The sequence below is a fragment of the Nerophis lumbriciformis genome, linkage group LG21 (assembly GCF_033978685.3).
Source record: "Nerophis lumbriciformis linkage group LG21, RoL_Nlum_v2.1, whole genome shotgun sequence".
Taxonomy (NCBI): domain Eukaryota; kingdom Metazoa; phylum Chordata; class Actinopteri; order Syngnathiformes; family Syngnathidae; genus Nerophis; species Nerophis lumbriciformis.
Window position 1 is genome coordinate 28,538,568 of NC_084568.2, and position 144,179 is coordinate 28,682,746.

Below are 144,179 nucleotides of genomic sequence, written 5' to 3' on the forward strand. Positions count from 1 at the left end.
GCTATGCAGAGTCTTGGTATAGCTTCATTTTTGTTCATATACAAATGCAATCAGTGAACTATTCTAGAGGTAAAACAAAACAACTAAACTTTCAAAGTAAGAGATTTGAAGCCACCACTACTAACTGAGATGCAGCAGTCTTAACTACAAAGTTATCATGGGTCTTGCTGAGTTGGGATTCTGGGGAGCCCACAGTGTTGACTATTAAACTATCCAGAATCTTGTTGATTCATGATTTTTGTTTATTTACAAATGCAATCAGTGATATTGCATTTGTAAATATCAGTAGAAGCATTTAAGTCCCATCTTAAAACTCATTTGTATACTCTAGCCTTTAAATAGCCCCCCTGTTAGACCAGTTGATCTGCCGTTTCTTTTCTTTTCTCCTCTGCTCCCCTTTTCCTTGAGGGGGGGGGGGGGGGCACAGGTCCGGTGGCCATGGATGAAGTGCTGGCTGTCCAGAGTCGGGACCCGGGGTGGACCGCTCGCCTGTGCATCGGCTGGGAACATCTCTGCGCTGCTGACCCGTCTCCGCTCGGGATGGTGTCCTGCTGGCCCCACTATGGACTGGACTCTTACTATTATGTTGGATCCACTATGGACTGGACTCTCACAATATTATGTCAGACCCACTCGACATCCATTGCTTTCGGTCTCCCCTAGAGGGGGGGGTTACCCACATATGCGGTCCTCTCCAAGGTTTCTCATAGTCATTCACATCGACGTCCCACTGGGGTGAGTTTTTCCTTGCCCGTATGTGGGCTTTGTACCGAGGATGTCGTTGTGGCTTGTGCAGCCCTTTGAGACACTTGTGATTTAGGGCTATATAAATAAAGATTGATTGATTGATTGATATATGATAGAGGTAAAACAAATTCCTCAACTTTAAAAGTCAAGGATTTGAACTCAGTACTACAGACTCAGAGGTAGCTGTCTTAACCACTGTTCTATCCTGGGTTTTCTTCACTGAAGTAATGGTGAACTAGTAAACTAGTAACCTACGATTGAGGCGATACAAAAACATAGAACCAACTATTTTTTGCCGTGAGAAGAGGTGACATCCCTGCAGCAAACATCTGCTGAGTGCATCATTCTCGACGTGGGTGGTGCTTCACTTCAGTGTTCAGGTTTGCAGTTAAGTTGCAGTGATAACATAACATTTATAGTAGATTGTTACTGTGACTGATTTAGTAAGTAAGATGACATAAATGTTCCCGCTCTAAATACACCATCATTGTAGTCATTTTTCTCCTGCATGGACTTCCGTCTTCCTTTACAATGAGTGAAGCTGCACGAAACCTTGTGTCTGCAATTGTAAATAATGTAGTTTTTATTAAGTTTTGTGTTTCTTGTAGAATCTATATAAAGTAAAATATATTAGCCTATTGTTAAAATAATGGAAAAAGCATCATTAAATATATTTGTTGTATTGTATTATTACATTAATAGCTGTTGTATTATTATAGGATGGCTTGTTAAACATAGGATTTTCAGGGGGAGGAAAAACCAAGACATTTAATATAAAATGTAAAATGAATAAATACATAAAAAGAAAAATAATAAAAATTGTTAAAAGCCATCGTCCCGGGGAGCATTTCATTTCGTCCCGTGCATTTTTTTTTACCGTCCCCGGGACGACGGGACTACATTAGTCTCAAGCCCTGGAAGTTACATTTTATTGTTTGCATTATTTGTTTCAGCATTGCACTTTGAAGATGGTCCCTCAGGTCTTTGACAGCTTTGGCTCTTTTTCAGAGCAGCGGACGGACTCTAAGTCTTTCTTATTTACAGTATATATAAACGTTTCTCATTTCTATTCAAACTTCCATATATATTTAATTTCCTTAACGGCTTACCATAATATATATATATATATATATATATATATATATATATATATATATATAAATGATAAATAAATATATATATATAAATATCCATCCATCCATCCATCCATTTTCTACCGCTTATTCCCTTTGGGGTCGCGGGGGGCGCTGGAGCCTATCTCAGCTACAATCGGGCGGAAGGCGGGGTACACCCTGGACAAGTCGCCACCTCATCGCATATAATATATAAATATATTATATATAAGCCAAATCATCCCGATCCAGATATTACTTTGATTCAAGTAATTAAGTAATATTTCAGGGCTTGAATTTACAACCAGTTTAGTCACATATGTGCCCAAAATGTAATCTGTGCAACTTCAAAATATTTGGGAACAAACAATTATTGTATTGTGAGCGAAAGTCGTGGCATTAGCCTCTATGTTGTGAATGAATAACATAGAGGCTAATGCCATGACTTTCATTGTGTTTCAGTGTATCTTGAAAGATCATGCAAGTAATTGTTTCTTGTTGATGGTGTAAACAAAATGTCACTGTGCAAACCCATGTGTGTTGTTGTACTGAACACAGATTGAAAATAAACCGACTGAAATAATAATAATAACAATGAATAATTTCTAAGTCTTTGTTAGCTGTTTGTGAAGTTTTGTGCTCGTGCGCTACGTTTGCTCGCATCCTGTGCATCTCATGAGGGCTAAGCCCCCCCTGTCCTTAAAAGCTAGTGACGCCCCTGGATATGTGTATATATGTATGTATGTCACGGAGCTCACTGCCTTAAAAGCAGTTCATACTTAGAGCAGCCGCTAGAGGGCGGTATCTACTGTACACAAACGTCATATTCTCTTTTTAAATGATAAATGATAAATGGGTTGTACTTGTATAGCGCTTTTCTACCTTCAAGGTACTCAAAGCGCTTTGACACTACTTCCACATTTACCCATTCACACACACATTCACACACTGATGGAGGGAGCTGCCATGCAAGGCGCTAACCAGCACCCATCAGGAGCAAGGGTGAAGTGTCTTGCTCAGGACACAACGGACATGACGAGGTTGGTATTAGGTGGGGTGGGTCATTCTTCCACTGCACCACGCCGTCCCCGTTTTTGGCTGCAACTATTGATTATTTTAATCATAAAGTAATATTTTTGATCAGTTCAAGTGATCATATAAAATACACCTTATAACTTAAAAAAAAGTTTAGTTTAAATAACGATTTCTTTTGTTTATCACAAAAAAAGTCAACTTGAAATAGCATCTTCAACCTGTGTGGCCTGGATTATCTGATTTTATACATCAAATCAAAACAGAAGAATATACATTGAAGCCTTTTTATAATCAAATAGATTAATCAGTGCGGCCCCTAGTTCTCTGTTAATAATGTACACATTTTCTTAACCAACTGTGAAATGAAATCACCTTTATTCATCTTAACATTGCAGGTAAAAATGTAGAAACACAAGAAGGTGATTTATGAAAAGACTTGCAGGTTGTCTATGATGTGGCACCACCGGGATAAACAAACGCATTTAAATAAGGACTCACATTTGGAAGGAATGACGCGCTTTACCCTTGAGTGTGTGCACTTGTTGAGGAGAATAGGCCATGTGAGGACCGGTTTTGTGCAACTTTGACATATATTATTGAACACAATGAGGCTTGTAGTCCAGGCAGGCAGGCAGGCAGGAAGATCGGTGACAAAAGTACAGAAGAAACAAGAAGCACATGAGAGAAAACTATAAAGATATTTGATCATACATGACGCTCTTTTCAGGTCTTCTGATTGTGTTTCAAGCTAGGCAGCTAAAAGATGAAGGAGACTCATTGCAACTAAAACAACACTTGCAAAAAGACAAAGAACTACAATAAATAATTGTTTTAAAATGCCGCAGACTATTGTTCTTTCTCGCTGCAAAATCCACATGAAATAGAAAGATCTTTCATAAAAAGTTATAAAATAAATAAGCACTCTTTCCCTTTGAGTTACAGTAAAAAAAGTCGCATGGCGTGCGGGCTCCAGCGGGACCATTTGCAGGGATATTTGTGTTGTTACAGAGCTCTTGTTCTCCGCTTCGGCCCTTGGACTTGCAAATGCACACACAGACTGGATTGTGTGTGTGGGTTCCTCAGTACACCCAGTTGACGGGGACCCACTGAGGTTCGCCACACAGTTTCTCAACGGCGGCCTGTAGCGTCTCAAAGGCTTTGTCGAGGTTGTCGTTGACAATAGTGAGGTCAAAGTAGTGGCCGTACGCCCTCTGGATGCGGGCACTCTCGTCCACAGTCTTCCTCAAGTCCACATCCTGCCAATAAGACGTTTAACGTGTAAAAAAAGTACACAGACTGGACAGTGGGAGTGAGGTTTTGGTGTTACCGTGAGCTGCTTGGTAGTGAGGCCTGCGTCCACCACAGCTTTGTGCATGGCCTTCAGCGTGTCAAAGTCAGGCGCCGCGATGAACACCACGTAAGGCATGAACTCTGCCGTTTTCAGGACCTTTAGAGCCTGCAGGGACACACCATGGACACATGCACCGTACTATTAACTCAATATAACTCACTATAACACAGCAGATAAAAACTCAAATATTCAAACAAGAATGTGCATATTTAATAAATATTAGAGATGATAAATGCTTTAAAATGTAATATCAGGAATTATCGGTATCCGTTTCAAAATGGTCGGTATCGGTATCAAAAAGTAAAATTTATGACTTCTTAAAACGCCGCTGTGTACACGGACGTAGGGAGAAGTACACAGCGCCAATAAACCTTAAAGACACTGCCTTTGCGTGACGGCCCAATTACATAATATCTACAGCTTTTCACACACACAAATTAATGCAAAAGCACACTTGGTCAACAGCCATACAGGTCACACTGAGGGTGGCCGTATAAACAACTTTAACACTGTTACAAATATGCGCCACACTGTGAACCCACACCAAACAAGAATGACAAACACATTTCGGGAGAACATCCGCACCGTAACACAACAGAACAAATACCCAGAACCCCTTGCAGCACTAACTTTTCCGGGACGCTACAATATACACCCCCCCGTTACCCCCTACCCCGCCCACCACAACCTCCTCATGCTCTCTCAGAGCATGTCCCAAATTCCAAGCTGCTGTTTTGAGGCATGTTTAAAAAAAAAATGCACTTTGTGACTTCAATAATAAATATGGCAGTCCCATGTTGGCATTTTTTTCCATAACTTGAGTTGATTTATTTTGGAAAACCTTGTTACATTGTTTAATGCATCCAGCGGGGCATCACAACAAAATTAGGCATAATAATGTGTTAATTCCACGACTGTATATATCGGTATCGGTTGATATCGGAATCGGTAATTAAGAGTTGGACGATATAGGAATATCGGCAAAAAAGCCATTATCGGACATCTATAATAAATATGATTGAAAATATTATTTTTGACACTGGAAAAATAGCATTTGTAAACCTTCCCCGCTTCCTAAAATGATTACACATTTATTATTTCAGTTCAATCTTTTAAAAAAAAATATCAAAATTATCCCCAATAAGATAACACTACTAAGGGAACAAAGTCATCTGGAGAAAAGAAGAAGAAAAAGCAAGAAATGCTTCTGACACATTACCCCTATGAAAAATGTGGAATGTTCTTTCAGTCACACGTGTTTCACAGGTCGGCCAAAGGAACTGAATCCTCCAAACTGGAACGATCCATCCAGCTTGACACACCCTATGTTAGTACTTTGTGTACTAACATAGGGTGTTAAGTCAATTTACCAAAACGGTATTTATTAAACAGTTATTAAGCAGTGGCACAAACATTCATGTCATTTCAAAAACAGAAAGTGCAAGATTGTCAGAGACATTTTAAAACAAGCTTTGAGTGCACTTTTGTGGACTAAATAATAATAAACAAGTGGAAAAACTTATTTGGGTGTTATCATTTAGTGGTCAATTGAACGGAATATGTACTGTACTGCGCAATCTACTAATAAAAGTCTCAATCAATCAATTGTGCATGATGTCACTAAGATGACATATCAAAACAACACTAAATGAAGGTGCACTTTTTGTGCAGAACGCCACTACAATAGTTTAAAACAAATAAAGTGCACTTTTGAGCATGATGTCACTAAGATGACATATCAAAACAACACTAAATTAAAGTGCACTTTTTGTACAGAACGCCACTACAATAGTTTAAAACAAATAAAGTGCACTTTTGTGCATGATGTCACACAAGATATTTCAATAAGTGTTAAATAAAAATGAGCTGCATAATAGGAAATCAAATAGCAGTGCTGCTACTTTTTGTAGCAACGCTTTTGCCGCATAATTGTTCAACATATTCCCGCTTGAAGCCAAACCACCGCCAGACGATGGACCCCGTGCTGTTTTTCTTGAGAATTAATTCTTCCTCCATTTGTTACCAGATTCGCACCTTCTCTCTCTCGTATTACCGCTCGCAACGCACCTTTTGCATCACAGCTAATGTTACCCGTGTAGCTACCTCTCTGTTCGGGGAGGGATTTAAGTCTCTGTGAGAAGGAGAGACAAGAAAGAGTGGGACACGCATGTAGTGTAATGGCTGCAGCTAAAAGCAACTGTGTGAGAACGTATACTCGAATATCACGATATAGTCATTTTCTATATCGTACAGAGACAAACCTGCGATATATCGAGTATATCGATATATCGCCCAGCCCTAAAGTAGCTACTCCTTTTACTTATAATTCACACTTTTTAAGTCGTGTCCCTGAGTTTGTACTCAGTCTTGTTACCTTAACACATTTACCCCTCTGAAAAATGTGCAATGTTCCACAAGTCATTCCCAAGTTCATTTGAGGGATGTTTCCCCTGGGGTCCCAAAAAGATCTAATTTGTTGGTTTTAGTTTGTCGAAGCCTTTAAAAATGTGTTTGGTTATATGAAGGACTCAGTGACGTGCAGTCAGGGGAGGCAGGTGAGGCGGGGCCTCACGTGCCATCATGGAAAGAAAAAAAAAAATTATTATATGTATCCAGTGATTATACTATAAAGTTATTTTCCATTTAACTTCACCAGTTTTAGATGATTTTTTATTCAAAATCGCTGAATTTTCACATTTGCCGTTCAAATACTGAGAAGAGACTTGCGGTGAGTCACCAGCCAGTTGAGGCACGTCACTGAGTTGAGCCTCACCATGGATTGCGCAATGACTCGGCTAACTGCTGGCCTGCTGTGCAGTGAGACCGTATTGCTATATGAATTATATTATACATTTCCATAGTTTAGTTAGCTGAGGTATATAATGTACAGTGTATTTTGTCAACAACTGTATGTGTGTAACGTATTTCTTGTGCTGAGCAATCATAAAACGGCTGCGAAGACGCACTGGCTGAGGCTCGCAGTAATCCCGTCTCCTGGTGGTAGAGGGCGCTAGTGATCCCAGGGATAATTTTTGCGACTACTCGGCTGCAGAAGAAGTGACAACAAGCAGCAACAATTAGCAGAGATCGTTTATTTTTTCCTCTTGCCTGGACTTTTAACATGGAGGATTACATATCTAAAATAAAACAGTTTTCTAAACTGGACTTTCAATCGAAGCAGGAGGTAATACTTAAAGGAAGATCTCCATCGAGACAGAGAGATTTTTAAAACTGAAGAAAGATAAGGAAGACTTCTATAAACAAGTTATCGATGCTTTTGTTCAAAAAGAGCGGCGCATGGACTTCATTTATAAGTAAAGGTAAGACCATAATAACGTTTTTATTTATTAAATGTGCTTTTTTGTGTGCTACAGTTTGTATGTGTAAAGTTAAAGTTAAGTTAAAGTACCAATGATTGTCACACACACACTAGGTGTGGTGAAATTTGTCCTCTGCATTTGACCCACCCCCTTGCTCATCCCCTGGGAGGTGAGGGGAGCAGTGGGCAGCAGCGGCGCCGCGCCCGGGAATCATTTTTGGTGATTTATCCCCCAATTGATGCTGAGTGCCAAGCAGGGAAGAATGCTGGTATGAGCTTTTAAACATAACCCGTTAACTGCTGCCAATCAAATGGTGAATAAGATACTCTTTAGGGTTCATATGTTTGTAAATCTGACTGTGATGAAGTCAGTGCCTCACCAGCCATGAACCTCACCGCACGTCACTGGAAGGACTGAAATAAGACCAATTAAATGTCTAAATGAGATGTGTGGTATTGGTGTACCCTATGTTGTGCCCGCGCCACGAGTCTTACCTGTGGGTTGACGTCCAGGATGCAGGTGCGCCCCGTGGCCACCACTTCATGAATGGACTCCATCTTGGTGCCGTACAGGTTGCCGTCATACTCGCCGTGCTCCAGGAAGCGTCCGGCCTTCACGTCCACCTCCATCTCCGTCCTGGAGGTGAAGTGGTACGAGTTGCCGTCCAGCTCCTCGTCACGTGGCCGCCGGGATGTGTCTGTGGCGGGGAAATGTCCGATCAGTGAGGATAGTGTGATGTGGAGGTACCCAAGAGCCGGCGGCGTACACGGTATGGTCGTGCCGAAGCGGGTGGGTTGAAGGACCATGAGTCGGTTCTTTAGGCTGCGTCGGCCCACGCCCTGAGCGCCGATCAGAACCAGCGTCTTCCTCTGGAACGCTGGGACTTTAGCCACCTCCTCGTAGATCTGCAGCTCGTGCCTGTCAAACTCTTTCATGGCAAACATGCGTCTCGTTGAGGTCACGACACAATTAGGATGTCAGCAGGACGCACTGAGCCTCACCTGCGTTCTTGGCCGTCAAATACATCATCTTCTTCTTCTTCTTCCCAGCGATGGTGCCGCACAGGATGCCTGTAAAAACAGGCAGATCAACTTCAAGAGTTCAGGCGAGTGGCGAGTCAGCCACTAGAGGGCAGTCTTGGCACGCTAAGATCAAGTTCCTCAGGCGTGACCTGACTCAGCAGATGGCCAGCTTCTCTAATCCACCAGGAAAACATGAAGTGGACCTGTTCAGATGACTCACAAAATATGATCTTCTGTGCTATTACTGTTAGCTGCACTCCATCCCACTGAGTGGCGCTCCTTTGATTCTGCAGCCGTACCTAATAATGCGGCCATGCCACCGCATTTCAACATAACTTCGATTTATGTCTTTTTTAACTCTAAACACTGCTTAATTCCTCTTCGGGATTATGGACGGGTAGTAGCGCTTTATAGCAGCAGGCCAGCCTCCACCCCCCCCCCCTGTTGCTAGTTGTTGTGATTATTTGTTACATGTTTATGTGTGCTATGCTAAATGAGGTTTTTTCCCTTGGACTCAGTCTGGACCCCCTCCCGAGGGTCCAGCCTTAGACTGATATTTTTTACTCTTCCCCCCTTTTCCAATATCACCTTTTTTAAGGAGCGCCATACGTGGCTGATCCGTTGGCGGTCCCGTCTTGTCTCCCTGTAACGTATGTCTGCTCTTAGTGGGACTGTGCCGAAAATTAAATTTCAGTTCTTATATGTCTTGTACATGTTAAAGAATGGACAATAATAAAGCATTTTGAATCTTGATCTTGAATAGAGCACATATTAAACTACCGTATTTTCCGCACTACAAGGCACACCTAAAAACCTCCAATTTTGTCAAAAGCTGACAGTGCGCCTTATAATCCGGTGCGCCTTATATATGGACCAATATTGAGCCTCCAACAGGTAAAAGTTTCAATCAATCAATCAATCGCAACTACGGTAAGCAGCCACCGACTTCATTTTACCCGTCTTCAAAGTTCCCTCTAAGGTGCGCGCCTGTGCAATTGCGCACTGCTCAAGCGTCCTCTGCGCACGGCAAATCTATGCCACGCACAAAATCAAATAAAAAAATAAGCGCATAACAATTTTCGAAACACGGACACGACAGAGAAAACAGTTTTCGTCATCATTGTTCAAATATTGTAACGTCTGTCGAGACGCTTTGAGGACATGAATTCCATCCATCACTTTACTGAGCAAAACCCTTTATTGTCGGCCATAAACACATCACCAAAACATTAGTAAAAAAAATGATATCTAGCAAAACTGGTCATTTTCTGCAGTACAAACCAGACCAACAGCAACTTTGTTATATCAACAGCAGCCGCTCGCTCTTTCTCACTTGCGCCAACACATGCACATATGGCACTTAGCCAGTGATGCGTTTACAGCCACACAAAAAGTCGGACAACTCCAACATCACACATAAAGTGTCATTCCAGGTCGTTACACTATGATTTACCAATCAAATGTGTGCTTATTCTAGTGTAATTTATTAGGAATCTTAATTTATAAATATTAATCATGAAATGCTGTTAGTATGTTAAATAAATACTAATAAAAATATATTTTTTACAAACAGGAAGTTGCAGGAATGTACACATGATCCCCTGCTTACATCTCATTGTGCAACATGTGAATGTTTTAATGGGAACTAAATGTAATGTCTGAAAGGGGTACAAATTATTTCCAAAGCAGGGCCTCCACCCAGACAAACAATACAAGTACACAGTTCATGAAAAACAATATTTTTTGTTATTGTCATTGTAAGTGGGCCTAAACACTTATATTAGAAAATAACCTCATGGAAATGACTGCTTTCATTTGATTATAATAATAAGAGAATGTTGTCTGTCTATCTGTGTTGGCCCTGCGATGAGGTGGGGACTTGTCCAGGGTGTACCCCGCCTTCCGCCCGAATGCAGCTTAGATAGGCTCCAGCACCCCCCGCGACCCCGAAAGGGACAAGCGGTAGAAAATGGATGGATGGATGGAGATTGAACTTGTTATTGAGTCAGGTTTGGGACAGGTGTGCTGCTGGTGTGGCCACAGTGTGCACGTCTGATGTTGCTCACATGGGCTCCACTGAATGCTCAGGGAGTTTTGGCGTTTGCTCACACACATGAAAAATTCGAGGGAACATTGCCCGTCTTCATTTTCCCCCGTAGAAGAAGAAGAAGCGCGCGGTGCATGCTGGGATATATGACTGCGCGAGGCGTGCCGTTTCATTTCCATTTGTTTGTTTATGTAAAGACCCCAAAATGGCTCCTATTAAGAAACACGCTTACGACGCAGAGTTTTAACTTAAGACGATCAGTCACGCAGTAGAACACGGGAATAGAGCAGCAGCGAGAGAATTTAAGGCGAACACACGTTCACCAAGACAGGGAGACAGCGCCGGACGACATACGACACTATCTGCCAGTGGATCGTAAATGCCTGGGTTGATATATCAGTCTCAACTGTGGTCCGAGCTTTCAGGAAAGCAGGAATTGTCACTGAACTGCTAGACAGCAGCGGCGACACTGACTCCTTTAATGACGACTTCGACGACACGGATGTTGGAGGCCGTATCCGCCCAACTGTTTAATTCGGACACTGAAGAAGAAGAATTCGAGGGATTCGTGGATGAGGAATAACTTCATAAAGTGAGCTTTACATGTTTATTTTGTGTGTTGTGTTGTGTGACATTAACGTTTGAGCAACGTTGAGTTATTTATACATTGTTATTGCTCTGCACTATTTCGAGTGTTACTATATTGTGATTGCACTAACGTTTGATTTACCGTAACAGTATCACTGTTTTTACGTGTTTATTGAATCAGGGATAAGTTCCCCTCCAATATGTGATATAAATGTTGCACTACATGTTATACCTTGCTGTTGTTAAAAGATAAACAAAACACGTCACTGACTTTACCTCGGGGAAAATAATAAAACAGCTGTTTATTCATTTTGGGAGTGAACAGAGTTGTCAGAACGCTGGTTTGTAATCTATTAATAAAGTTTGACTGACCTATCTGACTGTTTTGTTGACATTCCCTTTAGCGCAGCGCCATCTAATGGATGCATAACGTAACCCCAGCCTCTACTGTAGCGTCTATTCTATGCGCCTTATAATGCGGTGCACCTTATATATGAACAAAGTTTTAAAATATGCCATTCATTGAAGGTGCACCTTATAATCCAGTGCGCCTTATAGTGCGGAAAATACGGTACTCCAAATCTGTCTTGGCACATTTCAGGCAACATTGTGATTTGTGTCAAAGCTTTCTTGGGGATGATTCATTTGAGTAACAGGACTGAGTTTTTGGCATAGAATAAGAATACATGAAATATAGATACATGTAACGATATGAACATTTCATACCATGGTTAATGTCAGCAAAATTATCCCCTAATTGTTGAATGTGCTCAAAATATACTCATACACACTTATAGCCAAGTTTTATTTCATAAATTAAATAGCCACACTACACTTTTTGATAGAATAAATATGTTATATAATAATATTTACCGTATTTTTCGGACTATAAGTCGCAGTTTTTTTTCATAGTTTGGCCGGGGTGCGACTTATACTCAGAAGCGACTTATGTGTGAAATTATTAACACATTAGCGTAAATTATCAAATAATATTATTTAACTCATTCACGTAAGGGACTAGACGTATAAGATTTCATGGGATTTAGCGATTAGGAGTGACAGATTGTTTGGTAAACGTATAGCATGTTCTATATGTTATAGTTATTTGAATGACTCTTACCATAATATGTTACGTTAACATACCAGGCACGTTCCAGTTGGTTATTTATGCGTCATATAACGTACACTTATTCAGCCTGTTGTTCACTATTCTTAATTATTTTAAATTGCCTTTCAAATGTCTATTCTTGGTGTTGGGTTTTATCAAATAAATTTCCCCCAAAAATGCGACTTATACTCCAGTGCGACTTATATATATGTTTTTTTCCTTCTTTATTATGCATTTTCGGCCGGTGCGCCTTATACTCCGGAGCGACTTATACTCCGAAAAATACGGTATATAATAATTTTTACTTAAGAGTTGTATTATTTTTATTTGAGTGCTTTAATGTGTTTATCTTCTTCCGTTGTAATCTTTATACGTTTTAGTGTTTTTCAATGATACAGGAAAAAAAAAACAAGTGGCGGGTACGTCACGTCTGGTTTATGTGATGTCACTCAAATTCACTTCCTGTTGACATATTCCTCTGCGTATCGGTCGATTGTATCGGTTCTCGTCTAAGAAAGCACAGCTTGTAGGTTCAATGTACACAATTCAATATCTTATTTGAATGTCTTAGTAATATCTTGCTTATCGATACAAATTCTAACTTTTCTGTCATTTTTTTTGTCTAACATGCGAAAAATTCATTAATCATTTGAATAATTGGTTTTCTATGGTTTTTCCTAGGCAGCACGGTGACAGAGGGGTGAGTGCATCTGACGCACAATACGAAGGTCCTGAGTAGTCTTGGGTTCAATCCCGGGCTCAGGATCTTTCTGTATGGAGTTTGCATGTTCTCCCCGTGACTGCGTGGGTTCCCTCCAGGTACTCCGGCTTCCTCCCACTTCCAAAGACATGCACCTGGGGATAGGTTGATTGGCAACACTAAATTGGCCCTAGTGTGTGAATGTGAGTGTGAATGTTGTCTGTCTATCTGTGTTGGCCCTGCGATGAGGTGGCGACTTGTCTAGGGTGTACCCCGCCTTCCGCCCGATTGTAGCTGAGATAGGCTCCAGCGCCCCCCGCGACCCTAAAGGGAATAAGCGGTAGGAAATGGATGGATGGATAGAAGTTTAGATTGGGGGTTGGGTTTTTTTTAACGGGGAAAGACGTTAATGGCTTGTTAGTATTCAAGCTAGTAGCGCTTCTCCAATAAATGAGTAATATCACTGTTTCTTGAGTTTCTCAGTGATGGTTTTACGATCATTTTAATTGAAAACACTAACCGTGGGGAGTTTTACGGCACTTTTTCATTATACCGTTTATCGTTACATCCCTAGCTCCATGACATTTATGCTAACAGCATGCTGACGATAAGCACATAACAGTGATTCAACAAAAAATGTATTTCGAAAATGAGTAGCGTCTACAAAAAGTAGGTAACAGGACTGACTTTGTGAATGATGCAACTTCCTGTGGATCATGTAACTTGTGGACCAAAGGGATGTGTTATGGTATTAGTAGAGATTGAAAACCCAGGAACACGACTAAAGTGTGACTTTCAACTATAAAGTACAAAAATGGCACAAATATGTAAAAAAAAAAATTAACATTTCTGAAGGATTTCAATCATATGAAGACACATTTTAGGAAGTGGGTACAAGCAGCAAATGCTAGTTAAGTGATGATGGTCGGTGAAATTAATGTTTTTAAATGTGTTTATAGAATATTAAATCAGATTAACGTTAATAAATAATACAATTAAAAAATAGATTGTGTGTTATAAAATAAATGATTAATACTGGAGATGTCCAATAATATCGGCAGGCCGATATTATCGGCCGATAAATGCTTTAAAATGTAATATCGGAAATTATCGGTATCGGTTTGAACCTCCCGATATTCCCGGGAGACTCCCGAATTTCAGTGCCCCTCCCGAAAATCTCCCGGGGCAACCATTTTCCCGAATTTCCCCCGATTTCCACCCGGCCAACATTATTGGGGGCGTGCCTTAAAGGCACTGCCTTTAGCGTCCTCTACAACCTGTCGTCACGTCCGCTTTTCCTCCATATAAACAGCGGTCACATAATATATGCGGCTTCAACACACACATAAGTGAATGCAAGCCATACTTGATCAACAGCCATACAGGTCACACTGAGGGTGGCCGTATAAACAACTTTAACACTGTTACAAATATGCGCCACACTGTGAACCCACACCAAACAAGAATGACAAACACATTTCGGGAGAACATCCGCACCGTAACACAACATAAACACAACAGAACAAATACCCAGAACCCCTTGCAGCACTAACTCTTCCGGGACGCTACAATATACACCCCCGCTACCACCAAACCCCGCCCCTATCACCCGAATTCAGAGGTCTCAAGGTTGGCAAGTATGCTCTAGTACAGTGGTCCCCAACCTTTTTGTAACTGCGGACCGGTCAACGCTTGAAAATGTATCCCACGGACCGGGTGGGTGGGGGGGATATTTTTTATTTTTTGTCATAAAAAAATACAATCATGTGTGCTTACGGACTGTATCCCTGCAGACTGTATTGATCTATATTGATACATAATGTAGGAACCAGAAATATTAATAACAGAAAGAAACAACCCTTTTGTACGAATGAATGGGGGAGGGAGGTTTTTTGGGTTGGTGCACTAATTGTAAGTGTATGTTGTGTTTTTTATGTTGATTTAATTAAAAAAAAAAAAAATTAAAATTAATTTTTATTTTTATTTCTTGTGCGGCCCGGTACTAATCGATCCACTGCCCGGTGGTTGGGGACCACTGCTCTAGTATACTCTGGACTGAAGCTGTGTGCCTTCATTGTTTTTGTAGCTGTTGTTTTGAGGCATGTTTAAAAAAATAATGCACTTTGTGAAAGTCAAAGTATAGTATTTCCCATAGTTGTAGTGGGTATTAGGATTATCTCAGGGAGAGCATGTCCCAAATTCCAAGCTGCTGTTTTGAGGCATGTTAAAAAAAAAATGCACTTTGTGACTTCAATAATAAATATGGCAGTGCCATGTTGGCACTTTTTTCCATAACTGGAGTTGAAGTTGTTCTCTTATTTTGGAAAACATTGTTTTTGATTGATTGGAACTTGTATTAGTAGATTGCACAGTACAGTACACTACACTAAATAGTAACACCCGAATAAGTTTTTCAACTTGTATAAGTCGGGATCCACGTTAATCAATTCATGGTATAAAGTTACATTGTTTAATGCATCCAGCGGGGCATCACAACAAAATTAGGCATAATAATGTGTTAATTCCACGACTGTATATATCAGTATCGGTTGATATTGTAATTGGTAATTAAGAGTTGGACAATATCGGAATATCGGATATTGGTAAAAAAAAAAGCCATTATCGGACATCTCTAATTAATACAGTTCCCTTTTATTGTGAGTTTATACGTTTTAGGACTCAAATGGCACCAATTCGGTGGACTGACTTGTTGTCCAGTTCTGATAAAACTGCTTCAATTCTAAGAATGTTACTTTTATTGCTTATTGTAAAGTGTCTTTGAGTATTTAGAAAAGCGCTTCCAAATAAAATATATTAAGAGGGATGTGCCAATCGATTGGCCACAGATTAGTATCGGTCAGAGTACGTGATCGCCATTTCTAATAAATGACTTAACGCCTATCCCCTATGAGTGACACTATATTTATTTTTAGTCCTCCGGCTGACAAGTGTCTAGCAGCTAATTAAGTGTGTCCATACACTGTGTGGAGCAGCTTTGCTGAAGATACTGTTAATCACCTCCATCACGAATAAAATTAACTGCATTTCTTAGTAACTTTATCACTAGAGATGTGGCTAAACATGTTACACACCGAAAGCAAGCCAGGAGCAGGCATACTGATAGCTAAACCAAGCTAGCTTGAAAAAATACTAAGAAATACGTGCTAAGTAAAGTTTCAGGAGTGTAGATGGGACTATGTTACAGCAGAAAAGGAAATTCAGAAGTAGATTAAGAAAAGTCTAGAGAGAGGATAACAACACAACTGTTGGCGTATCGGCAGTCGGTGCACAACACGTAAGAGAAGGGCGGATCGATCCATAAATCGGTGGTGTCGATACCATAGTTAGTATCAGAATATGATCGATACTAGAGTGATTCGTTTAATATTTTTATTTTCTCAAAGTCGTTTTTTTTTATGTTATGTTTACAAACTCATGTAATTATTTTCTGGACACCGGAAGACTTTTGAGGGCAGAAACCAAAGGATGTAAAAGAGTGTGTACTATAGAGCTGGGCGATATATCGAATATACTCGATATATCGCGGGTTTGTCTCTGTGCGATATAGAAAATGACTACATCGTGATATTCGAGTATACGTTCTCACGCAGTTGCTTTTAGCTGCGGGCATTACACTGCATGCGTTTCCCACTCTTTCTTGTCTCTCCTTCTCACAGAGACTTAAAACAAGCGCACCTTCTTACATACGTCACACGTGCAACGTCACACGCTCCCGCGGAGCAGACAGGTAGCGACATAGTAACGTTAGTTGTGATGCTAACGATGAGGTGCGAGTGGTAATACGAGAGAGAGAAGGTGCGAATCTGGTAACAAATGAAGGAAGAATTAATTCCCAAGAAAAACAGCACGGGATCCATCATCTGGCGGTAGTTTGGCTTCAAGCGGGAATATGTTGAACAATTATGCGGCAAAAGCATTGCTACAAAAAGTAGCACCACTGCTAATGTAGCATCATTTGAAAAGTCACCCACTAGAGAATGAAGAGTGCTTGAAACTCTGCATGTCAACATCTCCGTTCGGTGTCACACCAACAAAATGCCGAAGCAACTATTTCCAGATCAACATCGTATGAAAAAAAAAATCAACAACAGAAGGAGATAACGTCCGCAGGGACCTACCACATAGCGAAGGACATACACTATTTAATATGCAGCTCATTTTTATGTGACACTTATTGAAATATCTTGTGTGACATCATGCACAAAAGTGCACTTTATTTGTTTTAAACTATTGTAGTGGCGTTCTGTACAAAAAGTGCACTTTAATTTAGTGTTGTTTTGATATGTCATCTTAGTGACATCATGCACAAAAGTGCACTAATAGCTTGTTTTAAAATGTCTCTGAGAATCTTGCACTTTATAATTTGGAAATGACATGAATGTTTGTGCCACTGCTTAATAACTGTTTATCAAATACAGTTTTGGTAAATTGACTTAGTTGTGATTTCCCTCTCTGCATGAAAGTTTAAAATGAGCATATATTAATGCAGTATGAAGAAGAATGTTTTAATGTAGACAAATAGAATCATCATACTGCTGTGATTATATGCATAAAGTGTTCATTCAAGGCTCAGGCAAAAATATCGAGATATATATCGTGTATTGTGACATGGCCTAAAAATATCGAGATATTAACAAGCCCAGCCTTAGTGTACTATTGACTTTGTTTTGCTCAAACAAGTGTATTTACTGCAAGAGATGAAGGAACTAGTTGTTGATACTGTTCAACTGTCAATAGTACTCACATGAAGTAATAGAACAATTTACAGCTAAAACATGTGATCGGTATTAGTATCGGTCGATCGCACTCATGGATGATCAGTATTAGGGATGTCCGATAATGGCTTTTTGCCGATATCCGATATTCCGATATTGTCCAACTCTTTAATTACCGATACCGATATCAAGCGATATATACAGTCGTGGAATTAACACATTATTATGCCTAATTTGGACAACCAGGTATGGTGAAGATAAGGTACTTTTTTTTAAAAATTATAAAATAAAATAAGATAATTAAAAACATTTTCTTGAATAAAAAAGAAAGTAAAACAATTTAAAAACAGTTACATAGAAACTAGTAATTAATGAAAATTTGTCAAATTAACTGTTAAAGGTTAGTACTATTAGTGGACCAGCAGCACGCACAATCATGTGTGCTTACGGACTGTATCCCTTGCAGACTGTATTGATATATATTTATATATAATGTAGGAACCAGAATATTAATAACAGAAAGAAAAAACCATTTTGTGTGAATGAGTGTAAATGGGGGAGGAAGGTTTTTTGGGTTGGTGCACTAATTGTAAGTGTATCTTGTGTTTTTTATGTTGATTTAATAAAAAATAAAAAATAAAAAATAAAAACGATACCGATAATAAAAAAAACAATACCGATAATTTCCGATATTACATTTTAACGCATTTATCGGCCGATGTTATCGGACATCTCTAATCAGTATGGCAATCAGCAGTAAAAACAACCTGATGGACCATATCTATTCTGAATTGTTTTGGTATTTGGGTGTGAGCTTGAAGCAGTCGGCCATTTGTATCTGGGACTCCATCAGCTGGTGTGCGCTACCTGATCCATCAAAGTCCCGTGGTACAAACGCCTTCCTCTTCTCCTCCAAGAACTGACTGGGTATCAGTCCCGTAGCCCCGCCCACCATATGGCACGCCTGTGAGTGACGACAGAGAACAACGTGACGCTCGTCCCTGGAGATCTTTCAGGACTTTCTAGCCTCACCTGCCACCAGTTGGGATCTTCTCTGTTGACGATCTGGAGGATGTCGCCTCTCTTGAACGCCATGCCCGCCTCGCGACAAGGGATGAGGTTGTCGTGGGCCGGGTCGTAGTCGAAGTACGGCCGCACGTAGACCTGTGGGCAGCAGTTAGGAGACACCTCATTGGCTGTTGATATGCGAGCGACAGGAGACTGAGGGCAAAGTGGAGATTGTGGAATGTTTGCTGTGTGTTCCCAAGAAAACCTTTAAGATCACGATGGTGCCATCGGATCGGAACGCTCAGCTCGCCAGGTACTAAAATAATACCAGGTAGGGTTGGGCGGCAGGGCCTAAAATCTTGATTTCGATTTATACTGTATGGCAGCCGCCTGCAATAACGATATATATTACAATATATTATTTGGTATATACTGATCATATTTCAAAAGGAGTTAGCTGCTGACGTAGGGCTGGGGGCGATATATCGAATATACTCGATATATCGCGGGTTTGTCTTTGTGCGATATAGAAAATGACTATATCGTGATATTCGAGTATATGTTCTCACGCAGTTGCTTTTAGCTGCGGGCATTACACTACAGGCGTTTCTGACTCTTTCTTGTCTCTCCTTCTCACAGAGACTTAAAACAAGCGCACCTTCTTACATACGTCACATACTGTCGCACGTGCAACGTCATACGCTCTCGCGGAGCAGACAGGTAGCGGCATGGGTAACGTTAGCTGTGATGCTAGCGGTGCAGTGCGAGTGGTAATACTAGAGAGAGAAAGAAGGTGCAAATCTTGAAGGATACAAATGAAGGAAGAAGAATTAATTCCCAAGAAAAACAGCACGGGGTCCATCGTCTGCCGGTGGTTTGGCTTCAAGCGGGAAGATGTTGAACAGACAACCGTAATATGTCAAGTATGCGGCAAAAGCGTTGCTACAAAAAGTACTGCTAATTTGTAGCATCATTTGAAAAGTCACCCGCTAGAGAATGAAGAGTGCTTGAAACTCCGCATGTCAACATCTCCGGCCGGTGCCACCCAACAAAATGCTCTGACCCAATAGAGCCTGGCGTCTTCCATTCCCAGATCAACACAGTATGAAAAAAATAGTCCACAACAGAAGGAGATAACGTCCGCAGGAACCTACCACATTGCGAAGCACATCCACTATTTGATTTCCTATTATGCAGCTCATTTTTATTTGACAGTTATTGAAATATCGTGTGTGACATCATGCACAAAAGTGCACTTTATTTGTTTTAAACTATTGTAGTGGCGTTCTGTACAAAAAGTACACTTTAATTTAGTGTTGTTTTGATATGTTATCTTAGTGACATCATGCACAAAAGTGCACTCATAGCTTGTTTTAAAATGTCACATGTGACATGAATGTTTGTGCCACTGCTTAATAACTGTTTAATAAATACAGTTTGGGTAAATTGACTTAGTGGTGATTTCCCTCTCTGCATGAAAGTTTAAAATGAGCATATATTAATGCAGTATGAACAAGAATGTTTTAATGTAGACACATAGAATCATCATACTGCTGTGATTATATGCATCAAGTGTTAATTCAAGGCTAAGGCAAAATATCGAGATATATATCGTGTATCGTGACATGGCCTAAAAATATCGAGATATTAAAAAAAGGCCATATCGCCCAGCCCTATGCTGACATAAGCGCTAAAATTCTACATAATTTCCAATTGTATTATTGTCTCAAAATTATTATTATTCTACTTGCTAATTTACTGTTCATATCTGATTGCTTTCACTTAGAACATGCCTCTATCGACACGGTCCGTGCCAGCAACCTAAGGGTTCCAGGTTCGATCCCCGCTTGCACCACCCTAGCCACTGCAGTTGTGTCTTTGCGCGAGATACTTAACCCACCTGCTCTCAGTGTCAACCACACTGGTTTAAATGTTACTTTGATCATGGCTTTCACTATGTAAAGCGCTTTCAGTCACTAGAGAAAAGCGCAATATAAATGTAATTCCCATCACTGGAAATATAATAAGCACAAATATTCTGTTGTTTAACACTTTACATTAGTTTTGGGCAAGACTACACATTTGCTATAAATCTAATACCAAGTAGTTACAGGGTGAATATATTTGGAATTTTTTTTAACGTAAAAAAATCGATCTAACCTTTGTGGTATCGACCTGAAACTATACAACTAGGTATCGTTACTGTTCATATTTGTATCAATCTGCCCACCTTTATTGAAGAGCTCTAACTTAGTGGTTAGCACATCCCCCTACGATGTGTAGTGTTGAATGTCTAGTTATTCCTGGTCCTCCAGTGGGTACTTGTAATAGTTGGAGGCGAGGATTGCTGCCTTACTGGAGGAGTGGCTTAGCACTGTGGAGGGACATTAGTAGCTAGCAAGTCGCTTGTCGCTGTCAAATTTTTGTGACACAGCTCGAATGTGTCATCAACATGCATTATCACCATATAAAAAAAGTGATATATTGCGCAATCCTGGTATCAGGTAATGATGGGCCGGACTTGAGGTGTCAAGTGTGCTGACACAGCAAAAGAGTCTCAGTTTTTGCCACATTGCATCAAACTGCACCCGCCGCAGATGTTGAAGCTGCGCCAACAAGTAAGGCTTTTGCCAGGAAGCGTACGTTCTCTGTGTGATTGAATGAAACAAGCAGCCGGAGGAAGCAGTAAAAACCAGCCAATAAAAGTCAAATCCAAAAAAGATGCTGCCCCGAGCTGCAGACTTGTGATTTCGCATCATCCCTCATTCCGTTTTTGTGCGCTTGACTGACTTTGTGTGCCTTGATCTGCTGGGCGTCAAATAAAAGACTGCATGGCATGGGGGCTGTGATTCATGGCATGAATTGTGGGAATGCCTTCTTCCTGTTCCGCTGCCCATCATCTGACTTTCATTGCGCCGGAATACTGTGCTGTGCGTACCTGTGCAGTTGCGGGGGCGTCGCGGTAGCTTGGCAGGATTTTGAGGGTGATGCCCCCGCTGCAGTCCTTCAGCATTTCCTGGAGCTCGGTGGGATTGTTGCCCACGTCCTTGCCGTTCACCTCCTTGATGATGTCGCCCACGTGAAGCAGCCCCTGCCTGTCAATCATGCCGCCGTGGAGAATCCGCGCGATGACCAGGTCATCTTTCTCCACACGAAAGGTTACGCCCTGCAGGGGGGGGAAGGGGGGGTCGTGACTAGAGATGTCCGATAATATCGGGCTGCCGATATTATCGGCCGATAAATGCTTTAAAATGTAATATCGAAAATTATCGGTATCGGTTTCAAAAAGTAAAATGTATGACTTTTTAAAACGCCGCTTTTGCGTGCCGGCCCAATCACATAATACCTATGGCTTTTCACACACACACAAGTGAATGCATTCATACTTGGTCAACAGCCATATAGGTCACACTGAGGGTGGCCGTATAAACAACTTTAACACTGTTACAAATACGCGCCACACTGTGAACCCACACCAAACAAGAATGACAAACACATTTCGGGAGAACATCCGCACCGTAACACAACATAAACACAACAGAACAAATACCCAGAACCCCTTGCAGCACTAACCGGGACGCTACAATACACGCCCCTGCTACCCCCCACCTCAACCTCCTCATGCTCTCATGTCCCAAATTCCAAGCTGCTGTTTTGAGGCATGTTAAAAAAAAAATAATGCACTTTGTGGTTTCAATAATAAATATGGCAGTGCCATGTTGGCATTTTTTTCCATAACTTGAGTTGATTTATTTTGGAAAACCTTGTTACATTGTTTAATGCATCCAGCGGGGCATCACAACAAAATTAGGCATAATAATGTGTTAATTCCACGACTGTATATATCGGTATCGGTTGATATCGGAATCGGTAATTAAGAGTTATACAATATCGGAATATCGGCAAAAAAGCCATTATCGGACATCTCTAGTCGTGACCTTTGCTGGCACTTCTTAAAGATTCCGTCACACTCACCAGGGGCTCGCCGGCCTTCTTTCGGATGCCGATCATGCGCACGGCGTCCGCCTGCATCAGAGCGCTGTTCACCGCCGCGTCGTTGGCCATCTCGGCCGGGGGCGGGACTTCGTAGCACTTGGAGGCCACCATGTCGTGTGCCTCAAGGAGGGACTGAGGAGGAAAAAGGAAGGGTTATGTAACCTACATTAGATGTGGAGAGATGTCATCATTTATTCAAGACTCACAGAGAGGCTTGCAATAAGAACACATTCAGACTTTGGGGAGGAGTTTGCATCTCTAAAATGGGTCTTCTCGTGTTTCTTTGGTTCAAAACATGTCATTTGGTACTGCAGCTTTAAGGCGGACTCACAAGTAGTGCACTCATTGGATTGGATGAAACAGGAAGTTTCATGTAATCAATGAGTTATTATCAAGTGTAGTCTTATAAACCTTGTCTATAACACTTATTTTGCATCTAGGAAGAGTTTGTTTTCACTTGGCCACTAATATCAAGACAGTTTTTATTGAATTCTTTACTCCTGTAAAGATAAACTTGCTACAAGATGAAGTCCATCAATCCATAATATTTAGGTTGAATAATTCGATAAATAACATAAATAAACGCTGCCCCTGCTTGCTGTTTATCCAAACTTTGATTTATTTATTGTTTTGTAAACCAGCTAAAAATTATATGAATATTTAAAGACAAAGCTTTGTATTTTCATTAGTTACTAGGATCAACATAAAAACCAAGCAAAAAATAATCAACATTTCAGCCTTTTCTCTTTACAGTGTTCTTTTTAGCTGTAGATTTCCCAATTTAAGGTTTTATTTTATTTCTACAATGTGCCGCAGGCCTCTAAAAAGTGAGCTGCAAGTGTAAGTCAACAAAACAAACACATAAGGACCAACTATCCACAGTCAGACACTCTCATGTAAAATATGTGGCTAAAACCCCAAATATGACTGTCAAGAAAGAAATTCTGGGAGTGTTGAACCCACTACATTTTTCAACAAAAAGTGTTGAAAAAGTCACATGTGAAAATCATTTTGACATGAAGATGTGCTCCCCTCTCTCACGCTCCCTCACCAGGTCAGCAGCTTGTGGAACATACGCCTCTGATTGGCTCCCAAGTCACAGTCTGATTGCTCGTGTCAGGCCAGCACAGGACACCGGAATTGTAGGGGTGTTCCCATCCAATATTGATATTAGCAAAATGAAACTGTATCGGCTTTTATGTCAAATCTCAGATACATGCAATCCTGCAGTGTGTTTACTTGTGTGTGATATCCTGTGCGATACAAGCAGTGCTGCAGCGTGTTTACTTGTGTGTGATGTCATGTGGGATACAAGCAGTCCTGCAGCGTGTTTACTTGTGTGTGATATCATGTGGGATACAAGCAGTCCTGCAGCGTATTTACTTGTGTGATATCTTGTGCGAAACAAGCAGTCCTGCAGCATGTTTACTTGTGTGTGATATCATGTCTAATACAAGCAGTTCTGCAGAGTGTTTACTTGTGTGTGATATCATGTGCGATACAAGCAGTCCTGCAGCGTGTTTACTTGTGTGTGATATCATGTCTAATACAAGCAGTCCTGCAACGTGTTTACTTTTGTTTGATACTATATGCGATACAAGCAGTCCTGCAGCGTGTTTACTTGTGTGTGTGTGATATCATGTGTGATCCAAGCAGCCCTGCAGCGTGTTTACTTGTGTGTGTGATATCATGTGTGATATAATCAGTCCTGCAGTGTTGTTGTATCATGTGTGATGCAAGCAGTCCTGCAGCGGCTTTACTTGTGTGATATCATGTGCGATACAAGCAGTCATGCAGTGTTTCTTTGTGTGTGTAATATCATGTCTGATACAAGCAGTCCTGCAGCATGATTACTTGTGTGTGCGATATCATGTGTGATACAATCAGTCCTGCAGTGTTTACTTGTATGTGATATGATTTCTAATACAGGCAGTTCTGCAGAGTGTTTCCTTGTGTGTTATATCATGTGCGATACAAGCAGTCTGGCAGTGTTTATTTGTGTATTATGTGCGATACAAGCAGTCCTGCAGCGTGTTTACTTGTGTGTGATATCATGTGCGATACAAGCAATCCTGAAGTGTGTTTAAATGTGTGTGACATCACGCGATACAAGCAGTCCTGCAGTTTGTTTACTTGCGTGTGAAATCATGTGCGATACAAGCAGTCCTGCAGCGGCTTTAATTGTGCAATATCATGTGTGATACAAGCAGGCCTGCAGTGTTTACATGTGTGTGATATCGCGCAATGCAAGCAGTCCTGCAATTTACTTGTGTGTGAAATCATGTGCGATACAAGCAGTCCTGCAGCGGCTTTACTTGTGTGATATCATGTGCGATACAAGCAGTCATGCAGCATGTTAACTTGGGAGTGATATCATGTGCGATACAAGCAGTCCCGCAGCGTGTTTACTTGTGTGTGATACTATGTGCGATACAAGCAGTCCTGCAGTCTTTGTGTGTGATATCATGTCTGATACAAGCAGTCCTGCAGCGTGTTTACTTATGTGTTATATCATATGCGATGCAAGCAACCCTGCAGCGTGTTTGTGTGTGATATCATGTGTGATACAAGCAGCCCTGCAGCGTGTTTACTTGTGTGTGATATCATGTGTGATATAATCAGTCCTGCAGTGCTGTTGTATCATGTGCAATACAAGCAGTCCTGCAGCGAGTTTACTTGTGTGATATCATGTGCGATACAAGCAGTACTGCAGCAAGTTTACATCTGTGTGATATCGTGTGCGATACAAGCAGTCCTGCAGTGTTTGTGTGTGTGATATCATGACTGATACAAGCAGTCCTGCAGCATGATTACTTGTGTGTGTGATATCATGTGTTACACAATCAGACCTGCAGTGTTTACTTGTGTGTGATATGATTTCTAATACAGGCAGTTCTTCAGAGTGTTTAATTGTGTGATATAGCATGTGCGATACAAGCAATCCTGCAGCGTGTTTACTTGTGTGTGATATCATGTTCGATACAAACAGTCCTGCTGCGTGTTTTCTTATGTGTGATACAAGCAGTCTTGCAACATGTTTACTTGTGTGTTATGTACGATACAAACAGTCCTGCGGCATGTTTACTTATGTGTGATATCATGTGTGATACCAGCAGTCCTGCAGCGTGTTTACTTGTGTGTGATATCATGTTGATACAAGCAGTCCTGCAGCGTGTTTACGTGTGTGATATCATGTGTGACATGAGCAGTCTGGTAGTGTTTACTTGTGTATTGTGTGTGATACAAGCAGTCCTGCAGCTTGTTTACTTGTGTGTGATATCATGTACGATACAAGCAATCCTGAAGTTAGTTTAAATGTGTGTGACATCACGCGATACAAGCAGTCCTGCAGTTTGTTTACTTGCGTGGGAAATCATGTGCGATACAAGCAGTCCTGCAGCGGCTTAAATTGTGTAATATCATGTGCGATACAAGCAGGCCTGCAGTGTTTACATGTGTGATTGATATCGCGCGATGCAAGCAGTCCTGCAGTTTATTTGTGTGTGAAATCATGTACGATACAAGCAGTCATGCAGCGGCTTTACTTGTGTGATATCATGTGCGATACAAGCAGTCCTGCAACATGTTTACTTGTGAGTGATATCGTGTGCAATACAAGCAGTTCCGCAGCGTGTTTACTTGTGTGTGATATCATGTGCGATGCAAGCAACCCTGCAGCGTGTTTGTGTGTGATATCATGTGGGATACAAGCAGGCCTGCAGTGTTTACATGTGTGTGATATTGCGCAATGCAAGCAGTCCTGCAGTTTACTTGTGTGAGAAATAAGCAGTCATGCAGCGGCTTTACTTGTGTGATATCATGTGCGATACAAGCAGTCCTGCAGCGTGTTTACTTGTGAGTGATATCATATGCGATTCAAGCAGTCCCGTAGCGTGTTTACTTGTGTGTGATATTATGTGCGATAAAAGCAGTCCTGCAGTCTTTATTTGTGTGTGATATCATGTCTGATACAAGCAGGCCTGCAGTTTGTTTACTTGTGTGTGAAATCATGTGCGATACAAGCAGTCCTGCAGTAAGGCTTGAATTTAACCACGGCAACCGCCGCGATCGCCCTTGCAGTTTGCCACAATGCCCTAAAAATTTACTTTAAAAAAAAATATTGTTTCGGCAAATAAATTAATAAAAACACCCCGACATGACTTTTTTTCTTTCATTTTCAACTGTTTAAGACATCGGTATAAACAACAAGCGCGCAGCCATTTAGGAAACGCGTGTCAAAGGTAAACCGACAACGAGAACAGCCGAGATTTTACGAGAGATACACTAGCTTTTAATTTTCCTGAGGGAACTCTCCTGAAGGAATCAATAAAGTACTATCTAGCTGCATCAGGGTCTGGAAGTACATCATTTGTTCGGTGAATTTAGGTCAGGCAGCTCTCAAAATGTCGAGTAAGGAACAAGTCAAAAAAAGAAAACACGAACAAGTACAGGCTGTCGGGAAAAAAATGTAACTAGGTAGATAGGTTAATTTCATAGTTTTAATGGAGTGCTAAATTCGTCAATCGTTTGTCCTCGAAATTAAGCAGTTCTAGACCTGTCAATGTTGTTTATGTGCTGTATCGTGTCGTAAATGTTTATTTTGATTTGTGGCTGTCCATGACCACTTGTAAACTTTTTTGTAATGGTTAAACATCAGTCGCTGATGTAAACTATAATGGAATGAAAATTGCATGGTGTTTTATATATTCCTTTATACACAACTTTACTAAAGTTTACTACAAGTTCGGTCATATACTATATGACAATCAATTTCAATTTATTGACATTTGATCATTTGTATATCATATACTTGTGTGTGTGTGTGTGTGTATATAAATATATGATATATATATATTTATTTTGGAAAGGGGCACATGCCCCCTAGACCGGCCAGGTAGGGCACAAGGGGACAGACACTATGCCCATTTTTTTTTCAGATAAATCCATGTATAATGTGTATACATTTTTATATATATAATCTAATTAAATATGGTATATTTGTTTGTGTTTGTAATATGATAAGTTTTCGCTGCATTTTATACGACTGAATAAATCAATTATCACTTTTTCATTTAAGCTCACATCCATCATCTGCTGTATCATCTGTTCCTGAAGTGAACACAGCTGATCCTGGCTCGACCCTGGTTTGAAGGTGCAACCGACAACTACGGAGCCTGGCTTGACAGTCCAACCAGCAGCAACAGTGACTACCGTGTCAGAAGCCAACCCTCAATCTAGTTCTGAAGCAGCATCAAAGGTAAAACCGAAGTATAAATGCAAAGTGGCAACATTCTTGTCATGGAAGGCAGACTGCGATTGGTTGGCATATCATGATGAAAATGGATACGCCACACTTGCCTGGTGCGAGGTCTGCAGAGATCACTATGGCGATGGGGGTAAAGGCAACATTAACCAAGGTCAAGTACAGCTAGACATGGAGGCTTATGTAAAGAGAACATAACATGTGAAGAAGGATACAGCTAAAAACAACAACAACTAAAAAAATGGATGAAAAGACATTTGCCAGAATGTGTCACGTTTTTGACTGGGCATACACAGTAGCACACTCTGAACTAGCGTTCACTAACTTTGCAACGTTGATAAATGTCGGAAAAAAAGCATGGAGGGAAACTCGGAAACACATATGCCAACGATAAAGCGTGCCGAAATTTCATAGATGAAATTGGGGAGTCAATGGCTGATGACCTGAAAAAGAAGTTTACAGAGAAGCCATTTTATTGCTCTATTCTGTTTGATGGAGGCACGGACAAAACTCTGAGAAGGAAATAATCAGCTTGAAATTGATAGACAATGGATTGGCTAAAATGAAATTACTTGGGTAAGTTGAATACCCTTTTCATTATAAATGTTATCAGGATCATGTCACCTGTTATATCTTATACACTATATAACATTTTAGTATGTTTTCATATTTTTTAGGTATCATAATTATTTCTAAATTTTTTTACATGTTTTTTTATTTATCTTGACATTTCAGAATTGCTGAACCAGAGTAATGTGCAGCTGAGGGCATTTATAATGCCATTACAGAAAAGGCCGCCGAAATGAATCTTCCATTGATAGCATCATGTGTGGCAACAGCAGCCGATGGAGCTTCCGTTAAATTTGGGAAGCAGAGCGGTGTCTTGGTTCGTCTTCAGGAAACAATGCCCTGGATTCTAAAGATCCACTGTGTTGCCCATCGACTTGAACGAGCCTTGAAGGATGCGTTCAGAGATTAATTCTATGTGAATGAGGTAATTCTATTAAATGCATATAATCAAATATATGTCATTTACTATAATGTATTTTTCATTTATGCAAATGCACAGAATAATTGAAAAACTGTGGCAGCATAGCGTCCACTCTCTGGGTGGTAAATCGAGGGTTATTTTACAGTTGGGTACAGTTGGTCTTCCCAGGTGCCTTACCAACATACTGCAGCTTTGTATGGTAAAGGCATCCTGGAGCTTCCTCTGTCCAGCCTGAAAGAGGAGTTCAAGAGTACCAAAGTCCAGCTGGAGATGATGCTGACAGAATCCCGAGACCCCTGTGTGGCTAAAACTGCTCTGATCCTTGCAACCGGGAGGAAGTGGACTCCAGCTGCAGCTGCACACCAGGCCAAGTCAGTCCCTAAGCATCGGGACATCGTCGGCCAGGTGCAAAGGGTAGGAGGTGGCCTTGGTTTCCGAGAGAGTACACCATCCTGGTACAAGGCAGGTCCAGCCCAGCAACGTGGAATTGTGGTCGAGGAAGTTCGCAGAGAGGAAGAGGCTGTGTGATGTGCAAAGGTTGTCTCACAAGGAAAGCAAGGTCAATGAATGTGTTGGGAAGATGTTGAGAAGCAAAAGCTCTCGTGGTGAAACATGGAAGCTTTTCGAACCAGCTTCATACTGCGAGCCACATACGACGTCCTGCCATCACCACAGAACCTCAGCCAGTGGTACGGAGAAGACCTCACATGACCACTCTGTCCATCTCCAGCAAACCTGAAACACATCCTGGTCGCCTGCAAGACAAGGCTTACACAAGGTCGATACACTTGGCGGCACAACCGAGTGCTAAAGTGTCTAGCAGCTTCACTGGAGAGACGTCGCACGGTTGTAAACGCTCTACCGCCTTCCTCCCATCCTGCATCTTCAAGGCAGTTTGTGCATGAGGGGGAGAAGCAACCGAAGTCCTGCACACCTAAAGCAGAGGCCAGACAGCTGGGAGCAGCACGGGATCGGAGGCTCCTTGTTGACCTGGAGCAGAAACTCTCCTTCCCAGTGGAGATTGCCACAACCAGCCTCAGGCCAGATCTCGTGATGTGGTCATTTGCGATTCAAAGCGTCTACATCATAGAGCTGACAGTCCACTGGGAGGATAATGTGGATGAGGTCTATGAGCTCAAGAAGCTCCGGTATGACGAGTTGGCAGCGGATGCTGAACAACGGCGCTGGAAGGCCACAGTTCTCCCTGTGGAGGTGGGCTCCAGAAGCTTCGTGGGCAGGTCAACTACCAGTCTCCTTAAGAACATGGCAATCCGGGGCCATGCCCAACGTCAAGCCATCAAAGCCCTGTCCAGTGCTGCTGAACGAGCAAGCAAGTAGCTCTGGATCAGGAGTAGAGACAACAGCTGGGCTCCGAAGTGACCAAGACCATGAGATTTTATACTTAAGGGGGAACGGGAGAGGGGAGCATACCTAGGACGATAGGAGTTCTCTCTGATGGTGTAGTGGGCCTTGTCAGTGAAACACCGGTGAAGGAGGGAGCCCACCTGACGACCCATTGACACCTTTCCTCCCCCCAAAACATCATATCATGTGTCTGTAAAACCAACTTGGAGCAATCTTTGCGATGCCCAAGGCTGTCATGAACATCCGTCTGTCTAACCACGCCCGGCTTGACAAAACAATATTGTGATGACTATCATCCCCACCCACGTTTCTTAAGGAAAAAAAGGATTGAAACATCTAACCTCACTCAGGTATGCGGTCAGGCACAAGCTTGGCTCAGGGAGAAGGACGCCTCTGCAATGCAGAGTCCATGGCATTTTGGGTATTAACATCATATCCTCTTGATGGGGTCCCAGGGGCCCCATCAAATCATAAAAATGGGGTCCCACAGTACATTTTTGGGGTCCCACTTTTTTGTAATCGTTTTAAAAATAAATGATAAATGTATACATTATCCTGTTATACATCACATTCTATATTGTGTTTTGGAAATAGGTTGTCATAAATGTTACTTAATTAATTAAATAAATAATACAAAAGAAAACCAATTTTTATGCACATGTAAATGTATTCAGTTATAAACATTCATTCACTTTCTTCTTTCCTTCATGGATCTAAACTTTACCGCTGCCGGTATTTTTTTCTATATTTTCATTTAATAAGTTATAGGTGTATTTATTTCAGTATAGAAGTGTAAAAAGTTTTTTGCTTCGGTCATGAAATGATAATGGTGTGCCAGAGCATACATGTATATGACAAATGTAATTGATTATTCTCACCTGTAGGTAGATCATCAGTCGTTTAAAAACCGCCATACCTACACTTTCATGGCAAATAATGCCAACAAACTTAGAATTTGGTAAGTTAGTTTCAATGTCATTTAATACAGTGGCACTCAATGCCTCTAACATTTCATCTCTGGTTTCGTAATGGCCATAAACTGTGTGTTCTTCTTTAAGAATAGCGGGATGTGGGGTGATTGATGTGTGTAAGTGAGTGGGCAAGTTAGGAGAGGGAGCGCTAGCATGTTCAGGAGTGTTAATAGCATGGTGGATGTCCTGTTGGCTTTGTGGAAAACATAAATAAAGAGTTGTAACAAATCAACGGCCTCGTCATTCCAACCAAAGAGCGGAACTGTAGGGACCCAATGCCGGGTAAAATGGAGGGTGTTACCCCCGACAATATAACGGCCCTGGAGGGAACGTCTCCCTCGCGCTCCTCGACCACGGTCTGGGGGCAGACAAGCAGGAAAGGTGTAACATGATGTTTCTTGGTGCTTTGTGAGGCTGGATCTTTGAAAATCAGTGCACTCGTTCGTAAAGGTGTTCTTTTTCTTAGCCCGTTTACATGGCGTGCAAAACATCTTTCCATCATCATAAGTGAGCCATTTGCTGAAAAGTGGCTCCTGAAGCCACTTTTCATTGAAGCTTCGCTTCTTGGGTTTATTGCTCGTCATGACGAAAACAATAACAAGCGGAAGTCCCAATATCCGAAATGCAGCATTTGTGATTGCTAAAACTTTCGGCGGATCAAAATTTAGGGAATTGTACCGGAAAGTGCATTACTTTGAAGCCGACCAATAATTAATAGTAATTAATCATTTGACCCGGAAAATATAAACAAAACACCGGCGAAAAGCGATAATCGGTAAAAAAAAAAACAAGCAAACCGGGCTGTAAAAAAAAAAAAAAAAAAAAATCAGCATCCGGGGAACGCGCAGACTTCCGGAAATTCGCGTCCTTTCTGATTTCAATAAATAAAAAGACACAAAAAGTGCGTTAACGCCAACACAGTATCCTGTGTTTGTAAAACTGATTAAACATGTATACCAGGTGCTTATTTATTCAAATATTTTAAATTTTATTAAAAAGTACCAACTATTTTTGTGATATACACTACATTTGTGAAAAGTATATTTGTGTTGTATATTATATTATAGTAAGTATATTCTACCAGAGGTATGTGTAAACTTTTATTGAAGTTCTTATTTTATTTGTGATCAATTAATACTCTCGAGTCTACCAAACATCCAGTCTAGTATTATTCATATGCTGTACTTAAATTGTTCAGTCATTTAACTATTGCCAATAATTCAATTGCCAATTGTAATTTCAATAAAATAACCAGAGTTCAGTTGTTGTTATTGAACTGTTATCATAAATGAATAATTACTAGCAGTAGAAGCACAACATGTTTATACACAGCTGGTATGCTAAAATGATATACATTTGTCATACTGTCAAACCTGAATGCATTTTTTTAAATTGTTGCTTAACACTATTGTACTGCATTATCTGTGGTAAGTAAATACATATTGAAGCTGTCATTTTATTTTACTTTCTTGTTGTTTTAATAGGTGTGAACTACCAAAGAGAGCACTGTTTGTATCACACTTGATATCTCACAAACACAAGTAATCCCGCTGCAGGACTGCTTGTATCAGACATGATATCACACACACAAATAAACACTGCGGGACTGCTTGTATCGCACATGATATCACACAGACGTAAACTTGCATTGCACATGACATCACACAAGTAAAGAGAGCATGAATATATATATATATTATACACACACACACACACGTTTGGAGCCCCTGCCTCAAAAGAAAATGTTTGCCTTGGTGCACTTTCAACTTGCCTTGGTGCCCTAACATATAAGCCCTCCTTTAGGGCAACACTTGCCTTGACCTTAAAAAGTAAAAATTCGAGGCTTGCTGCAGTGTTTACTTATGTGCGATACAAGCAGTCCTGCAGCGTGATTACTTTTGGGTGATATCATGTGCGATACAAACAGTCCTGCAGTGTGTTTACTTGTGTATGATATCATGTGTGTTACAAGCAGGCCTGCAGTGTTTACATGTGTGTGAGATTATGTCTGATACAAGCAGTCCTGCTGCGTGTTTATTTGTGTGTGATATCATGTGCGATACAAGCAGTCCTGCAGTGTTTACTTGTGTGCGATACAAGCAGTCCTGCAGTGTTTACTTGTGTGCGATACAAGCAGTCCTGCAGTGTGTTTGTTTACCTGTGTGTGATATCATGTGCGATAAAAACAGTCCTACAGCGTGTTTACTTGTGCAAAGCTGCCAGTGAACATCGAAATGTCCTCCAATAAACACACACTTTCTATTATTTTAGTCAAGTCATTTACAAAAGGTAAACATGCTAGGCTATAGGCTACTAGGAGCTAGCAGCTACACAGCAGCTGAGCACAGCCCGACATTTGTAATAAGTATCCTGAAAGGGCACCCACCATATTATACAAACGACCTTTGTTGACCTATTGGTACCTGTTTTGTGTATTTGGGATCTGTATAAATACTGGAAATTCAAAATCAATGCATGGACGCATAGCGGATACATTTTTATAGAACAATCTTGCCTTCTTTCATACTTCCTCCAAACGAGCCGTTTTGAATTTGTCACATTTCCCCTAGTTGTGATGTCAATGGATACCTCCATCTATGGTATAGGTTTACGTTAGTCCGCCATTGTAGTCTGACGCTGTCATCAATAAGTTCCTTCTTTTTCTCTATCCTCTTGTTGCGGAGCAGACTGGCTCGTACATGCACATGCATCCTCCGCTGTTGCCATTTTTTACACAAAGTAGTGCATAGTTCGAATTTATATATGTCAGTTGACTCCATATGGAAGATAAAAGCTACAACATGGATGACAGGGAGAAGACGCTGTCAAAGTGGAGGCACGTAAACAAGTGCACCCACAAAACGTCGCATCCTGAAGAGACTGCCAGAAAGTGACTTGATGATGGTCTGTAAAACATCATCTGTGCAACATTTGGACCACCTTTAAATGTTATGTAGATCACAAGGAAGTGTTTACATGTAAAAATAATAATAATAATAACATGACCCCTTTAATTAAACAATACTGCATTGTAAAACAGAACATCTGTCAATATAAACAAACATCAAAGAGTTATAGTTGCATATTACTTACACATACAGTCTCCAAGGCAGAAGCGTATTAGAAAGTATGCAGTAACAAACATGTCAGCATTATTCATCTTGAGCTGAAGTTGATTAATTATTGTGGCCACCGGGTATCACTAAAGACAAATTACCGCTCCTTTTAAGTCTGTCTTAAAAGTGTTTTCCATACCAACTATTGTTCTCTGACTAATTTCACTGAAGCAAGCCTTTTATAGCGCTCCACACCACAAAATAAGAAAAGTATGTACTGTATTTTGTGCTGATATTAGATTAATATCGGTATCGGCCAATATTAAAGGCTCCAATATAGGTATCGTATGGGATGTGAAAAAGTTGTATCAGCATCTAAAACGTTGGGTGTCTTTTGGCTCAAATAAACGTGCTCACCTGGAAGTGCGGCTCCTGCAGGATCTTGGACAGTTCGGCCGCGCTGTCGTCTTTGACCTTGAGGCTGCTGATGTCGCCCAAGATGTCCGTCACCAGCTCCATGTTGTTGTCTTGCACCGCTTCCAGCTTCACTTCCTCCAGCTGTTCGTGAGCCTGGCAGAGAGACACACTCGCTCAGGGAAGGTGGCAAGAATTGTCTTGGAATGTTGCCTACTATGTGCAAATGTGGATTAGTGCCTCAAGCATATGCTTTTGTGAAAGTTGTGTACGTGGGAAAGTTCCAGGACGACAATTAGTATGTGCACTGCATACACAATCAACAAAGCGATGCAGCGTGTGTCAACTTGTTGCGGTCTCCAGCATTTGGGCAATTAAAGCCGGGACTAGGCAAGCTTCTGGTTCTTCCCCCTCACCTACTACGGGTGTGTGCTACCTTAACCAGGGAAGCGTACAATGGGACTTTCCATGATGCCGCGCAGGAAGAGCAGGTCGATGTCTTTGGCGCCCCCGGTGGTGGGAAGCTCACCCAGATTGTCCAACTCCTGCACAGCTGAGACACAAGATGCAGGGTTGTAAGCAAACGTAGAAGAAACTCCACAATGGACATGTCTACGTGGGCACAAGTTATCGGCCCAATCAGATTAAAAATGCTTCATATAAACACGTCAATCTGAAGATTCTGATTCGATACAAACGGGAGGAGTGGCAGTTATTCCGATGTACACCCATCGGGTCCGGTCTAAATCTCCCTTGCTGCGAAAGTGTGCTTTGTAAGCGTGAACCGTTTCCGCTATTGAGACAGCCGGTTGTTTATTGCCGAGCAGCAAACATGGCAGGAGAGAAACTGAATCGATCTGTGGCCGACACAACCTTCTTGTTAGAAACGTTAAGAGAACTCAGAATTGTTGAACGCCTGCATGGAAAAACTGCAGGAAGCCGGAATTCACCAAATCGCTGGAAAAGTTTGAAGGCTAAACGTCAGAACGGTAAACGTGTTTCCCACCGCTCCTGCTTTCAGTTTTACCGTTTGATAGAGGACCTAATGGGAGATCGGCCGTTGAATCAACGGCCTAGATGTTGGTTCGGAGGTGGAATATATTAACACGCCTGAGGACTACCACTCTGAGGTTCCTTAGGAAGAATGCAGCATCAATAGTAAGGTGACGTTATCCAAGTAAAACTTCATGAGAAACTGTTGTTTACAACTGTCCTAGTTTTAGGCAGCTGTGGGAAAATGCTGTTTTCATCAATCAATTGACATCAATTTGTTTACAACTTAGGCAGAAGTCGTTTCTTCTTCTACTATTTTTTGGTGGGGGCCGGGGGACAACTCTGTCCATGCCGAGTAGATGGTTTATTCTGAAATGGGGCCCCAAACGGGCATTACATGTGTTTCTTATGTCATGTGATTGTTTAGTGGCTTGAAATTTCACCAGGGAGGGTTTGTTTTTCAACTTTTTAAATTGCATTCTGTTTTTGATTGCAACGTTGTTAGAATAAGATATAACAAATTAAGTATACACACATTATTTTATGACTTCTTTCGGCCCCATCGACTCCAATTATAACTGTTATTTTTAACAGACTGTAATCCTGGTATTTTACTGTATTTTTTCCATGAAAACCATCCATCCATCCATTTTCTAACGCTTATTCCCTTTGGGGTCGCGGGGGCGCTGGAGCCTATCTCAGCTACAATCGGGCGGAAGGCGGGGTACACCCTGGACAAGTCGCCACCTCATCGCAGGGCCAACACAGATAGACAGACAACATTCACACTCACATTCACACCCTAGGGCCAATTTGGTGTTGCCAATCAACCTATCCCCAGGTGCATGTCTTTGGAGGTGGGAGGAAGCCGGAGTACCCGGAGGGAACCCACGCAGTCACGGGGAGAACATGCAAACTCCACACAGAAAGATCCCGAGCCCGGGATTGAACCCAGGACTGCTCAGGACCTTCGTATTTTGAGGCAGACGCACTAACCCCTCTTCCACCGTGCAGCCCCATGAAAACCGAATTAATTTAATTCTTGCCCACTAAAAAACAAGTATCGTTTTGGTGCATTTGCACATTTGCACCCATTAACCACCAGATGGTGCCTGAAACTCATGAGCATAATTCTCAGAGTTTTGGTGAGTGTAAATGAGTTAAACTGCCATTAAACCGTAAATTAAATGACATTGGGCAGTTACATATAGCATGTTCTTATATATATATATATGTATATATATATATATATATATATATATATATATATATATATATATATATATATATATATATATATGTAAGAACGTGTCGAATTCAATAAACTCAACAAAGTTCCGCCTGCTTTCTCTCACTCAGTAGGCACTGTAATAATAATTTTTTTCTACTCGATCAAAATCTATGCTGTCATGAATTATTGACCTATTTAAGGCAAACCTCAAAACCTCAAATATTCCACTCTGCAACTTATTTTTTTTAAATATTGCATATTTTGCATATTCCTATTATAAAAACCGTTGTTATTTTTACCAAAAAGGCCATAACGCGTAAAAATAATATAATAAATAATAAAAACATTTAAATCAATAGATAGATCTGAAGTTGTTAAAAGATTTCAAGCATTGAAGGTAAAAAATATATATTTATATTATTATTGCTCACCTTCTGGGTCCTGAGAGTGTGTCTCGTCAATCTTAAAATTGCGCATTCAAACGCTTTGCGCATGTATACGCACGTCATGATCAAATCAGTTTATTTAGTGTCCATGGAATTTGGACTGCTGATCAACCAAGGTTTAGATCAGCTTGGGGAAATTTTGCAAATGTAAACATACTGTGGCTATAGACTTTTATTTTCTTTCTTCAAATTGTGACCTCTCAAGGTAGACTTTTCACCTAAATAATCCAACTTATTGGTAACGGTTTATACCTTATACTCGTAAAAATGGTCTGGATATGCTTCCAAGCTGTAGAAGTCAGGTGTACAAAAGCCAAAATAAAGCAGGGATTATAGGATTATAATGTTCCAACAAATACCTTGCGGACGCAAGAGCGCTGATTGTTGAGAATGATTGGCAGGGTTTTAATGCCGAAGAAGGCCCAACTCAAGATACTTCCGTGTGCAGCTCTGTACCTTTGTGAATATGTCCAGTCAAGTCAGACTGTACAAACGTGCTCCCTATGACACATACTCGGAACTAGACCGGGCATGAAAAACAACAAGTCATTGGAGTTGGTGACAGAGCGTTGAGAATCAACTCACTGGGTTACCAAACCAGTTCCGTATTATGACATGTAAGTACTAGACATGTCCGATAATAAATGCGTTCAAATGTAATATCGGAAATTATCGGTATCGTTTTTTTTATTATCGGTATCGTTTTTTAAATTTAAAAAAAAATGTTTTAATTAAATCAACATAAAAAACACAAGACACACTTACAATTAGTGCACCAACCCAAAAAACCTCCCTCCCCCCTTCACACGAAAGGGTTGTTTCTTTCTGTTATCAATATTCTGGTTCCTACATTATATATCAATATATATCAATACAGTCTGCAAAGGATACAGTCCGTAAGCACACATGATTGTGCATGCTGCTGGTCCACTAATAGTACTAACCTTTAACAGTTAATTTTACAAATTTTCATTAATTACTAGTTTCTATGTAACTGTTTTTATATTGTTTTACTTTCTTTTTTATTCAAGAAAATGTTTTTAATTTATTTATCTTATTTTATTAATTTTTTTCAAAAGTACCTTATCTTCACCATACCTGGTTGTCCAAATTAGGCATAATAATGTGTTAATTCCACGACTGTATATATCGGTTGATATCGGTATCGGTAATTAAAGAGTTAGACAATATCGGAATATCGGCAAAAAGCCATTATCGGACATCCCTAGTAAGTACAGTAAGTGACAAATGCATCCAGAAGACACTGTGAGAGACGTATTGAACAACAAAATGGAATGGTGTGCATGTAGTCAGCATACCTGCACTGCTTGTCATGTTTTGTAGGTTTTGACATTCTCACAGCACCGACTGAAATTCAATAGATGTCCTGATACATAGTAAGTAAGCATACTATTAATTCAAACACATAAAAAGCACCACTTCTACTTTAGCATCATGATTAAAGAGTGGATTGTCGGGAGAAACATTTAATTCTGCGCCCATAAAGGACAAAATGATATATAGCCTAACAGAAGATTGCACTGTAAAACTTCCTTAAGCTTTCAGAGGGACTATATTGATATTGATTTCATCTTTATTTTTATGGGGACCACACAAACGCACTCGTTCACAGGCCAGGATAAACATGGCGCAGACACATAAACGACCATTACACTTGCTCACTCACAATTACTCAGGAGACAACCCGTCATTTACCGCCCGTCCTGCAATGTTGACTTATGAATAAAGCTGGAGACCATTTTGGGCTAAAATGTACTCAGAGACCCCACAAGTCAACTGATGGCACAAAAGCATCCCACATTACAATGTAAGGTTTTTGTGTAATCTGTTTCGACCTTTAGCCACAGGAATGTTTGCTGGTCTCATCCTGCCCCTCTGCCACGTGCACACTTCTGGATGCTCTTCTATCCAGTATGAGAAAGGGTTACAAGGTTCTGTGTGATCCAGTCTGCGTGCATTGTAACCACTTTACACCTGCTGAGAACCTGCGTCCTCTGTGGGGGACATTTGTTTTGCAAAAGAGAGTAATTTTTTCTCGGACAAAAAAAATTGACCCAAAAGCCAGGGATGTTCTGATCATCCATGAGTGAGATCCGCCACTACCAATACAATGTTTTATCTGTAAATTAATAGTACACAATAACTAAACAAAAGCAAAGCTACTATCTTCTACTTTTTAAATTCCTTTGGTTTTTGCCCTCAAAGTCTACTCTTCTTAAAATGTACTGAGCACTTATGTCTTGGTGTTGCTTAAAGATAGCTTAGCGGTTAGCTTACATATTAGCATGCCTGCTCCTGACTTACTCTCGGTGTGTAACGTGTACTAAGAAATGCAGTTTTTTTTGCTGTAATGGAGGTGATTATCATCAACCTAACATTGTATGGAGACACATTATTTGCTGCTAGCTGCTTGTCATCTGGGATACTAAAAATACAGTAAATTCCTGAATATTAGACACTACTATTTTCCTACGTTTTGAACCCTGCGGCTTATAAAACAGTGTGGCTAATTTATGGATTTTTTTTCTCTGACAGTCACAATGTATATAGTTAAGAAAAAAAACAAGCAAATACACTGAATAGGTGTGTTATTATCTGTGCTCTGGCGCCATATTTCGGACAAGTTCGCTCACTGCAGGCGCTGCAGTGCTGCATTGCCCTTCTGTTTGGACTGAGCTTTTAACCAGAAGTTACATGTCCTTTTCCATCTTATAGCCGTCAATAGCGTTTATACTCGTACGAGTTCTTCATTCATCACTCCAAGCAACGTTTATAAGTTTTATAGTTTATTCTAAAATTATATTTACTTACTAAACCGTCCCATGTGTGATGTCTATAGGAGTGTTTTCATACATATTTGTATGTACTATCGTAATGTAATGAAGCTAGCGTTGTTAGCATTAGCTAATATGCTAACACATTTACATGTATCTGTGTGTTAGTATTATTAACTTACAGTGATATGCTTTTTTTATTGTTTTAGTTTCACAAATTCCTCAGTAAATTAACCAAAACGTCACCGTGGAGTTATTGAGTCTATTTAGCTGATTGGAGAGCTAGCTTCCGCAGCTAGTGGGTCCATGGCGATGACTTCTGTTTTGTTTGATCTACCGTTTTACTGCCGTGTTACAGACATCGTTTGGAATCAATTAAGGTATGTAAATAAAAAATTACGAAATATTTCTGTGTAAATAACATTTCATTTCACAATGTATATATCTGCGGCTTATAGTCCGGTGCGGCTAATATTTGGAAAAATGTTTTTTCTTCTAAAATTTTGTGAGCGCGGCTTATAGTCCGAGAAAAAATGGTCCGATACTGATCGATGGTCTATCGATCGGCACACCCATACTAAAAACAAATGCACTGGTTCTCAGGAGGATATGATACATACTAGAGCTACCCCCTGAAGACAGAAGCCTCGGTAAACACCAAGGGTTTGGACTGAGCCCCTTTGTAAAAGTACACTGGTGATCAAGAGCTCGACTGTTTTTTATTCGTTGTTGATATTTTGTTTCCTATTCGGTGATGTCCAACTCAAAACAACAATGATGTACGTTTACACTTTAACCTAATAATTCATATCTAATCTGAGGCCGGATTCCGACCTAAGGGTTTCCGGTCCTGTGTTTTGTCCCCCTAACTATATGCGTCCATTACTCTTTTCCAAATTAAGCTCAAATTAGAGTTGTCTCTCTCAAATCTGAATTATTTATCTGATCATTTTGCAGTCTTCTATGCTTCCAGCTAACAATATTTCTTGTACAGCATGGTCCTTCCTAGAGGCATCCATGGGAGATTTGTGTGAAAGAACGACACCTCATTCACTTTGGAGTGAACACTGAAACAAAGATTGCCAGCCATCCTTTCTCGGTTGCACTCTAATTCTCACAGACAACTAACCTCTTGTAGCAAGAGCAAAGATGAGTTGACTGTGTATTTGTTTCCATTTTCACTTGCTGTAGTTAATATTGCATGGCTGTGTATGTTTGGTGAATACCGATTCCTCTGGAAGTGTGAGAAAAATCCTTGTAGAACAGAACTAAAAACCTGCACGTTGCTGTGGTGTAGCTGAAAATGCGATGAGATCATAGCAAACATCACTCGTACATTCCAGAGAGCAGAAACCAAATGGCTCCAGGCCTTCCTCACCTCCAGATGTGTCTGCTCCCTGGTTGGCCTGGACAGCCGCAGGAGGCACTTCCGCTCCAGGCTGGGCCGGGGGCACCACCTCCTGCGTCGCCTCCTCCTTCCGCGCCGCATTGGCGTCCTCCATGGCCGTGACCATCGTTGAGCCCACCTCTTTCTTCCTCCCCGCTGCCACAAGTATGCAAACCGGCCGCACCGCCGGTAGTTGTGGAACTACCGCGTGTGTCGGTCCTGTGTTTCGGTTGTCTGGCACTGCTCAGACTCTACGTTCAGAAGAGAGGGAGGACAAAGAGCATCAATAGAGCGGGGTTAAGATCAAGAGATGAGCGGGACAAGTCAAAGGGGTTTTGTGAATACAAGTTGTGAGAGAGTTATGAAAGCTGCAAATAGGCTGGATGCGAGCACAGATGTGCTCCTGCGTGCCTCCCTCCTACTCTGTGGCTTTAATACGCAGCTTTGCCAAACCCTCACCCCCCCAGTCGCCCTCCATGCGCACTTATAATCCCACAATCCTCTCCTGCCGCAGGGGGCTTGCGTGAGGAGTACCCCTCCTTTTGTTTGCCCCTACAACCCCACCCAAAGTTCAGGTGCCTGGCCCACTTGTCTAGACACACACACACACACACACACACACACACAAGTTGGGCTGGTTATTACGTAAGTCATCTTACATAAGTGCCGTAGAAGTGGGGGCTTGACCCCTACATTCCCAGTCTCTTCCGCCTTTCTCCAATGCGTGCTGGGTTGGGAACCCCGCAGATTGTGTTTGTGTGTATTTCCAATGGGAGCTTCTAATTTCCTTTTTGTTTCAAATCTTGTCCCTTAAATGCTGATGACAGGCTGCAATTTAAAATGCTCCTGCGATCAGGGGGGTGAGTCCATATCTACACTGCCTTCGCTCAATGCCTCTTATTTGGAGCATGCTGTCAAGCCAGTTTGGGGCCATGCTCGTATCATTGTCCTGTGGAATGACTTTGCTGAGGTATTCCCCCAGCTCCATGTGCTTTACCATCATGAAGCAAACATTTATAATCTGCAGTCGTCCTTCGTTTATCGCAGGTCTGCACATGGGAAACTAATTTCCGCAAAGTAGAAATATTATCAAAAAGAATCATATTTTCATAAAGCAGAAAAAACAACCTTCTAAATACAGTTTTTAACGTAATTATAGCTCTCCAAACATGAAATAACAGCCATACAGTCATCTTTTTCACTCAATATAGTAGCCTGTAGATTAAAGTACTCACTGGTAGCCCTGGGAATCTTCAAAGCATCATTGCTATAGCCGTTGACCGGACGCTACATAGAAATACTTTATCACATCCTGGGTAATTCTTGTAAGTTATAAAATAGGAACCAGTTAGAACCACAGGAGTGTGTTGTTCAACAAAAAGTTGGTCAACTAGACGCTCACAGCTACGACCATTAGCCGTGTTTTTAGGATTCTGTGTTGTTAATAGAGATCAGAAAACTGATAAATTCTCCATCCATCCCGATTCAAATGTGGACGATTCTGAATCGATAGACAAATGTCCAATTATTGATAATTTACATATGTTCGGTTCTAAAATGCGGTATTAATGCTAATGTTCTCTAAACTTTAGTGCCAGGTTTGGTTCAAACTAACAATTGAAGCGAAACCATTAGCTAACATTCTTTTAACGTTGTGTGTTACCTGGGTTAGCACAGACAAACACGGAGGAGGGGCGAGGAAAAGACAAGCAATGGCACCAAGCGAGCTTGAAAGTGAAGTAGTGAAACAAGAAAATAATAAATACATTTAAACAGACGGCTAACAGAAACCGCGTTACGTCAGAGAGCTTAGAAGAAGAAATTGACAAGTCGATGAATAGGTCAGAAGAGACAATAACATCCATACAGTGCAGCAACAGTTTGAGCCATGGAGATGTCATGAATGAGTAGATAGACGACACGTCTTTGAGAAGCAAGTTTATGGTGATTGGGGCCTAAGTGTTTGTGCATTCTGTGGTTTCAGAAGGCACACAAATTCAATCAATCAATCAATCAATGTTTATTTATATAGCCCTAAATCACAAGTGTCTCAAAGGGCTGCACAAGCCACAACGACATCCTCGGTACAGAGCCCACATAAGGGCAAGGAAAAACTCACCCCAGTGGGACGTCGATGTGAATGACTATGATAAACCTTGGAGAGGACCGCATATGTGGGTAACCCCCACCCCCCCTCTAGGGGAAATTAAAATCAAGGATGCCTGCTCACCAAGTAGGGACTTCTTTTTTCACTTAGCAGGCAGCTACAGTTCCAACGCGTCTCGTCTTCCATGAAAATTAATCTATGCTGTGCGCTAATATGCAAAAACCGGGAATGACACAATACTGCATATGTCAGTAGCCAGAGGAGCAACCTTGTAGAAATATATTTAATGATGAAATAATACATTTACATTACGTAATAATAATATACACTATAGTAACAATATAATAATAATACACAATTTAATAATTACATGATAAAAGATGTATAAATAATGGATTTATGAATCGTAATTGAAACAGCAGGTTCCCGAAGATTCCCCCCTATAGCGGTTAGCATTGCGTGTCCTGTGTAAAGCTCCCTCACAATGCCATGTGGAGCTGATAATGCTAAAGATGAAGTGCATCAACAGAGTTGATCGCTGATAGCGCTCTTTTTAGCATTATTGGTGCGCCAGTACAGCTATTCTCACGTCTCGTCGTGTTTTTAAACATTTATTTTCACGTCAAAATATCGCTTATGGATTTTTTTAATGAACTATCAATAAAAATACTAGAGATGTCTGATAATGGCTTTTTTGACGATATCCAATATTCCGATATTGTCCAACTCTTAATTACCGATTCCGATATCAACCGATATCAATATATACAGTCGTGGAATTAACACATTCTTATGCCTAATTTTGTTGTGATGCCCCGCTGGATGCATTAAACAATGTAACAAGGTTTTCCAAAATAAATCAACTCAAGTTATGGAAAAAAAAATGCCAACATGGCACTGGCATATTTATTATTGAAGTCACAAAGTGCATTATTTTTTTTAACATGCCTCAAAACAGCAGCTTTTGGAACATGAGGAGGTTGATTTGGGCGGGATTGATTTGGGGGGGGGGGGGGGGGGGGGGTGTATATTGTAGCGTCCCGGAAGAGTTAGTGCTGCAAGGGGTTCTGGGTATTTGTTCTGTTGTGTTTATGTTGTGTTACGGTGCGGATGTTCTCCCAAAATGTGTTTGTCATTCTTGTTTGGTGTGGGTTCACAGTGTGGCGCATATTTGTAACAGTGTTAAATTTGTTTATACGGCCACCCTCAGTGTGACCTGTATGGCTGTTGACCAAGTATGCATGCATTAACTTGTGTGTGTGAAAAGCCGTAGATGTTATGTGACTGGGCCGGCACACAAAGGCAGTGCCTTTAAGGTTTATTGGCGCTCTGAACTTCTCCCTATGTCCGTGTACACAGCGGCGTTTTAAAAAGTCATAAATTTTACTTTTTGAAACCGATACCGATAATTTCCGATATTACATTTTAAAGCATTTATCGGCCGATAATATCGGCAGTCCGATATTATCGGACATCCCTAAAAAATACGATACAAACAAACATTTTTAAACGCTGGCCTCAGCCGCAGGTACTCGCTGTTCTTCTTGCCTAAACGTCGCACTGAGCTGCAGGACAAGGAGACGATCAGGAGCACCAAAACAAGCTTGATCGTTAGCTAACTGTCTCGCTTGCTTACGTGTTGTCGGATCCATTCACTCTCCGACACACAACACTGACAACTGTCCACTTTGCTGCTAATCATATTTGGATGATTACAATCTCAACACTGTTTGTTCCCAACTAGTTATAGTTCTAGAATATTTTTTTACAGGGATCCGCTAGTCATCGAAATTCTGCTATGTTTCTAGCCAAAATGGTCATTTTTTAATGTCTCTTTTAAATCGCCAAAACAATGCGTATTGATGGAGTCAAATTGCTTTCGTGGTGTAGCGGCTGGCTATGGGGTTCTAGCCAATGACTTAGACTGGGGGGCAGGACTTACGGGGCAAGGATGGGGAAGTGACGTGTTGTTGTCAGGTAAAAGTTTGTGCGAGTGCTGCCAAGAAAGAAGAGAGACGTATATAGAGCTTGTTGTACAAGAGTGTGGCTTTTGTCAAATACATAATGACAAATTGGGAATTTGTCTGAGCCGCAATTCTTGGAACATGACAGAATGTTTTGGTCGCTGTCGGTTGCTTCCGTTGACATTCGGGAACTTTCGGAAGTGCAATACTGTGGAGGGGAGAAACATAAATTTCAGCGGCTTTGCTGCGCTTTGGCTCGCAAACGTGTCCTTAACATCTCGGCATGTTTAGGTACTTGTATGTTTGTGTTAATATCATAGTGTAGCATCGGTAAATATCGTGATATAGTGATTTGGTTTTGAAATAACACGTACGTGTTTCATAATTGACGACTTTTTCAACATGAACTGTGTCTCTGTTGGATGTGGGAATAATGAATTATTGGAATTGGTCGTGGTTAAAAAAATAAGTCGACAGATGTCCGCCTTTGGAAATCAATTTTCCAGCACTTTGCAGTCTTTGCGATGGAAAGTGATCAACCATGAATTGATTAACGTGGAAACAAGTTGAAAAACTTATTCGGGTGTTACCATTTAGTGGTCAATTGTACGGAATATGTACTGTACTGTGCATTCAACTAATAAAAGCCTCAATCAGTCTCAATCAATCAAACCGTTGGTTGTTATAGAAACAACATTGCGAGGGAAGCAAACATGCAAAAAAGAAAACTTTGAGAAACGAAAACGTCAAACTGCCTACTGAGTCATTTTCATAAGTTACTACTCTTAGTAAGTAATAATATGGCAAATTGATGTTGACCAGTAGATTTTATGTCTCATGATTTAAAATACTAAACCCACTAACTTGTACTAGATCTAGTGCATTGCCAAAGTTGCCTAAAAAGCACTATAAAGTATAATTATGCATTCATTAAGTTTACATGTAATTAAAAGACAAAAACAAACTTGTAAAAGACAATCTTCCATCCACGACTTTACTAAGTCGCTCACGAGTTCAACAAAATATTTGACTTTTACAATTACCATCCATCCATCCATTTTCTACCGCTTGTCTTTTTCAGGGTCGCGGGGGGTGCTGGAGCCTATCTCAGATGTATTCGGGCGGAAAGCGGGGTACACCCTGGACAAGTCACCACTTCATCGCAGGGCCAACACAGATACAGACAACATTCACACTCACATTCACACACTAGGGCCAATTTAGTGTTGCCAATCAACCTAAACCCAGGTGCATGTCTTTAAAATATTTGTTATAATTATGTCATTATTCTTACTTTTATTCGGAACTTCAAATTGATCTTTTCATACATGAAAACACACTTTTCTTTTAATTGCATTTTTACAGCATTTCTATGTAGAAAATGCCTTCAAAGCATCTTAGAAATGGTCAAATCTCTTCAACTACAGGCGCCCCCTTGAACCCCAGCTGATATTTTTAAATTCCTCTATTTTTTTAAATCTCGCTGGGATCCCTGTTGTTAGTAGCCAGCGAGAAGGTATATTTTAGATGTGACCGATGTAAACAGAGGTCACAACGCCGCAAGTGTATTACCCGAGGGGGCGTGGCTTCAGGATAGAGCTGCCGATTGAGAAACATTCTTTGCTTGCATGGTATAGAATTTGACATTTTCAATTATAATAATGTTAGTAAATGATTTGGTAAAAACTGTGTGCTACATTACATGGGATTTGTACGTGCTTGGTAAATGAGAATAAATCTAAAAGGTAAAAATAAATAGTGTAGAAATGCTCCAATTGCATGAAATGTAGTCTTGATTTTCAACATTTTCTTTCGGTGTTTGCGTGGCAGCGCTTTGTCCTGACAGAAATGTTCCTCTTTTTTTCTTCAAGGGTTCTCACATCCCTGTGAATACTGACCAAATGGATATTGGTTCCACATATTGAGTCAAAATGTACTATTCAATTGTACAGTACAAGTTTAAACATAATATTAGCAAGTATATTAATTGTTAGAGGTCAGATGATGATGACTAGGTCGTTCCAAAACAGCCAAGTCCGGTATCGAGGACGTCCATGAAGCTCCGCCCACACTGACACAGCTGTACACGGGGCTTTAATCTGGCCGCCTAGCCCCGCCTCTCCCTCAACTAGACCAGTCTCTCCATCCCCCAACCCAGGACGGTGGATTTTAATCTGGCAACAAAAGCACAGGATTACAAATCTCTGCCTCCCTTTGCGCGCCATGTCCAACCTGCAGACAGCTAACGGTATTGCTGTCTGCAGCATCCGTGTGAAGGGCCTAAGATGTTGTTAAATAGAAAACAAACTTAATATTCATTTGCTTTTCCAGTCTCACAGGCAGACCCCAAGTGCACTTTAGAGCTGATGTTCACACTGAACACTAAATCTGTCAGGCAGTTCTCCCACTGAAGCCATAAAGCCATGTCAGCATGCAGAAACATTTTCCTCGAACTCTCCCGTGTGAGTAGTGGTAGAAAAGTCCTATTTACCCTTTTCCACGTGGTGTCTGCTCTCCAGTTGACTCCTGCACACAGAAGAGGAAAGAAAGAATGTTTGATACGGAAGTAGTAAAATACATGAATATTGTCTTCTACAAAAAGCCATAAAGAGTGATTTCCCACTCTCCTCACATCAAGATGGTTACTTTGCCCTGTGGACCAGTCATTCATCGTCATGACTCTCAGCCACAAGACACCAGTCTAGCCTGCAAACACTCATGCATGTTTTTGCCGAGCCCGTATTGTCAGCTGGCGAGGTGCCTCAGAAGTATTTAAGGACTTTACTTGTGACATCTCCTCTCTGAGCTGCCACCTTAACGTGGTACAGGAGTTTGCGTGTCCCAATGATCCTAGGAGCTATGTTGTCCGGGGGCTTTATGCCCCCTGGTAGGGTCTCCCAAGACAAACTGGTCCTAGGTGAGGGATCAGACAAAGAGCAGCTCGAAGACCTCCATGATATATAAAAACCAAGGACCCAGATTTCCCTCGCCCGGACGCGGGTCACCGGGGCCCCCCTCTGGAGCCAGGCCCGTAGGTGGGGCACGATGGCGAGCGCCTGGTGGCCGGGCCTGTCCCCATGGGGCCCGGCCGGGCACAGCCCGAAGAGGCAACGTGGGTCCCCCCTCCAATGGGCTCACCACCCATAGCAGGGGTCATAGAGGTCGGGTGCGATGTGAGCGGCAGCCGAAGGCAGAGCACTTGGCGGTCCAATCCTCGGCTACAGAAGCTAGCTCTTGGGACGTGGAACGTCACCTCGCTGGGGAGGAAGGAGCCTGAGCTAGTGCGCGAGGTGGAGAAGTTCCGCCTAGATATAGTCGGACTCACTTCGACGCACAGCAAGGGCTCTGGAACCAGTTCTCTCGAGAGGGGCTGGACTCTCTTCCACTCTGGCGTTGCCGGCAGTGAGAGGCGACGGGCTGGGGCGGCAATTCTTGTTTCCCCCCGGCTCAGAGCCTGTACGTTGGAGTTCAACCCGGTGGACGAGAGGGTAGCTTCCCTCCGCCTTCGGGTGGGGGAACGAGTCCTGACTGTGGTTTGCGCTTACGCGCCAAACCGTACCTCAGAGTACCCACCCTTTTTGGATTCACTCGAGGGAGTACTTGAGAGTGCTCCCTCGGGTGATTCCCTCGTTCTACTGGGGGACTTCAATGCTCATGTTGGCAACGACAGTGAAACCTGGAGAGGCGTGATTGGGAAGAATGGCTGCCCGGATCTGAACCCGAGCGGTGTTTTGTTATTGGACTTTTGTGCCCGTCACAGATTGTCCATAACGAACACCATGTTCAAACATAAGGGTGTCCATATGTGCACTTGGCACCAGGACACCCTAGGCCGCAGTTCCATGATCGACTTTGTAGTTGTGTCATCGGATTTGCGGCCTCATGTTTTGGACACTCGGGTGAAGAGAGGGGCGGAGCTTTCTACCGATCACCACCTGGTGGTGAGTTGGCTGCAATGGTGGGGGAGGATGCCGGACAGACCTGGCAGGCCCAAACGCATTGTGAGGGTTTGCTGGGAACGTCTGGCAGAGTCTCCTGTCAGAGAGAGTTTCAATTCCCACCTCCGGAAGAACTTTGAACATGTCACGAGGGAGGTGCTGCACATTGAGTCCGAATGGACCATGTTCCGCGCCTCTATTGTCGAGGCGGCTGATTGGAGCTGTGGCCGCAAGGTAGTTGGTGCTTGTCGTGGCGGTAATCCTAGAACCCGTTGGTGGACACCGGCGGTGAGAGATGCCGTCAAGCTGAAGAAGGAGTCCTATCGGGTTCTTTTGGCTCATAGGACTCCTGAGGCAGCGGACAGGTACCGACAGGCCAAGCAGTGTGCGGCTTCAGCGGTCGCAGAGGCAAAAACTCGGACATGGGAGGAGTTCGGGGAGGCCATGGAAAACGACTTCCGGACGGCTTCGAAGCAATTCTGGACCACCATCCGCCGCCTCAGGAAGGGGAAGCAGTGCACTATCAACACCGTCTATGGCGAGGATGGTGTTCTGCTGACCTTGACTGCGGATGTTGTGGATCGGTGGAGGGAATACTTCGAAGACCTCCTCAATCCCACCAACACGTCTTCCTATGAGGAAGCAGTGCCTGGGGAATCTGTGGTGGGCTCTCCTATTTCTGGGGCTGAGGTTGCTGAGGTAGTTAAAAAGCTCCTCTGAGGCCCCAGGGGTGGATGAGACCCGCCCGGAGTTCCTTAAGGCTCTGGATGCTGTGGGACTGTCTTGGTTGACAAGACTCTGCAGCATCGCGTGGACATCGGGGGCGGTACCTCTGGATTGGCAGACCGGGGTGGTGGTTCCTCTCTTTAAGAAGGGGAACCGGAGGGTGTGTTCTAACTATCGTGGGATCACACTCCTCAGCCTTCCCGGTAAGGTCTATTCAGGTGTACTGGAGAGGAGGCTACGCCGGATAGTCGAACCTCGGATTCAGGAGGAACAGTGTGGTTTTCGTCCTGGTCGTGGAACTGTGGACCAGCTCTATACTCTCGGCAGGGTCCTTGAGGGTGCATGGGAGTTTGCCCAACCAGTCTACATGTGTTTTGTGGATTTGGAGAAGGCATTCGACCGTGTCCCTCGGGAAGTCCTGTGGGGAGTGCTCAGAGAGTATGGGGTATCGGACTGTCTGATTGTGGCAGTCCGCTCCCTGTATGCTCTGTGCCAGAGCTTGGTCCGCATTGCCGGCAGTAAGTCGGACACGTTTCCAGTGAGGGTTGGACTCCGCCAAGGCTGCCCTTTGTCACCGATTCTGTTCATAACTTTTATGGACAGAATTTCTAGGCGCAGTCAAGGCGTTGAGGGGATCTGGTTTGGTGGCTGCAGGATTAGGTCTCTGCTTTTTGCAGATGATGTGGTCCTGATGGCTTCATCTGGCCAGGATCTTCAGCTCTCACTGGATCGGTTCGCAGCCAAGTGTGAAGCGACTGGGATGAGAATCAGCACCTCCAAGTCCGAGTCCATGGTTCTCGCCCGGAAAAGGGTGGAGTGCCATCTCCGGGTTGGGGAGGAGATCTTGCCCCAAGTGGAGGAGTTCAAGTACCTCGGAGTCTTGTTCACGAGTGAGGGAAAACTGGATCGTGAGATCGACAGGCGGATCGGTGCGGCGTCTTCAGTAATGCGGACGCTGTATCGATCCGTTGTGGTGAAGAAGGAGCTGAGCCGGAAGGCAAAGCTCTCAATTTACCGGTCGATCTACGTTCCCATCCTCACCTATGGTCATGAGCTTTGGGTTATGACCGAAAGGACAAGATCACGGGTACAAGCGGCCGAAATGAGTTTCCTCCGCCGGGTGGCGGGGCTCTCCCTTAGAGATAGGGTGAGAAGCTCTGCCATCCGGGGGGAGCTCAAAGTAAAGCCGCTGCTCCTCCACATCGAAAGGAGCCAGATGAGGTGGTTCGGGCATCTGGTCAGGATGCCACCTGAACGCCTCCCTAGGGAGGTGTTTAGGGCACGTCCGACCGGTAGGATTCTATGTGTCATACTTGATCATTTCGCGATATTGCCATATTTTTGCTGAAAGGATTTAGTAGAGAACATCAACGATAAAGTTCGCAACTTTTGGTCGCTGATAAAAAAAGCAGCAGACGAGTAGCGTGACGTCACAGGTTGTGGAGCTCCTCACATCTGCACATTGTTTACAATCGTGGCCACCAGCAGCGAGAGCGATTCGGACCGAGAAAGCGACAATTTCCCCATTAATTTGAGCGAGGATGAAAGATTCGTGGATAAGGAAAGTGAGAGTGAAGGACTAGAGGGCAGTGGGAGCGATTCAGATAGGGAAGATGCTGTGAGAGGCGGGTGGGACCTGATATTCATATATTCAGTATATACTGTATATACTCTATTAGCCACAACACAACCAGCCTTATATTTAATATGCCACAAATTAATCCCGCATAACAAACACCTCCCCCCTCCCGTCCATATAACCCGCCAATACAACTCAAACACCTGCACAACACACTCAATCCCACAGCCCAAAGTACCGTTCACCTCCCCAAAGTTCACACAGCACATATATTTCCCCAAAGTCCCCAAAGTTACGTACGTGACATGCACATAGCGGCACGCACGTACGGGCAAGCGATCAAATGTTTGGAAGCCGCAGCTGCATGCGTACTCACGGTACCGTGTCTGCGCATCCAACTCAAAGTCCTCCTGGTAAGAGTCTCTGTTGTCCCAGTTCTCCACAGGCCAATGGTAAAGCTTGACTGTCATCTTCCGGGAATGTAAACAATGAAACACCGGCTGTGTTATCCGGCACAACAGTCAAGGGGTGCATTCTACGGTGGGGGTGCGTTATCCGGCACAACACCTTCCCAAATACACCGCTTCCCACCTACAGCTTTCTTCTTTGCTGTCTCCATTGTTCATTGAACAAATTGCAAAAGATTCACCAACACAGATGTCCAGAATACTGTGGAATTTTGCGATGAAAACAGACGACTTAATAGCTGGCCACCATGCTGTCCCAAAATGTCCTCTACAATACGTTACGTCACGCGCCGGCGTCATCATACCGAGACGTTTTCAGCAGGATATTTCGCGCAAAATTTAAAATTGCACTTTAGTAAGCTAATGTGTTGCAATGTTAAGATTTCATCATTGATATATAAACTATCAGACTGCGTGGTCGGTAGTAGTGGGTTTCAGTAGGCCTTTAACTGACCTGTAATGGAAAGCTTCGCCTTCTGGCTCAGCTCCCTCTTCACCACAACAGACCGGTACAGTGACTGCATCACTGCCGACGCTGCACCGATCTGTCTGTCAATCTTACGTTCCATTCTTCCCTGAGATACTTGAACTCCTCCACTTGAGGAACAACTTCCCTCCCAACCCGGGGATGCACACACATATTAATTTGAACCCTTTTTCACCTGGGTTCATCTTCAGTGATTTTTAAGTCTTGTGTAAATGCCAGTTGGCTGAGGTGGGACCAAGTCATTGTTTTGCAAGTCACAAGTAAGTCTCAAGTCTTTGCCCTCAAGTCCGAGTCAAGTCCCGAGTCAAGACAGGCAAGCCCCGAGTCAAGTCCAAAGTCAAGACTGGAAAGTCTCAAGTCAAGTCCTAAGTCCTGCATTTTGAGTTTCGAGTCCTTTCAAGTCCTTTTAACCACAGACTAATATATTAACACAGATTGTGTATGCTTTTCAAACGCTGTATTTATTTATTAAAACAAGTGCATTTTAAATTGCAGGAAAGAAAATTGTGCTGAAATTGCACTTTATAATAGCACTATTAACCAGTCATTTTAAACATTAACTCATTCCTTTACAGAACAAACACATTGAAAAATAAAGTGCAAATGTACTTATTTGTACAAAAGTGTTAACATTGAAAAAACATGACATATACGTGAACATAACAAAAAAGTTTTACTTTTTATATGTCAGGGCCCTATGCTGCATTGCATTTGCAAAAGACCAAATTAGCCAAGAGTCTGTCAGTCATTTGTGCACGATGGGGGCGTAGTATGATGCCACCGTGGCTGAAAACTCGCTCCACTGGAGCGCTGGAGGCAGGCACTGCCAAGACTCTCATGGCCACTCGGAACAGTGAAGGAAGAGTCTTCATGTTCAATGCCCAGAACAAAAGTGGGGAGAGAGTTGTTTTGGGTTGGTGCACTACTTGTAAGTGTATCTTGTGTTTTTTATGTTGATTTAATTAAAAAAAGAAAAAAAAAGAAAAAATTCTTGTGCGGCCCGATACCAATCGATCCACGGACCAGTACCGGGCCGCGGCCCGGTGGTTGGGGACCACTGAGGTAAACAACCAACAGTATGTCAGAAAGCTAGCTAAAACGGTACACATATTCATAATATAGTATACATTTTAACTGACCTTTATTTTACTATTTTTGTCTTTTTTTAGGTGGCTAAAATACGCGGTGCTGCTGACCGCCGTCTAACGTTACGTGTGATATATTGACTAACGTAACCCTGCTTAAAAAAAATCACTGAACAAAAAGTATGAATAAGGTAGTGAACTGCAACAGATTCCCGTGTTTGCAATAATGTTATAACGTTAGCAGTGAGTTTACAGCCTCACTGATTTAACTACACAGCAAATAAAAGTCACGTTACTTAGCCAATAAACGTTATCTTTCATTCAAAACTTACCGTTCTTTGTGCAACTTCAAATGCCGGACGAAGTTGGAAGTTGTTTCCTCTCCATCAGTAATTTTCGAACCGCATGTGTTGCATACTGCAAACCGTTTTGTGTTGACCACCTCGTAATTTTTATACCCAAACAAAATTATTTTAGGTATCATTTTTTGTTCACTGGCGTGTGGTTTGGACATGTCTTCTTCCTTGGTTGTCCTGCAATTTGATTGGATGAATGCTGTGTGATGAAAACAAAGTAGATCTAATTTGATTGGCTGTTGTACTGAGACCACACCAGCTGACACACGCAACGCTGATAGACAAGTACACAATGAAAAATACGGGGCGCTCCTGAATAACTTTTTCATCTTTGGGTTTTGGGGAAAGTAGCAAGTCATGTCAAGTCATGTCAATTCAAAAGGCTCAAGTCCAAGTGAAGTCACAAGTCATTGATGTTAAAGTCTAAGTCGAGTTGCAAGTCTTTTTACATTTTGTCAAGTCGAGTCTAAAGTCATCAAATTCATGACTCGAGTCTGACTCGAGTCCAAGTCATGTGACTCGAGTCCACACCTCTGCCAGTTGGTAAGTGATTCACACCCGAATCGCGATTTTTACTCATTATGATTCTGAATCGACTCAAAATGTTGAAGAATCCATTTTTAAAAGGACATTTTTCAGGCCATCTGTGCGCTTATTCTCTGCACACCAGCCACATGACTTTAAATAACATGAAACTTGTTTTTAAATGTTTTACTATAATTTATGAACCAAATACAGTATTTTTCAGACTCTAAGGCACACTTAAAATCATTTAATTTACTAAAAAATGGACAAAGCGCCTTATAACCCGGTGCGCCTAATGTACGTGCTCATTTTGCTTGTGCTTAACGACCTCCAAGCAATTTTATTTGGTACATGGTGTAATGATAAGTGTGACCAGTAGATGGAGTGTGTAGGTCACATTTATTTGTGCATCTGGTTTGTGGGAGGAATGTCTCATCGACACAAAAGCAAAAAAGCGATCCACATATGCAAATCCAATACAAATACAAAATCAAGCATATCTATATTCAAATCACAAAAATATATTTACCAATACACGTTTATTTATACAAATTATTGATTTATTTGTATGTCACATTTTTATATTTATAAAATGTGTATATATTTTCAAATCTCAAAAATATATTTACAAATACGCATTTATTTATACAAATTATTTATTTATTTGTATATGACATTTGTATTTGTACTTGTATATTTATTAATATATGCATATGTATTAATATCATTTTGATGTATATAAGTTGATGTGAGACAATTCTACTTCCATAAAATAGTGGCTTTTCGAACAGTGTGTGTTAGTTATTTTAAAAAAATTGGTCAGAAGAGTGTAGTGTGTACTTTTAAGCACATACCACAATACTGTGATGATTTTGGTCACAATAACTGTGATATGAAATTGTCATATCGTTCTAAGTGTCATGATTTGATATTGATATCGAATATCGGTCGATATCAGCAAAATAGCAGGTATCGGATTGTATAGCCGTGCATCTTAAATCTCTGATCTAACAGCACTCACCAAGTTGACCAATATTCAGAAAAATGGAAAGTACAAGGAACTTAAATAAAAAACACACATGTTCATACATTCATTGGTGACCCACAAATTAATTTGCCAATGTTGCCAAGTATGGCCACAACGGCGGAAAAAACAACATGCACTTGTTTTACGGCTAATTATGCAAATGAGATGATGACATAAAGCACCGCTCCAGACACTTTGCGGTCTTGTGGGAAACACTGTATTTGATGTATGAGAGGGAAACCTTCACCAGCCCAAAACATGGAATGTTCAAGCGCTGAAGAGGCGATGACATCGTTCTTATCGCCTTCGGCCGTAAGCGGCTCTCTCCTGCAGCTCAAGTCAAGCCAGTCTACACTTTAGGAGCTTAAATGTCATTACTTTACAACTCCACTCCTCACTGACTCTCCCTTCCAGCTGCAGCACATCGAAGATAATTACTCCTTCACTGAGTATCCCTGGGAGGGACAGAGTGAGAGGTCCATTCATTACGCAACAATCGGGCTGGCCACACACGCTGGAAATGAAAGATATCCCCTGGAAGAATGTTCATGGAGGGAAAAGACAAGCAAGCGGCGGGGACAATAAGGAGGAGCTCACAAAAGAGGTTTGCAACCTTATGTGCCAGGAATGTACAGGAGACACATTTTATCTCTAAATACGTTAGGCTTGATAAGACGAAGGGAAAAATGAAAAAAGGTCTTGTGAGGATGAAAGGCACAAGAGAAGAGCATACTGGGACACTTCTTTTCTCATCAATGAAAATAATAAGGTTCTGGGTTCAAATGTGAATAGCATTCTGAGCTAACCCGTGTAAATCACCTACGTTTTCCTTTCTTAGTGGCATCATTAATGTTAGCGTGCCGTCCTTCGGAAGCGTTGCTGAAACTTCACAAATTGACAAAGGCCAGTTAAACACCAGCCTAGAATTTGTCTTTTGATGCTTGCAAGCTCAAGCGTGACAGCGGACTGGCGTGCTGCTTCTAAAGACAACAAGGAAGCCGGTGACTGTTCTATCAACAGAACAGATTTGAGAATATTTATAGAGCTCGGTCGCATCACATGTTCATATTTTCATAAAGGTTAAGCAGCTTGGAACGCTGATGATGCACGAGACCGCCCCCTTTGTCCTGTCACAACCCGTCTAATAGGAAGTGGTCACTGTCAAGCCCAGCTGCCATTGGCCAGCCTGCAGGGAAGCAGTCCGATGATGGCGAGCTCCTGGATGAGGGATTATAGAGGATCAGAGGGCTCGTGTATTTTGTTTTGCGCTTTTTTCCACTCATGTGCCACACATTTTAAAAGCGGCAACCGCTGGAGTAATAATTTTGTGGCCTGACGCAGTACAGTGATCAACCCATCTTCTATTCTGTGTGCATCACAGAGCTTGTGGGCGGGGGGCAGCAGCTGTCACTCCCGCTTCCTCGCAATGACCTGACAATCACAAAAGAGGCCGGGAGCTCGTGCCGCCGCGGAGCCCAGATGTCGCTAAAGGGGCTCGGTCTTGGAGGAGCAGTTACAAACTAGGTGGTGCAGAGTGAGTCCTGAGGGGCGCACCTTCATGCACGTTTACATAGGCAGCATGAGAAGGTGCTGACTCGCCATGTCCATATATTGGCCACAATATTAGGTACACCATGCTGAGCATTATGGTCTGTGTTAAGGCCCAATTGTGATACTACTCTTGTATATGAGATAACTTTTGACACTAACTCCTCCCATCTGACCACACGCTTCCCCGCCTCTCGCATCCAGACCAAGCCTATGTAGGTCACTCCATGAGTTCAACGCAGCCGCGCAATAAGAGGATTACACCGCCACCCATAAGATGGCCGACTAAGCAAACGACGACCATAATAATAATAATCATAACCGAGCTTTAACCAGTCAACCCACCTGTAACCGCTTCCTCTGCAGTGGACATTTGTTGTTTTTGGTTTTTTTGACAAGTTTAGGAAAAAATAACTGTTTATTCAAAAAACGCAAATGTCCACTGTATAGGACTCCCATGAGGTTTTTGCACTGATGGGCCTGATAAAGACTAACTGCATTATACAATCAAACACATGGACTTACTTAGTAGGACTCCATACAAAAAGTTATGCTAAAGGTACAAAATGTACATATTTGGGGGGTTATTCAAAACATTCCCTAATTTATAGAAACATGTAGAGTTTTTAAATTAAAATGTGCATTTTTAATCTACTACATTTTATGGATTGGTTGGATGTGTCTACCGAGCTTACGTTCGCGTTTTAGTGGTCATGTTGATCAAATAAATGTAGTGTTTTCAAAGTAAAATATGCATTATAGTCCAGTACATTTTATGGAGTGGTTGGATGTGTCTACCGAGCTCACGTTTGCGTTTTAGTGGTCCTGTTGATTGAATAAATGTAGTGTTTTCAAAGTAAAATATGCAACTCCAGTACATTTTATGGAGTGGTTGGATGTGTCTACAGAGCTCACGTTCACATTTTATTGGTCATGTTGATCAAATAAATGTAGTGTTTTCAAAGTAAAATATGCATTATAGTCCAGTACATTTTCTGGAGTGGTTGGATGTGTCTACCGAGCTCACGTTCACATTTGATTGGTCATATTGATCAAATAAATGTAGTGTTTTCAAAGTAAAATATGTATTATAGTCCAGTACATTTTATGGAGTGGTTGGATGTGTCTACCGAGCTCACGTTCACATTTTATTGGTCATGTTGATCAAATAAATGTAGCGTTTTCAAAGTAAAATATGCATTATAGTCCAGTACATTTTATGGAGTGGTTGGATGTGTCTACCGAGCTTACGTTCACGTTTTAGTGGTCATGTTGATCAAATAAATGTAGTGTTTTCAAAGTAAAATATGCATTATAGTCCAGTACATTTTATGGAGTGGTTGGATGTGTCTACCGAGCTCACGTTCGCGTTTTATTGGTCATGTTGATCAAATAAATGTAGCGTTTTTAAAGTAAAATATGCATTATAGTCCAGTACATTTTATGGAGTGGTTGGATGTGTCTACCGAGCTTACATTCGCATTTTAGTGGTCATGTTGATCAAATAAATGTAGCATTTTCAAAGTAAAATATGCATTTTAGTTGAGTTGAGGTGAGTTTGAGTTTATTTCGAACATGCATGCATACATCACAATTTCCAGTTTATCTTTTCAACATGTTCGAAAAGGAGTAGGTAGAAGCAGAGCTTATTTAATCCTACCCCTTTTCTTTTACATAACAGTTGCTAAAACATTTGTTCACTTTCTGTTCTCAATTTATTCACAATAAACTCCATAAGTAATCACAATAAAAATAAATAAATGCATTAATAATACTTACATATGGTGAGATGAGTTAGATTATTTTGAAAATGAACGGATGAATGGATGAAATAAATTCAGAATGTTTATCATGGTTCTTCTTCTTTGTACTTTGTAAACACTAAGTTTGAAGAGTTTTTTGAAGTGGATTATATTAGTACATTGTTTGATTGCTTTGCTTAATCCATTCCATAATTTAATTCCACATACAGATATACTGAAGGTCTTAAGTGTTGTACGTGCACACAAATGTTTTAAATTACATTTTTAGTCCAGTACATTTTATTTTATCTACAAAGCATTTTAATGCTCATGTTGATGAAAAACACTCCAAAATCCCTCCACAACATTTCCGCATCAGTGCTCCTTCGTCAATGTAACTAAACATGGCCTAATTCTCCTCGCTCATGTTGAAGCAGGTGGAGAGTGTGTGCACAGCCATGCAGCTTCAGAGGATCTGATCACATGACAGTCCACTACTACCTTGGCACGGAAACCCCACTGAGCCTCTTGCCAGGTTGTACAGTATATGCCCAGTTTCTCTTCGAGAGCCATGAGTTTTTAGTTGTTCATAGATGTGTTGTTTTGTTTGTAAGCAGTGTCCCTTTAAGACCACGGCCATATATAAACCCTGCTGAGTCAGCACAATAGGCCGTAGTAGGTTTTCTCTGCTGGTTTCACTTTTCCTCGTCATGACATTTGATAAGTTGTCAGTGTGGCTTTCTGATTCAATTGTTTACACCAGCGTCAGTCCATAATGAGCACTGCGAGGCAGTGATGTGTTAACAGTAAAGGGAGGGAGAAGCAGGGCAGCAATGACTTATGATGCATTCATAGCTGGGAAGCTTGAATCATTCCTATTATGGATGCATCGTTAATCTATCATCCTGTATCAATAACCCTGAGAGCTGCAGAAGGTGTTATTTTGCTCATTTGACCCTTGCTCGTTGGTCAGTCTCAAATTGACCATGTTCTATTCGAGTCTTGAGCAGTAAGAAGTCTTAGCCTTAGGGTGTACCTCATTATCCATCCCGCTGGTCTGCACTCACGTTGAGCCTTCACAGCAATTAGGGATGAAATGCTGTCATCGATAAACCGTGATGAATTATAAACATTTGTTTTGCTATGAACAAACATGGCAGAATGCAAATCAATCAGATATTTTTGCACCTGGTGATTGTCATCTGGATAAAAACGTTAACCGCATTTGGTAAGTATGTTCCTAATGTACATGTGCTCATGTGTGAGCAAGCACACCCAGGGATTTGATTGTGTGGATCATATTGAGTCTTCCCTTCTTTCTTTCATGCAAAATTGCTGTTTTTAATTAAACCAATAGCTTTGATCGGACAACACATCTTGGTATGGCACTCATGCCCGTGCTCGTGCATAGCAATCGCGCTTCAGCCTGGATTGCAGCGCTGCAACGATTCATGGATTTGAAAACAGCTTTCATTTGTATTTGTTGCTTCAATTATTATTTTAATGAGTTTGATTAATACAAATGTATAAAATTAATTGTTTCTGCAAGAAATAGTAAGCACATGAGAGTGGTGTACTTACGGTGATGTAGGTTACGCTGCAGGTGATGTGGCCTAAGTGTGTGTGGTGGGAACGGCAGAGTGCCAAGAGAGTGGGGGCATGTAACGATTAACTGTAATATTGATAACCGCAGTAAAAACCTAGACGATTAGTTTACCCTTTTAATTTAAAATGATGGATAGCCACAGTTTGACAGACTCACTGGCACTGCTAGCTTAAATGCTAACATGAAAACAAGAGACATTGACACATTTCCCCAAAAACGACATACCCCAATCTTAACTTACATAAACACATTACCGTCTGAGCAACTAAGATATTTAATTGTGCACGTTGAACCTACAAGCTGTGCTCTCTTAGAACAGAATTATGATGATGGTTCATACGAGACGAAGGTGTTTTTACGGGGCGTTCAAAGACGACACAACACCCACCACAAATAATTAACAATAATAAGAGATTTTTTTTGTTATGCACTTTTCATCTGGATAAATGTTAAAAGTGCTACGGTAAAAAGCAACATTTAAAACAATAAAAGTGTAGCCATTTATACAGATAAAATACTAAAACACTATCAGTGACGCATAAGACACACAAAACATGGCTTTTCTAACAGTGTGTATTTATTTTTGTGATTTAAAAAACTAGCAAAGACATGCACCTGGGGATAGGTTGATTGGCAACACTAAATTGGCCCTAGTGTGTGAATGTGAGTGTGAATGTTGTCTGTATATCTGTGTTGGCCCTGTGATGAGGTGCTGACTTGTCCAGGGTGTACCCCGCCTTCCGCCCGAGTGCAGCTGAGATAGGCTCAAGCAATCCCCGTGACCCCAAAAGGGACAAGCGGTAGAAAATGGATGGATGGAGATTAAAAGATTTCAGTGCTTGTATACGTAGTTTTTGTGTACATTCAACAATACCACATTATTATAACCGTGATCATTTTGGTCACGATAACCTTGTTAGGAAATGTTCATATCATGTCGTCCCTCCAAGAGAGTAGGCTCAAAGAAGAGGGAGAAAGAGAGCAAATGCCCAAAGAAGATTTGAGAAGCTGTCGAAGGTTTTGCGATCATTTATGCTAGAAAAAAAACAGACATGGTTATTTTCACAATGTCACTACATCAATGCTACAACGTTAGCAGAAAGCCTCCTGTCTATTTTAAGAGCAGCACAAACGCAAAAACAAGGTGAACTCCCTATTTCGGTAGATCGCACCACCTTTTATCGTTGACTTAAATGTTTTATTCAAACACATGCGGGCATGTGAGGACATGTTATATCATCAACAGTTTGAATGTCAATGCTAACAAGTTGTTTGCCCAAAAATCAAACAGCACTCCTTCCACCCGTTCAAATATGTAAAATACATTGTCACTCAATTTATCATACATCTTTTTGTTCACTTTGGTTCTTTATTATCTATTACTGTCCCTGGTTAGAGGTTGTTTTTCTTTTTTTTTTGGTCAAACAAGTAATAAATAACCATGCTGCCATGGTACAAGTGCAATTTCAATGTTATGTGCATTCATAAGAAGAAAGAAGAAAGGTAATCATTTTCTTTATTTCAACAATCTTCCCTAAAAGACGCATTGAAGTTATTCAGTGCGTTTTATTTATTATTGTCAAAACTTGGACTATGGAGTGGTTGTTTTCCCGAGATGCAAGTGAACTTGGACCGGATGGCGTGAAGGTAGTGACATCTTTTAATTTTAACACTCAAAAGGAACAAACAAAAGGCGCTCACAGCGGAGGTACAAAACGTGGCTATGAAAATAAAACACTAGCACGAAGGCAGAACTATGAACATAAAACAAAACTTGCAAACTATGGCCTGAATAAAGAAAACTTACTTGGAACAAGAAAAGAGCATGAAAAAGAGCAGCATGGATCATCAACAAGGGTGTGTAGAGAGTGATGTCGCCAGAAAGACAGCCTGGCAACTCGAAGCTTAAATAATAGTGACATGATTAGTGAAAGCAGGTGCGTGACTCAAAATGTGAAAACATGAGACAGGTGCGTGACATGAGGATGTGAACCAGGTGAAACTAATGGTTACTATGGTGACAAAGGGAGTTAAGACAAGAACTAAAAAGTGTCCAAAAACCAAGCAAAACATAACTAAACAAAACATGATCACAGACATGACAATTATAATTTGATAGATTCCTCAATTACTGAAATAATCACTATCTGACGTTTTATTGGATAGTCGCGCTCAAACCAGTCAAACAAACTTAATTGAGGTGACAAGTGTTAGCAAGCATGATGCGAACCACCGCCGACGCCCTGATGGAGATTCTGCTGCCTTTTGGCTAACAAAAGCGTCCTCTAGAGTCTGAATAACTAAGCAACTTCTCCCAACATCAGGAAAATGAAATCTGGTTTTCCACAAAGTGCATGTGGGCTGAGCAGTGTGGCGTAGTGCCTCACTGCACCCATGCAGAACAATAAAGGTCATGCTGGATCCTGGCACGGGTCATTATGGTCTTCCCTGCCCTGAGACTCCTGTACTCTAATGCAGTCTACTCTCCTTCCTGCCACTCAATAGTATTACATCCAACTCATTTGATTAGGCTCTTAGAAGATCGAAGAGAAGACGAGAACACCCATAAATGTGTGTTTCCCAGATGTGAAGGGTCCTCCCCATCACGTCAGGCCAGGGTAAACTGCTTAGAAAGGTTGCCAAACAAGGATGACATTTTGATTACGCGCCTCATTACCAAACACACGCATACAGATTCAAATGTAAATGTAAATAAAACCTCCGATATTAAAAGCTGTGTTAGCCATTTTGAATACATTCAAAAAGCACATGATGGCTAGGGGTTGTGATTCTTTGGGCACCTAACGATTCATACCGATTCCTGGGGTAGACAATTCGATTCAAACCGATTCTCGCAAAGTAGTATTTGGCATAATCATTATAATGACTTTTTCTCAAAAAGGGTTACAGGTTAGAAAAGCTCCTTCTGGTGGATGGAAATGGCCTAAAAACGTATTTTAATATTTTTTTCCCCCCATTTCTGAGGATTATGAATCAATGGAGATGAATAACAATCGCGATTCGGATGTGACTTGATTTTTTTGTGCATTCCCAGTGATCACCATTGCCGATTAACGCCTTTCAACGCCAATCACTAACACAATCCCCTTATTTTATGCCTCCGGCCGACAAGCAGCTAGCAGCTAATTACGTGTCTCCATACACAGTGTGGAACCGCTCCCCTTAGTCAAAAATGTACAGGTGATACATGTGATCTGTATCTCACTCATGCAAGATCAGCATCGGCAGCATAAAACCCTGATCAGAACATCTCTAGTTTGCACTGAATACAGCGTGGTACACTCAAAGTTCGATACAACGCGGTCGTTGGGGTCCGTAAAATAAAGATTGTGTTATTCCCGAGATTGTGTTGTGTAGAAATCCTTATTTTTTTCCCACAAAGAAAACAAATGTGTTCTCGCTGCTGCTCGTCCACGCTGCTGTTGGTTAAGCTGTGCTCCTTTGTCGTCGTTGACGCTAAGTGATATCTTTCTATTTCGTGTGCCTCTGAATATTGTACAGCCTTCTTTAGCCACATTTTGCAGTCTTATCCAATTTGCGAAGAACTTGTTCTCTTTGTTTCACCGCTTCACCTTCAGCTAGCTCGCTGCTAAGCTAGTGAAGCTAAGCTTGATAGCAACCCAACCCAACCCCCCCCAACCCTCTCCACATCCCACCCCCCGGATTGTAAATAATTCAATGTATATACTCTGATGATTAACTTGTGTGATGACTGTATTATGCTGATAGTATATATTTGTACCATGAATTGATTAACATGGACCCAGATTTAAACAAGTTGAAAAACGTAATCGGGTGTTACCATTTAATGGTCAATTGTACGGAATATGTACTGTACTGTGCAATCTACTAATACAAGTTTCAATCAATCAAACAACCACTTAGAGCAGAGTAACTTCGTAACTTCAGATGCCGTGGACACGATTGCTAGCGTTAGCTGTATTATGCTAACTAGCCTAGTTTGTAGCAGCCCTTAACTGCCTACAAACTAAGGCGCATAACAGACTTAACTCGTTAGCGAGTCCTACACCCCAGTCTACACTGTGATGTAAACAGGCGAAAATTCAGGGTCCATGGCACAATTGTCTTACCGTATTTTTCGGACTATAAGTCGCAGTTTTTTTCATAGTTTGGCCGGGGGTGTGACTTATACTCAGGAGCGACTTATGTGTGAAATTATTAACACATTACCGTAAAATATCAAATAATATTACTTAGCTCATTCACGTAAGAGACTAGACGTATAAGATTTCATCGGATTTAGCGATTAGGAGTGACAGATTGTTTGGTAAACGTATAGCATGTTCTATATGTTACAGTTATTTGAATGACTCTTACCATAATATGTTACGCTAACATACCAGGCACGTTCTCAGTTGGTTATTTATGCCTCATATAACGTACACTTATTCAGCCTGTTGTTCACTATTCTTTATTTATTTTAAATTGCCTTTCAAATGTCTATTCTTGGTGTTGGGTTTTATCAAATAAATTCCCCCCAAAAATGCGACTTATACTCCAGTGCGACTTATATATGTTTTTTTCCTTCTTTATTATGCATTTTCGGCCGGTGCGACTTATACTCCGAAAAATGCGGTACATAGAATTTTGCAAACTTTAATATGTATGTTGTTGACTAGCACTTGTTCCGAATAAACAGCTTATGTTAAAAGTTAAAGTTAAAGCGCCAATGATTGTCACACACACTAGGTGCGGTTGAAATTATCCTCTGCATTTGACCCATCCCCACAGAGGAGCAGTGAGCAGCAGCGGTGGCCGCGCCCGGGAATCATTTGGTGATTTAAACCCCAATTCCAAACGTTGATGCTGAGTGCCAAGCAGGGAAGTAATGGGTCCCATTTTTATAGTCTTTGGTATGACTCGGCCGGGGTTTGAACTCACGACCTACCGATCTCCGGGCGGACACTCTAACCACAAGGCCTGAGCAGGTCTTATTTCAGGATATTACCCCTCATCACGTACAGAATTGACTGTAAATATTTCCCACTCACCCTGTAAAATAATTCCATCAGTACTGCCACTAGCTGGATCGTTGACACGCCATTAAAGACGCTAATACAGGAATCCCCACTATTTGATTAACATTGATGTAATTTGACACAATTAATCACAATATTTTAATCAAAAAACTAGAACGATACGGCATCAGAGGGTTAGTCTCAAACTGGATAAGAAGTTATCTAACAAACAGGAAACAATACGTGAACCTAGGTAGGGCTGAAACGACGCGTCGACGTAGTCGACGTCATCGGTTACGTACATACGTCGAGGACGTTTTTGTTCGTCGACGCGTCGCATATTTACGTCACACTACCGTCATGGCGGAGCGCAAAGCAGACGATGCGAGCGGTGCGAGCGAGAGGAAAAAAGCACGCCAAAAGTCGTCAAAAGTGTGGGAGTATTTCAATAAACGGCCTAAGAAGAAACGCTACTTTTACTCCGCTACTTTTATCTACATTCAGCTCGCTACTCGCTACTAATTTTTATCGATCTGTTAATGCACGCTTTGTTTGTTTTGGTCTGTCAGACAGACCTTCAAAGTGCCTGCCTTACTGGTGACGTTTCACTTCGTTCCACCAATCAGATGCAGTCACTGGTGACGTTGGACCAATCAAACAGAGCCAGAGGTCACATGACCTGACTGGCTCCGAGCTAACTTCGGGTGTTACCATTTAGTGGTCAATTGTACCGAATATGTACTGTACTGTGCAATCTACTAATAAAAGTTCCAATCAATCAATCAAAAGTGTGAAGGAAAAAAGACCCTTTTTTTATTTCAACCGTAAAGACTGACTGCACAGTTCCTGTCTTCACAATAAAAGTCCCGCTCCATCGCGCCTGCGCTTTCAAAATAAGAGTCTCCGAAAGCCAGCGCAAACAAGCTAGCAAGCTACGGAGTTTGCCGTCAATGTATTTCTTGTAAAGGGTATAAAAACGAATACGGAAGGTGGACAAATAAGATGCCAAATAACAACCACTTTCATGTGGTATTAGACAGAAAGGAGGAACTTTTTTTCTCCTCCATTTGAAAACGTGGACGTTACCAGCACTGCTTCCTGATTACAATCAATGCAAGTCATCAGAATCAGGTAATACACCAACTTATATTCTTGTCTTCATGAAAGAAAGGAATCTATATGTTAAACATGCATGTATAATTATTAAAACACCTTTAACATGTAAACAAAAACGGCAAAATAAATAAATATAAATTATATACTGTATATATCAATGTATGTATATATATATATATATATATATATATATATACGGTATATATATATATATATATATATATATATATATATATATGTGTGTGTGTGTGTGTGTGTATATATATACACACATATATATATATATATATATATATATACACACATATATATATATATATATATATATATATATATATATATATATATATATATATATATATATATATATATATATATATATATATATATATATATATATATATATATATGATATGTGTGTGTATGTTACTCAGTACTTGAGTAGTTTTTTCACAACATACTTTTTACTTTTACTCAAGTAAATATTTGGGTGACTACTCCTTACTTTTACTTGAGTAATAAATCTCTAAAGTAACAGTACTCTTACTTGAGTACAATTTCTGGCTACTCTACCCACCTCTGCTAATAATGTTGTTGTATGCACACTGTGTCGAGCGGAAATGGCCTATCATAGCAGCACAACGGCAGCGTTCTTGCCATCACCATCAACTAGTCAATCGTCCGCGTGAGTATACGTTGTCATCATTACACAAAAACATGAATGTGTCATTTGTATCTGCGTTGTAAATTCATAAACTAAAGCACCGTTTCGCTCTGAGAGGAGCGTTTGGCGTGCCTGTTCAGTGTTTACAAAGACGCGCTCCTCTTTAACGCTAACGTTAATTAGTTGTGCAAATACCTTTTACAACATTAACAATTACGTATACTATGTACAAACGAACAATTAACTTTCACTTTAATCATACTATCATTGTTGTGTTATTAAGCAAAATAAGCAAAAGTTTTACTATTGTTGAAATGTTTACACTGTTGTTACAGAATATTTCGTTTTGCACTTTTTTGTATTGGATGTTTATCTTTATTTTTGCACATTTTAGCAAATAAGCAATACTTTTACTTTTGTTGAAATGTTTACACTGTTGTTACAGAATATTTCCGTTTTGCACTTTTTTGAATTGGATGTTTATCTTTATTTTTGCACATTTTAAAGCAAAATAAGCAATACTTTTACTTTTGAAATGCTTATACTATTGCAGAATATTTAGATTTGCACTGGATGTTTACTTTTATATTTGCACATTAAAAGCAAATAAGCTACTTTTAATTTTGTTAAATGTTTACATTGTTACAGAATATTTTGTCATGTTGTTGTCAATGTTGACTGAGTGGCCATACTTTTTTTTTTGTAAATAAAAGCCATGCCTTTTGAAAAAACTGGCCTACATTTATTTTTTCATCTTCATTTTAAATAAAAAAAAATAATCGGTAAAAGGAAAAATAATCTATAGATTAATCGAAAAAAATAATCTATAGATTAACCGATTAATCGAAAAAAATAATCTATAGATTAATCGATAGAAAAATAATCGTTAGCTGCAGCCTTAAACCTAGGCGAACACACATCTACAACGCTAAATATATCCTGTGGTGTACCTCAGGGATCAATACTAGGACCTAAATTATTCAATCTCCATATAAATGACATTTGTAATGTTACAAAATATTTAAAGTTAGTATTATTTGCGGATGATACAACAGCGTTTTGTTCAGGAGAGAACACACAGAAGATAATACAAATAATAACAGAAGAAATTAACAAATTAAAAAGATGGTTTGACAAAAACAGACTATCGTTGAATCTCAGTAAAACTAAAATAATGCTATTTGGTAACAGTAGAAGAGAAAGTCAAACACAAATACAAATAGACGGAATAGAAATTGAAAGAGTAAATGAAACCAAATTTCTAGGTATAATGATTGACGATAAATTGAACGTAAAGTAGCATAAAGTAGCAAGAAACACATCAATAATAAATAAAGCAAAACATGTTCTAGACCAAAAATCACTTCATATCCTCTACTGCTCGCTAGTGTTACCATATCTGAGTTACTGTGTAGAAATATGGGGAAATAACTACAAAAGTACACTTCATTCATTAACGGTGTTACAAAAAAGATCAGTTAGAATAATACATAATGTTGGATATAGAGAACATACAAATCCTTTATTTATTGAATAAAAAATACTGAAATTCCACGACATAGTGAATTTGCAAACAGCTAAAATTATACATAAAGCAAACTATAACCTGCTACCCATGAATATACAACAATTCTTCTCAAAAAAAGAGGAGAAATATAATATCAGGGAAAAATGTAATTTAAAACATTTGTATGCACGCACAACACTTAAGACCTTCAGTATATCTGTATGTGGAATTAAATTATGGAATAGAATAAGCAAAGCAATCAAACAATGTACTAATATGATCCACTTTAAGAAACTCTTCAAACTTAAAGTGTTTACAAAGTTCAAAGAAGAAGAACCATGATAAACATTCTGGATTTATTCCATCCATCCATTCTTTCATTCTCAAAATAATCTTACTTATCTCATTATATGTAATATGACTTACTTCACCAATTATTATTTATTTATTTATTTTTATTGTGATTACTTATGGACTATCCATCCATCCATTTTCTACCGCTTATTCCCTTCGGGGACGCGGGGGGCGCTGGAGCCTATCTCAGCTACAATCGGGCGGAAGGCGGGGTACACCCTGGACAAGTCGCCACCTAATCGCAGGGCCAACACAGATAGTATATTGTGAATAAATTGAGAACAGGAAGTGAACAAATGTTTTAGCAACTGTTATGTAAAAGAAAAGGGGTAGGATTAAATAAGCTCTGCTTCTTCCTACTCCTTTTCGAACATGTTGAAAAGAGAAACTGGAAATTGTGATGTATCATGTTGTATGCTTGCATGTTCGAAATAAACTCAAGCTCAATTCAACTCAAGGTTTTTTTTTTAATTTACGTTTCTGGTCTTTTGCCCCGCTATAGTAGACCATTTCCTTGTATGAATTTCTTCTGACATCATGATGGTCAATAATTATTATGGGATGGCCTTTCAGGGTAGAGTAAAAATCAATACTGTGTCGGCGAATATGGACATACTGTAGTTGGTCAAAGTTTTTAGTGGTGGAAATAATGAAAAGTGCAATTATTTGCAGTATTTTAAGCTCGTGATGCTCTAAATATTGGAGTATTTCTACTCACGCTTCATCCTTGCCATAAAGATTACGCCGTGTGTGTGCGTACACACAACTGTACGTTCGCACCAATCTCTCGACATATGCGGCCATTTTTTTGATTTTTCTTTTGGCGGGGGGGTTGTACACACATCGCGTGTGCACACTTGCAACTAGGACACGGTTTTTTTTTTGGACACAATGTGCGTGTGCAGAAGAGACACACACGTCCACACAAGGACATACAAACATTGTGTGCGTGAGGAAGCGACACACATTTATGTCCACAATAGGACACACACACAATTATGTCTACAATAGGACACACAACTGACAGCTGCTCACGCGACCGACCAATAAACCGCCTGAAAGTGGCGCGACAAAGTGTGTAGACATGGTAAACAAGACGACAGCATGGAGTCACGACATGGCAAGTATCTTACCTTTGTGGTCCCGGGTCGAAGACAATTGGAGCCCCCGTCCGGCTGTCGCTGTCCTGGTCCCGCAACAGACTGCCAGGAGAACACCGTGCCAATCACGCAAGTAGGCTACGCCTTCTGGGTGACGTCACGTAAACTCGACCAATCGCGGCGGAGGGTGAACCTTTACTCAGGAAAGACACACTGGCTTGTTCATTCAGCACGTTTTTACATGATCACGTCAATCAAATGAAACAATACGACTTAAACTTACACTAGTACAGTCCAAAACATTAGCTAAATGTCTGAATTGATTACAAAATGATTACTATTAGTTTAACATGCTTATTATTATGGTTCAGTGCTGCTAATATGTTGGATACTGATTGATTGATTGATTGATTGATTGATTGATTGATTGATTGATTGATTGCAACTTTATTGATTGAAACTTTTATTAGTAGATTGCACAGTACGGTACATATTGACCACTAAATGGTGACACCCGAATAAGTTTTTCAACTTGTTTAAGTCGGGGTCCACGATAATCAATTCATGGTACAAATATATACTATCAGCATAATACAGTCATCACACAAGTTAATCGTCAGAGTATATATAGTGAATTGTTTACATTATTTACAATCCGGGGAGTGGGATGTGGAGGGGGTTGGGACGGGTGGGGTTAAGTTGGGTTGCTATCAGCCAGTGACGTGCGGTGAGGTTAATGGCTGGTGAGGCACTGACTTCATCACAGTCAGATTTACAAACATATGAACCCTAAAGAGTATCTTATTCACCATTTGATTGGCAGCAGTTAACGGGTTATGTTTAAAAGCTCATACCAGCATTCTTCCCTGCTTGGCACTCAGCATCAAGGCTTGGAATTGGGGGTTAAATCACCAAAAATTATTCCCGGGCGCAGTGCCGCTGCTGCCCACTGCTCCCCTCACCTCCCAGGGGGTGAACAAGGCGATGGGTCAAATGTAGAGGACAAATTTCATTACACCTAGTGTGTGTGTGACAATCATTGCTACTTTAACTTAACTTTAACTTTACACATACAAACTGTGGCACACAAAAAAGCACATTTAATTTAAAAAAAAAGGTTATTATGGTCTTACCTTTACTTATAAGTGCGGGAACAGTGGTGTTCGTGTTGGAGGAGTTGTGAATGAATGAAATATGAAATCCGTGCTGCAGTCTGCAGGTGTACCTAATGTTGTGTCCCTGCAGTCGTTCACGGCTCCTCCGGCGCGAGCATTGTTGTTTTTGTACTTTTTGGCTTCTTGTTAAGTGACTTTTTTTTGGGTGGATTCGATCTTGCACGTGGAGGGTTTGGGTGTGGGCTTTGGTTGGTGTGGCGCTCCCGTCGGGGGGGGGGGGGGGGGGGGGGGGTGCATTCTGCGGCGGGGGGTGCATTAACCGACACCAGGAGGCGGGATTACTGCGAGCCTCACACAGTGCGTCTTCGCAGCAGTTTTATGATTGCTCAGCACAAGAAATACTTACACACATACAGTTGTTGACAAAATACACTGTACATTATATACCTCAGCTAACTAAACTATGGAAATGTATAATATAATTCATATAGCAATACGGTCTCACTGCAAAGCAGGCCAGCAGTTAGCCGAGTCATTGCGCAATCCATGGTGAGGCTCAAGTCAGTGACGTGCCTCAACTGGCTGCTGATCACCCCCCGTCTCTTCTCAGTATTTGAACGGCAAATGTGAAAATTCAGCGATTTTCAATAAAAATAATCTAAAACTGGTGAAGTTAAATGGAAAATAACTTTATAGTATAATCACTGGATACATATAACAATTTATTTATTATTTTTCTTTTTACATTTTTTTCTTTCCATGATGGCACGTGAGGCCCCACCTCACCTGCCTCCCCTGACTGCACGTCACTGCTATCAGCATACTTCAGTCATCAACAATTATATCATCAAACGTTCCTATTTGTTTTAATTGTGACCCACCAATAATGTTTCACATTTTTGTGTTGATTTTTTTATTTTATTTTGTGGTTTGAATTCGTTTTTGGAGCTGTCATTCCACATTTATCAGTATTCACATTGGTCAGTAGGGGGCAGTAAGGTGTTTCTTCCCAATTGAATGTTATTACCTGCAGACCGGAAGCTTCTTGTCATTCTGATGAGAGCGACCAGCCTGTAAACATCTGAAACTTTCTGTGTGCTTTTTTCCTCCTGTTTAACAGGTTAGTTTTGGTGAATCAACTCACTGAATAATATCCATGTGATCTTTATAAGTTTAAGTACACATTCTGATGGTGGAGCCTAACTCTAAAGTGTTTGCGAGTTGTAGTTTGTATTTGTGAATGAATCCAGTGCACAGCTGCAGTAATCAATACAAAATGGCGACGTGAGTGTGCAATGTTTATATAGGAACTTCTGATCCTAATTCAGACTCCCAAATTAGAGCTCCCGTTTTCTTATTGATTTTATAACGTATTTTTGTATAATGTGTGTGTTCTGAAATAGGTTTTACATGCTATGTTATTGTGTTTAGACATGGTTATATAAGTTAAGCTCTCAGGAATGGTCAATGAACATCTCAAGTACAGTAACTTAAAGCTGCTATTATAAGGAGAAGAATATGAAGAAAAGTAAAGTGTTTGAATGAATGTTGATAAAAAAAAAAGGTAAATATATAATATATATTTCTATATAATATATAAAAAGGTGAATATTCCTGAGAAAGACAAGACAGTGAAATAATGTATAATTGAGTACTATATTGTATGTTTTGGAGTGTTGATGTGGATATGGGAAAATATATGTGAAAGGCTGTATATACAGTATTGTTATGATAATTATAACTCCAGTGATACAGTAACGGTTTAATGATAGTTTATTGAGTGTTTTGATGAAAATAGAGGTGAAGATAAAGTAAAACACATTGACATGATAATACAAAGTGACAAAAGATATGGGAAATTAAGTGAATTGTGGATGAAGTGAAGTGAATTATATTTATATAGCGCTTTTCTCTAGTGACTCAAAGCGCTTTACATAGTGAAACCCATATCTAAGTTACATTTAAACCAGTGTGGGTGGCACTGAGAGCAGGTGGGTAAAGTGTCTTGCCCAAGGACACAACGGCAGTGACTAACATGGCAGAAGCTGGGATCGAACTTGGAACCCTCAAGTTGCTGGCACGGCCACTTTACCAACCGAGCTATACCGCCCCACAATTTGTCATTTCTGTTATTAAATTCTGATGAGAGCGACCAGTCTGTAAACATCTGAAACTTTCTGTGTGCTTTTTCCTCCTGTTTAAGAGGACATTATTATCTGACTGCTTGTCCTGGCTACCTGGGACCTGCAACATAATCATACTTGAAATGTAAAGCAGAGGTCCCCAACCACTGGTCCGGGGACCGGTACCGGTCCGTGACGCACAGACTCATTAAGTAATTTATAAATGACTGCATTTTCTCCGACTTAACTTTCGCCTGTCCCACTAGACACACCAATAAACGTGTTTTTAAATGTCAATCAATCAATCAAAGTTTATTTATATAGCCCTTAATCACAAGTGTCTCAAAGGGCTGCGCAAGCCACAACGACATCCTCGGCTCAGATCCCACATCTAGGCGAGAAAAAACTAAACCCAATTGGATACAATGAGAAACCAGGAGGGGATCACCTTGAATGGAGACAAGTCAGCAGCGCAGAGATGTCCCCAACTGATGGACAGATGAGTGGTCCACCCTGGGTCCTGACTTTGAACAGCTAGCGCCTCATCTGTGGTCACCTGATAACCTCTCCAAGCAGGAGAGGAGGGCAGAGCAGAAAATAGACGGCAGATCAACTGGTCTAAAAGGCGGGTCTGTTTAAAGACTAGAGTATACAAACTAGTTTTAAGATGGGACTTGAATGCTTCTACTGAGGTAGCCTCTCTAACTGTTACCAGTAGGGCATTCCAAAGTCCTGGAGCCAGAATAGAAAACGCTCTATAGCCCGCAGACTTTTTTTGGGCTCTGCGAATCACTAATAAGCCGGAGTTTCTTAGAACGCAGATTTCTTGCTGGGACTTATGGTACAATACAATCAGCAAGATAGGATGGAGCTAGACTGTTTAGTATATTATACGTAAGTAGTAAAACCTTAAAGTTGCATCTTAAGTGCACAGGAAGCCAGTGCAGGTGAGCCAGTATAGGTATAACATGATCAAATAAAACTCCTCATAGGAAGTTGCCATTTGTTATATTTGTTATAACTGTGTGACATGATACAATGCACATCAATGGACATATAAAATATAAATGTGACAGATTGTAGCCAAAGGCTGATTTCCATCTGGATCTCATTGCAAAGAAACAAGCCTGGGGCTCCCACCAATTCGGCGTTAAAGTGAGTTGTATTTTTCATGCACTTATTTTTGCTGTATTTATCTGGCACAAGTGGAAAGCCGGTCACTAAAAATAATGGCTACATTAAACCGGTCCGTAGTGCAAAAAAGGTTGGGGCCCCCTGATGTAAAGTACAAAATATAACAAAAATAGGTTTTTATCATCTTAGAAATACAGCCAGAGTTCGCCCAATTCTCTCTCAGGGCAAAAGAGAGACACTAATGCATGCCTTTATTACAAGTCGTATAGATTATTGTAACGCCCTGCTTTCTGGTCTTCCTAAAAAGGTTATTACACCTTTGCAATAACTCCAAAATTCAGCGGCACGTGTCCTGATGTAGACCAGAAGGCGGGCTCAAATTAAACCAGTTTTAAAATCTCTGCATTGGCTCCCCGTGTGTTTCAAGATCAATTTTAAGGTTTTTCTTACGGTTTATAAATGTTTTTATGGTATTGGGCCTTCTTATCTTTCAGATTTGCTTTTACCCTATGAACCTTTCCGGGCCCTGAGATCTCCTAATTATTCCAAAAGTCAGGACACAAAGTCACCGGATGGCATCTTTCCACCATTATGGCCCCAGTCTATGGAGCAGCTTTCCGGAGGACCTCAGGGCTGCGGAGAACGTTCATGTGTTTAAGAGCAGGTAAGACCCACCTTTTTGATTTGGCTTTTGATATTAATTATTTTATTGAACTCATTTGTATTTTACTTTTTATCCTATTAGTTATGCAATATTTTATTTAGTTCTATTTAATTATTATTTATTTACTATATATTCATTTTTTTCTTCTATTAATCATCATATGTCTTACTTGTATTTTATTCTTTATCTCTACTCATGGTTCTTACTATTTTATACGTTTTATTATTTGTATTTTCCAACGTTCCTCAGATGAGCCATCTGCTTCAGGGGTTATCGGCTGTGCTTGTGGGGGCGCTTTTGTGTCAGCGTCCTGGTGGCCACGGTCTGATGACCTCCTGGTGCAGATGGGTCCTGTGATAGGGTTTACTCACCTGGCTCCTCTGTACTCAGCCATGCAATCATTTGTCCATATAGTTGCATATGTGTGTATGTTGTATATGTTTGGGTTTGGTATCTGTATCCGTGTGTACGTATGTGATAATGGGGGATATGGGTACCGGGGTATTATTTTTAACTTTGTAAAGCACTTTGCTTTGCATTTCTTTTATGTATGAAAAGCGCTTTATAAATAACGTTTGATTGATTGATTGACATCTTTTTTTAACTGCACTTTCTGTTTGACCAATTTACTTAATCATAAATATTATGTACTAACATCTGAGATATACTTCTTGAAATAATAATAGCTTCAGCTCTTGTTGTCAGGTTATTTTGCTTACTCTAATTAATATAGCTCTCACGGCTTGGCTCGGTTGTGTCAGCAACTTCAGGGTCTGTGGTTCAATCCCCAGCTTCCACCATCCTAGTCACGTCCGTTGTGTTGTGTCCTTGGGCAAGACACTTCACCCTTGCACCTGATGGATCGTGGTTAGGACCTTGCATGGCAGCTCCTGCCATCAGTAGAATGTGGAAATAGTGTCAAAGCGCTTAGAGATCCTTGAAGGTAGAAAGGCAGTATACAAGTATAACCCATTTACACATTTTAATGATAGTATCCCCCCAAAAATGTACTTATTAGTCAAAAGCATTTCTTATAATTGATTATGACCCAAGTAGGGCATGAAAAATTGAGAACCAATGCACTTTATATGCCAGGGTTGTCCAACATGCGGCCCGGGGGCCATTTGCGGTCAAAAGCTTATCTTTTATCGGCTGGCAACACATTCTAACAAAATAATTAGCCCTCTAATAATTACAACAATACACAAAAACTAATAAAAATATCCTCTCCTAAAAAAAAATGGCACCCAAAAAACCAAATGGCCGACAACCTGTGCATTTTAACGTGTGGTCAAATTTCTTGCAAGATATGGTAAAAAATAATAATAGAGAATAAAACGAATGCATGAAATGGTTAAGAAGGGTTAGTTCAGGTGGTCAACTGATTGACTTTGTTGTCTATAACACAGTTGTTCAGCTAGCTTAGCATATACCAATTGAGCTACTTTAACATCTTTACTGTACAACATGTATCATATTGGCATACTTACCAATAAGGATCCCTTAGTTTGTCTCTCTGCGGCCCCAGAGATGCCAATTGTGTCCTGAGGGTGTATGCCACTGCTCGACAAAAGTCTACTGTGATATGCTCCAGCTCGCCCGGGACCTCGATGAGCACGCATTGGAAAATGCACGAATGGATGGATTTTTCCTGCATGTACTTCAGTAACATTGCTTATTAATACAAACCCGTTTCCCTATGAGTTGGGAAATTGTGTTAGATGTAAATATAAACGGAATACAATGATTTGCAAATCATTTTCAACCCATATTCAGTTGAATATGCTGTAAAGACAACATATTTGATGTTCAAACTGATAAACTTTTTTTTTTTTGCAAATAATCATTATCTTTAGAATTTGATGCCAGCAACACGTGACAAAGAAGTTGGGAAAGGTGGCAATAAATACTGATAAAGTTGAGGAATGCTCATCAAACACTTTTTTGGAACGTCCCACAGGTGTGCAGGCTAATTGGGAACAGGTGGGTGCCATGATTGGGTATAAAAACAGCTTCCCAAAAAATGCTCAGTCTTTCACAAGAAAGGATGGGGCGAGGTACACCCCTTTGTCCACAACTGCGTGAGCAAATAGTCAAACAGTTTAAGAACAACATTTCTCAAAGTGCAATTGCAAGAAATTTAGGGATTTCAACATCTTCGTTCCATAATATCATCAAAAGGTTCAGAGAATCTGGAGAAATCACTCCACGTAAGCGGCATGGCCGGAAACCAACATTGAATGACCGTGACCTTCGATCCCTCAGACGGCACTGTACCAAAACCGACATCAATCTCTAAAGGATATCACCACATGGGCTCAGGAACACTTCAGAAAACCACTGTCAGTAAATACAGTTCGTCGCTACATATGTAAGTGCAAGTTAAAGCTCTACTATGCAAAGCGAAAGCCATTTATCAACAACATCCAGAAACGCCGCCGGCTTCTCTGGGCCCGAGATCATCTAAGATGGACTGATGCAAAGTGGAAAACTGTTCTGTGGTCTGACGAGTCCACATTTCAAATTGTTTTTGGAAATATTCGACATCGTGTCATCCGGACCAAAGGGGAAGCGAACCATCCAGACTGTTATCGACGCAAAGTTCAAAAGCCAGCATCTGTGATGGTATGGGGGTGCATTATTGCCCAAGGCATGGGTAACTTACACATCTGTGAAGGCACCATTAATGCTGAAAGGTACATACAGGTTTTGGAACAACATATGCTGCCATCTAAGCGTCGTCTTTTTCATGGACGCCCCTGCTTATTTCAGCAAGACAATGCCAAGCCACATTCAGCACGTGTTACAACAGCGTGGCTTCGTAAAAAAAGAGTGCGGGTACTTTCCTGGCCCGCCTGCAGTCCAGACGTGTCTCCCATCGAAAATGTGTAGCGCATTATGAAGCGTAAAATACGACAGCGGAGACCCCAGACTGTTGAACGACTGAAGCTCTACATAAAACAAGAATGGGAAAGAATTCCACTTTCAAAGCTTTAACAATTAGTTTCCTCAGTTCCCAATCGTTTATTGAGTGTTGTTAAAAGAAAAGGTGATGTAACACAGTGGTGAACATGCCCTTTTCCAACTACTTTGGCACGTGTTTCAGCCATGAAATTCTAAGTTAATTATTATTTGCAAAAAAAAAAATAAAGTTTATGAGTTTGAACATCAAATATCTTGTCTTTGTAGTGCATTCAATTGAATATGGGTTGAAAAGGATTTGCAAATGATTGTATTCTGTTTATATTTACGTCTAACACAATTTTCCAACTCATATGGAAACAGGGTTTGTATTTATTTACGCATCGTCACTTTTGCTAAACAGTCGTCGTGTTGTGCTTTGAACTTGGCGGCATCACTATCAAATATATTTCATTTTAAATATCATATCACGCGTCCTTGCTGGTTTGCATTTGACTAAGGATTATTATTCGTCAAAAATATTCTTATTTAAGCACATTTTACATATTTTTGGAATACGTTACGCATTTTCAAGCACAAACAATGGCTAAATTGACTTAAAATGTCCTATCCAAGGTATTGCACTGCATTGCCCAACAGATTAAAATCAATATCAAACAAGTCGCAGTATTTTCACAGATTGGGTTTTCAAACTCTGTTTGTGTCTGTATTACATAGAGTATGTTTTATTTCTCTCTTACGTGTATTATATTAAGTAGGTAAGTAACAGTTATTTTTTTCAAAGACAAAAAGCCACAAAGTGCTTCACAACACAATTAAAGTATCAGAAAAAACACTTAATCTAAAAGGCCAATATAAAATATAAAAACACAATATAAACAATTAAAAAACAAAATAAAAGACAACATAACTTATTTTCTTTGATTATGTCTACTGCTATATTGTGTAAAACGGGTGTACAGATGATTATAGGAGTGTTATTTCATGTCTAGTGGGCTCTAACTATTTAAGAAACTTATCAGAAGGTCGTTAACAAGATTTTATGCTCTAACTATGAATTGATTTGATTTACAAATAAGAATTCCTACTTCTATTGGGTGGGGTCTGGAACCAATTGTAAAGTCAGCTGTGTAGGCTAAATATTCGGTGGAATATGTGGATCTGTGCAAACGTTAAAGTTTGGTGCTCGGTTGCATTGCCTTGCACAAAAGTGACTTAAGACTCTGCAAGCATAAATTCTCCAAACAGACTTTCTTCATGTCTTGCAAGACTTGCATCATTCTTTCTTTCATCTCCGACAGCGCTAGTGGGGTCACAGGTCATCCTTTGTGGATGACGGTGTGTAATTGTGCATGGTTTCCATTCAGTAGCATATTGTCAGCAACAAACAATTAAAACAGCCAAACAGTGTTGCAACATGAGCACAGTTTGCCTTCTATGTTTATCTATGCATATACACTATGTTGCCAAAAGTATTTGGCCACCCATCCAAATGATCAGAATCCGGTGTCCTAATCACTTGGCCCGTCCACAGGTGTATAAAATCAAGCACTTAGGTATGTAGACTGTTTCTACAAACATTTATGAAAGAATGGGCCGCTCTCAGGAGCTCAGTGATTTCTGTGCAACAAATCCAGTCGTGAAATGTCCTCGCTCCTAAATATTCCAAAGTCAACTGTCGGCTTTATTATAAGAAAATGGAAGAGTTTGAGAACAACAGCAACTCAGCCAAAAAGTGGTAGGCCACGTAAACTGACAGAGAGGGGTCAGCGGATGCTGAAGCGCATAGTGCAAAGAGGTCGCCGACTTTCTGCACAGTCGGTTGCAACAGAGCTCCAAACCTAATGTGACCTTCCAATTAGCCCACGTACAGTACGCAGAGAGCTTCATGGAATGGGTTTCCATGGCTGGGCAGCTACATCTAAGCCATACATCACCAAGTCCAATGCAAAGCGTCGGATGCAGTGGTGTAAAGCACGTCGCTACTGGACTCTAGAGCGGTGGGGGCGCGTTCTCTGGAGGAATGAATCCAGCTTTACCATCTGGCAATCTGATGGACGAGTCTGGGTTTGGAGGTTCCCAGGAGAACGGTACATTTTGGACTGCATTGTGCTGAGTGTGAAATTTGGAGGAGGAGGAATTATGGTGTGGGATTGTTTTTCAGGAGTTGAGCTTGGCTCCTTAGTTCCAGTGAAAGGAACTTTGAATGCTCCAGGATACCAAGACATTTTGGACAATTGATTGCTCCCAACCTTGTGGGAACAGTTTGGAGCGAGCCCCTTCTTCTTCCAACATGACTGTGCACCAGTGCACAAAGCAAGGTCCATAAAGACATGGATGACAGAGTCTGGTGTGGATGAACTTGACTGGCCTGCACAAAGTCCTGACCTGAACCCGATAGAACACCTTTGGGATGAATTAGAACAGAGACTGAGAGCCAGTCCTTCTCAACCAACATCAGTGTGTGACCTCACCAATACGCTTTTTTGGAAGAATGGTTGAAAATTCCTATAAACACACTCCGCAACCTTGTGGACAGCCTTCCCAGAAGAGTTGAAGCTGTAATAACTGCAAAAGGTGGACCCACATCATATTGAACCCTGTGGGTTAGGAACGGAATGGCACTTCAAGTTCATATGTGAGTCAAAGCAGGTGGCCAAATACTTTTGGCAATATAGTGTATATTCGTGCTTAAAGATGATGTCATGCAAGCTCATGCACATCGTTGCATAGTTGTGCAAATGACCGCTAGTGGCTAAATGACCACAAGAGGGCGCCATTTACCAAATTATCATTTTAAAGGGAGCCGGCATTACAGTTTTGGACTAGGAAGGTGATAAAGAATGACTGTACATCTTGTTCCTTAACCTAAATGTCAATTATTAGTCTCAAACATCTGATTGTATCCAATAAAATGCATTATTCCTGACTTTTTAAGATCCATCTATTACCAAACTAATCTGTAAATGCTCTTTACTGACCGATGCCACAATCTAGATTTACAACAAGTGCAGCTGTGCTACAGCACATTGGTAAATCTCACTCCATGGAGTCTTGAGAGTCAACCTGGACAAAGAGCTGAGATGTTAGCTCGAGAGCTAACACTCTCGACTGTAAGTGTGTGGACAGCAGGTGATCCCTGCAGTGAATGGGGGCTGACCCAAGCCTATGACCTACAAACCCTGTTTCCATGTGAGTTGGGAAATTGTGTTGGATGTAAATATAAACGGAATACAATGATTTGCAAATCCTTTTCAACCCATATTCAATTGAATGCACTACAAAGACAAGATATTTGATGTTCAAACTCATAAACTTTTTTTTTTTTTGCAAATAATAATTAACTTAGAATTTCATGGCTGCAACACGTGCCAAAGTAGTTGGGAAAGGGCATGTTCACCACTGTGTTACATGGCCTTTCCTTTTAACAACACTCAGTAAACGTTTGGGAACTGAGGAGACACATTTTTTAAGCTTCTCAGGTGGAATTCTTTCCCATTCTTGCCTGATGTACAGCTTAAGTTGTTCAACAGTCCGGGGGTCTCCGTTGTGGTATTTTAGGCTTCATAATGCGCCACACATTTTCAGTGGGAGACAGGTCTGGACTACAGGCAATATATGAAGCCACGTTGATGTAACACGTGGCTTGGCATTGTCTTGCTGAAATAAGCAGTGGCGTCCATGGTAACGTTGCTTGGATGGCAACATATGTTGCTCCAAAACCTGTATGTACCTTTCAGCATTAATGGCGCCTTCACAGATGGGTAAGTTACCCATGTCCTGGGCAGTAATACACCCCCATACCATCACAGATGCTGGCTTTTCAACTTTGCGCCGATAACAATCCGGATGGTTCTTTTCCTCTTTGGTCCGGAGGACACGACGTCCACAGTTTCCAAAAACAATTTGAAATGTGGACTCGTCAGACCACAGAACACTTTTCCACTTTGTATCAGTCCAGCCGACGGCGTTTCTGGGTGTTGTTGATAAACGGTTTACGCCTTGCATAGGAGAGTTTTAACTTGCACTTACAGATTTAGCGACCAACTGTAGTTACTGACAGTGGGTTTCTGAAGTGTTCCTGAGCCCATGTGGTGATATCCTTTACACACTGATGTCGCTTGTTGATGCAGTACAGCCTGAGGGATCGAAGGTCACGGGCTTAGCTGCTTACGTGCAGTGATTTCTCCAGATTCTCTGAACCCTTTGATATTACGGACCGTAGATGGTGAAATCCCTAAATTCCTTGCAATAGCTGGTTGAGAAAGTAGTGACCCTCGCCCCATCCTTGTTTGTGAATGACTGAGCATTTCATGGAATCTACTTTTATACCCAATCATGGCACCCACCTGTTCGCAATTTGCCTGTTCACCTGTGGGATGTTCCAAATAAGTGTTTGATGAGCATTCCTCAACCTTATCAGTATTTATTGCCACCTTTCCCAACTTCTTTGTCACATGTTGCTGGCATCAAATTCTAAAGTTAATGATTATTTGCAACAAAAAAAAAGTTTATCAGTTTGAATATCAAATATGTTGTCTTTGTAGCATATTCAACTGAATATGGGTTGAAAACGATTTGCAAATCATTGTATTCCGTTTATATTTACATCTAAGACAATTTCCCAACTCATATGGAAACGGGGTTTGTATACTAAATATGATTGTTCACTCTCAAGATTAGCGGTCGGGAATTTTGCAAGGGAGTTTTTATTATTGCTTTATGTTTTTAATTGTAACGTCGTTAGAATAGGATTCAAACAAAGTCTACACACTTTCGCCTAGGAACGCCCCATTGACTACAGTATCATTTTTGAACGGACTGTAATCCTGCTGTGTTTCTGTGCTTTTTCATGAAGAATGAATCTCATGATTGACAATCAAAAACAAGAAAATGTTGTTGCGGTGTGATTCCGCCCCTGAACCATAAATTACTGCCAGGAAATCATGAGCATATTTCTCAGAGTTTTGAAAAGGCTACATGAGTTTGACTGCCATTAAACCACTGAACTGCAATGAAATGATCTGGAGCAGTTACAGTATACAGTACAGGCCAAAAGTCTGGACACACCTTCTCATTTCAATGAGTTTTCTTTATTTTCATGATTATTTACATTGTAGATTGTCACTAAAGGCATGAAAACTATGACACATGTGAAGTGAAAACCCTTTCAAGTGACTACCTCTTGAAGCTCATCGAGAGAATGCCAAGAGTGTGCAAAACAGTAATCAGAGCAAAGGGTGGCTATTTTGAAGAAACTAGAATATAAAACATGTTTTCAGTTATTTCACCTTTTTTTGTTAAGTACATAACTCCACATGTGTTCATTCATAGTCTTGATGCCTTCAGTGACAATCTACAATGTAAATAGTCGTGAAAATAAAGAAAACCGATTGAACGTGTGTCCAAACTTTTGGCCTGTGCTGTATATAAAATGGAAGATAGGGCTGGGCGTTAAACAAAATATTTTTTGAACTGGCTTTTATCTGACTGATTGTTCTTAAGGTAATGTTTCTTATTTGATCTTTTTTATGTATTTTACTCCTGATTTAAATGATACGTTTTTAGTTTGTCCTTTGCCTGTACTTTTCTGTTTTTATATGTTGATTTGTTTGTGGCGTGGAGCCCTTTGTTTTTCAACTGTGGTTGTCCCTAAAGGGCTTTATAACTAAAATTGGTATGGTATGGTAGGATATCAATATATATCGCGATAGACACATAATCGAATAAAAAAAATGTGCTTGATAAAATGTTTGATGTATTTTTTTTGTTGGAAGTAAGCGGAATATGGTAATGGTTGCCTGAAGTGATCATTGATCAGTGGGAGTGGCAGGCTAACAGCCAATCAGGTGACAGTATCAAGTATCAAATTTGCTTGTCTGGCGCTTGATTCTTTGCACGCAGTGAGAAGAGAAAGTCAAAATTAAGAAATTGTGGCGAAAATAGGAAAAGTCACCTGGACAGTTTTTGGATGTTTTCAAAGAGACCGTAGTCAGACCAATGTGGTCTGTACACGATGCAAGGCAAGACCAATAATACCACACCACCTTAGTCGCACTCACCCTTTAGAGCACAGCTGTGACTTCCTGCCACTACACCTGCAGAAAATAGTTCTTCTCAGGTTTCTCTATGTTTACTATTTCCCATTATTTTCTTACACTTTATGAAGCATTTCCTACATATTCCTTATTTTTGCACCTTCCTTTTAATAGCTTAATGTTAAGTGTTTTTACATATTTTCTCCTGCTCCATATTTTCTCTCTCATTTTAGCTCTGAAAAGTAATCTTAGTGTTTCTACTGTGTCAAAATCAATGTTGCCAATTCAAGCCTTTAATACCCAAACTCAAATAGTCCAGCTTTTTAGAAATATTGCATTTTATCAATATTAAAACAAAGTTATTTTTGACATAAAACATAATAAAAACTTCATATCTGTAGATAGCTGTGAAGTTGTTACAATGTTTATAAGCGTTGAGAAGGAAAAAAAATTTGATTGCTGAATTATGAGACTTTTATGAGCGGGTCCCTATTGCAGTGTTTTTCAACCTTTTTTGAGCCAAGGCACATTTTTTGCGTTGAAAAAATCCGAAGGCACACCACCAGCAGAAATCATTAAAAAATGAAACTCAGTTGACCGTAAAAAGTCGTTGTCGCAATTGTTGGATATGACTTTAAACCATAACCAACCATGCATCAATATAGCTCTTGACTCAAAGTAGGTGTACTGTCACCACCCGTCACATCACGCCCTGACTTATTTGGACTTTTTTGCTGTTTTCCTGTGTGTAGTGTTTTAGTTCTTGACTTGCGCTCCTATTTTGGTGGCTTTTTCTCTTTTTTTTTTATATTTTCCTGTAGCAGTTTCATGTCTTCCTTTGAGCGATATTTCACCCATCTACTTTGTTTTTATCCTTCTTTGTGGGGACATTGTCGATTGTCATGTCATGTTCGGATGTACATTGTGGACGCCGTCTTTGCTCCGCAGTAAGTCTTTGCTGTCGTCCAGCATTCTGTTTTTGTTTACTTTGTAGCCAGTTCAGTTTTAGTTTCGTTCTGCATAGCCTTCCCTAAGCTTCAATGCCTTTTCTTAGGGGCACTTACCTTTTTTTTGTTTTTGTTTAAGCATTAAATACCTTTTTACCTGCACACTGCCTTCCGCTGTTCCCGACATCTACAAAGCAATTAGCTACCTGCTGCCACCTACTGATATGGAAGAGTATTACACAGTTACTCTGTCGAGCTCTAGACAGCACAGACACTCAACAACAACACATCATTTGCAGACTATAATTACTGGTTTGCAAAAAATATTTTTTACCCCAAGTAGGTGAAATTAGATCATCTCCCACGGCACACCAGACTGTATCTCACGGGACACTAGTGTGCCACGGCACAGTGGTTGAAAAACACTGCCATATTGGATACTAAGCGTACGTGTGTATAATCAATCTTAAAGTTGCACAAGGGCTCGTGAAGTTTAACAGAGGACTGAAAGGGGTGCCTTGAGGAACGCCTCAGTTATGTAAATGACCAGTTTGTTGTATGTTTGCTAGCAAGGCTCACCGTGCCAATTTGTTTACATGCCCCAAGTTTTTCTACACAACAAGAGTTTGGAGTTTCGCTGTGGTGTCTTTTGTTGGAGCTTGTGTTGATGACAAGTGTGTGTGACACAAGCAGGACATTTGCATCCGCTACTACTTTGTCAAAGACTTCTTCTTTAATTGCACAAATATACAACACAACCGACACACCCCTCCTGCGCGTGACTTGCAACATTCACATAAGACGACTGTGGACCCAATATTTCTGATGTCACGAGGCGGCACGACTGGAGCAGATGATGAGGGAGGAGGAGGAGGAGGAGGAGGAGGAGGAGGAAAGCGCCATGATGTTGGTGACGTTGAGACACGGTGCGGTCCGATTGGCGACCTTGAACTCATCACCACAATGATGGGTCGTACCTGGAGGTACAGGTCAGGTCAGCTTGAGTCCACTAACGACGGAGAAGATACTAAACGCATACCTCGACTGGGGAAGGGTGTCTGCGCTTTCCTTCAGTAACAGCTCCGAGATCAGCGTGTCCAGGATCTCAGGACTGGACCTCTTGCCGTACCTGAGGACACAAAGATGCAAGGATTATGAGTATCTCACATGCTTACCATCATGCGTCTTTTGACTGACAGAAAAATACACAAAAGGTTGTCTTTAAACCACAACTTAATCCTTGCATATTCTTTTATCGTGTGTCCAGGTGCACGGACGAGTCCAAGGTTGGGATGTCATGCTTCCTTTCCTGCTCCTTGGATGATGAACCTGCAGGAGCAAAGTTCTCTATAGACGTCCTACAGACTGGCGACCGCAGGTCTTTTGACACGCACAGCTGTGTGGTGTTTTGTCTATTATTGATGAGCTGTTTCTAACATTCAAACCACCTGACAACCAGCGTCCTCTGCAGTGGACATTAGTTTTGGCATATAAAAGCTATATTTTTCCAAAGTCTGTAACTGACAAAAAGTCAAATATCTTCCTGAGAGTGCAAAATACTGATGTCCTCTGCAGTAGACGTGGGAAGATATTTTAGCCTGTTGATTTACACAAAAAAAAAAGCCCTGTTATTTTAGCCTGTTGATTTACGACTTGTCCAGGGTGTACCCTGCCTTCCGCCCGATTGTAGCTGAGATAGGCTCCAGCGCCCCCCGTGACCCCAAAGGGAATAAGCGGTAGAAAATGGATGGATGGAGGGATTTACAAAGAAAAAAAATAGCCCTGTTATGCAAAACACAAATGTCCACTGGAGCGGACATCAGTAAAAAAAATGTGTCAAATATTATGTTGAAAAAAAAAAAAAAAAAAGTATAAATGAATACATACATAAAAAAATCAAATCAAATAAAAAAACATACATATATACACCCATATATACATACATACACACATACATGTACATATATCATTACATGTATGTATATATACACATACACATATATACACTCAGACAGACGCATATATACAGTATATACATACATACATACATACACACGCACATGTATATCATTAAAAATTAAATAATGAAGAATAAGATAAAATAAATAGTTGAAATAATTTAAAACATTTAAAAAATAAACACAGCAGAGGGACATTTGACCTGTTTTCTACCTGCAGTTAACTAACCTCCTGAGAGCCAGTGTCCTCTGCAGTGGACATTTGACGTTTTTTTGTCGCAGTTACACATTTCTGAAAAATTAACCCTAAATGTGCTTCTCCGGAGGTTAGGTAGCTGTAGGTAAAATATCCTCCTGAGAATGCAAAATACAAATGTACCACCTGAATACGAATTGACCACCTGAGAACTAGTGTCCTCTGCTGTGGACATTTGTGTTTTGCATCCAAAAGTTTATTTCCCCCAAAATTTTCTAGCTCAGAAAAAACACAAATATCCACTGCAGACGACACTGCATCCCAAAAAAGTTAGTTCGCTATGGAATATCCTCCTGAGAGCCAGTGTCCTCTGCAGTGGACATTTGTGCTGAGTAACACATTAGTGGAAAAAAACACTGTTATGCAAGACACAAATGTCTACTGCAGAGGACGCTGGTTGTCAGGAGGTAAGTTAACTCGGGTAAATATCCTCCCGAGAGCCCTCGTGCACTGCAGTGGACATTTGTGTGGCTTTACACATTTTGAAAAAAAAGCCGTGTTATGTAAAACACAAATGTCCACTGCAGAGGACGCTGTTTCTCAGGAGCTTAGTTAACTGTCGGATAAAAAATGTGTATTCTGCATAAAAGAGCACATTTTTCTGAAATATGTAACTGACAAAAAACACCAATGTCCTCTGTGGAGGACGACGGCACTGAGGAGGATATTAGAAACACGTTTTAAAGTGATATTGTTTTTATGTTGCCTACATGGTATTAATCTGGTGAAATAAGGTCATCAAAATATTGGAAACATATCTCAGCGTGGTGCATTTGTATCGCTGCATTTAAATGTTGCCTGTTTTAGAAATTACTCTTTTTTTTTTAGAAGTTTAGACATTCAAAATATGAAGTGGAACAAAGTATGATAAAATACATTGATATTATGTGTATCAATGTTATGCAATTACAGCATATATAATGAGCACTTTATCCAACTGGTACATATTTGTGAAGTACAATTTTCAAACCACAATAATCTACATGTAGTTAAATGAAAAGCTGAGCATCGATTATTGACTTGCAATATATATTCTAGACTTTGGCTAACACAGTATAATAATAATAATAATAATAAAAAGAGGAGTTTATACAGTATGTTTGCTACCTCTGTCTTGTGATGAGGTTGATGTAGTGTCTCAGGGCTGAGTAGTACTTGGCCAGGTCTTCCGCAGGGGCGTCGTCTCCAGGATTCTCTGGTTTCATGGGGTAGCCTTCTGTCAGGGCGCCCAGGCACAGCAGTGCCCACAGCAGGAAGCCCAGGGTGCCCAGCCAACTCATCACGTTGCAATGCATCTAAAAGGGAGAAAAGATCATCAACTCATGACCTTACAATGCATCTAAAAGGGAGAGAAGATCATCAACTCATGACGTTACAATGCATCTAAATGGGAGAGAAGATAATTAACTCATTACGTTACAATGCATCTAAAAAGGAGAGAAGATAATTATAATGTTACAATGCATCTAAAAAGGAGAGAAGATCATCAACTCATTATGTTAGAATTTATCTAAAAAGGAGAGAAGATCATTAACTCATGATGTTACAATGCATCTAAAAAGGAGAGAAGATCATTAACTCATGACGTTACAATGCATCTAATAAGGAGAGAAGATCATCAACTCATGACGTTACAATGCATCTAAATGGGAGAGAAGATAATTAACTCATGACGTTACAATACATCTAAAAAGGAGAGAGGATAATTATGATGTTACAATGCATCTAAAGGGGAGAAAAGATAATTAACTCATGACGTTACAATGCATCTAAAAAGGAGAGAAGATAATTAACTCATGCCGTTACAATGCATCTAAAAGGAGAGAAGATTATTAACTCACGATGTTACAATGCATCTAAAAAGGAGAGAAGATAATTATGATGTTACGATGCATCTAAAAAGGAGAGAAGATAATTATGATGTTACAATGCATCTAAAAAGGAGAGGTCATCAACTCATGATGTTAATACAAGAACCAGTGTCCTCTGCAGTGGACATTTGTTTTTGGTCTGATTTGTCAGGGATAAATATTTGGGGGGGGGGGGGGGGGGGAATAGGAATGACCCAAATGTCCACTGCAGAGGACACTACTTCTCAGTAGAACCAACTGTCCACATGTGAATAACTTACCTTTCCCAGGGTGTTCTTGGCTTGTCTGTGCGCAACACTGCTGCTGCTGCTGCTGCTGCTGCTGCTGTTGCGTCTCCTCGGATCTGAAGTGTGCCCATGCGCTTGGAGGCCTTTTATGTGCGCTCCAGACGCGCGTCAGAGCTGCGCTCGGTGCGCCGTTCCTCCGCGCCAGCGTCACCCGTGATGCTGTCTTTGTCTTTTCTCTTTCAACTGGCAACTCTCGGTAATACAACAGCTAACCCAAAATAGTCACTCGTCAGCTGCCAGTCAGACGCGCTCGGAGACAGCTATCAATGTATGTGTGACAGTATGTACTCAAGATATACGTATACTAAACCCAAGACCAGTGAAGTTGGCACGTTGTGTAATTCGTAAATAAAAACAGAATACAATGATTTGCAAATCCTTTTCAACTTATATTCATATGAATAGACTGCAAAGACAAGATATTTAATGTTCGAACTGAGAAACTTTTTTTTTCTATATACAGTATATATAATCATTAACTTAGATATTAATGACAGCAACACATTGCAAAAAAGTTTGCACAGGGGCATTTTTACCACATGGCCTTTCCTTATAACAACACTCAGTAAACATTTGGGAACTGAGGAGACCAATTTTTGAAGTTTTTCATGTGGAACTCTTTCCCATTCTTGTTCAACAGTCTCCGTTGTGGTATTTTACGCTTCATATTGCGCCACACATTTTCAATGGGAGACAGGTCTGGACTACAGGCAGGCCAGTCTAGTACCCGCACTCTTTTACTATGAAGCCACGCTGTTGTAACACGTGGCTTGGCATTGTCTTGCTGAAATAAGCAGGGTATGATAACGTTGCTTGGCAACATATGTTGCTCCAAAACCTGTATGTACCTTTCAGCATTAATGGCGCCTTCACAGATGTTCAAGTTACCCATGCCTTGGGCACTAATACACCCTCATACCATCACAGATGCTGGCTTTTGAACTTTGCGCCTAAAACAATTCGGATGGTTCTTTTCCTCTTTGTTCCGGAGGACATAACTCAAGTTATGGAAAAAATGCCAACATGGCACTGCCATATTTATTATTGAAGTCACAAAGTGCATAATTTTGTTTAACATGCCTCAAAACAGCAGCTTGGAATTTGGAAAATGCTCTCCCTGAGAGAGCATGAGGAGGTTGAGTTGGGCGGGGTTGGGGTTGGGGTGTGTGTGTGTGGGGGGGGGTAGCGGGGGGTGTATATTGTAGCGTCCCGGAAGAGTTAGTACTGCAAGGGGTTCTGGGTATTTGTTCTGTTGTGTTTATGTTGTGTTACGGTGCGGATGTTCTCCCGAAATGTGTTTGTCATTCTTGTTTGGTGTGGGTTAACAGTGTGGCGCATATTTGTAACAGTGTTAAAGTTGTTTACACAGCCACCCTCAGTGTGACCTGTATGGCTGTTGATCAAGTATGCCTTGCATTCACTTGTGTGTGTGAAAAGCCGTAGATATTATGTGATTGGGCCTTTAAGGTTTATTGGTGCTCTGTACTTCTCCCTACGTTCGTGTACCACTCCGTACAGCGGCGTTTTAAAAAGTCATTTATTTTACTTTTTTAAACCGATACCGATAAGATAATTTCCGATATTATATTTTAAAGCATTTATCGGCCGATATCGGCAGTCCGATATTATCGGACATCTCTACTTTAGAGCAATCCAAAGGTCCAGTGGTTGTCAGGAGGACACCCTTGACAAAGTCCTCAGCAGCACATTGTTGTGCAGGAGAGAAAGGAATTGTGTTGTGCTTCCAGATGGCAATCATGTCGGGTTTCTTCCATGCAAAGTTCCCAAAGAGTGACGCGAATATGCACTTCACACCTAAAGATGCTCCTCAAATGCTCTTTTTGACTCAATCAGTGGCTTCATTTTCTAATACAGTGTAGCTCCTCCCAGCAGATAGAAGGGGAGGCAGGAACAAAAGGTCTAAATGTGAATACGCAGAACTCCAGGGCGCACATTTAACACCACAACCCAAATAGGATGCGCTTCATTTACCTCCCATTCATCGACCTTTTGTGTAAGTCCGCTTCCCAGCCGTGTAATCGGCACGCAAAGTCGCTTTTCACCTCCTTAAGTCGCGCGGAGGATGTCGCCAGCGTCTTTTGTGTCACACAGGATGAGGGATGAGATGCGAGCGCGCAAAATGGCGGGGCCCCCGATGGTGACGAGTACCGGCAGGAATGAGACTTTGCAGACCTCTTCAGGAAGTGGCATCAATGGGCCCGGCACCTTTTTTGATTTCGGGCCTGAGTCAGTGTGGGAACATGTGAAGATGGGGGGGTCACCTGATGCTTGGTCTGAACATTGGAGTGACACCTGAGTGTGAGTTCACTCAACCTTGTTAAACACGATGCATCCTCCGCACCTGTGCAGGTGTTTTTACAAAGTGCATTCATGCCCATGAGGCGTCAACATGTCTTCAAATCTTATCGAAGGAAAACAAGGCCAAGTAACTTTTCTCACTGAGGGTCCCACTTTGAAAGATCAAAGGATGCTGGGGCCATTTTCACATTTCATTCGTTTTGTAATGACAAAAACTAAACGGCCTGCATGTCAACATAAAAAGAAATACACTATATTGCCAAAAGTATTTGGCCACCCATCCAAATGATCAGAATCAGGTGTCCTAATCACTTGGCCTGGCCTCAGGTATATAAAATCAAGCACTTAGGCATAGAGACTGTTTTGTGAAAGAATGGGCCGCTCTCAGTGATTTCCAGTGTGGAACTGTCATAGGATGTCACCTGTGCCACAAATCCAATGGTGAAATGTCCTCGCTCCTAATTATTCCAAAGTCAACTGTTTGCTTTATTATTAGAAAACGGAAGAGTTTGGGAACAGAAGCAACTCGGCCACCAACTGGTAGGCCACGTACACTGACAGAGAGGGGTCAGCAGATGCTGAAGCGCATAGTGCAAAGAGGTCGCCGACTTTCTGCACAGTCAGTTGCTACAGACCTCCAAACTTCATGTGACCTTCCAATTAGCCCACGTACAGTACGCAGAGAGCTACATCTGGGCCATACATCACCAAGTCCAATGCAAAGCGTCGGATGCAGTGGTGTAAAGTGCGTCGCGTTCTCTGGAGTGATGAATCCTGCTTTTCCATCTGGAAATCTGATGGACGAGTCTGGGTTTGAAGATTGCCAAGAGAACGGTACATTTTGGACTGAATTGTGTGCTGAGTGTGAAATTTGGTGGAGAAGGAGTTATGGTGTGGGGATGTTTTTCAGGAGTTGGGCTTGGCCCCTTAGTTCCAGTGAAAGGGACTTTGAATCCTCCAGAATACCAAAACATTTTGGACAATTCCATGCTCCCAACCTTGTGGGAACAATTTGGAGCGGGCCCCTTCTTCTTTCAACATGACTGTGCACCAGTGCACAAAGCAAGGTCTATAAAGATATGGATGACTGAGTCTGTTGTGGATGAACTTGACTAGCCTGCACAGTAGAGATGCGCGGTTTGCGGGCACAACCGCGGAGTCCGCGGATTATCCGCGGATCGGACGGATGAAATAAAAAAAAATTTGATTTTATACGCGGGTCGGGCGGTTGAAATAAAAAAAAATTAGATTTTAAATAGATTCAGGCGGGTGGCAGTTAAACCAATTCGGAAATATATATACATAGTTAAATGTTGTTACCCACATACGAAAAACGAGCAGGCACCTGCTGCATATGCCACAACAGAAAAAAAAAAGAAAAAAGAGATGGACACTTTTACGGAGCGGAGAAGGGACGCCTCGCCGGGGTCCGGGACCGAGGCCCCTTCCCCCGAGAGGGCCCCACCGGGAGCCGTAACTGAGGTGATGCGCGAGAAGGGCCCGACGCACGTCCAGGGTCACCACCGCGCCCACCGCACCGACACCCCGCCTCGTCCGCCTTCGCCGCGGCCGGCGTCACGTGCAGCAGGTAAGCAGCTTACCTGCCCGCCACCCCCGTGGCCGGGGGCTCGTAACAGGGGTCACTCCGCGCGCTCCGCCCGCGCAGCTTACCTGCCCGCCACCCCTGTTGCCGGGGGCGCGTAACAGGGGTCACTCCGCGCGCAGTGCGCTCACGAAAGGGGTGGGGCTCACCCTGGTTGATATAGACAGCAGGACGTCGGAACCCGCTAAGGAGTGTGTAACAACCCACCTGCCGAATCAACTAGCCCTGAAAATGGATGGCGCTGGAGCGTCGGGCCCATACCCGGCCGTCGCCGGCAGCGAGACGCGCTTGGAGGTGCGCTCAGCGCGGCTCCCATATGATTGCGCACAGGTGTGCGTCTGGGTCGTGACAGCGTGGCACGCGAATGTCTGTGGTGCATTGGATCAGTCTCCTTTCTTTAACAGGCAAAAGCTTTATAACCTCACTTATGCCTTGCATCGTCTATATTAGATATATAACAACGGGCGGGTGCGGTTCTGATCAAATGTTACATCGGGTGGATGGCGGATGGTTGACGACTTTCTGATGCGGTTGCGGATTAAATAATTGCCTATCCGCGCATCTCTACTGCACAGAGTCCTGACCTGTACCCGATAGAACACCTTTGGGATGAATTAGAACGGAGACTAAGAACCAGGCCTTCTCGACCAACATCAGTGTGTGACCTCACCAATGCGCTTTTGGAAGAATGGTCGAAGATTCCTATAAACACACTCTGCAACTTTGTGGACAGCCTTCCCAGAAGAGTTGAAGCTGTAATAGCTGCAAAAGGTAGACCGACATAATTCTGAACCCTATGGGTTAGGAATGGGATGGCACGTCATGCTCAGTTCACTTATGGCAATATAATGTAAATCCAAATAGACCAGATTAAGGGAACTGTGCTGTGGGTGGGTCAGGGTGAGGAAATCAAGCGCTCTTGTGTCATGGACTCCAAAGAAACATGACGTTGATGGTTTGGGACTTCTTCTCTGTTCCACAGGAAGACATTTTGCAAACATTCCACAAGGAAGGAAGAAGCATCACGCTTCAACACATCAAACCTGTGACGATGTTTGGCTGTACTAAAGAAGCTGCCCTAAAGCCAGCTACAAAGAAAGGTAAAAATTATATTTCAATTTACATTTAAAGAATAACATGTATAAATAACTTAGTTATTGGTATCGTTCTTAAGAAGTAGGAAGTTATCGGTATTAGTATCGGTATTGGCTTGGGGAAAAAAACATCCACGCATCTCCAGTTTTTACTGTCAACATTTCGACTTCTTCCCGTTATTTACACCAATTCATCTCTTTTATTCCTCTTTGTGTTTTCTGTCAAAGTGTTTTGGAATGTGCTGCAGGCCGTTAAAAGATTTGCTGCGGGCCAGTGCTCTAAATAAACTCATTGTTTTTCATCTCAAAACCTAAAAATACACAAATTAAAGTACTCAAAATGTTTATTTGCATGAGCTTCCTGAGCTGAATGTGACTTATGTGAGTAACAGGACTGAAAGTCACAACAGTGGCTTTTTGAGCCAAATTTATTCAAGGAATTTTATTGTTGCAGGCGCTGAGAACGCAGATTCACATCTGAATCCTCATTCTTATTTATTTTGATTGCAAATTCTTCTTTTTTTCCCTAATCAAAATTTTTAGGCCATTTCTGTCATGACCAGTAATTGTTGTTCCTGTGTGTGCTTTTGTTTCCATTACAGTGCTCTTGTTGTCTTCTTTCCACTTCCTGTTTGACTTTGATTTCCCCCCACTGAGCGTTGCCTCTCACACCTGTCCCTGATTGGCAATCAGGACACACCTGTTCCTGGTTACCAATCAGGATTCTTTATGTGCCAGCCCTGTTCTCTATTTAGTGCTTGTTGCTACCTCGACAGGTGTTAGCTTCTTGTGCACTCCCTCGCTACACTATCTCTTCATTGAATACAAGTGAAACAAACTAACAAAAGAAGAATATGGTGTACAAGTCCGTTCATGTCGGCAATTCAACTTCAAATGTGATATTAACTCTTGAGATATGTCCAGCCTTTATTTATTATCATTTTGATGATCATAGCTTACAGTTTTTGAAAACCCCAAAATGTTCTGAGGTTTTCAAAAACTGTAAACCATAATCCTCAAAAGAAGTCTTGAAATATCTTGAGTTGCATGGTATGTGCCTGTGTCGTATATTAGTTTCACTTTGGAAATATCATTGCTGGAAAACACAAACCTTTGCCTGATATTCAAATTTGTCTCTGCATCCTGGGGTCACCCTTCAAGATTGGCTCGCGCCAGTCTTACAATCTCCATGTTTACACGTTTTTTCCATCACCTCATACAATTGATTGTGTAATGGTTGGACTAAGGGGGAGGTGACGGCGACAGACACTAGATGGCAGTATGTACAATGATTTATTATATATATATATATATAATAATCAAACAATACAAATATAAACTAAGGAAAATGGAGTGTGAACTAGATCCAAAAGTATATGTGGTGTTTGGCTATGTGTGTGATTAGCTGTAGTGTGTGTTACCAAGTGTGGTGTTGGGCGAGAGGAGGAACAAGACAGGAAGACAGTCCGTTGGGCAGGCAGATGATCCAGGGCAGGAGAGAAGAGGCAAGATCCATTTCCAAGCGGGAGGTCGTGAATCCAAAAGGGCAGTCCGGGAGGTAAGGGAAACAACAGGGGATCACGGAAGAACACGGGAAGCGCTGCAGGAAGACAACAGGAACATCAGAACACAACGGAAACACGGAAGTCACAGTGGAGGCTCGAGTTCGCGGGATGAAAGCCAGACATGGGATGCTTACAAGGGTAAGAAGACTATACTCCGGCGAGCGACGGCAGGTTGTCCAGGCTTAAGAAGACCGCTTGATCATCACAGGCAGGTGTGCCGATTGTCTGTAAATGATTGCAGCTGGCGGCTTCTGCTGGGCGGAGACGCGTGCGGCGCGTCCCTGGCTGCGCGCGGCCGTGGCCGTGTCCCGAGGTGCACTCACTGGAGCGCACAGATGAATGAACGGCGTTGGCAGGAGTCTGAGCCGTAACAGATTGTGCTCTGTAGTCCAAACTTTTGAGATAAATGGTACTTGTCAGAGTAGTTTTTAACTAGAGATGCCGATAAATGCTTTAAAATGTAATATCGGAAATTATTGGTATCTGTTTCAAAAAGTAAAATGTATGACTTTTTAAAACGCCGCTGTACAGAGTGGTACACGGACGTAGGGAGAAGTACAGAGCGCCAATAAACCTTAAAGGTACTGCCTTTACGTGCCGGCCCAATCACATGATATCTACAGCTTTTCACACATGCTAGTGAATGCATGCATACTTGGTCAACAGCCATACAGGTCACACTGAGGGTGACCGCATAAACAACTTTAACACTGTTGCAACTATGCGCCACACTGTGAACCCACACCAAACAAGAATGACAAACACATTTCGGGAGAACATCCGCACCGTAACACAGCATAAACACAACAGAACAAATACCCAGAATCCCTTGCAGCACAAATTTTTCCGGGACGCTACAATATACACCTCCCGCTACCACGTCCCCCCCGCCCCCACCTCAACCTCAACCTCGCCCACCTCAACCTCCTCATGCTTTCTCAGGGAGAGCATGTCCCAAATTCCAAGCTGCTGTTTTGAGGCATGGAAAAAAAAAAAAAAAAAAAAAAGCACTTTGTGACTTCAATAATAAATATGGCAGCGCCATGTTGACATTTTTTTTTTTCATAACTTGAGTTTATTTATTTTGGAAAAACCTTGTTACATTGTTTAATGCATCCAGCATCACAACAAAATCATCACAAAAACCTACTCAGTGGCCTAGTGGTTAGAGTGTCCGTCCTGAGATCGGTAGGTTGGGAGTTCAAATCCCGGCCGAGTCATACCAAAGACTATAAAAATGGGACCCATTACCTCCCTGCTTGGCACTCAGCATCAAGGGTTGGAATTGGGGGTTAAATCACCAAAATGATTCCCGGGCGCAGCCACCGCTGCTGCCCACTGCTCCCCTCACCTCCCAGGGGGTGATCAAGGGTGATGGGTCAAATGCAGAGAATAATTTCGCCACAGCTAGTGTGTGTGTGACAATCATTGGTACTTTAACTTTAACTTTTTAAATTAGGTATAATAATGTGTTAATCCCACGACTGTATATAACGGTATCGGTTGATATCGGAATCGGTAATTAAGAGTTGGGGAATATCGGAATATCGGATATCGGCAAAAAAGCCATTATCAGACATCTCTAGTTTTAACGCAAAATACTTGTAACTTAAGTATTTTTGTGAAAAAGAAACGCTGCTTTGACTCTAACAGAGTTTCATTTTGATGGCTACATTATTCCAATTCATCTTTTTACTGTACGTAAATTGACACTTCAATCAATCAATCAATCAATCAATGTTTATTTATATAGCCCTAAATCACGAGTGTCTCAAAGGGCTGCACAAGCCACAACGACATCCTCGGCTCAGATCCCACATCAGGGCAAGAAAAAACTCAACCCAATGGGATAACAATGACAAACCTTGGAGGGGACCGCAGATGTGTGAGAGTCCAGTCCATAGTGGATCTAACATAATAGTGAGAGTCCAGTCCATAGTGGGGCCAGCAGGAGATCATCTTGAGCGTAGACAGGTCAGCAGCGCAGAGACGTTCCCAACTGATGCACAGATGAGTGGTCCACCCTGGGTCCCGACTCTGGACAGCTTGCGCATCATCTGTGGTCACCGAATCTGTGCCCCCCCCCCCCCCCCCCCCTCCACGAAGGAGAGGAGGGCAGAGCAGAAAAGAAACGGCAGATCAACTGGTCTAATAGGGGGGTCTGTTTAAAGGCTAGAGTATACAAATGAGTTTTAAGATGGGATTTAAATGCTTCTATCACATGACACTGCTTCACCAATCTAGCGAGAGCACGAGTGACTTTTGATTCCAGTTCACCCAATCAAACGGATCCTGGTAGTCACATGACTGCACTAAACTGCACGCTGTAAAAAGTCATCTGTGTCAGTAGAATTGTTCGCGTTTCAGCCGAGAAGAATTCCAATTTCATTTTGAGAAAGCGTGGTGAATTGTTGATGTGTTTTTTTTTATTTTTTAGTTGCGCATATGCTAACATTAGCCCCTTTTATAACGCCATAAGTGACAGTAAAATGTGCATATTTTGTCCTATATGCTGTAGTAGTGTCCCTCTATCTAACACACACTCTATACCAGTGGTTCTTAACCTTGTTGGAGGTACCGAACCCCACCAGTTTCATATGCGCATTCACCGAACCCTTCTTTAGTGAAAAATAACATTTTGGTTTTTTTTCACATTCAAGACAAAGTTATATGTTTTTGGTAACACTTTAGTATGGGGAACATATTCTAAGTAACAAAGACTTAATTTAGAGTTATTTGGTGAGGGTTAGGGTTAGAGGGTTAGGGCCAGGGTTAGAGGGTTCGGGTTATAATAAGGCCTTGCCGAATAAGGCATTAATAAGTACTTAATAATGACTAGTTAAGAGCCAATATGTTACTAATTTGCATGTTAATAAGCAACTAATCAATGGTGAATATGTTCCCCATACTAAAGTGTTACCATGTTTTTTTACTGGTGCACAAAATGAACCGTGCATAAACATCACCTTGTTCAAAGAACAAAACCAACACAGTGCATAAACTCACTACGAATTACACACCTGCAAATCAGCCTGACTTCTGCTGTTGCCGTATCCGTAATACGCCGATAGGGAGAAGTTTTAATTTACACGATGAGTCGGGTGTGTCTTGACCTCTGCCGAACCCCTGAGCCTGACTCACCGAACCCCTAGGGTTCAATCGAACCCAGGTTAAGAACCACTGCTCTATACGGTTATAGTAGTGTTTAACAAATAAATCAAAAGTTAGTCACTTGGTACCCTGAGTGGCGGCGGATAAGCATCACACGTTCCGTCACAACACTAATGAGTCACTTTTGTCACATTTAGGGATGATGTTTGATAAGAAATTATCGAGTGCGAGCCCATTATCGAATCCTCTTATCGAACCGATTCCTTATCGAATCCGGATAGGTTGTTGGGAAAAAAACACAATATTTGGTTTAACAAAAGCTCACTTTTATTTTATGATAAAAAATAAAAAATAAAATAAATAAATGAATATTGACTGTTACCCCCCTAAAAAAATAAAAAATAAAAATATTGACTGTTGTTACCCAAAGTATATTAAGTGGGATTTTTCAGAAAAACAAATATATACAGTAACACAAAATAACCTGTCTCTGTGATCACTATAGGTGAATAGCCATGCCTTGAGGCGTTTTTTCCGGTCCATTATTTTTGCTGCTTGTGTGACATCACAGGAAATGACGCAGCTCAGTCTAATGACTGAGCTACGTCCCACAGGGCATTTCTTGTGGGACGGGATTTGTTCCCAGGGATTCGAATAAAGAACCAACTCTTTTTCTTTACTATAGTGGCCTCGATAACGTGAACTGGGAGAACCGGTTTCGAACTTCATCCCTAGTCACATCTCTGTGTGAAAGACTAAAGCCAGACAAGAATAATAACAACATGCATCCTTGATCGGCATCTGTGTGCGGAGCACACACACACACCGCTATTCGAAGAACACACGCCATTGTAGCGGTCTTGTACTGATTGATAACCCCCGAGTGAGCGACTCTCGCTCCATGGCTTACATGAGCCGACCACATCTAATCTGTGCATCATTAGCAATAAAACGACGGGGTCGTGCACACACCGTTTCCAATGAGGCTCCGTCAGCATCCAAAAGCACACCAGAGAGAAATACATCCAAATATTGTTGTCCACCAATCAATATTTCCTACTGTGGCGTGTAAAAGGGGACGTCATAGTGTAGAATTATTGCTTACTAAAATTGTAGGTCAGACATTACAGTTATTGAATACACAGTTGTGAATAATTGTTGTGCTGTATTATCATCTGGATCCCACAAACTTTAGGGGTGATTATTTGTATAAGCGAACTGTGTCCAAACTTTCCCCAGCAGAAAAATACAAGCATACATTTTGAGCACTAAAGATGCCAACCTAGTGGTAGTTCAACACATGCTGAGCTATCCGAGGAAAACATCAACATCTCAAGATATCAGTGATATCTTGTTAAACATTCAAGGGCCACTAAAACATGAACTGCAGGTTTTTATTCAAAATAAATATACACACAAATAATTGAGAATATAAATAAAAACAATAAATAATAATATTCATGCTGTCATTTGTTGTCTATCTAATGTGTATAACAATGTTATGTATTCATGCTGTCACTTGTTGTCTAATGTGTAAATCAATGTTTTCTATTAATGCTGTCACTTGTCTATTTAATGTGTAAAACAATGTTCTTTATTCATGTTGTCTATTTAATGTGTAAAGCAATGTTATGTATTCATGCTGTCACATGTTTATTTAATGTGTAAAACAATGTTATGTATTCATGCTGTCATATATTGTCTATTTAATGTGTAAAACAATGTTATGTATTCATGCTGCCACATGTTGTCTACTGTGTAAATCAATGGTATGCATTCATGTTGTCTAATGTGTAAAACAATGTTCTGTATTCATGCTGTCACATGTTGTCTATGTAATGTGTAGACATTACATAGACAATGTCTACACATTACATGTGTAGACATTACATGTCTACACATGTAGCATGTATACAATATTATGTATACATGCTGTCCCATGTTGTGTAATGTGTAAAACAATGTTATGTATTCATGCTGTCACATGTTGTCTATTTAATGTGTAAAACACTGTTATGTATTCATGCTGTCATATGGGGTCTATTTAATGTGTAAAACATTATGTATTCATGCTGTCATATGTCTATTTAATGTGTAAACAATTTTATGTATTCATGCTGTCATATGTTGTGTCATGTGTAAAACAATGTTATGTATTCATGCTGTCATTTGTCGTCTATTTAATGTGTAAAACAATGTTATGTATTCATGCCGTCATAGGTTGTCTATTTAATGTGTAAAACAATGTTATGTATTCCTGCTGTCACATGTTGGCTATTTAATGTGTAAAACAATGTTATGTATTCATGCCGTCATAGGTTGTCTATTGTGTAAAACAATGTTATGTATTCCTGCTGTCACATGTTGTCTATTTAATGTGTAAAACAATGTTATGTATTCATGCCGTCATAGGTTGTCTATTGTGTAAAACAATGTTACGTATTCATGCTGTCACATGTTGTCTATTTAGTGTGTAAAACAAAGTTCTGTATTCATGCTGTCACATGTTGTCTATTTTTAATGTGTAAAACAATGGTATGTATTCATGCTGTCACATGTTGTCTATGTAATGTGTAAAACAATGTTCTGTATTCATGCTGTCATGTCTATATAATGTTTGAAACAATGTTACGTATTCATGCTGTCATGTCTATATAATGTTTGAAACAATGTTACGTATTCATGCTGTCACATGTTGTCTATTTAGTGTGTAAAACAAAGTTCTGTATTCATGCTGTCACATGTCTATTTAATGTGTAAAACAATGGTATGTATTCATGCTGTCATATGTTGTCTATGTAATGTGTAAAACAATGTTCTGTATTCATGCTGTCATGTCTATGTAATGTGTAAAATAATGGTATGTATTCATGCTGTCATATGTTGTCTATGTAATGTGTAAAACAATGTTCTGTATTCATGCTGTCATGTCTATGTAATGTGTACCGGTAATACAATGTTCTGTATTCATGCTGTCACAAGTTGTCTATGTAATGTGTAAAACAATGTTCCGTATTCATGCTGTCATGTCGATGTAATGTGTAAAACAATGTTCTGTATTCATGCTGTCACATGTTTTCTATTCATTGTGTGTGTGGTTTGTTTTCAGGCCATGTTGGCACGTCTGCTGCAGGACGACTTTGGCGCACACAAGAAGCCCGTCTGATTGAAGCCCAGCAGAAGTTCAGGCCACAACGTAAGTGACACATTTGTTTGGCTCAGGTGTGACGCGTAGGTGGGAACAGCCGCAGACGAGACGCGTCTCACCAAAAGGTCGTCATTGTCGGAATCATGTCAACTTGACTGACACGTGCAGACAGATTAGGATGATTGCCACCATCAAACGTACAAATGTGTTGTTTTGACCACATGCAGAATCATTTGACGTCGTTATCGATGTTTGAATAAATGTCATGACGGATCCCTTTGAATACCAGTGGAATGTTAGAAAATGTATGATCTAGTGAAATGAGTCAAACAGAGAGGGAATAAGCGGTAGAAAATGGATGGATGGATGGAGAGAACAATGAAAAACACTAACCCATTTTTAATCGTCTGGAATGGACATATGCTGTCTTTAAGTTGAAATGGAGTGATAATTGTTTTTTTGGCGACACCTATTGGCCACAATTATTTATCAATGTTGAGCACATGACACAGTTACTGTATGCTTTCAAATAGGCTCCTGCTTTGGAGACTTTGCATGTGTAAGTAATATGCAATTTACGTGTTTTATTGACAATTGTGCTGTTTTAGAATGCAATAGTGTTCAAAATATAGACACTTATTACGTATGCCTAGCTCGTGTGCTATTGTGTGCTTGGCTGTTGTGTAGATGCTTGCTTCTAGTAGGTGATTTATTATAAATTGTCTGGATTGAATGTATGTGTTCTTTAATGAGATTGAAGTGGAGTGGTGATTGGCAACTAGTGGCCACAATATTTTAAGTTAAGCTCATGGCGTAGTAAGTTGAATGATGCGGACACATTTGTTACTGGATATGTTCTGCTAGGCGCTGGAGACTTTGCATGTGTATGTAATATGCAATTTAGGCATTTTTATTGAAAAATTTGCTGTTTTAGGCTGCATTATTGTTCAAAATATAGACACTTATTACGTATGTTTAGCTTGTGTGCTTAGCTGTTGTGTAGCTGCTTGCTTCTCGTAGGTGATTTATTATAAATTGGATTGGATTTATGTGGTCTTTAATGAGATTGAAGTGGAGTGGTAATTGGCAACTAGTGGCCACAATATTTCAAGTTAAGCTCATAGCGTAGTAAGTTGAATGATGCGGACACATTTGTTACTGGATACGTTCTTATATACGCTGGAGACTTTGCATGTGTATGTAATATTCAATGTAGGTATTTTTATTGACAAATGTGCTGTTTTGGGCTGCATTATTGTTCAAAATATAGACGCTTATTACGTATGCCTAGCTTGTGTGCTATCATGTGCTTGGCTGTTGTGTAGATGCTTGCTTCTAGTAGGTGATTTATTATAAATTGTCTGGATTGGATGTATGTGTTCTTTTACAAGATTGAAGTGGAGTGGTAATTGGCAACTAGTGGCCACAATATTTCAAGTTAAGCTCATGCCGTAGTAAGTTGAATGATGCGGACACATTTGTTACTGTATACGTTCCGATATACGCTGGAGACTTTGCATGTGTATGTAATATGCAGTTTAGGTATTTTTATTGAAAAATGTGCTGTTTTAGGCTGTATTATTGTTCAAAATATAGACACCTATTACGTATGCATAGCTTGTGTGCTATTGTGTGCTTGGCTGTTGTGTAGCTGCTTGCTTCTAGTAGGTGATTTATTATAAATTGTCTGGATTGGATTTATGTGGTCTTTAATGAGATTGAAGTGGAGTGGTAATTGGCAACTAGTGGCCACAATATTTCAAGTTAAGCTCATGGCGTATTAAGTTGAATGATGTGGACACATTTGTTACTGGATACGTTCTGATATACGCTGGAGACTTTGCATGTGTATGTAATATGCAATTTAGGTATTATTTTGGCAAATGTGCTGTTTTGGGCTGCATTATTGTTCAAAATATAGACACTTTTTACGTATGCCTAACTTATGTGCTATTGTGTGCTTGGCTGTTGTGTAGCTGCTTGCTTCGGTGATTTATTATAAATTGTCTGGATTGGATGTATGTGTTTTTTTTATAAGATTGAAGTGGAGTGGTAATTGGCAACTAGTGGCCACAATATTTCAAGTTAAGCTCATGGCGTAGTAAGTTGAATGATGCGGACACATTTGTTACTGGATACGCTCTGATATACACTGGAGACTTTGCATGTGTATGTAATATGCAATTTAGGAATTTTTAGTAACAAATGTGCTCTTTTACGCTGCATTATTGTTCAAAAATATAGACACTTATTACGTATGCCTAGCTTGTGTGCTATTGTGTGCTTAGCTGTTGTGTAGCTGCCCACACCTAGTGACCTAAAATACCAGTAAAGTAGAACAAAAGTTGTGTGCTTGTTGGGGACATTAGGATGTTAATTGGCTGCAGGACTGCTTGTATCACAGGATCGATATCATTGATATTATTGATTTCAAAGCGATGTATGGACATTCCTAATTACAAGTCTGTATACAGGTGGTCCTCAGATGACTTCAGTTAACACTTGTTGTGGAAAGGGAGTGTGATCAGTGCGCTTGCAGGAGCAAAGGTCATCGCCTCTGTCCATTGTGTTGAAAACAGAGCGCCATCAGACGGGGGCGTGGCATGTGCTGACGGCGAGACACAGCTGGCAGATGATTCGATTGCACAGGTGGTACGTGTTAATCTAATCATCTGTTGTCTTTAACAGTGAGCGGCCGGGTTTAGGAGGGGGAGGAGGATACGGATGGGACTGAAAAGTCACATTCTATTAGGAGAGAGAACTTTTGTTGTTGAAAATCTTTAAAACCTTGTTAAACCTGCACGCTTGGCTCCGGTGCCGTGTCTGTCAGTGGGACCGCTAGGAAGCGACTTCCACACTTGTGTTGCTCATACTGTACACAGAACATGTGACGGACTCATAAAAGCCAGAATGAAGTAGCAGAGTGAAAAAAAGATGTATCAATTCTTCACTTTTATACATGTGGTTGTCTTGCACACAGAAGGGGCGTGGCAATCGAGGCAGACAAAAACTCATTGGGTGGAGGAAGTCTCAATATTGAGACCACTTTCCTAGTCGGAGATCTTTTACGAGAATACCTTCTTCATCCTTGATGATAGTCGCAACCTTCACGATAATGTTGTTAAAAAATAGGTATTTTTTATTTGATTTTATTTCGGACACAACAAACCAAAAATACTACACAAAAAATAGCACCACCGTACAATAACATCATTGGTAAAATAAAATAAAAAGGAGAAGAAGATACATCGTATTTTCCGGACTATAAGGTGCACTTAAAATCCTTTTTTACCTCAAAACTCGACAGTGCGCCTTATAACCCAGTGTGCCTAATGCAGTGTTTTTCAACCACTGTGCCGCGGTAGTGTGCCGTGAGATACAGTCTGTGCCGTGGGATATTATCTAATTTCACCAATTTGGGTTAAAAATATTTTTTGCAAACCAGTAATTATAGTCTGCAAATGATGTGTTGTTGTTGAGTGTCGGTGCTGTCTAGAGCTCGGCAGAGTAACCGTGTAATACTCTTCCATATCAGTAGGTGGCAGCCGGTAGCTAATTGCTTTGTAGATGTCGGAAACAGCGGGAGGCAGTGTGCAGGTAAAAAGGTATCTAATGCTTAAACCAAAAATAAACAAAAGGTGAGTGGCGCTAAGAAAAGTAATTAAAGCTTAGGGAAGGCTATGCAGAACGAAACTAAAACTGAACTGGCTGCATAGTAAACAAAAACAGAATGCTGGACGACAGCAAAGACTTACTGTGGAGCAAAGACGGCGTCCACAAAGTACATCCGAACATGATATGACAATCACAATATCCCCACAAATAAGGATAAAAACAACTAAAATCTTCTTAATTGCTAAAACAAAGTAGATGTGGGACATATTGCTCAAAGGAAAACGTGAAACTACTACAGGAAAATACCAAAAAAAGAGAAAAAGCCATTAAAATAGGAGCGCAAGACAAGAACTAAAACACTACACACAGGAAAACAGCAATAAACTCAAAATAAGTCAGGGGGTGATGTGACAGGTGGTGACAGTACACCTACTTTGAGACAAGAGCTATAGTGATGCATGCTTGGTTATGGTTTAAAGTCATATCCAACAATTGCGACAATGACTTTTTACTGTCAACTGAGTTTCGTTTTTAATGATGTCTCCTGGTGGTGTGTCTCCGGATTTTTTCAATGCAAAAAATGTGCCTTGGCTCAAAAAAGGTTGAAAATCACTGCCCTAATGTGCAGAATAATCCTGGTTTTGCTTACCGACCTCGAAGCTATTTTATTTGGTACATGGTGAAATGATAAGTGTGACCAGTAAATGGCAGTCACACACAAGAGATACGTGTGGACTGCAATATAATGGCAGTCACACACAAGAGATACGTGTAGACTGCAATATGACTCAAGTAAACAACACTAACATTTTATATGTTCCATTGAAAATATAGAACATTACACACGGCGCTCAAAATTCTATCAAGTGTTTTAGTACGACTTTGGTAAGCTATGAAGCCGCGCCGCTTGATGGATTGTACTGTGCTTCAACATACGAGTATTATTATGGTGTGTGTATAATGTAAGACATTATCTGGCGTTTTGTTTTGCAAAATTATGCAAAAGCAACTTTTCTTACCTTCTGGTACCTGCTGATCTATATTTGAGATCTGCATAAGTCCTGAAAAATTGCACACATCCACCTTTGTAGGCCGTAGTCGATAAGCTTCTTCTTGTTATGGGACATTCATCCACTGCTGTTGCCATTTCTAATATAAAGTACTGTAAAGTTCTTACTTATATCTGCCATGAAAGCGCTAAAACATACAGGTGTAGTGAGTTGACATTATTCACCCAAGGAATTTTAGTTATTAGAGAGTCGGACGGTTTTTCACGGGACACCTTTCCGGCGGATGAGGAGATGCTGCTCCGTTATTGATTGAAGTAAAGTCTGAATGTCATTAAAACAGTTAGTTCCATCTTTTGACACTTCTTCCACTCCTGTCCTTGCACCCTACACCGCTACAACAAAGATGACGGGGAGAAGACGTTGCCGAAGGTGAGCCATGTAAATAAGACCGCCCACAAAACGTCGCATCCTGAAGCTACTGTCAGAAAGCAGCTTGAAGATGATCTGTAAAACATCATTTCTGCAACATTTTGACCAAAGAACCACCATTACATGTTATGTAGACCACAAGGAAGTGCTTTACATTTAGACGAAAATAATAATATGACTCCTTTAATGCGCCCTACAATCCAGTTCGCCTTATATATGAAAAAATATCGAAAATAGCCCGTTCATCAGCAGTGCGCCTTATAATCCGGTGTGCCCTATGGTGTGGAAAATACGGTATGTAATATTAAAACAAAATTTAAAAAAAAAACGTTTTGCCCATAAAAGAGCAGAAGAGGCAAAAGCTAATAATGAGCTGCCTCATCACTTACAGTAGATAGAAAATGTTGATTCTTGATCAATAATACAACACATTATACAACAATATTCAGTACACTATTACACAATACATATCATACACAATTATATCCACATAGCAATGAACCCACTCATCATTTCATCAAATTAATTTTGTACAAATATGTCGACTTTCATTTCAATTTTTACCTTTACTTTCCGTGTGTTTGGCGCAATGCTCCAAGCTACCTTCTGAACGGGGAGGACAAAAGAGCAACAATTTGTCGATGCAGATTTAATGAGCCAAGCAGTCAAACGCAAGTTAAAAGTTGCCCTTCTTTACCCACACATCACTTTCAATCAACCATACTTAAGAAACATCCATTTTAGGGGCATTATTTATTATTCATGCACGCGTGCACAGTTGTGCTGGACACGACAATCAAAACTTGATTTGGTTGAGATTAGAGATGTCCGATAATGGCTTTTTTGCCGATATCCGATATTCCGATATATTCCGACTAATAGACTCAAAAACTCCTTTGTCCCACACGCCATTAGACTGTACAACTCCTCTCTGGGGGGGAGGGGGGGTACTCGGATGACAGGGGATGCAAAACAATAACAGTGCAATACTTTTTCATAACATGGTTACTACTGTCTAGTTTCTCTTGTTATATTCTTATTTTACTGTTATATTTTTATTTTCATTGTTGCTTTTTATTTTTATTCTTATTGTAATATTTACATTAATACCCCCATTATTTACTTTTTACTTTTTAAATTCGATCTCAACTCTGTACACTGCTGCTGGAATTTTAATTTTCCTGAGGGAACTCTCCTGAAGGAATCAATAAAGTATTATCTATCTATTTATCAACTCTTAATTACCCATTCCGATATCAACCGATACCGATATATGCAGTTATTATTATGCCTAATTTTGTTGTGATGCCCCACTGGATGCATTAAACAATGTAACAAGGTTTTCCAAAATAAATCAACTCAAGTTATGGAAAAAAATGCCAACATGGCACTGCCATATTTATTATGGAAGTCACAAAGTGCATTATTTTTTTTAACATGCCTCAAAACAGCAGCTTGGAATTTGGAACATGAGGAGGTTGAGGTGGGAGGGGGGTAGGGGGTAGCTGGGGGGTGTATATTGTAGCGTCCATGAAGCCTTAGTGCTGCAAGGGGTTCTGGGTATTTGTTCTGTTGTGTTTATGTTGTGTTAAGGTGCGGATGTTCTCCCGAAATGTGTTTGTCATTCTCGTTTAGTGTGGGTTCACAGTGTGGCGCATATTTGTAAGAGTGTTAAAATTGTTTATACGGCCACCCTCAGTGTGACCTGTATGGCTGTTGACCAAGTATGCCTTGCATTCACTTGTGCGTGTGAAAAGCTGTTGATATTAAGGGATTGGGCCATCACGCAAAGGCAGTGCCTTTAAGGTTTATTGGTGCTGTGTACTTCTCCCTACGTCCGTGTACAGCGGCGTTTTAAAAAGTCATAAATTTTACTTTTTGAAACTGATACCGATAATTTCCGATATCACATTTTAAAGCATTTATCAGTCGATAATATCGGCAGTCCGATATTATCGGACATCCCTAGTATCTTTATTTTGCGTGTGTCTCACACTGAATCTCACTTGAGTTTATTGCTGGCCGGCATCTGTTTGGATGACGTTAGTGGAAGATTAGTGGAGAAATCCCTCATCACACCAGGCTAACAGATGTATTTTTTATTCCAACATGGATCATTTGAGGTGCTATCTGGGTCTGACCATGCCCTGGAGACTGAGGATTATATTTACGATATTCTTTCTCTCTTCACACATCTGTTTACGATAACTCGCCACAGGGGTAATTAAGCATTCGTTAACACTAATTGCCAATTTGAGCACTTCCGATGTGACGCGTCCGTCAAGCGAGGTGTGGTTTCCACAGGGATCGGCAAGCCGGTCTAGTCATTTCCATTCCAAAGTCCTGTTGTCTCCTGAATGAGGTTGCTACGCAGAGGCAATTATTAGACACCATATTCCTGTCATCACGTAGGAGGGCTCTTCATCAGCAGGGGGGCAGAGGTCAAGTGTTCCCCCTAAGGGTCAACAATGTTTCTCTCAATGTGTCAGCTTTCACATGGAATCCCTTCCACTCACTTCCCCTGAGCAGAGGCGCAGGTGCACTCGTGGCGTCCTGCACACACAAAGCAAACTCCTGGTGCCCAGCACCACCTGTGCCAGGTGACCCCGGCCAGAGCTGATCGAGTACGACAGCGGCGGCAACACTTGAGAGAGAGAGATGTTAGCCTGCTCAGTGGCGTTGTGGTTAGAGTGACCGCCCTAGATCGGTAGGTCATGAGTAGAGATGTTCGATAATGGCATTTTTGCCGATATTGTCCAACTCTTAATTACCGATTCCGATATCAACCGATACCGATATATACAGTCGTGGAATTAACACATTATTATGCCTAATTCTGTTGTGATGCCGCGCTGGATGCATTAAACAATGTAACAAGGTTTTCCAAAATAAATCAACTCAAGTTTTGGAAAAAAAATGCCAACATGGCACTGCCATATTTATTATTGAAGTCACAAAGTGCATTATTTTTTTTAACATGCCTCAAAACAGCAGCTTGGAATTTGGGACATGCCTGAGCATGAGGAGGTTGAGGTGAGCGGGGGTTGGGGGCACGGGGGCGGGGGGTAGCGTCCCGGAAGAGTTAGTACTGCAAGGGGTTCTGGGTATTTGTTCTGTTGTGTTTATGTTGTGTTACAGTGCGGATGTTCTCCCGAAATGTGTTTGTCATTCTTGTTTGGTGTGGTTCACAGTGTGGCGCATATTTGTAACAGTGTTAAAGTTGTTTATACGGCCACCCTCAGTGTGACCTGTATGGCTGTTGACCAAGTATGGATGGATTCACTTGTGTGTGTGTGAAAAGCCGTAGATATTATGTGATTGGGCCAGCACGCAAAGGCAGTGCCTTTAAGGTTTATTGGCGCTCTGTACTTCTCCCTACGTCTGTGTACCACTCCGTACAGCGGCGTTTTAAAAAGTCATAAATTGTACTTTTTGAAACTGATACCGATAATTTCCAATATCGCATTTTAAAGCATTTATCGGCCGATAATATCAGCAGTCCGATATTATCGGACATCTCTAGTCGTGAGTTCAAACCCCAGCCGAGTCATACCAAAGACTATAAAAAATGGGACCCATTACCTTCCTGCTTGGCACTCAGCATCAAGTGTTGGAATTGGGGGTTAAGTCACCGAAATGATACCCGAGCGTGGCCACTGCTCCCCTCACCTCCCAGGGGGTGGAACAACGGGTCGGGTGTGTGTGACGATCAGTGGTACTTTAACTTTTTTAGCTTTAATTCTGTTTTCCCGGTGAAAAGAGAGAAGACGTTCAGCGTGCGGATTAAAATCAGCAGTCATCGCCGCTGATCTGCCGTGAGGAATGGGATTAATGGAAGCGAGGCATCCATGTGTTATTTTGGTGCTACGTGGAGTGGGCGGCTTTCTCTCCACAAGAGAACATCCATCTTGTAAATATTGACCCGGTTAAACTGACCTCCAACGAAACAAGAAGAGACCTACTCCTGACCACCAGCGTCCTCTGCAGTGGACCTTTGTTTCGCACGACAGGGACGTTTTTTTGGAATTTTGAAACGCTGACAAAAGAAATGACGGTGGCCTGCAAGTTCAAAACACGTTTACATTTCATGAAACAATAACAGAAAGGACGAAAAAATGTACGATTCAATTTCAAAAATAAAAAGACAAAACAACTTATAATTACTGTGCAATAACCAAATTAAGAGAAGACAAAACAATTCAGAAAACTACATTTAAAAAGGCGAAACTATTCCAGAACGGTCCGTGTACCTTCCGTTCATTCTAATTCCAATTCTTAAATGCAAATCAAACAACTGTCATGTCTGTGTGATCATGTTTTCTTTTGGTTATGTTCGGTTTGGTTTTTGGACTCTTTGTGCACTCTTGTTTGTTTTGTTTCCATGACAACCCATTAGTTTTCACCTGTCCTCATGTCACGCACCTGATTCATTTGGACTCACACACCTGTCATTAATCATGTTCAAGACTATTTAAGCCGATAGTTGTTAGGAAGTCAGCCTGGCGACATTAATTCTGTTTGACTTCTGCTACCCATGTTACCCATGCTACCATAGTTCCATGTCAAGTGAGTTTTGTCTATATTCTTGTCACAGTAAGTGTTTATTTGTTTCATGTTCATAGTTTTTTGCCCAAGTGCTAGTTTTTGTTTCATTAGTAAAGTTTGTTCTCCGCCTTTGTGCGTGCCTTATGTTTGTACCCTTTTATAATTAAACGATGTCCTTACCTTCACGCCATGTCCACTTCGATTCTTGCATCTCAGGAAAACAAACAACCCATAGTCCATGCCGTTTTGACAAAAACTCATTTCGGGCCATTTTTTCTATTTTAATTTCTGATACAAAAGTTGGACAACTATTTAATGAGACTTTTTTTAAACGACAATAGGACTCCTGCTGAACAAAATTGTTACCGTTATGAGGGGGCGACTTGTCCAGGGTGTACACCGCCTTCCGCCCGAATGCGGCTGAGATAGGCTCCAGCACCCCCCGCGACCCCGAAAGGGACAAGCGGTAGAAAACGGATGGATGAAAACATGCTAAACGCAAAAGAAAAGAGTCTGTGTACCTTCTGTTCATTCTATTCCCACTTCTGAAACTCAAATCAAAAAACAAAATTAGGGCCGTTTTTGGTTTTTTATTATATATGGCAGATTTGAAAACAAACAAAAATTGGTTGATTTTCATGAAAATATTGCCATAAAATTTGATTTTGTGCTGTTTTTCTAATATGTATTTTAATTTTTCCAGATAAACACAAAAATCGAAAAAAAAAAATCATCCAAAATGCAAAAATGCGTGGTTAGCTGTGTGATGACAAATTGAAGCAGTATTTCAGTTTTTCTTTGCGTTTGGCATGTTTTTTAGCATAACGGTAACACCTTTGTTCAGCAGGAGTCCTATTGTCGTTTAAAAAAAGTCTCATTAAATAGTTGTCCAACTTTTGTTTCAGAAATAAAAAATAGAAAAAATGGCCGGATATTTGTTTTTTGATTTGCATTTAAGAATCGGAAATAGAATGGAAGGTACACGGACCAAAAAGGCAAAACAATTTCAAAAAGCATAACAACAAAAGACAAAATAATTTCAGAAAACGTTAAAAAAAAAAGGCGAAAACATTTCCAATTTCCAAAAACTAAATTAAAAAAGCGAAACTATTTCAGAAAACTACATTTAATTTTATTTATTTATTTTTAATTTTTTTAAATTTTTAAAACTACATTTAAAAAGGCGAAACAATTTCAAAACATAACAACAAAAGACAAAAGAATTTCAGAAAACATTTAAAAAAAAAGGCTAAAAAATTCCAGAAAATTAAATCAAATATGATAAAATAATTTACAATTTCCGAAAACTAAATTAAAAAAGGCGAAACAATTTACAACTTCAGAAAAGTAAATAACAAAAGGCAAAACCATTTTTAATTTCAGAATTTTTTCACAACTTACAATTACATCAACCAAAACAACAAAAGACAAAACAATTTACAATTTCAGAAAAGATTAAAAAAAAGGCGAAATAATTTACCATTTCAGGAAACTAAATTAAATAAGACAAAATAATTTACAATTTACAAAAACTAAATTAAAAAAGGCGAAACAATTTACAATTTCAGGAAACATAATAACAAAAGACAAAACAATTTCAGAAAACTATTAAACTAAATAGGACAAAAGAATTTACAATTTCAAAAAACAAAATGATAATAGATGCTGAAAGGACAGAGAAAATAAGTTTGGTATTTTAGGTCAAAGAAATCAAGTTAATTAGTGACATTTTAGTTAAGTGTCACAATGCAGCATTTTATACTCACTTGAAATGAATGAGTGTGTTTCAGATTTCAAAAAGTATTTATTAGGTTTGTTGTTTCTCTTCAATTAGCTGCCAGACGATACGTGCTACCAATTCCACTGACAACAATAAACACTGATTGGCTCTCCATGATGTGGGAAATAATCACCAAGACAACAAATGAGTGCACATTCTTTATTGTCTCGTTGATGAATAATTGGATCGTTACTTAGTCGCTCTTCTTGGCGCCTGTAGAACTGGAGGCTTGTCTTGACTGCAGGCAGCCGTCGTCTGACTCCAGACCTGAATGTGATACCAAGTATGGCGTTACAGCACTCGGAAAGAATGCACAGGTGTTTGCTCACATGACCCATTCGCCTCCAAAGCAAGGTAACCATCCAACAAGGAGCTGAACCCTGTCAGACCGCCCATCGCAGCATAAGGGACATCCCAGCCCACCGGGCGACCCCGTGCCTCCCTCTCCGACTTTGTCTCAACCTGTAAGGAAAACCATTTACTACAGATGTCACAATAATCGCGTCAATGCACAATAACCATTAGCTAATAGCTACTTAGCTATATGTCTGCTCCTTCAACTTTTGTTTTGGCACTGTCCCTAATCAAATGGGCTTGTTACCAGCACATCGCCTGCCATCTCTGCATTTTGTTGTCAGTAACCAATATACATATATATTCAAAATAAATCATATTTAATGGTGATGAAAGGCACCTAAAAACAGCTCAAATTCACCTCAAAATAAATACAGTAGGGATTTTAGGCTTTTTTCTAACGAATTTCAGCACATTTTGCACCGCCCACTTTAAGCTCCACAATGTGGGCGGGGCCTGCATCAGCCTGCTGACGTCACCTACAGAAGACTGGAGGCAATGTCGTATTGTGTAGTTTGTGTTTTGGTGGCATCTTCCTTGCGAATCATGATGTTTTCATGTGAAGGAATTATCCAAGATGTCTGCCAGATGCATTGTTGCAACACAACTAAAGAAGCCTGCATACATTTCCAAATGATGGTGAGGTGAATTATACCGTGTACCATTTTCTTATATGATCGTGAACTGGCATGTGTTTGTCTTTGGTCACAGAATCCTTTAGAGGATTATTCTACTAAGGAAATATGCCCTTCGATTGCTTCAAAAGTGCACATATCCATCACAAGCTCTCCAGAGAGTGATGGCTCAGGAAATTGGAATCATACAGAAATGCAGGTTTGGATTTTAGGAGGAAGTGTAAAGACATTAGCAACATCTGGTAGGAAGCCCTCACAAATAGGAGTAGAGGATAGGGGTCGGAGGTCACCCGACTCAAACCGATCACAGTAAATAGGTTGACTGACCAGCCCCAAGGCTAGAACAACAAAGAATAACTGTCTTTGTGTAAAAGGTATTTAAGGACAGCTGTCCAAGAAGACAGCAGAGGAGTGATCAGGCCCATACTCTATCTCCTGGAATCTGCAGTTCCAGTCTGAGGCACGCTGAAACAAATAAAGCTTTTTGTTTGACGATTCCTCGTTGGCGTCTTCTTGGCTCATCACTCATCACACGACCAACAAAAATACAACAATGGCAATACCAGGAAAATATGGACCTAGCCACTCAAAATAGGACGGACCAAGCGAGGGAAGTGTCATTTGTGTCCATCATTTTAACGAGTCTGACTTCAAAGAAGGGTTTTGGTCGAGTTTGGACGGAAAGAATGTCAAAGACTCAGGTCAAATGTGATCCTGAAAGTCAGGAGGAGAAAATCTGCAGAAAAGCAGACAAATGTTTTTGCATTCTTTTGTACTGATGCTAAAATGCTGAAATACCATGAGGAAACACAGACTATGGCAGGCCTGGGCAATTATTTTGACTCAGGGGGCCAAATTTTGAGAAAGAAATGTGTCTGGGGGCCGGTATATCTATCTATCTATCTATATGTATATATATATACATCCATTTTCTACCGCTTGTCCCTTTCAGGGTGGCGGGGGGGCGCTGGAGCCTATCTCAGTTGCATTCGGGCGGAAGGCGGGGTATATCCTGGACAAGTCGCCACCTCATCGCAGGGCCAACACAGATAGACAGACAACATTCACACTCACATTCACATATATATATATATATATATATATATATATATATATATATATATATATATATATATATACATTCTTTATTTTCATGTATATTCTGGGTGTCTCATTCAGTAGAACATTTTAAATTCCATTCTGTTTTTAAGGCGGTCTGTCATAATGTTTTTAGCATTCAATCAGACATTTTTGTGAGGTTTTGTATTAGTGTTCCTAAAAATAGATATACCGGTCCCCAGACACATTTTTTTCTCTAAATTTGACCCCTCGAGTCAAAATAATTTCCCAGGCCTAATTTAATCTATAGACCAAAAATGACTCCTATTAATGGTGACTAATCCACAGCTAGTGTGTTTATCAGATGTAAAAATGTGAATAGTTTGCCAGTACTACAATCTACTCGTCATTGAACGTGTCTTAGAACTCTGTGTTGTGTTTGAAGGTTACCAAGGTGTGGTGATTGAAAGTGGGCTGGCCACATCCACAAGTGTACGTGCTCCGGAACCCAGAACAGTCGCCTGAAACAAAAGTACGCATTGGTATTTGTCTCACTGTCGGATGAATGGAAGCTTGAGCGGCTCACACTTTCTGCAGCGATGCCCAGCAGCTGGAGCGTGATCCTCAGGTAGATGTTTGCACCGGCAGCGAAGCGGCACAGTCCCAAGATGGGGGACGTACTCGTAGGCGGGGCAAGCACATCCCCTGGCACGGCACGGAAGTACCAAAGGTTTTTCGGAGGGAATCACCTCAAACTCCGTTTTATGCTCCCTGTACCTGGAAGATATGATATTGCTTTTAAAAGCATCCTTTCGTTCAGGGTATGAAAATAAATGGAGCATTTATACAAGATTAATGCGCTAATGTTTTGGGATTAATCACATCAGTTAACTTTGACAGTCCTTCTATTATTATTCTTTTTCTAATTGCAATGAACCCAATTAGCATAAACAGTGTTTGCAGTTATTTAGTGCCACGACCACTAGGGGGAGCACATGACCAGAAAGGCCATTCAAAGGCCACTGTTTGTATTTTCAGTTACTATTGTTATGGTTCCATTTGATTAGCAACTTATGAAATCAAATAATTGGAATAGTACAGACCTAAACGGGGCCGTCAATTAGATTTAGGAGTGGTGCCTTCAGGGCACGTTTTTGCTCATTGCCATACTTGCCAACCCTCCCGAATTTTCCGGGAGACTCCCGAATTTCAGTGCCTCTCCCGAAAATCTCCCGGGACAACCATTCTCCCGAATTTCCCCCGATTTTCAGCCGGACAACTATATTGGGTGCGTGCCTTTAGCGTCGTCTCTCACCTGAAAAGGAAACTATTATATATGTCTCCGTTATCCATAAGTGTATCTATAACCCATAAAGTAGGCAGGCACGGAGCTATTTCTTAGCGTGTGTTTATACCAGCCGGCACGTTAATACACTGACACACAACATACGGATTCCCATCATGCATTGCTTCAAAACTACGGCAAGTAGTAATGTCCAAAATTTCCAGCCGGACAAACAATATTGGGGGCGTGCCTTAAAGACACTGCCTTTAGCGTCCTCTCAGCTGAAAAGGAGACTATTATATATGTCTCCGTTATCCATAGGTTTATCTATAACCCATAACACGGTGGCCGAATGGATATAGTCACTCATGAACGGTCAGAGAAGCACAAGGCGGCGGCAACGCAGTATTATGGGCCACCTTGCAAGAAACATCCCGTTCTCATTTGCGGATGTTTTCAACAAATCTGTGAAGGATATGTTCCCGGATTCAGAGATCGCTCGCCAGTACTCAAATGGCAGAACAAAGGCTACTCAAATAGTGAAAGGTGTTATTTTTTTTTTTTTTAAGTAAGCAGCAAGTACAGTACAGTTAGTAGAACAACTGTGTTTTCATTACTGTGTACTGTATATATAGACATATATATATACATATATATATATATACTTTGTGTGTATATATATATATATATATATATATATATATATATATACATATGTATATATATATATATATATACATATATGTATATATACTGTGTGTGTATATATATATATATATAAAAAATACTTTAATTTCAGTGAATTCTAGCTATAAATATACTCCTCCCCCCTTAACCCCGCCCCCGGACCCCAGACCCCGCCCGCCCCCCAATCTCCCGAATTCGGAGGTCTCAAGGTTGGCAAGTATGCTCATTGCATACCGAAAGTATTGTTTCTTTTTGAGCCAGGCCTACTGTGTCCATGAAAAATATAAAGAAAACAACAATACAATCTATTTTAATAGCCATTAAGTTGTTTTCAGTTTGTTGGACATCGATACAAATTCTAACTTTTCTGTCATACAAATTCTAACTTTTCTGTCATTTTTTTTTGTCTAACATGCGACAAATTCATTAATCATTTGAATAAATGGTTTTCTATGGTTTTTCCTAGGCAGCACGGTGGAAGAGGGGTTAGTGCATCTGCCGCACAATACGAAGGTCCTGAGTAGTCTTGGGTTCAATCCCGGGCTCGGGATCTTTCTGTATGGAGTTTGCATGTTCTCCCCGTGACTGCGTGGGTTCCCTCCAGGTACTCCTGCTTCCTCCCACTTCCAAAGACATGCACCTGGTGATAGGTTGATTGGGAACACTAAATTGGCCCTAGTGTGTGAATGTGAGTGTGAATGTTGTCTGTCTATCTGTGTTGGCCCTGCGATGAGGGGCTACTTGTCCAGGGTGTACCCCGCCTTCCGCCCGATTGTAGCTGAGATAGGCTCCGCGACCCCAAAGGGAATAAGCGGTAGAAAATGGATGTTTTTTCCTACACCAAAATTCATCTATTTATTACACTTCTTCAACTTCTTCTTCTCCAGTTTTTGGCGCGCTCTACCTTCCACATTTTTCACCCGATTCAAACCGTTCCAACTTCAAACTGTTCAGCCTGTTCGGGAATCGCGGGCTTTCCCTTGACAAATTTCAAAAATTCTCAGAATTCCAGGTTTTCTGGGACATTTTTCCCATTCAAAATGAATTGGCCATTTTTCAAACTTCCACCATTTCCACATTATTCAACCAATTCAAACCATTCCACCTTCAACACATTCCACCATCCTGGAAATTTAAACTACCTTTTTTCTAAGTTCAAAAAAATTCCAGGATTTTCCAGAATTCCTGGTTTTCCAAAGCCCTATTTCCACCCTTTTTTCTACTCCTTCCACATTTTTCAATGCATTTCAATTGTTCCACCGTCAAAACATTCCTCTTAATCAGGACAAAAAACGAAGATGTTTTTTTAACTGGAAAAATTCCCGGTTTGCTACGAATTTCGTAATACCACATACTTGCCAACCTTGAGACTTCCGATTTCGGGAGGTGGGGGGTGGGGTGTGGGGGGTGGTCGGGGGTGGGGCAGGGCGTGGTTGGGGGCGTGGTTAAGAGGGGAGGAATATATTGACAACTAGAATTCACCAAGTCAAGTATTTCATATATATATATATATATATATATATATATATATATATATATATATATATATATATATATATATATATATGTATATATATATCCTGAAAATATGCAAACAAAACTGTGTTTAGATAATTGATACTTCAAACTTGCATAAATAAATATTAAGGAATATAACATAACTTGACTTCTGAGAGCTTCAAAATGTAATGAATAAAATGCTAAAGTTGTTGACAAACAAGCAATTATTTTAATAATTAAATATGGTCATTTTAAATGAATTATTATGATAATTTAAAATTAATTATTTCAAATATGTTTATTTTAATGTATAATTCTATGGCTGGATGTAATAAGGAGTCAGAAAAAATACAAATACAAATACAATTAATTTTGATGTTTTTAGCAAAATATAGTAGAAATTTATTTAGTTTTTTTATTTTTTTATTTATAAATATATTTATTTTTAGGTAAGATAAACATAATAATACAATTTATCTCTAGTCTGGATGATTTAGTTCTTGTCACCCTGTTGTCCTCCCGTCATGAAAAAAGGCTGTCCTCACTCAGGTCCGCATGGAGCTGGAGGGGGTGTGGCCTCCAGCTCCGGCTGAAAATCGGGAGATTTTCGGGAGAATATTTGTCCCGGGAGGTTTTCGGGAGAGGCGCTGAATTTCGGGAGTCTCCCGGAAAATTCGGGAGGGTTCAATCAATCAATCAATCAATGTTTATTTATATAGCCCTAAATCACAAGTGTCTCAAAGGGCTGCACAAGCCACAACAACATCCTCGGTACAGCCCACATAAGGGCAAGGAAAAACTCACCCCAGTGGGACGTCGATGTGAATGACTATGAGAAACCTTGGAGAGGAGGGTTGGCCAGTATGTAATACCATGTTCAACATTTCTCGGCCGATGTGAAAAATTCCAACACTAACCATTTCAACTCATTCAGACCATTCAAGTTTTTTACCATTTTCAAAAAAAAATCCCGCTTTTCCCGAAATGTCCAAATTTTGGGGAAATTCCCATTGAAATCAATGAGACATTTTTCATCTGATTCAAACCGTTCCAACTTCAAAATATTCAGACTGTTTGGGAATTGTGTGCAACTCAACAATTCTAAAAAAAATTCCAGGATTTCAGTTCAAATTCAGCATTGGAGCGTTCACACGCCATTCCTTCAGGAATTGCCTCATTTCGTAATGATTAATTTTCATCTTTACAGCATCTGGGGTTTCAAACTCAAATTACTGGGAGTGACTGCGGGTAGAGTCTGGGTGGCGCTGGGCTGTAGAAGATGTCCCTGAAGTATTCACTTCGAAAACACATTTTCAGGGCCATGGCTAAATTGGGGCCCAAACAGAATTTTATTTCGAGGCCCCCAATTAAAAAAATGCTTCTCAATTTTTTGATTTATATGAAGCTAAGTAGAAGGACACTGAGTTTGAGACCCTGATATACAGAACGTGTGTTTGTTTTGTACAAGGATGTCTAAAATCCTATTACCAATATTTACAGCCGGCGGCACAATCGTTAGCATTCGAATATTAGCATGCTAAATTTTTTGAAGGTATACACCTCAGCGTCAAATATTTTGTTATATGACAAATGATACCTGTTAGCATGCTAAGGATAGTACACTTGGTTATTTAGCTATTTTGTAGGTATACACATTAGTCATATGTTGGTACTTGATGCATGTTAACATTAGCAGGCTAGCGTTTTACACACATTTTTCTGGTACGCACCTCAGAGTAATATATTTTGGTACTTGACACATGTTACAGTGAGCATTTTAGCATAGCATGCTAGATATGTTTAGCTAATTTAACAGGTATACCCTCAGTGTCATATATTTTGGTATTTCACTAATGCTAACTGTTAGCAGGCTTTTTTTTAGCATGTTAGCATGGTACTGTTAGCATGCTAGCTTTTTTAACTCATGTTGCTCATATTTTTTGTTACTTGATGCTATCTGTCCAGCTTGCTAACTGTTAGCATTTCAGTTTGGGCTTTGCTCTTCAGCATTTTTTAGTTCTTTGGAAAAAAATTACAAACCCCAAAACCAGGGAAGTTGGCACAATGTGTAAATCGTAAATAAAATCAAAATACAATGATTTGCAAATCCTTTTCAACCTATATTCAATTGAATACACTGCAAAGACAAAATACTTTATGTTCAAACTGGAAAACTTTATTTTTTGCAAATATTAGCTCATTTGAAATGTGATGCCTGCAACATGTTGACTGAAAAAGTTGAGGAATGCTCATCAAACACTTATTTGGAAAATCCCACAGGTGAACAGGCTAATTTGGAACAGGTGTGTGCCATGATTTGGTATAAAAGCAGCTTCCGTGAAATGCTCAGTCATTCACAACATTTGTGAACAAATGCGTCAACAAATTGTCCAACAGTTTAAGAACAACATTTCTCAACGAGCTATTGCAAGGAATTTAGGGATGTCACCATCTAAGGTCTGTAATATCATCAAAAGGTTCAGAGAGTCTGGAGAAATCACTGCATGTAACATTGACCTTGGGTCCCTCAGGCGGTACTGCATCAAAAAGCGACATCAGTGTGTAAAGGATATCACCACATCTGCTCAGGAACACTTCAGAAAACCACTGTCAGTAATTACAGTTCGCCGCTACATCTGTAAGTGCAAGTTAAAACTCCACTTTGCAAAGTGAAAGCCATTTATCAACAACACCCAGAAACGCCGCTGGTTTCGTTGGGCCCGAGCTCATCTAAGATGGACTGATGCAAAGTGTAAAATTGTTCTGTGGTCTGACGAGTCCACATTTCAAATTGTTTTGGAAACTGTGAACGTTGTGTCCTCCGTAACAAAGAGAAAAAGAACCATCCGCATTGTTCTTGGCGCAAAGTTCAAAGCCAGCATCTGTGATGGTACGTGGGTGTATTAGTGCCCAAGGCATGGGTAACTTACACATCTGTGAAGGCACCATTAAGGCTGAAAGGTACATACAGGTTTTGGAGCAACATATGTTGCCATCCAAGCAATGTTATCATGGACTCCCCTGCTTATTTCAGCAAGACAATGCCAAGCCACGTGTTACAACAGCGTGGCTTCATAGTAAAGGAGTGCAGGTACTAGACTGGCCTGCCAGTAGTCCAGACCTGTCTACCATTGAAAATGTGTGGCGCATTATAAATCGTAAAATATGACAACGGAAACCCCGGACTGTTGAACAACTTAAGCTGTACATCAAGCAAGAATGGGAAATAATTCCATTTGAAAAGCTTCAAAAATTGGTCTCCTCAGTTCCCAAACGTTTACTGAGTGTTGTTAAAAGGAAAGGCCATGTAACACAGTGGTAAAAATGCCCCTGTGCCAACTTTTTTGCAATGTGTTGCTGCCATTAAATTTTAAGTTAATGATTATTTGCAAAAAAAATAAGTTCCTCAGTTCGAACATTAAATATATTTTCTTTGCATTCTATTCATATGAATATAAGTTGAAAAGGATTCGCAAATCATTGTATTCTGCTTGTATTTATGATTTACACAACGTGCCAAATTCACTGGTTTTGGGTTTTGTATATATTGTCCTGGTTTTAAAGGTGAAGACTACCAAAATGGCCCCCACGTTGCTGGATCTGTCAGTCTGTGGCCCTCAGTGGAAAAAGTTGAGTAGCAGCAGTAGTGCCACAAATGAAATATTGTATAATGTTGTGACATGCAGTGCACACACACACACACACCTATGTGCACAGAAGCAGGGCGTCTCCGGGCCGACCAGCTTGCAGTCCATACCTCCTGGTACACCAAAGCTCACATACAGCCGGTTTTGTACTCGCTGCGGGAGGACTTTCCTCTTGTACTCCTCATATTGCTCGGGCGTGAACAGTTTTCCTCCGTCGTCATCACCCACGATCCTAAAAGTGACACGGGTGTGTGCTTTTGTTTCAGTACAAATGCATCATTTCAGTAATGCCTGTGCTGCTAACAGGATTATGTCATAATGCATCAAAATCCTTCCTGTGAACGACCTAATAAGACAAAATCATTGGTTATTTTGAGGTTTTAGAGCTGTTCATTTAGAACAGTGTGTTTTTCAGAATTAGCTCAGCAAAACCAACATTGAATATTAGAACACACATGAAATATCTGACATTATTTGACCAACCGTGTGTACTCCCAGTAGTCGTCCACTGCTTTTAAAGCTGATCGATCCATATATTAATTTGCAAGACGAATAAACGTCAAAATTTGAAGCTGATATATATAATATAAACAATACGTGTTGCTATGGAAATGACGCAGGGTCCCTCTAACGGCCTCATGCGGATGTGCATCCTGTTTACCCACACAAAATTAACCTAGAATACACTATTTCGTAAAAAGTTAACACGATAAAAAAAATATTTTTATGTTTTTGAAACGCAACAAAGTACGTTGTTGTTGTTTAAAAAAGATACAGTCATCACGTTAACTTTTGTAATTTTTTCATATAACTTTATTTATAAAGTAAAACATTTACAAGCATAAACATATGAACAAGGAGAATTAAAACAAGTACTAAAAACAGTGCAATACAGCGCCAGGGGGTTGTTAATTTAATAAAGTAATTATAGTAGAATGTAAAATATATATTTGTATATATATATATATATATATATATATATATATATATATATATATATGTCGTAATGTGGATAGTTTTAGTCTCACACAAGTAGTAAATAGTTTACATTTGGAGCATAGCATTATAGTTTTCAGTCATTACATTAACTTATGAGGGGGAAGTAGGAAGACGTAGCGACTACAACTCCCATGATGCATTGCGATGACACTTACAACGGTCAGCAGCAGCGTTAATTCAATAAAGTAATTATAGTAGAATGTAAAATATATATTTGTATATATGTATATATATGTATATATATATATACTAGTGTGTGGATGTGAGTGTGAATGTTGTCTGTCTATCTGTGTTGGCCCTGCGATGAGGTGGCGACTTGTCCAGGGTGTATCCCGCCTTCCGCCCGATTGTAGCTGAGATAGGCTCCAGCGCCCCCCGCGACCCCAAAAGGGAATAAGCGGTAGAAAATGGATGGGATGGATATATATATATATTTATATATATATATATATATATATATATATATATATGTATATATATGTCGTAATTTGTATAGTTTTAGGCTCACACAAGTAGTAAATAGTTTACATTTGGAGCATAGCATTATAGTTTTCAGTCATTACATTAACTTATGAGGGGAAGTAGGAAGACGTAGCGACTACAACTCCCACGATGCATTGCGATGACACAACGGTCAGCAGCAGCGTTAATTCAATAAAGTAATTATAGTAGAATGTAAAATATATATTTGTAGATGTATGTAAATATAAATATATGTCGTAATGTGTATAGTTGTAGGCTCGCACAAGTAGTAAATAGTTTACATTTGGAGCACAGCATTATAGTTTTCAGTCATTACATTAACTTATGAGGGGGAAGTAGGAAGACATAGCGACTACAACTCCCATGACGCATTGCGATGACACAACGGTCAGCAGCAGCGTTAATTCAATAAAGTAATTATAGTAGAATGTAAAATATATATTTGTAGATATATAAATATATATCATAATGTGTATAGTTGTAGGCTCACACAAGTAGTAAATAGTTTACATTTGGAGCATAGCATTATAGTTTTCAGTCATTACATTAATTTATTATTACATTAACTTATGAGGGAAAGTAGGAAGACGGTGCGACCACAACTCCCATGATGCATTGCGATGACACTCACGACGGTCAGCAGAAGCGTTGCCAGATGTCGAATCATTTTATACGATAATTTCACCCTCTAGTTCCTCTATTCGTGCATATAGTTTATTGAAAGGGAAAACTGCATTAAACGCTACGCTATACACGGTGTGTGATCATATTTTGCTGTAGTAGATTGTCACGAGCTGCGTCATTTTTCCTCCTCCAAAAAAAAAAAAGACCTTCTAACATTTTGGAACGATACGTTGTCATTTGTCGTCTGGCAACGCCGGCTCATGTTTGTAATTTTAGCATCTGAAGCTACATTCGTAACATCTATCGGAGCTCAGCGGAATACGTCCTATAAGTATCGGAATAGGAGATTTATGTATGGAGAGAGGGCGAAAGCTTCGACGGTTGTTGTGTTTTACTGTAACAACAGCCTAACAGTGCGAAGGTTGTATTTTTGACATTTACATTGCGCAACATGGCTTCAAGTTGAAGATCACGTCTGGCTGCAGGAAACTGAGGTAAATGAACTTGTTGTGATGCGACATCTTTGTTAGCGTGTGTCGCTAACATTTGTGGCGTCATATCGGCTTCCTTCTTTCCCTCATTGAACATCATTCATTCAGACATCTTCATTAAGATATTTCATGGGTCATGTGTGCGTGACATTGCGGGGAAAATGTTAGCCCCCATGTTTGACAAGTACCCGCAATTGCTGTGCAGTATTTTTATAATTGTTAAATTGTGCACTAATTAAGTTTGTTGGTGTATACATGTCACAGTCAATGTTTGACTTCAGTATTAGCCCCTGTGTGTCTAATCACCAGCCACCATTGACCTAGCACCTAGTGGTGCGTTCAATGTCTTCTAAATATAGTAGGTTCGTGTCGAAATGAGGAAGCAAGAATTGTATGGATGACAGGACAGGATGCATAGGGTGGTGGTGTTGACACAAACCGAGTCAGTTTGTTTCTTAAAACAGGATTTGAATAGTTGGAGTTGGCGATACTTTAAATCTTGGAAGCGATTTGATAACAAGTAGGATTGTTACCTATACATTTTCACTATTCCTGATACTGAAAACAACTGAACCCATGTTAAACCCAGATTCCGTTCTAACAAAGGTTTTAACTCATTCTCCTTCTATGCCACATCAATATGGAATGCACTCCCAACAGGTGTAAAAAAAAGTGCATCTCTATCCTCCTTCAAAACCACACTAAAACAACACCTCCAGTCAACTTCAACCCTTGACTAACACCCTCCCCCTCCACATCCCACCTCCCTGGATTGTGAATAATCAAATGTAAATAATACTGGAACCGGAGGGTGTGTTCCAACTATCGTGGGATCACACTCCTCAGCCTTCCCGGTAAGGTCTATTCGGGTGTACTGGAGAGGAGGCTACGCCGGATAGTCGAACCTCGGTTTCAGGAGGAACAGTGTGGTTTTCGTCCTGGTCGTGGAACTGTGGACCAGCTCTATACTCTCGGCAGGGTCCTTGAGGGTGCATTGGAGTTTGCCCAACCAGTCTACATGTGCTTTGTGGACTTGGAGAAGGCATTTGACTTTGTCCCTCGGGAGGTCCTGTGGGAAGTGCTCAGAGAGTATGGGGTATCGGACTGTCTGGTTGTGGCAGTCCGCTCCCTGTACGATCAGTGTCAGAGCTTGGTCCGCATTGCCGGCAGTAAGTCGGACACGTTTCCAGTGAGGGTTGGACTCCGCCAAGGCTGCCTTTTGTCACTGATTCTGTTCATAACTTTTATGGACAGAATTTCTAGGCGCAGTCAAGGCGTTGAGGGGATCCGGTTTGGTGGCTGCAGGATTAGGTCTCTGCTTTTTGCAGATGATGTGGTCCTGATGGCTTCATCTGGCCAGGATCTTCAGCTCTCACTGGATCGGTTCGCAGCCGAGTGTGAAGCGACTGGGATGAGAATCAGCACCTCCAAGTCCGAGTCCATGCTTCTCGCCCGGAAAAGGGTGGAGTGCCATCTCTGGGGGAGGAGACCCTGCCCCAAGTGGAGGAGTTCAAGTACCTAGGAGTCTTGTTCACGAGTGAGGGAAAAGTGGATTGTGAGATCGACAGGCGGATCGGTGCGGCGTCTTCAGTAATGCGGACGCTGTATCAATCCGTTGTGGTGAAGAAGGAGCTGAGCCGGAAGGCAAAGCTCTCAATTTACCGGTCGATCTATGTTCCCATCCTCACCTAAGGTCATGAGCTTTGGGTTATGACCGAAAGGACAAGATCACGGTTACAGGCGGCCGAAATGAGTTTCCTCCGCCGGGTGGCGGGGCTCTCCCTTAGAGATAGGGTGAGAAGCTCTGCCATCCGGGAGGAGCTCAAAGTAAAGCCACTGCTCCTCCACATCGAGAGGAGCAAGATGAGGTGGTTTGGGCATCTGGTCAGGATGCCACCCGAACGCCTCCCTCGGGAGGTGTTTAGGGCACGTCCAACCGGTAGGAGGCCACGGGGGAGACCCAGGACACGTTGGGAAGACTATGTCTACCGGCTGGCCTGGGAACGCCTCGAGATCCCCCGGGAAGAGCTGGACGAAGTGGCTGGGGAGAGGAAAGTCTGGGCTTCCCTGCTTAGGCTGCTGCCCCTGCGACCCGACCTCGGATAAGCGGAAGATGGATGGATGGATGGTAAATAATCAAATGTATATACTTGTTCTTATGCTTTCTGAACTCACTATGTTCACAGCTCGCTGTACATATCATACGAAGTCAGACCTACACTGTTACAATGTCCATTTCTCAGATGATGCAATTGTTGATGACTGAAGTGCTGATATCAACCAAACCAACCCCCCCCCCCCCCCCCCCCCGCCCCAACCTTTCCCCCCTCACCCCCCTCCACATGCCACCCCCCGGATTGTAAATAATGTAAATAATTCAATGTATATACTCTGATGATTAACTTGTGTGATGACTGTATTATGCTGATAGTATATATTTGTACCATGAATTGATTAACGTGAACCTCGACTTAAACAAGTTGAACAACTTATATATGTACTGTACTGTGCAGTCTACTAATACAAGTTTCAATCAATCAATCAAAAGCACCTAGTGGTGCGTTCAATGTCTTCTAAATACAGTAGATTCGTGTCGAAATGAGGAAGCAAGAATTGTATGGATGACAGGACAGGATGCATAGGGTGGTGGTGTTGACACAAACCGAGTCAGTTTGTTTCTTAAAACAGGGTTTGAATAGTTGGAGTTGGCGATACTTTAAATCTTGGGAAGCGATTTGATAACAAGTTTGATTGATTGAGACTTTTATTAGTAGATTGCACAGTACAGTACACATTCCGTACAATTGACCACTAAATGGTAACAACCGAATACGTTTTTTAACTTGTTTAAGTCACGAAGCCACCTTAATCAATTCATGGTACAAATATATACTATCAGCATAATACAGTCATCACACAAGTTAATCATCAGAGTATATACATTGAATTATTTACATTATTTACAATCCGGGGGGTGGAATGGGGAGGGGGTTGGGTCGGGGTTGGGGGGGAGTGGGGGGGGGGTAGGTTTGGTTGATATCAGCACTTCAGTCATCAACAATTATATCATCTGAGAAATGGACATTGAAACAGTGTAGGTCTGACTTCGTAGGATATGTACAGCGAGCAGTGAACATAATGAGAGCTCAGAAAGCATAAGAACAAGTACATACATTTGATTGCTTAATTCCTCTTCGGGGTTGTGGACGGCTGAGTAGCGCTTTATAGCGGCAGCCGGCCTCCAAGGCCCCAAATCTCCCCCCCCCCCTCTCTGTTGCGAGTTGTTGTGATTACATGTATCATGTTTATGTGTGCTATGCTATGTGAGGTTTTTTCCTTGAACTTAGTCTGGACCCCTCCCGAGGGTCCAGCCTTAGACTGATACTTTTTTTACTCTTCCCCCTTTCCCAATGTCACCTTTTTCACACCTTTTTTAAGGAGCGCTGTAAGTGGCTGATCTGTTGGCGGTCCCGTCTTGTCTACCTGTAACGTATGTCTGCTCTTAGTGGGACTGTGCCGAAAATGAAATTTCAGTTCTTATGTGTCTTGTACATGTTAAAGAATGGACAATTATAAAGCATCTTGAATCTTGAATCATCTTGAATCTTGATTATTTACATTTGATTATTTACAATCCGGGAAGGTGGGATGTGATGGGGGGAGGGTGTTAGTCAAGGGTTGTAGTTGCCTGGAGGTGTTCTTTTAGTGCGGTTTTGAAAGAGGGTAGAGATGCACTTTCTTTTACACCTGTTGAGAGTGCATTCCAAATTGATGTGGCATAGAAGGAGAATGAGTTAAGACCTTTGTTAAATCGGGATCTGGGTTTAACGTGGTTTGTGGAGCTCCCCCTGGTGTTGTGGGTATGGCGGTCATTTACGTTATGGAAGTAGTTTGACATGTACTTCGGTATCAGGGAGGTGTAGCGAATTTTATAGACTAGGCTCAGTGCAAGTTGTTTCACTCTGTCCTCCACCCTGAGCCAGCCCACTTTGGAGAAGTGGGTAGGAGTGAGGTGTGATCTGTGGTGGAGGTCTAGAAGTAACCTGACTAGCTTGTTCTGGGATGTTTGGAGTCTAGATTTGAGGGTTTTGGAGGTGCTGGGGTACCAGGAGGTGCATGCGTAATCGAAAAAGGGTTGAATGAGAGTTCCCGCTAGAATCTTCATGGTGATTTTGTTGACCAGAAATGAGATTCTGTAGAGAAATCTTGTTCGTTGGTTGACCTTTTTGATTATCTTGGTTGCCATTTTATCACAGAAAAGATTAGTCTCTAGAATGGAACCAAGGTAGGTGACTTCATTTTTCCTGGTGATAACAATGTCGACACAAACTGAGTCAGTTTGTTTCTTAAAACAGGGTTTGAATAGTTGGAGTTGGCGATACTTTAAATCTTGGAAGCGATTTGATAACAAGTAGGATTGTTACCTATACATTTTCACTATTCCTGATACTGAAAACAACTGAACCCATGTTCCCTTAAATTCACAGTTTTTTTGCAAACTGTCAAGTATTGAAGCTCTCTTGTGTTTCAACATCTGTTTGCAAATATTCCGGTTGTCGCAGCTGCCGAGAGGTTGCTATACGTTAAAAAATAGAACAGGCGTGGCCAATGAAGTGATCCTCAAACTTTTTTCCACCAAGGAGCGCCTCAGAAAACGTGTGGCTCTCCAAGTACCGCCACAATGACCAACATTAAAATGCAGTAGTGTAGTAAATCAAATCAAATCAAATCAACTTTATTTATAAAGCACATTTAAAATTTACCACATGGGTAGCCAAAGTGCTGTACAATGGGCAGGTTAAAAGATAAAACGAGTACCGAGCAAACACAACACAACACAAACAGAACACGATAAAAAATAAATAAATAAAATAGAATAAATAAAAACATAAAAACAGGTTCAGAGCAGGTGTATTATGGGGCGCCATTGCAGGATGGATATCACTCAGTGGTAAAAGCCATGGAATAAAAGTATGTTTTTAAGAGAGATTTAAAAACAGGAAGAGAGGAGGCTTGTCTAACAATCAGAGGTAGGTCGTTCCAGAGCTTGGGAGCAGCAACGGCGAAAGCTCTGTCACCTCTAAGCTTCAGCCTTGTGTCAGGGACCGTCAACAGCAGCTGATCGGCTGATCTTAAGGATCGGGTGGGGCAGTAATGCTGAAGGAGGTCAGAGAGATAGGTTGGCGTGGGGTTGTTTAGACATTTAAAAACAAATAAAAGGAGTTTAAAATTGATTCGATAACGCACAGGGAGCCAGTGAAGGGACGCTAAAATAGGGGTGATGTGCTCACGTCTGTGGGTCTGTGTTAGCAGACGAGCAGCAGAGTTCTGCACGAGCTGCAGGCGGGCGAGGGAGGCCTGGCTAATGCCAACTTACAGGGCATTACAGTAGTCAAGACGAGTCGAGATAAAGGCGTGGATTAATTTCTCAAGATCATGTCCTGATAGAAGCGGTTTTACTTTCGCTATTTGGCGTAATTGATAAAAGCTTTTTTGAACGACGCTGCTGATTTGTTTTTCGAATTTAAAATCTGAGTCGAACTTTACCCCCAGGTTTGTGACACAGTCGCTGAGATACGGGGTCAGAGTGCCGAGGTCAACGTTGGGGGAGGGAGAGCGACTTGGACCGAACAACATAACTTCTGTTTTGTCTTCATTTAGGCTCAGGAAGTTAGCTGAAAGCCAGACTTTGATGTCGTACAGGCAGTCAATAAGAACCGTGTTATTTTGTGCCATGGGAAAATAAATCTGGCAATCATCGGCATAAAAATGAAATGCAATACTGTACTTCCTAAAAATAGAACCAAGGGGGAGAAGGTAAAGCGCAAATAAAATTGGGGCAAGGATTGAGCCCTGGGGGACCCCATGTGGTAAAGGAGCTGTGGAAGACATAAAACTGTCTACTTTTACACAAAAACTCCTGTCGGTTAGGTACGACTGGAACCAGTTGAGGGCGGCGCCCTTAATGCCCACACAGTTCTCAAGACGAGTGATTAAGGTGGCGTGGTCGATGGTGTCGAACGCAGCAGACAGATCTAAAAGCACCAGGACAACATATTTACCAGAATCAGTTGACAGGAGGATATCGTTAAAAACTTTTAGAAGCGTTGACTCTGTGCTGTGGAGGGCTTTAAAACCGGACTGGAACAGCTCAGTGATACCATTATCCTCTAAGAAGGGCAACAACTGACTGTAGACAACCCTCTCTAATATTTTGGAAATGTATGGAAGATTAGAGATAGGTCTGAGGTTAGAGAGGAGAGAGGGGTCGAGTAGGCCTAAATAGTAATTATAAACATTGCAGAGGTATATTTAAAAGTTTGTAGAGTAACACTGTGTTAGAATATAGGACAATAAACACTGTACTTCAATGATGAATTAAACAAAATTTAAGTGATTCTTTGGCGTACCACTAGATGAAGCCTACACCGCAGTTTGAGAATCAAATCAGCAAACAAATCAGAAGTAACAATAATAAACTATTTTACATCCTAAAAAGAAAAGCAGTGCTGTGGGGCCTTCAAATATAAAAAACAAACTGTTACTTAAAGGGGTCATATTAATATAATTTTCTACATGTAAACCCTTCCTTGTGGTCTACATGATATGTCAAGGTTGTCAAAATGTTGCATAGATGATGTTTTACAGACCATCTTCAAGTCACTTTCTGACCGTCTCTTCAGGATGCGCCGTTTTGTGGACGCTCTTATTTACGTGCTTCCACTTCGACAGCGTATTCTCCCAGTCATCCATGTTGTAGTTTTTATTTTCCATATGGAGTCTACTGACAGATATAAGTTAGAAGTGTACACTTCTTTGTGTTAGAAATGACAACAGCGAAGGATGCATGTGCATGTACGAGCCAGTCTGCCGCACAACAAGAGGATAGAGACAAAGAAGGACTACAATGGCGGACTCCCGCAAAGCTCTTGGGGTAAATGAAATGAAATGTAATTATCATAAATATCAGCAATAGTCAACTATTTCGCTTTCTGTAAAAAACAGCAGTGGAGTGGATCATTGAGGTATAAAAAACAATATTTAATATTCCTTGGGGCGGTATAGCTCGGTTGGTAGAGCGGCCGTGCCAGCAACTTGAGGGTTGAAGGTTCGATCCCCGCTTCCGCCATCCTAGTCACTGCTGTTGTGTCCTTGGGCAAGACACTTTACCCACCTGCTCCCAGTGCCACCCACACTGGTTTAAATGTAACTTAGATATTGGGTTTCACTATGTAAAGCGCTTTGAGTCACTAGAGAAAAGCGCTATATAAATATAATTCACTTCACTTCAACATGGTGCTAGAATGACATAATTTGTAATGAAATGGGCTCAAGAAAAGGCTAAAACACATACTTAAAGACACATCTTTGTGTTTTTACTTATCAGTGTCAACATTTCAGCCTTTTCTTAAACCTTTATGCTGTATTTTTACATTTTCCTGGCCTGTGACAAAGAGATGTGTCACAGGCCACACTTTGCCTTCCTGGTGAAATAAGTCAAGCAGCGGTTGTTAGAATGTTACCACACCAGAGAAGACTGTCTCTTTCTTAGCACTTAGGAAAGTGATCAAGTTTAGTTTACAGGCTTCTGAAGGTTGTCCGCACGCTGTGGTGTAACGCACACTCACTGGGCTTGTGGTGGCAGCTCTCCGCCCTCACCGACGCAACATACACCTCTCTTTCACTTTTAACATGTACCTGTGCTCGCTAAATAGTGGTGGAAATGTACAGAATTGGGATCAGAGCTCACCTACGTAGTCTTCTGTGAGTTAGACGGCTGAACTTGAATCAATCAATCAATGTTTATTTATATAGCCCTAAATCACAAGTGTCTCAAAGGGCTGCACTAGCCACAACGACATCCTCGGTACAGAGCCCACATAAGGGCAAGGAAAAACTCACCCCAGTGGGACGTCGATGTGAATGACTATGAGAAACCTTGGAGAGGACCGCATATGTGGGTAACCTCCCCCCCTCCCTCTAAGTGAGGAGACGAGACAGCAGTGAGTGACGCCAGACTCAATGTCCAGGCTGACAAGCAATTGTTATTTTACATAATTAGTAACTGTGACGAACATCGGCGTTGAAACACAGATATGCTCTGTTCAACACGAATGCTACGCTAAGATAGCTGGTGCTTTGACCTTTTTTCCAGTGAACGTTGACCATGCCTGCTCACTGGACATTTGCAGATCACCCTTCTAATAGCATGCAATGGATTCTAAATGTCTAATGTGGGTGTAAGACTGTAGGAGAGGCATGGGCACCCTTCCCAATGTTGTGTATTCTGTTTTGGCAACCAACTCTGGAGCATGGGGGACACTGTTTTGGCAACCAACTCTGGAGCATGGGGGACACTGTTGGTTGTCCAACCTGATGGATGTGCCTTCACATTTGGGTCCCTTGTCATGATGAGATACATCCATCCATCCATTTTCTGCATTGGGGACGTGGTCGGGTTGCGTTGCTGTCACACCCTCTTGCCAGGCGAATCCCGCTGGGAATTGGAAACTGCGCACCACCTCGTCCTGGAGGTGTAGCGCTCCTTTTGCAAAGGTAACGATCATTCCGCTGGTTGACCAAGGGACTTACTCTATTTAGTCAAGTTTGATGTCTTTCTGGGGCAGCAGCCAGTGGATACATTGTGGTTGTCTACTGCACAGTCATGCTGAAGCTGGGATGAATCCGTTCATTCGTTTTCTTCCTTTTGTTTCTGCAGGCAGCATGAAAATGTCCACGTCTGAGCTCCCTGGTGGACCATAGATCTGCAGCGTCTGAGAACTGTCTTGTCCCTTTTGAAGGAGACAGGAATGTCGTAGCAGCACGTTTTCCCCAAGACCATGCTGGGCGCATTCCTCAGACGCAATATGTCCCACAAGCTCAGCGTGCTGCTGCTGCTCTTCGGCCTGGCCTGGGGACTCCTCTTGCTGCGCTACACCCTGCAGCAGCCCCGCCACCAGACCAGTGCTCAGCTCCGCCAGCAGATCCTAGAGCTCAGCCGGCGCTACGTCAAGGTCCTGACCGAGGAGAACCAGAGAGCGCCCGGCGGACCGCAAGGAACCGCCATGGCGGGTTACGGTAACTGTCGCCACTCGATGAATGATGTACTTGTATACATATGTGGTAGATGAATGATGTACTTGTATACACCTGTGGTAGATGAATGATGTACTTGTATACACATGTGGGAGATGAATGATGTACTTGTATACACATGTGGGAGATAAATGATGTACTTGTATACACATGTGGGGGATGAATGATGTACTTGTATGCACGTATGGGAGATGAATGATTGTATACACGTGTGGGAGATTAATGATGTACTTGTATACATGTATGGGAGATGAATGATGTACTTGTATACACATGTGGGAGATGAATGATGTGCTTGTATGCACGTATGGGAGATGAATGATTGTATACACGTGTGGGAGATGAATGATGTACTTGTATACATGTATGGGAGATGAATGATGTACTTGTATACGCATGTGGGAGAGGATGTACTTGTATGCGCATGTGGGAGATGAATGATGTACTTGTATATGCATGTGGGAGATGGATGATGTACTTGTATATGCATGTGGGAGATGAATGATGTACTTGTATACACATGTGGGAGATGAATGATGTACTTGTATGCACATGTAGGAGATGAATGATGTACTTGTGTACGCATGTGGAAGATGAATGATGTACTTGTATACGCATGTGGGAGATGAATGATGTACTTGTATACGCATGTGGGAGATGAATGATGTACTTGTATACGCATGTGGGAGATGAATGATGTACTTGTATACGCATGTGGGAGATGAATGATGTACTTGTATACGCAAGTGGGAGATGAATGATGTACTTGTATACACATGTGGGAGATGAATGATGTACTTGTATACACATGTGGGAGATGAATGATGTACTTGTATACGCATGTGGGAGATGAATGATGTACTTGTATACGCATGTGGGAGATGAATTATGTACTTGTATACGCAGGTGGGAGATGAATGATGTACTTGTGTACCCATGTGGGAGATGAATGATGTACTTGTGTACGCATGTGGGAGATGAATGATGTACTTGTATACGCATGTGGGAGATGAATGATGTACTTGTATACGCATGTGGGAGATGAATGATGTACCTGTATACGCATGTGGGAGATGAATGATGTACTTGTATACGCATGTGGGAGATTATGTACTTGTATACGCATGTGGGAGATGAATGATGTACCTGTATACGCATGTGGGGGATGAATGATGTACTTGTATACGCATGTGGGGGATGAATGATGTACTTGTATACGCATGTGGGAGATGAATGATGTACTTGTATACGCATGTTGGAGATGAATGATGTACGTGTATACGCATGTGGGAGATGAATGATGTACTTGTATACACATGTGGGAGATAAATGATGTACTTGTATACACATGTGGGGGATGAATGATGTACTTGTATACACGTGTGGGAGATGAATGATGTACTTGTATACGCATGTGGGAGTTGAATGATGTACTTGCATACACGTGTGGGAGATGAATGATGTACTTGTATACGCATGTGGGAGATGAATGATGTACTTGTATACGCATGTGGGGGATGAATGATGTACTTGTATGCACATGTGGGAGATGAATGATGTACTTGTATACGCATGTGGGAGATGAATGATGTACTTGTATACGCATGTGGGAGATGAATGATGTACTTGAATGCACATGTGGGAGATGAATGATGTACTTGAATGCACATGTGGGAGATGAATGATGTACTTGTATACTCATGTGGGAGATGAATGATGTACTTGTATACACGTGTGAGAGATGAATGATGTACTTATATACACATGTGGGAGATGAATTATGTACTTTTGCACTCACGCAGCTGACCTGAAGAGGACGATAGCGGTGTTGTTGGACGACATTCTGGAGCGGCTGGTCAAGCTGGAGGGGAAACTTGATTTGGCGGCCAACGCCTCGGTCACAAATACCTCCCATGGGGGCGTCCTGTCTTCCGCTTCCAGCGCCCCGCACAGACCCTCTAAGCAGGAGCGTGCAGGAATCCATCCAGGAATATCACGCTTTAAACCTCCCCGTTCGCCCAGCAGCCATCTATGAGCTTTGTTTTGATGCATATTGGCTCTTAGCTCCGCCCACTTTTGCTGAATCATCCCAGGACTTCCTGACCGTGGAAGGAAGGGAAGCTTCTGAAAAGAAACCTCTTTTTATTTCAAGCACTTGGTTTGCCATTGTTCTATCATGGAGCATTACTGGATGGATCTTTCTGGCCGAAACTCAAACACACTCTGGTCTGGGACGCCCCGTTCTTCACTTATTCACGAGTTCCTGCTTGAGTCGACATTCATTGCAACCTCCATTTACAAACTGAATTGGTTCTGAACAGGGATCTTAAAGGGGAACTACGCTTTTTTTCCTCATGTGCCTATCATTTACAATCCTTATGTAAGACAAGAACACATGTTTTTCTTTTTTACGCATTCTAACTTGTAAATAATTGGAGCCTATAGGAGTCGCTCTATTCCGCATATAAAGTGCTTAAAAAAACCCTCCATCAAGGTTTATGATATACAGTCATGGCCAAAAATATTGGCACCCCTGCATTTCTTCAGATAATGCACCACTTCTCCCAGAAAATTGTTGAAATTACAAATGCTTTGGTATTCACATGTTTATTTATTTTGTTGGCATTGGAACAACAACAACACCAAAAAAAGACAAATCTGATATTATTTTACACAGAACTCCAAAAATGGACTGGACAAAATGATTGGCATCACACTTGCAGCCAGTTAAAATTGAGAAAAGTTGACTCAACCTTTGTGTTGTGTGTACCACACTGAGCATGGAGAAAATAAAGAAGAGCAAAGAACTCTCAGAAGATTTGAGAACCAAGATTGTGGAAAAGCATGGGCAATCTCAGGGCTACAAGTCCATCTCCAGAGATCTAAATGTTCCTGTGTCTACTGTGCGCAATGTCATCAAGAAGTTTAAAGCCCATGGTACTGTAGCTAACCTCCCTGGACGTGGACGGAAGAGAAAAATTGATGAAAGTCTGCAACGAAGGATTGTTAGAATTGTGGATAAAGAACCTCGATCCACTTCCAAACAAATTCAAGCTGACCTGCAGACACAGGGTAGTCTTTCCTCCAGAAAATGTGTTAGTTAAGGTGGTGTCTCTCTGGCGGACAGACCGGGGAAGGGGGTGGGTGGGTGTAAGGATTGGTGTAACTCGGCCTGTCGCCATCACGTCTCCACCTCGTCGCTGCCACCATAGCCTGGGGGGGCAGCAGACTACAGACTGTGGTGAAGTAGGCCGGCTTCGTCGCGTGAAGAAGCCTAAAAATGTTGGTTGTGTTTTCTGCTCCATTTGCTGAATGGCGATATACGATATATATCTCGATATTTTTTCCGTAAAGTAAAAACAAAACGGTCCTAGTTACCTGAGATACTAAGTATGTCATTATTATGACTTACTAAGTCAAAATAATGACTTACAAAGTCAAATTAATGACTTACTGTAAGTAAGCGTTTGCAATAAGCGTTTGAAAAAAGAATTAAAAGTGGGGCCACATGCTGACATATGCTCAACTCATCATGCTTAATTTATTACAGCATTTGGGAAGTCTGTAGTTGATTTTTGTTATGTAAATGTTATATTTTTATCAACATGTGATAGCAGGGACCCTGCCATTCAAAACTAGGCTGCTACATTACTAATGATTAATGTAACTATAACTGGAAAAATAGTAGAATATAAATAGGAGAGACTATTCATCCCTGAACACCATGGTGTTCATGTAGGCTTTATGATGCAGTTACATTATTTATTTCAACTATCAGAGACAGCTTCAGGAAACTCTTCATTTAACATAATGTCATGTTTTGCTGCTTCAACACAGCTCAATCAACACAGAAAAAGGTCAAGTGAAATAACTTAGTTGTTAACTGTAGGCCAATAATGCTTGCTACCAAAGAATTTTGGGGCATAATGTAGGGCCCAGTGTCAGAAAGCTGGGTCTCCGTCAGAGGTCATGGGTCTTCTAGCAGGACAACAACCCAAAGCACACAAAAATGGCTTAAGACAAAACGCTGGAGAGTTCTGAAGTTGCCATCAATGAGTCCAGATCTAAATCCTATAGAACAGCTGTGGACAGATCTAAAAACAGCAGTTAGGAGAAGGCACACTTCAAATCTGAGAGACCTGAAGCAGTTTGCAAAAGAAGAGTGGTCCAAAATTCCAGTAGCAAGGCGTAAGAAACTAATTGATGGTTACAGGAAGCGCTTGATTTCAGTTATTTTTTCCAAAGGGTGTGCTACCAAATATCAAGTTGAGGGTGCCAATAATTTTGTCCAGTCCATTTTTGGAGTTCTATGTAAAATAATATCAGATTTGGCTTTTGGGGGGCTTTTTTGTTGTTGTTCCAATGCAAACAAAATAATTAAACATGTGAATACCAAAGCATTTGTAATTTCAACAATTGTCTGGGAGAAGTGGTGCATTATCTGACAGAAATGCAGGGGTGCCAATATTTTGGCCATGACTGTAATAAGTGTATAATCATAATAACTTGTAATACTGACCAATTTTGATCATTTCACAAACGCACCACAACGTTCACTTTTTCCTTTGACAACATCAGTGATTATTACTCACCGCAGACTTGAAGAGAACCAACAAACATAATAAAACATCACTTACTGTACATGGTCTGTTCTCACTGGGATGTTGATATATTCCTTTTTACTTTGAGTACCTTGAAGGTAGAAAAGCGCTATACAAGTACAACCCATTTATCATTTATTTATTACATGAAGAATGACTCCTAATCCTCCAAAAGCAAAAAGGGGGGTGGAACTAAGTGTCTTCCCGGGTCTAAATTGGATGCCACAGTTAACCAACTTGTCGGATTATGTCCTCATCTTTCTACTATCCAGGTGAGAGGCATGATTTATGATCTACAAACAACTTTCACGAGCACCAAGGCAAAAAAAAGCCGCTCAGAGCCGATTATGTCAACATAGCCACCCAAGCTAGTTAGCTCTCTGGGTTTAACAGCGCTTCTAAAAGTAGTTCCTCTGTGTTAGCGCTTATAATAACAATATCGCTAAATGTAAATAGAGTATTGTTGGCGGAATTGATGGTGGATTGTTGACTCCACTGTAAGCAGACTTGTATTTACTAGTTAGAATGCAATAAAATAAAAAAAAATACATGTCTTCTCATTTTAAGGATTGTGATTTCAAAAAAAGTGCAGCTCCCTTTTCAATCTAAAAGTTTGTATAGCATTTCTCAATAAACGATGAAAATATGAGTGATGGGTTCCACCTTCGACAACATTTTAGGGAAGGTTTGTGCACTTTGAACATAATATAAAGTGCTGTACACTTCTGTATATCAAACATAACAAGGAAGTGGTGGATCAGCTGTCAACAACAACGACAAGCTAAACTGTGCTGTATGCGCTGCTCTGTGCACACACAGAAGTCCCTTTGGTGCCCTGAGCAACAATCCTTAACTTTAACCATGTTGCTCCAAAACTAAACATTTTAAAAGGTTAAAGTCGCAAGCAAAGAGCTCAGTTTCATTTTGCTCGCGTTTACAACTGCTTATGTCGACGGGCTCCGCTGAACAACGACGTTGCGTCAACCTGCTGAGCTTTCTCCTAGCTGTGTTTGAGGCGTCACTCGGAATAACATCAAGAGCCGTCTTCGCTCATACTCTGTGATTCCAGGGACCGCTATATGTTTGCGCCCCATGAAGTAAAAAGTGTCCACAGTGATACATTTCAAAAGATGAAGCCTGTTTGACACTGAAATCATGTTCCTGGAAATAAAGCAATGGTTTGACGTTTCCTCCTCTTCACTCCATGGTACAAATGTAGTGCATAGTCAGCAATTAGCACCGACCATCTGCTTGCAGGACACGTTCAGGGTTCATGCTGCACTGGGACTTCTGCAGACCTTTTCTAAAAATACCAGGCTGGTCCACTTTTGGTGACAATTGTACGTGGGAGGTGATTGTCACACGCTGGAATAGTCTTTCTTTCAGTCATTCTACCAACAAACATGGCCAATAGTTGTCCAAGTCTCATTTATTCTGCTTATAAACAGACGTCACACGCTGTAACAATCTTAGACCGCCAGACTCAATAAACGTTGGAGTTCCATTGTCTTTGATTTTTAGCAGTGCATTGAATGTATTGGAGTAGAAAAGAATGAGGAGTTGAATGCGTGACAAAGTAAATACATCATTTCCATGATGCATTTACTTGTTCCGCTGCCAAACATTAAAATCAAAGGTCACTTTGATATATAGTTTTTATATTAATATAAACGTCTGGCTTTTATTAATTGCATTGTGCCTCATATTTATAATTTTTGCAGGTTTTTTGTCACATTTTCAACGATGCACTTGCTTTTTCCACTTCCATCCATCCATTTCCTACCGCTTGTCCCTTTTGGGGTCGCGGGGGGTGCTGGAGCCTATCTCAGCTGCACACGGGCGGAAGGTGGGGTACACCCTGGACAAGTCGCCACCTCATCGCAGGGCCAACACAGATAGACAGTCAACATTCACACTCACATTCACATACTAGGCCAAACATGCACCTATCCCCAGGTGCATGTTTTTGGAGGTGGGAGTACCCGAAGGGAACCCACGCAGTCACGCGGAGAACATGCAAACTCCACACAGAAAGATCCGATCCCGGGATTGAACTCAGGACCTTCGTATTGTGAGGCACATGCACTAACCCCTGTGACACCGTGCTGCCTACTACCATACATTAAAATCAAAAATCTCTTTGATATGTATATTTTATTTTTGTATTAATTAATATAAATGTCTGCTTTTGGGTTGCATTTGGCTTCGTATTTATAGTTTTTGCAGGTTTTCTGTTACATTTTCCACAATGCATTTACTTTTTCTACTGCCATACATTAAAATACAACATCGCTTTTATATATTTATATATTGTTTTAACCTTTGTATTAGCTATTAATATAAATGTCTGCTTTTCCGTTGCATTTTGCTTTTTTTGTTGTTAAATGTTATATTTACAATGGGCCACATCAGTCTCATTTACAAGCTAAAGGAAAGTGTCCGTTAAGAGTGATCCAGCTGCACAGGAAGCAATTTCACAATAAATCATAATGAGCCATTGCACATTCGTTCAAATCAAAAGTGTGAATGATGAAACAATGCAGCTTAAAACGAGTACAAAATAACATGCATATATGTCAATTGGGTGCAAGTGGAAAGACTCAACTGCCTGGTGTTTTGTTTTTTTTACACAGTGATTTTATTTTGAAGGCGTTACTTTACGGGCTTACATGACGTGTTGCCGAGCTTACTGAAATATCGGATATATGTTTTATGATACATTTTAAAAAATACAGGAAAGAAAATCATAATTCGTTTTTTCCTCTTTGGACGCCCATACTTGAACATCGACGTTTTTCTGATGAAGTCTTCGAAGATGTTTTGTTTTAAACGGGGGCGTGACATTAGGAAATGACGTGTGCTAGTGTCGTACCTGAACGCACCACACAGACGCGCGCCATTTTCTCGCCAGGAGTCGCTCCAAAAATAGCGATAACATTTGTTGTTTAAACATCAAACTCGCCTTATTTACCCCGCACTCCTCGGTAATATCAACTTAGCCGGCCCGAAAATGAGTGACGTCGACGACGGCAACCACGATAGACGGGTAAGTATTGACATTTAATGATGTACAATATCACTATTTCGTCTGTCCTCGTTTGGCTGCCGACAACAAATACTAGTGACGTGCAATTCGCACTTCGAGCTAACTCCACTGAAATAAACTGCATAACGCCGACATTTTGTGAGTGGTATGCTGAAATTAGATTTAAGTAAAACGTGTATGAGTAGCCAGAATAAGCTATAGATAGACGGTTTTTTGCTATGTTCCTTCTAGCTAGCTAAACTATGAACGCACCATTAGCGCTGTAGCTACCTCCTTGGCGTTAGCTTAAAGTAGCTTTCATATTTTTTCCTCAGCCTGTGTTAAAATGCCTATAAAAAATATGGGTCTTGGCCACTTTTTCCTTAATTGCTTTTACGCAGCGAACCACATGTCTGTGACATAGTTCATATTTGCCTCTTTGTTATATTCACGTATGTGACAATCAAATGTAACTGCCATGCATTCACGTGCTTTTTGTTTGCCATATTCAGACTTCTATCAAATCCTATCTTAATTTTATTGAATGTTCTTCTTTCATTAAGGTAATTGCTCGTGAAGGATTTGAAGAATTTTATCCAAGAATGATGGGAGAGAAAATTCCAAGATAAAAGAAGGCTATTGAGAACATGTACAGAGCAAAAGTTGGAGAGGGAGGAAAAAGTGATGGAAGATTGAAGGCAAATAGAACACTAACTAAATTTGGCTGAAGAGAAAACACACGGCGAAAACTGAAAAACAGAAGAACAAAGAAGAATAGAAAAAGCGGAGAGAAAGGAGTAGCGTGTAAAGAACATGGAAGAATGTGTGTGTCCCTAGGTTAAGTAATGCTTTGTGTCACTATTGTTTTTCCTTATTCGTGCTCCCATTCTGTTAATTAACAGTTGCATGTTGTATTTTCCCTCTGATGGCTCAGGTAGACATACATTGGTCACATAGAATTCTGATTTGAATGGTTGATTACCTATTTACATAAGTTTTCTCACAGTTGTCTCCACAGTACACATCACCCATAACATTATGTACACTTGCACAGTTTTGTCATTTTCGTAATGGCGTTTCATTTTGAATTCCAGATTTTTTCACAGTACTGCAAGCTACGGTAGCGAGTCGAATTTGAATGGTTGGCCACGGCAAATGTGCATGTTATTGTTATAAACTTTAGGAACAAAGAGTAAACAACAAAGCTAAAGAAATTTGTTTAAAATTACAGCTGCAGTTCTTTTTATGTTTTATGTCACGAGCGAGACAAAGCTGCTTGTTGAGAAGAGCTGCGTTCTCACGTTACAGTCTCAAAGTTGCAGGAACAGTTTATAGCAAATCACTTGGTTAAATCTGTCTCGAGGGCTCTGAATACTGGCTGAGTTGGCAACATGGGTCCCTCCTGCTACATGGGACCAGATGTGTATGAAAAGCACAGTTATGACGCCATCACTCGTACAGACAGTGTTGTAACGACAAGCATAATAATGGCCGAGGGCAAACAGTTTGTGCCATATTGCACTTGCTGCTTTGTTCCTTTAAATCTAATTGTGGCGGTCCGCATTTATCGTCAGTGGGC

The 144,179-nt window shown here is 40.9% G+C and overlaps 5 protein-coding genes across 8 annotated transcripts in view; 2 read left to right on the forward strand and 3 right to left on the reverse strand.

Moving 5' to 3' along the window:
- Window positions 1–3,236: 3,236 nt before the first annotated feature.
- On the reverse strand, window positions 3,237–70,744 carry pals2b (protein associated with LIN7 2, MAGUK p55 family member b). The gene is made up of 14 exons (XM_061982512.2): window positions 70,614–70,744; window positions 48,245–48,279; window positions 41,674–41,933; window positions 35,286–35,383; window positions 34,834–34,986; window positions 22,750–22,902; window positions 21,713–21,940; window positions 18,799–18,930; window positions 18,634–18,730; window positions 8,567–8,635; window positions 8,332–8,493; window positions 8,060–8,262; window positions 4,222–4,350; window positions 3,237–4,150 (listed from the first exon to the last, which is right to left on the reverse strand). Exons 3-14 carry the CDS (start codon window positions 41,807–41,809, stop codon window positions 3,974–3,976), a joined length of 1,737 nt encoding a protein of 578 aa, XP_061838496.1. The 5' UTR covers window positions 41,810–41,933; window positions 48,245–48,279; window positions 70,614–70,744; the 3' UTR covers window positions 3,237–3,973.
- A 15,493-nt stretch (window positions 70,745–86,237) lies between these two features.
- On the reverse strand, window positions 86,238–89,944 carry npy (neuropeptide Y). The gene is made up of 4 exons (XM_061982516.2): window positions 89,869–89,944; window positions 88,845–89,032; window positions 86,563–86,652; window positions 86,238–86,500 (listed from the first exon to the last, which is right to left on the reverse strand). The coding sequence occupies exons 2-4, from the start codon at window positions 89,030–89,032 to the stop codon at window positions 86,479–86,481; spliced, it is 300 nt and encodes a 99-aa protein (XP_061838500.1). The 5' UTR covers window positions 89,869–89,944; the 3' UTR covers window positions 86,238–86,478.
- A 24,315-nt stretch (window positions 89,945–114,259) lies between these two features.
- Window positions 114,260–123,902, reverse strand: fam221a (family with sequence similarity 221 member A). Its single transcript, XM_061983364.2, has 6 exons — window positions 123,765–123,902; window positions 123,340–123,513; window positions 116,749–116,939; window positions 116,613–116,683; window positions 114,444–114,576; window positions 114,260–114,381 (listed from the first exon to the last, which is right to left on the reverse strand). The coding sequence occupies exons 1-6, from the start codon at window positions 123,812–123,814 to the stop codon at window positions 114,308–114,310; spliced, it is 693 nt and encodes a 230-aa protein (XP_061839348.2). The 5' UTR covers window positions 123,815–123,902; the 3' UTR covers window positions 114,260–114,307.
- A 1,540-nt stretch (window positions 123,903–125,442) lies between these two features.
- ccdc126 (coiled-coil domain containing 126) lies at window positions 125,443–141,079 on the forward strand. 2 transcript variants are annotated; one of them, XM_061982504.2, is made up of 3 exons: window positions 125,443–125,881; window positions 134,598–134,956; window positions 136,777–141,079. In XM_061982504.2, the coding sequence occupies exons 2-3, from the start codon at window positions 134,719–134,721 to the stop codon at window positions 137,007–137,009; spliced, it is 471 nt and encodes a 156-aa protein (XP_061838488.1). In that variant the 5' UTR covers window positions 125,443–125,881; window positions 134,598–134,718; the 3' UTR covers window positions 137,010–141,079. The 2 variants fall into 2 exon arrangements, with proteins under 2 accessions (XP_061838488.1, XP_061838489.1); XM_061982505.2 differs by lacking the exon at window positions 125,443–125,881 and adding an exon at window positions 134,117–134,434.
- A 1,352-nt stretch (window positions 141,080–142,431) lies between these two features.
- tra2a (transformer 2 alpha homolog) overlaps window positions 142,432–144,179 on the forward strand; it is a 9,351-nt gene continuing 7,603 nt past the window's right edge. For 2 of the 3 annotated variants that reach the window (XM_061982501.2, XM_061982503.2), the window contains exon 1: window positions 142,434–142,621. In XM_061982501.2, the coding sequence (XP_061838485.1) occupies window positions 142,586–142,621 (36 nt within the window). In that variant the 5' untranslated portion in view covers window positions 142,434–142,585. Of the gene's footprint in view, window positions 142,622–144,179 lie in introns of all 3 variants that reach the window. The other variant, XM_061982502.2, reaches the window with a different exon arrangement.

What these genes read in the sequence shown, in the direction of transcription:
- ccdc126 (XM_061982504.2), top strand. Translation starts at nt 134,719, where the DNA reads ATGCTGGGCGCATTCCTCAGACGCAATATGTCCCACAAGCTCAGCGTG. An exon ending in AACCGCCATGGCGGGTTACG is followed by an intron (nt 134,957 to 136,776) that starts GTAACTGTCGCC and finishes GCACTCACGCAG; the next exon opens with CTGACCTGAAGAGGACGATA.
- fam221a (XM_061983364.2), bottom strand. Translation starts at nt 123,814, where the DNA reads ATGGATCGATCAGCTTTAAAAGCAGTGGACGACTACTGGGAGTACACA. An exon ending in CCCTGCTTCTGTGCACATAG is followed by an intron (nt 116,940 to 123,339) that starts GTGTGTGTGTGT and finishes CATATCTTCCAG; the next exon opens with GTACAGGGAGCATAAAACGG. An exon ending in TTTGGAGGCGAATGGGTCAT is followed by an intron (nt 114,382 to 114,443) that starts GTGAGCAAACAC and finishes TATCACATTCAG; the next exon opens with GTCTGGAGTCAGACGACGGC.
- npy (XM_061982516.2), bottom strand. Translation starts at nt 89,032, where the DNA reads ATGCATTGCAACGTGATGAGTTGGCTGGGCACCCTGGGCTTCCTGCTG. An exon ending in AACCTCATCACAAGACAGAG is followed by an intron (nt 86,653 to 88,844) that starts GTAGCAAACATA and finishes TTGTGTCCTCAG; the next exon opens with GTACGGCAAGAGGTCCAGTC. An exon ending in GACACCCTTCCCCAGTCGAG is followed by an intron (nt 86,501 to 86,562) that starts GTATGCGTTTAG and finishes CTGTACCTCCAG; the next exon opens with GTACGACCCATCATTGTGGT.
- pals2b (XM_061982512.2), bottom strand. Translation starts at nt 41,809, where the DNA reads ATGGTCACGGCCATGGAGGACGCCAATGCGGCGCGGAAGGAGGAGGCG. An exon ending in GGGAGCAGACACATCTGGAG is followed by an intron (nt 35,384 to 41,673) that starts GTGAGGAAGGCC and finishes CTTGTGTCTCAG; the next exon opens with CTGTGCAGGAGTTGGACAAT. An exon ending in GCATCATGGAAAGTCCCATT is followed by an intron (nt 34,987 to 35,285) that starts GTACGCTTCCCT and finishes TCTCTCTGCCAG; the next exon opens with GCTCACGAACAGCTGGAGGA.